The sequence below is a fragment of the Sminthopsis crassicaudata genome, chromosome 4, assembly GCF_048593235.1.
Source record: "Sminthopsis crassicaudata isolate SCR6 chromosome 4, ASM4859323v1, whole genome shotgun sequence".
Taxonomy (NCBI): domain Eukaryota; kingdom Metazoa; phylum Chordata; class Mammalia; order Dasyuromorphia; family Dasyuridae; genus Sminthopsis; species Sminthopsis crassicaudata.
Window position 1 is genome coordinate 13,359,910 of NC_133620.1, and position 144,179 is coordinate 13,504,088.

Genomic DNA, 144,179 nt, shown 5'->3' on the forward strand with positions numbered 1-144,179 from the left:
TTTCCTAAAAACAGTGTTATACTCTATTATATTCAAGAGCCATCACTTAAAATCATAGGATTGTAAGTTTGGAAATGGAAGAGACCACAGAGATCATCAGGTCTAACCCTCCTAATTTACAGAAAGCCAAAGTCCAGAAAAGGTTGCCTGAGATCACACAGGTAATCAGTAAATAGCAGAAGGACCATTTGAATCGAGATGTTCCAGTTACAATTCCTCCCCAGTTATAGGAATCTCCACATCTCTGGTTAGGGGACAAACTTCTCTAAGAGAAACCCCTAAAGCAAACTCTATATTCTTATGAGAGATTGGATTCTTTCTTAGGTTTTTGGAAGGGCTCTAAACAAATATAATGTGTGAATTTTTATTATTGTTCAGTCTTTTCAACTGAATCCAACTCTTCCCAACCCCAGGTTTTGTTTTTGGGGTTTTTTTTTGGCAAAAATACTGGAGTGATTTGCCATACACTTCTCTGGCTCGTTTGACAGATAAGGAAAAGGAGGTAAATGGAGTTACATGACTTAGCCTGAATCCTACAACTACTAAGTGTCTGAGGCCAGATTTGAACTCCTGAAGATGAGGTTTTCTGACTCCAGGGCCGGCACGCTGTACCATCTAATGGGTACTGCCTTTCTTTTCTTTTTTTTTTTTTTTAAGTTAGCTGTTTTCATGTTTGAATCAATGAGGAGTCATATAAAAGCTTACGAGAAATTAAAGTATAGCCCATGTAGGGAGCAGGAAATATTGGCTAGAAAGGGGGCCTCAGAGCTGAAACCTGGGTTCAAGACTTACCCTCTGTCACATATAAGCTATGTGACTCTGGACAAGTCATTTAATTTCTCAATGTTTTGGCAACTAGGATTATAAATTGAAGGTGAAGCAGAGGAAATTCCTGATGGGGAGTTCCCTGCACCATGTTCTTCTCTTTTAAATGTTAACTACTTTCATGTTAGGACTGCTGAATCCAATCATTTCTTACCCACTTTTACAAAGAAGATTTACTTTGGAAGCATAAACCCAATATGTGAAGAGGAGCCTCCATCCTCCGGAGGTGGCCAGTTCTACATTAGGATGGCTCCCATTGTTCTAGGAAGTTTTTCTTGATGTGAAGATTAAGTTTGCCTCTCTCCCACATCCTCCCTCTGCTCCTAGGATTGCCCCCCAGGGCCATGTGGGAAAAGTCTAATCCTCTCTCTCCAGATAATTTAAAATGGCTTTCACATTTTTCCCATGTCTTCCATTCTCGGGACTGAAACTCTGTAGTTCCTTTAACTGATCTATGTATGGAAGAAGCTCTCAGCCCTTCACCATCCTGATCACCTGTGATTGTCCATAGATGATAATACCTGAAGGATGAAACCCGTGATTGTCTGTGGATGGTAATACCTGAAGGATGATACCTGTGATTGTCCGTGGATGGTAATACCTGAAGGATGATACCCGTGATTGTCCGTGGATGGTAATACCTGAAGGATGATACCTATGATTGTCTGTGGATGGTAATACCTGAATGATGCCACCCGTGATTGTCCGTGGATGGTAATACCTGAAGAATGATACCTATGATTGTCTGTGGATGCTCTTTCCAAATGGGTGGCCTCCAGAACTAAACCTAATACTACAGTTATGGTCTGACCAGTCAACCTATCACCTCCTAAATCATGGATGCTACACCTGGCTTAGAGTGTCATGTCATTACTTTTGTGTCCCTGGGTGACATAGCACCCAAATGCATACTAGACTTGTTGTACTAAAATTCCTGTAATATCTGTTGTTTAACTGTATCCCCTCATATAATACCGATGAATGTAATTTCTTGAACCCAGATGTGACACATTAAATTTCTTCTTAGATTCTGTCCAATGCTCTAGCTGCCAAGATCATTGTTGGATCCTGACTCTGTCTCCCAAAGTGCTAGTTAGCCACCCCCCCCCCAGCCCAGTGTCATCAGCAAATGAGATAACCAAGCCATCCATGTCTTTATTCCAGGTAACTGATAAATTCATCAAGTTCAAATACTTAGGTATTCTCTGAACTCTGCTCCTATCTCTTTAGTATGAACTATCTGTTATTTATTTTTGTTTTAGTCATTTCTAGGTCAAATACCATTTTGCTTGGCAGAAAAAAAAAAAAAGAAACAAGAGTTAGGATTAAAGTTCTGCCTTTTCTTCATCATCTATTGTTATTGTTCATTTAAGCCAACTAGATGGTGCAGCAGATAGAGTGCTGGGCCTTGAGCTAGAAAGACCTGAGTTCAAGTTAATTAATCCTGTCTGCCTCAATTTCCTCATCTATAAAATAACTGGAGAAGGAAATCACTCCAGTATCTTTGTCAAGAAAAATGGGTCAGTGAATGTTGGAGGGGATGTGGGAAAAGTAGGACACTAATACATTGCTGATGGAGTTGTGAACTGATCCAACCATTCTGGAGAGCAACTTGGAACTATGCCCAAAGGGCTTTCAAACTGGGCATACCCTTTGATCCAGCAGTGTTTCTACTGGACTTATATCCCAAAGAGATCTTAAAGAAAGGAAAGGGACCCACATGTGCAAAAATGTTTGTGGCAGCCCTTTTTGTAGTGGCCAGAAACTGGAAACTGAGGGGATGCTTATCAGTGGGGAATGGCTGAGTAAATTATGGCATATGAATGTTATGGAATATTATGGAATATGGAATTTTCTGTAAGAAATGACCAGCAGGATGAATACAGAGAGGCCTGGAGAGATTTACAGGATCTGATGCTGAGTGAAATGAGCAGAAAAAGGAGATCATGGTACATGGCAGCAGCAAGACTATACAATGATTGTTCTGACGGATGTGATGGCTCTTATCAACAATGAGACAATTCAGGTCAGTCCCAATGATCTTGTGATGAAGAGAGCCATCTGCAACCAGAGAGAGGACTGTGGGACTGAGTATGGATCACAACAGCATTTTCATTCTTTTTGTTGTGGTTTACTTGCACTTTATTTTCTTTCTCCTTTTTTTCCTTTTTGACCTGATTTTTCTTGTGCAGCAGGAGAATTGTGGAAATATGTATGGAAAAAGTGCATGTGTTTAACATATATTGAAATACTTGCCTTCTAGGGGAGGGGATAGGGAGAAGGGAGGAAAAAAAAAGTTTGGGACAAAGTTTTGCAAGGGTGAATATTGAAAATTATTTATGCATGTGTTTTAAAATAAAAAAGTTTTAATTAAAAAAAAAAAGAAGAGAGGGTCAGAGAGTCAGTCATACATGACTGAAAAATGACCTAATAGCTTCTCTCCAGGCTGGCTTTTTTCTACAATGTCCCAGAATTCTCTATTCCTGGGAGCTCAATGTACTCCTAGAATTCACACACTGGAAATACCCTTCCCTCACTCTCTCCATTCTTCTGCTTTTCAGCTCCCTTCAGACATCCCCCATTAGATTGTAAGCTCCTCGAGGTCAAGGGACTACCTTTCTGCTTGTATTTGTATACCCAGCACTTAAAATAGGGCCAGATATAAGTGTTGAAAAAGTGTTTGTCCACTTGCCTATTGTGTGCCAAGCTAGACACAAAGAGACAAGCTCCTGTCTGATCCCAAGCCACCAGGGAGCATTGGAGTTTGCTGAGGAAAGACCTGAGATGATCAGATTGGGCTTAAGGAAAATTACTTTGGTGCTAGTATGTGGAAAATGGTCTGAAATAAGTACAAAAAAGGCAGGGAGTTTATTTAAGTCCTTACAGTAATATAGGAGGCCAGTGATAAGGGCTTAGATCTGAGGTATGCTAGTAAATATTTCACAACCAGCACTCTGAAAAGCAGGACAAACTCTGCATTATTATTAACATTTTCTTCAGTCTAGTTAAAAAATAAATAAATAAATAAACCAAGCCCGATTTATGATATTTGTTGATTTCCAAGGAGTAAGAAAATGCTCAAGCTGGAAATTCAACAACTGGCTCAGCCAGTAAAAGGTGGCAACCATGTAGGTGGAGAAAAGAGACCGGATGCTAGAGACGGTGAGCATGTAGAAATGGCAAGATCTGGCAAATGACTGAAAACACAGAAAATTAAAGATAACGCCAAGATCACAAACTTGGAACACTTGGAATGGTTGGGCCTTCAGCAGAAATAGGAAAGTTGGGAAGGGGAAAGGATCTGAGGAGAAAGATGAGTTCTACTTTGGATATTCGGAGTTTGAAATGCTGATACGCCATCTAGTTTGAAATGTCCAAGGACAACAAATAATAAAAAAACGAAGCCCAGGAGAAAGTCAAGGGCCAGACACATAATTTCTTTAATTTTTTTTTAATTAAAGCTTTTTATTTACAAAGCATATGCATGGGTGATTTTTCAACATTGATCCTTGCAAAGCCTTCTGTTCCAAATTATCCCCTCCTTCCCTCCATCCCCTCCCCTAGATGGCAGGTAGTCCAATGCATGTTAAATATGTTAAAATATATGTTAAATTCAACATATGTATGCATATTGATGCAGTTATCTTGCTGCACAAAAAAAATTGGATTAAGAAGGGAAAAATGGTCAGCTGGGTGGCGCAGTGGATAGAGCACCAGCCTTGAATTCAGGAGGACCCGAGTTCAAATGTGGTCTCAGACACTTAACACTTCCTAGCTGTGTGACCCTGGGCAAGTCACTTAACCCCAGCCTAAGGGGGAAAAAAAAAGGGAAAAAACTAGGAAAGAAAACAAAATGCAAGCAAAGAACAACAGAGAGAGTGAGAATGCTCTGTTGTGGTTCACCTTCAGCTCCCACAATCCTCTCCCTGGGTGTAGATGGCTCAGACACATAGTTCTGAGAGTCACAGGCTCAGCTGTGATAACTGAATGCCTAAGAACAGATGAGGTCACCAAGAAAAATAAAAGGAAGAGGGAAAGATCTCAGGAAAGAACCTTGGGGAAAATTCACCATTTGGGGGCATGAAAGGAGACTGAGTAGTCAGAAAGGGAGAACCAACGAGAGAAATATCTGCCAGCCCGAGGGTAGACAAGTGTCAGGTGCAGCAGGCAGGCCCAGAATTCTGGACGAGGCCTGAACATGCCATCAGAGTTTGTAATCGAGATCATAAGGAACTGTGGAGAGAGGATCAGCACATGAGGTCAGAAGTCAGATTGCAAAGGCTCAAGGAATGAGAAGAGGCACTGGCTTGGCTGGAAAAGGGAAGAGAAATAAAGGCTGTAGCTTGAAGGGATGATAGAGACAACAGAAGAATTTTTTTTTAAAGATGTGAAAACTAGCTTGTTTGGGGCAGTGAGAAAGGAGCCAATAAATAGGGAAAGGTTAAAAATTAGAGAGAAGCAGTTTTCCAATTGAGATTACAATCAAATAGAGAGATAGGAAGGGATGAAATTAAGGGTTAATTCCATTTTCCATTTGTCTGTATTAGTTTGGATTTCTCCATCATGGAGGTTTTCCATCCTTTATCCAGAACCTCATCATCCTACGAGATTGCACCATCTTAGTGCTCATCCATTATTAGTACGCTCAGAACTCTCTGCCCTCTTATTGGAAAGTGTCAAAGGGCTTTTCCCAAAGCCTCCATTTAAAAAGGGCACCCAAGTCAGCCATCTTTTCCTTTCCCACCCACTTGGACTCCTTTGGCCCAGAGGAGAGGAAACCTTTCCAATTCCCTTCTCAGTTTTCTTTTATCTGCATTCTTTCCCCTTCCATTCCATTGTAAGCTCCTGAAGGGGAGGGGTTGTGTCTTTTTTTTGTACTTCTATCTCTAGCTCTGAGCAGTTCCCAAAACACAGTAGGTCCTTATTATTTATTGTCTGACTGGAACATATAGAAGGCTTGGTCTCCACAAGAAGAGACAGGTGGAAAGTGATGTTTGATGTCAAGAGATTTTGAGATGAAAAGAAATGGGAGCTGACATTGAAATTCATATTTTCTCAGGAAAATGTTGAGATCTTCAACTGAAAGGGTATAGGAAGTTTAAAAGCCTTTAGGAGAAAAGAAAGTATTTGGGGGGAGAGAGAAAGAGAGAGTGAGGGAGAGAGATGGAAGAAGGGAGGGAGAGAGGAGGAGGAAGGAAGGAAGGAAGGAAGGAAGGAAGGAAGGAAGGAAGGAAGGAAGGAAGGAAGGAAGGAAGGAAGGAAGGAAGGAAGGAAGGAAGGAAGGAAGGAAGGAAGGAAGGAAGGAAGGAAGGAAGGAAGGAAGGAAGGAAGGAAGGAAGGAAGGAAGGAAGGAAGGAAGGAAGGAAGGAAGGAAGGAAGGAAGGAAGGAAGGAAGGAAGGAAGGAAGGAAGGAAGGAAGGAAGGGAAGGAGGGAGGGAGGGAGGGAGGGAGAGAGGAAGGAAGGGGAGGGAGGAAGGAAGGGGAGGGAAGGAGGGAGGGAGGGAGGGAGGGAGAGAGGAAGGAAGGGGAGGGAGGGAAGGAAGGGGAGGGAAGGAGGGAGGGAGGGAGGGAAGGAAGGGGAGGGAGGGAAGGAAGGGGAGGGAAGGAGGGAGGGAGGGAGGGAGGGAGAGAGGAAGGAAGGGGAGGGAGGGAAGGAAGGGGAGGGAAGGAGGGAGGGAGGGAGGGAAGGAAGGGGAGGGAGGGAAGGAAGGGGAGGGAAGGAGGGAGGGAGGGAGGGAAGGAAGGGGAGGGAGGAAGGAAGGGGAGGGAGGGAGGGAGGGAGGGAGGGAAGGAAGGGGAGGGAGGGAAGGAAGGGGAGGGAGGAGGGAGGAGGGAGGGAGGGAGAGAGGAAGGAAGGGGAGGGAGGGAAGGAAGGGGAGGGAAGGAGGGAGGGAGGGAGGGAGGGAGAGAGGAAGGAAGGGGAGGGAGGGAAGGAAGGGGAGGGAAGGAGGGAGGGAGGGAGGGAAGGAAGGGGAGGGAGGGAAGGAAGGGGAGGGAGGAGGGAGGGAGGGAGGGAAGGAAGGGGAGGGAGGGAAGGAAGGGGAGGGAGGGAGGGAGGGAGGGAGGGAAGGAAGGGGAGGGAGGGAAGGAAGGGGAGGGAGGGAGGGAGGGAGGGAGGGAAGGAAGGGGAGGGAGGGAAGGAAGGGGGAGGGAGGGAAGGAAGGGGAGGGAGGGAAGGAGGGAGGGAGGGAAGGAGGGAGGGAGGAAGGAAATGAAATAAAATAATTTTGCTCAGACTGCAACGTCACCTGCTCCTACACCCCCACACAAACCAACAATGAAATACTAGATAAACTGCAATGTTTGCATCCTCTTTCCACTCTAAATAGTCATAGACACTTTTTTAATGGAGAGATCTTAAAATCAGCCCCAGAGCTCCCAGGGAGCTCGTTTGATGAGTTTATTGCTGAGGATGTGACCAGGGCAGCCAAGACATAACAGAAAAGCAATAGAGGCTTGTGGGGGATGCCCTGCTGTGAAAACTGAGCATCACACATTGTTTCTGATCTCGAAATGCAAGAAGGTCTTGTAGGAATCAGGCTCAACTCTGGGTACTAGATGTTAGGAGGGCTTTGATAAGTGGAGAGTGTCCAGAAGGGGCAACCAGACTTACAAAGGGCTTTGGATCCATTCCAAATGAGAATATTGAAAGAAATATGGCTGTTGGGCCTGAAAAAGAGAAGACCCGGGCTTGATGTGCTGTGGTTGCCTTTGAGTACTTGAAAGGCCCTGATGCAGAACAGGAATAACTCTTCTTCACTTTGGTGTCAGAGGGCAAACAGAATGAGGAGAGATGGGAAGAAGTTCAAAAAGCTCAAATTTAAGCTTCATCTTGGGGAAAAGCTTTCTAGCAATCGGAGCAACCTAAAGTGGAATTGTAGAATTTTTAGAGTGGGAAGGCTTCCATTTAGTCCAACTCAATCCCCAACATACCATACCTGATAAATGGTCATCAAGCTTTTGCTTCAAGACCTCCCCAGAGATGGAACGGGCAGCTTCAAGGCGAGGTGGGGACCTTCCAAAACAGGCTGGACAAGCCCTGGGTGGTTGTGGTCAGGATTCCCTTCTGGGGTTAAACGAGATGGCCACTGAAGTCCCTCTCGGCTCTGAAAGTCTACGGTTCTTTGGCTTAATTTTCTACCGGCCAAGGGAACAATCTGGGATATTAGGGTGTTTTCTTTATTGCAGCAGCCCATCTTCACTCCAAAATGTTGCCTCGGTCTTATTACTCCAAAGCACTCCTCCCCACACAGTCGGTGTTCCGGCTTTTGTAGACCAACAAGTCACTTTTGTGAATAGAGATCAAACCACTTCGGGGGACACACAAATACACCAGCTTTTCCACCAAGCCATGGAAGCTCCATAAAAAGTTAATATTTTGCTTGTAGAGCAATAATACTATTTGCCTTTATTACAAATCAACAGGATTCATTTGAGAAATGATTCTCTGAAATGAAAAGACTAAAATAATCCCAACATTAAAAGCAAAGCAAAGGCATTTAATGGTCTCACATCTTTATTAACACATTTGTTTTACAATCCTGGCTCCGTAATAGCACTGGTACTTTTAAATCACAGATTTGCTCTTAGTGAAAGCGTACTACTACTTAAACAAGATTTACCTGGTAGATAACCTCGATGACTGAACACCCACACAAATGCACACTGATTTACAGTCACAGCAGAGAGACCAGAGGACGGACAGCTCCCAAACAAGGATATTTACTGGCTTCTCCCCTCCAGGTTTTCAGCCGAAATTGTAAATGCTACAGCAGCACAAGCAGAGTCTTAATAAAAAGACGTGGCTGAGGCAGGAAACAAACATCGTTCCCATGTAATAATTGACTTTATCTGGCTTGATTGGTTGCAGTTAATATTAATAACATCGGTCTTAAAAAATGTGGGGAGAAAGCCGATATTTCCGTCACCTCTCATAAGAAGGCTTCGTGTTAAGCTGAAGGAGTGGCCATTATGAAATCATACTGCTAAGGAGTTTCTTAACTCACAATTCTGCCGCTATAATTGCACCCGTTACAGTGAGTAATTGCTATTCAGACTGAACAAGAAACACCTGGATGGATCCTTTGGTTGCATTAACATGTGGAGGGGAAGGCGAGGAGACATCAGGGGTTAATTGTCCAGTCTCGTCCATCAGCGAGACGAGTCTAAATCTCAGATGGCGTGTAGCGGCCTCGGGCTCCAGGATCACAGATGGGCAAAACCAAACCCCCAGGCCGCTCACAGTAAACGGGTCCCAGATCTATTGGACTGTGGGGGATTCATTTGGAAAACACACACACAGATCATCCACCAGCCACTCCGCAATATTAGCCAGGACTGCCAGACGTTCATCAGCAACAAAGATTCTTTCAATCGGTCGCTTTCCGAAATATACACATCTTTAAAAATGTATATTTTCAAATGCTCTTTTGTGAAAGAACGTTAAAAAAAATCCCTAAAATATTTACAAAAATAGAGCAGTTTCTGTGTTGTAGGTCTCTCTTATTTTTTTTTTCTTTATTTTCAAAGAAGCGTTCTGAGTGACTACAAAGGCTCTGATGCAAAATGTCCTCAGAGCAAGACAAACTCTTCTGTGCTAAATCTTTTCAATCTTTTCTTTTCATCTTCTGAGAAAAGGTCATCCTCATTGGTTGGGGTGCATGTGAAATCATAGTCTCTGGCGTGACCCTTGACAAAAGTAAATAAAGGGTATTTCTCTCGGGAGGAGGCTTTCAGTACCTGCGGAAAGGACAAAGAACACACCCTTAACTGACAAGGAAGAATGAAATCGGGCCTCGTGGCGGCTTTGCCCTCGCTACCCTTTGCAGCCACAGGAAAAAGCTGCCCCTCCACTGTCCCTACTCACCAATACCTCTGGACAGGAGCAGCAGCCAGCCAAAATCTGCACCCTGCCAGGGGAGACACATCCCCCAAACCAGAACCCTTCCCTACAGCCACTTGGCCAGTGGCCCTCCGGCCAAAAATAGAGAGAGAGCCCCTTGTTTTTCTCTTCACCTGGGGATTCTTTCTCAAATTATTGCTCCTGGTTAAGTCGTCCAGGGCCAGATAGAACAAGGCACGAGACCATCGTGTGTCGGTCCTTCAGATTCGGTTTCCTTCACAGGTCACTGTTTCTGTACCTGAGAATATTTCTCCTGCAATGCCTGTCATAAACCAGGAGATTATAACTGATATAATGAGTGTGTGCAAACAGTTGGCTGAAGTCATCCTAAACAAACGGTTCTACTGAGGCCTGTGCCATTTGGACAACAGATCTGTACTTCCTGGAACTGTTTTAAAGTGTTCACAACTCAAGTAGCCTACGACAATAGCTTGCCCGCCTTGGAAATAGTCATTAACTGATTCAGCAGCATCTTCCAAGTTAAACCAAATTCCATTAGAAAAATCAATCAACTTTCATGAGCATATGAGGCAAGATTTGAATTAAGACTAACCGCTGAAGCCCAATTAACAACAGAAATCATGCTCTCTACTGAAAGAAGGCTGAACAGGAAAAAAAGAATATTGAAAACCAACTGGCTGTGATCACCTCAATTGTGATTTGTTTAAAAAAAAAAAAAAAAAAAAGGCCCACTTCAGTAGATGAAATTCAATTTCCTAAAATGTTAACATGCCACGCATAAGATCTTCAATAATGTTTTAAAAACTGTGTTTATTACTCCCTTTAAAATTTAATTAAACACGCACATAGTGCAACATATATACATCATCTAAAATTCAAAAAATAACTTTGATGGGATCAATGAAATAGAAATGTGGGTAGTAAGAGCTATTTAGACAATCATCAAGTGTTATAAAATCAAACAAAATAAAAATAAAAATGCTTTTCTATTTTACACTTTGATCTATTATAATTACATCTTATTTGTAAAAAAAAAAAAAAAAAGAAAAGAAAAAAGAGGAGAAAAGGAAAATAATTGAAGAGAAAGATCATTAATATGCAGGAGTTTGAAAAAAATAAAAAACGGGGGACAGAGGATGAAAAGTACTCATATCTAATTAAGGATTCTTCCTCTTCTGGCCACCAACTCCAAGGCTATGCCTAGGATTCTGCCTCAAGTTATTGCCATTTTATGAACATTTCATGGCACTGATAAAAATCCAGAAACGGGGGAAAGCCAGCAACCATCGCTGCTTATGGGACTTCTTTCAAGTTCAGGAAAAGTCTTTGGCTCATAAGTATGATTTCTGAGCCCAATAAACTTGAAGACGCAAGTTTAAGGCCTGGGTCGCTGGGCAAAGTGTTTAGAAAAGGCTTTTTTTAACTAGTGGTGCTTGACAATGAAATCTCCTGCCCTACCGACCAAAAGAAGCGGGAGGGGAATGAGCAGGACGGAGCGGTACGGGGAGGGGCAGTCGCAGAGTCAGAAAGGCTGCTCTCAAGTCTCTGATGCACACCAAGTCAACATGAGCCTCTTAAAACTGCAAATAATTCTCTTAGTAAAGTAGAGCTAAGGGAGAGGTGTGGACAGAATTGCCCATGGAGAGCTCCCCATGCCTAAAAAATAACAGGTCTCACCCACTCTGCAACGTTCTTTGACAAAAACAAACAGATCTAAGTTGAAAATGATGTTCATAAAATCAATGGATCAGCACGTGGTGCCTACTATGCGTCACGGATGTAAGAGCGCGTACTCTCCTTTGGACACAGGTTTGTGCCTTCCTCTGGTCCAGAAATAGGAAAAAACCCGAGAAATTACCACACTGCTCTCGTGTAGGATCACAGATTCAGAGCCGGGAGAGAGCGAGCAGAAGGATCATCCCGAATCTGACAGAGGAGGAAAAGGTGGACGAGAAATGGGAAATGAATTCTTTCCAGCGTCAGATTCCTTTAGTCATGAGCAATTACTCCAGGGGAGCCCAAATTCTTACCCAAGGCCATTCCTTAATTTTTTGGGGGGGTTTGAGACTAGTTTAACAAGTTAAATAAAACTCTAATTATAAACCAGACCCTGGACTAGTATCACAAATATAAATATAAGCAGAAATCAGTCCCTGCCCTCAGGAAGCTTACGTTCTAATTTGGGAAGACAACCCATAAAAGAAAAAGCAGCAGAAGGCATCCTCTTGGGAGTGTGGAAAAGGGAATCCAGGTCCTGGGGGAAGGCCGGAGAGCCATGAAGACATGACAGGCCTGGGGATGTCCCTAAAAGGGCAGTTCTAGGAGGGACCTGAGGCAGGGTGATCTTCCAGGATGGGGAGCCAGCACCCAGCCCAGGCCGAGCTTCAGGGGCTCCCACATGAACACCTAGCTTGGGTGCCAGGACCCTGAGGCCCCAGAACCATGCCCGTCTCCGTCACCCCCGCCAGGCGCCACCAGCTGTTGGGTTTGGCTGGGCTCTGATGAAAAGCTACTCAGGTTCAACTATGGGAGACAATGAAGAGACACAGGCCTTCTCAGATCCCCCTGCAATAACTGTGTCATTAACACATGGCAAGGCATTCGAGTCGAAAGGCTGGCAGGGCCCCGACTCTGCTCCCAGCCACCGAAGCTCTTCTCTCTCCGAGGTTCCCCGCCCATGGTCTTTCCTGCTGCACATCCCTGACTCTCCCCTTCCCAAGCCATCGCCCTCACGCCTCTGTCTCCTGTTTCCATACAAGGCTCACATGGGGGGCCACCTCCTTCAGGAGGATCTTCCTGCTTTCCTCAGGTGGTAGCACCCCCCAGAAAATCAGGTTGTTTTGTACACAGCCCGTAGGTATCCCAAACACCTGTGTTCCTGGCACACAGGAGGTAGTTAATAAATGCTCGTTAACTTGTTCATTAAACGGCAGCACACAATTCCATAAGGTCTGCAGACTCTCAGCTGAACCTCACAGCAGCCCTATAGGGGAGGTGTTTCTATCACCCTACTTTAGCATAAGGGACTTGCCCAGGGCCTCACAGCAAACAAGGATGGAGGCCGGCTTGTCTGGGCACTTTTGCCTCCAAGAGAGTCCCACCCCTGGGTCTTCTGGGCCAGCCTGGGCCCTCTTGTCTGCAGACTCTCCCTTAGTCCTTCCAGAATATCCCAGGATACCCGAGCAGTGGTTGGGCCAGGACAAAGGCCCCCTCCATCCTCTCCCACTCTCATCCTGGACCCCACGCTTCTAAGATCTCCCTGGCTTTTCTGGCCCCTGTCAGCACAGCACCTTCATTTCTTTCAAATGAAATGCTGTCCCCAAGAGCCTGCCATGCTCCCAGCCATAACTCTCCCCAGGGCAGCCCCAACCTGATTAAAATGTCATTGGGAAATGTTAAAATTAGGGCACGACGTGGCCCACGGCGACCCCATACAGATTAGCGTTCGCCCCTTCTGTGTCTGTTGGCCACCCTGCTCCACCCATGTCTCTGTCCATCAGAAGATCACAGGGTATATCCTTAATCTCCACAATACGAACCTGGACCAGTATGCTCCCCTGAATGCAGAGATCTGCTCCCCAAAAGGAGTCTTGCTTCTGGAAATCGAATAGCATTTCCCTTTTGGCCACCATCAGAATTTCCAATAAGCTTTTATTCATTTTGGATTGATCTTCAATTGTAGAGGATTCAAGTGCTCTTAGCTTTATGCTCCTCCATCTCCAAGGAACTTGGACACAGGCATTACAGGAAATCTTCTCTGTCCCAGGATTCATGGGTTTTGTTGTAAATTTTAACTTTCCTCTGTGCGCTTTCTTAAAGTAAAGGAGGCAGCGTGCTGCAGGAGCAAAGCAGGAAGCCCTGGCTTCAGGGTCCACCTCTTCCACTTACTCTCTAGGTAACTTGGGTTCAAGGGCCTCCCTTTCCTCAGCTGCTTAACAAAACCTGCCCTGACAGAATCTAGAATGATGTAGGCAGATATGATGGCCCCATAAAGCCTACAGAATAAGAACGGCACGTAAGGAGCAGAAGGACAGATTTCCGAGCCAGAGAAAGACCACAAACAAACAAAGAGGAGCCCCTGGCTACCGAATCGGCCGCCCCAGCCCCTGCCTATATAAGAGGGCTTGGGCGGCTGAGACGTGGTGAGCCAGGAAAGCTGGGATCATCACACTGAGGAGATCCTGGGCCCATGAAGCCAGGACCCACCCCCAGGTTATTCTCACCCTCTGCCCCTCCACTCCACCAAAATGTGTCACGTGCTTCTGTCAACATCACCCCAAACATCCAGCCATTCTGGAGAGCAATCTGGCTACAAAACTCTGCATGCCCTTTGACCCACCAGTGCCATTACTGGGTCTGTAACCCATGAAAATCATAAAGGAAGGAAAAATGTTTGAAGCAGCTTTTTGTGGTGGCAAAGAATTGAAAAAAGAGTGGCTGCCCATCAACGGGGAGTGGCTGAACAAGTTGTGGTGTATGAAGGTAATGGAACATTATTGTTCTATAAAAAATGGTGGACAAGTTGGTTTTAGAAAGGCCTGGGAAGATTTTCATGAACTGATTCTGGGCAAAGTGAGCAGAACCAGGAATAAAGTACACACAGGAATAGCAAGACTGGGCAATGATCAACTAGGAAAGATTTGATTCTTCTCAGTGGTTCAGATTCAAAGCACTCCCCACAGACTCTGGACAGAAAGAAAATCCATCAAGGAAAAGAACTGAGGAGATTGAATGTAAATCAACACATGCTTGTGTTCCCTGCTTTTTTGAGTGTTTACTTTTTTCTTCTCTCTCATGGTTTTTCCCTTTTGTTCTGATTTTTCTCCTCCAACATAATTCATAAAGCAATGTGTATTTTTAAAAAGTTAACATACCAAAAATATCACCCCAAACATATCTGCAAGTAGTACTCAATGATTCAGGCTTGCTCTTCAAACTTCCCTCCGTGATCAATGAATGAAACCTCAGCAGGTAAATTTTCTCCTCCAGTATGACTTACAACAACAATGCAGCCTGCATGTAGCAGAGGAAATGTTCCAGTGCAGCCCTGGGGCTGTTTGCTAACCAAGACCCCTGGCAAAAGGACCCAAGTGGAGCTGACTTTGTGGAGGCCTCTCTAGGCCTGTAGCCATGTTTTTGGTAAAGGTCTTTTCTGAACTAAGGCCACAGATGGAAGAATAGCTTTGGGATGACTCCAAAGTATCCATGGGAAAATGTCTTTATTCTCATTATCATTCCTATAAAGAGGCTAGCACCATGATCCTACAAGAAACTTCTCTGACTCAGGCTATTCACACTAATTGAGAACGAATGACCTCCCTTCTCTGCTTATCCACGGGCAGCTCCACGTGGCCACTTCAGGGCCTCTCTGAGTTAGAACCACTGGCCCAAGGACCCCTGCAGTCACTCGTCTTCTCAAGGCCTCTGGATTTGGAAAGCCTTTCCTTTCCCACGACCCTGGGAGTCACAAAAACCAGCATGAATCTTCTAGTTTTAACCATTTTAACATGATGCACCAAACCTGTGGACGTCCTATTTGAAAAGCACGTATAAGTGGAGTCATTGCGGGCCACTGGGGGGTCCCTGTTTATAAGGTTTAGTGGAGGGAGCTCTGGACTTGCACACAGGGAGATGTGGGACACTGACCAGCCCACTGTGTGACAGGGACAATAACAACACCCACATCACAATGTTGTCCTGATCAAACCTATACATATAAACTTTGTGGGAACCCCAAAACACTGCTTACAAGTCAACTGTTATAATTACGATTTTCAGTGAAACAGTCGGGGCTCATGGAACACCTCTGAACCTCCACTTTGCCATCTGCAACAGGACAAGAGTTGACAAGATGACTTCTGAAGTCCCTTCCTTTCTAAATCTATGAAAAATATCAGGGAGACTCAGAGCAGTTCAATGATCAGTCCATTCACAGAAAGGAAATCACTGACTCCAACCTAGATCTGAATAAATATAATGGATACATCCTGCTGAAGCACACTGGGATTTCATGATTTCATAGGTGTTTTTCAGACTGAATTTCAATAATAGAAACAGGATTTAATATTTTCCCTTCTTTGTATCTAGCCCTTTATTCCTAAAACTATCTTCATTTTATATATATACATATATATATATATATATACATATATATATATATGTATATATATATGTATATGTATGTATATATATATGTATATGTATATATACATATATATCTTCAGAATATATATAAAACATATATTATATATAATAATATATAAATTAAAATATATTATATATCGTATATCTTCATAGAGATATTTAAGATTCCCCTTCTTTGTATCTAACCTTTTATTCCTAAAAATATCTTCATTATATATATATATATATATATATATATATATATCTTCATAATATATAAAACATATATTATATATAATAATATATAATTATAATATATTATATATCTGTATATCTTCATAATATATTTAATATTTCCCCTTCTTTGTATCTAGTCCTTTATTCCTAAAACTATCTTCATAATATATATAATATATATTATTACATATTATACATAATATATAATACAAAATTATAACATATATTATATATTTCTTCATAATATATTTGATATTTTCCTTTCTTTGTATCTAGCCCTTTATTCCTAAAACTATCTTCACGATATATAGTTTCAATTTTATACTTGGATGCTGTTTTTTCTTAAATTTGTAACAGTGGATTTATTATCAAAATGAAACTTTTCATCATTACATGTTCTTTACAACGTATCTTTGAAGATAAGGTTGGCCAGGAAAATCTACAGACTTATAGGTAAGAAATCAAGATCTCAGAAGTAAAATCTCTCCCTCAAAAGTCACACAGCTAATGATAGTAAGAAACGCCCCAGTTTTGTTCAGCACCCATCATCCCCGGACCAATGTGCTTTCCACGATTCCAGGCTAGCACACACCAGAACTGTATCCAGCGTGTCACGGTTCAAACCAGACATAGGTCACTTCAAAGCCACGTTATTACTTTCCACTTACCCTTTGACCCCTTGAAATGTGGCTTTTGAAATGTGACATCATTCTCCTGATATTATTCTAGCCATCAACTCTTAAATCACTAAAATCAATAAACTTTTCAGTCCTTACTCCCAAGATCACAGAATTTTAGAGTTGGACAAGGCCTCATATTTCATCTGGTTGATGGGCTCCTTTTTCAGAATTTCCTCACAATTTTGGGTAAAGCTGAGCAAGGGCGCTCCCAAAGCGCCAGAACAATGCCTTCAGGTGAGCAGGGCCTTCAGGGTGGATGCCTTCAGGATCTCTTGGACGATTCCTAAGAAAGGGGGTTTGTGATACAGGAGAACTCTGGACAGAAAGGGCTGTGTGAAGTCTAGCCCCAGGAGCCACTTAAAGCCCATGTGAAGATCTCCAGGAAGATGGACCATGTCTGAGCCAGCTGAGTTACCACAAAAGAAGAGAAAAGTCTGGGGAATGAGGGAATTGAATGGACGAGTGCCCGTATCGAGGGGTTTCCTGTGGAAGGGGGAGGAGCAACCTGGTCCGGGGCTGCTCCGAAGGTATTGCTCCAGGACCAGTAGAAACCAACTTGGCCTCCATGGACAGAACTCTGGTCAGTCACCTCCTTTCCAATGGCACAGACCAGTCAATTTAGGGCAGAGGGAGTTCAAAATCCCTCTAAGCCTCCAGATGGAGGCCGAGGGACCCTCTGTTCAGAATGCTCTTGGTTCCTCTACTGCTTAAGAGACCATACTACGTAACTGAGTTCCCTTTCTCTATGGCTGCAAAACTAAATTTGATGACTCCGGAAACATAAGTCCCATGCAACAGTTTTTAAACTCTGCTCCATCCTGTCATCAGGTGATTAATCTTGAGCTTTCATTTTCTAGGTTTGATTATCTAGTCTCCAATTCAAGAACAAATTAGTAAATAACCATTTTGCATCCTAAGAGGTGAATGCTAATCTGAGAACCAGCGAAATAAGGTTCACAGTAAACAGGCAAGTTGTCATCAGCTAGCCAACGTCATTTAAAATTAAGTCTTTACATGGGTATTTACGTGACCATTAACCTTAAGGAGTTTGTTGGGGGATAAAGGACAAAGGACAAAAAGGGAGAACTAATTACAGGAAAAGCCATCTCTGGGCCTGGGCTACCCAAGGAAAACCAAGTCACGATGAGCTCTCAGCAACAAAATGCCGGTGAACAAAGAGCAGAGATCTGATGAGAGGGAAGGCAGCCATGGAAGAGCTTGGAACAAGTGACCTCACATGGGCAGTCATGGCGGGCAGAGGGCAGGAGGCCAAGATGAAGGGATGTGGGGGGAGAAGCATCCTCTCCACCCCAAAACCACCTTGGGCCTTGCTTCTCTGCATCTGTGTCCATCCCCTCACACAGAGTAGGTACTTAATAATCCATGTTGGTGGGATTGAAATGCACCAGGCTAGAGGAATTGGACAATGAATCCCCAGGCAAGGTCAAAGAGGAGGAGCGCCCCCCCCAAGCCCTGAAGGCAAACAGAGCCAGGCAGTCCCAGACTGACCTTTTAATCACTTCCCTTTCTAAGTCAGAATACACAATATGCTGGCAGACAGACTGACATACAAAAGCTTCCTCCAGAGGACAGGCCAGCTCCTCAAAGCTGGTTTTCTTTTAACAGAGCTGGTCAGAACCTCTCCTCCTGTGTAACTTCTGACCCAGGGCATGATGGACGTTAACAACAATCTGCGGGAGAGTCTGTAACAGCATCCAGTGACCTTGAGGTTTGCTGAGCTTCACTTCTTCCCAGTGACACCTTGTTGAGTGTTGTGAAGATAGGATCTTCCTGATGGTCACAGGCCATCCCCCAATATTAGTCTCATTTTCTTACATCAACTGATGCTGAGTGAAACGAGCAGAACTAGGAGATCATTATACACTTCAACAACGATACTGTACGAGGATGTATTCTGATGGAAGTGGATATCTTCAACATAGAGAAGAGCTAATCCAATTCCAATTGATTAATGATGGACAGAATCAGCTACATCCAGAAAAGGAACACTGGGAAATGAGTGGAAACTGTGAACATTTTTGGTTTTTTTTGGTTTTTCTTCCCAGATAATTTTTACCTTCCGAATCCAATTCTTCCTTTGCAACAACAACAACAACAAAATTCAGTTCTGCACATATATATTGTACCTAGGATATACTATAAGATGTTTAATATGTATGGGAATGCCTGCCATCTAGGGGAGGGGGTGGAGGGAAGGAGGGGGAAAACTCGGAACAGAAGGAAGTACAAGGGATAATGTTGTAAAAAATTACCTATGCATATGTACTGTCAAAAAAAAGTTATAATTATAAAAATTAATTTTAAAAAAAAAATATATATATATATATGTCTCATTTTGCTAACAACTGGAAGTCAAACTCGTTGGTTACTACTCCCAATCCCCTTCCCCTTCCCCTTCCTCTTATGAGACTCAGGATGGCTGACCCCAGTCTTGTGTCTTCTCTCCCATTAGCAAGCACACATACCCATTCTTTCACAATCCAAAAGGGGAATTGGTCTGGGCTCATGGTTTGGGCTGGCTAAGTCATGGCTGCCTAAGTCTTCTAATTATATTCTCTTTATCTTGAGGTTCAGCTCTATATGAACCACTTTTATTTCTCTGTATTTTATAGTACCCAGATCTTTCTGCTTAACAGAGAAAACAGAAGTAAGCAGGGGTAATTCTGTCTTCTCAACTATCTGCTACCATGGCCCCGAACATCCAGAGCAGAGGCACAATCCACCGAGGGAATGGCCTCTCTCTGCAGGTGGCGGGTCTCCACCACGGAGGCCTATGTGAACCAAGCTGATGACCAACTGTTAGGATTACTAGGTGAGAACTCAGGTTGTCTGGACAGTGACAAGGTGAGAATTCAGGTTGTCTGGACAATTATAAGGTGAGAACTCAGGTTGACTTGACAGTTCTCTGGCTCAGACCTGTAAAGGGAGTTTACACCTTAGGAATCCTAGAAGGAGCAAGCTCATTGGTTGAAGTGGTTCTTCCCAGAAGCCCTTGCATTATCCCATGCCCATTCTCTGGGAAGAGATCTGCTGTGTCTACTCAAATCTCTCAGACAGATTCTTTTTCCTGTAGAGAACCGTTGTCTCCAGGCAGTTGCCGTTAACTCTTGTCCAGAGAAGTGACTTCCCTTCCTGCAGAGAGCCCCGTCAGGCCTGATGTAATGCAGAGACTTCTTCTCTTCCTGGAGTGCTGTCCTCCAGCCCTTGTCCTTCCCCAGTCCAGACTGCTTTCCAAGCTCAATGTTGCCTCTTTCTATCCTCCCAGAGAATGGGTGTGGGATAATGCAAGGGCTTCTGGGAAGAACCACTTCAACCAATGAGCTTGCTCCTCTTAAGAATCTGAGCCAGTCAACCTGAGTTCTCACCTTGTAATTGTCCAGACAACCTGAATTCTCATCTTGTCACTGTCCAGACAACCTGAGTTCTCACCTAGTAATTCTAACAACCAACCATTCAGCAAAGACTTCTGTGGAAAGGTCTCCCTTGAAAGGAGTCCAGCCAAGATAATCTCTGAAGTACTTTCAATTCTGAGGTTCTCTGTCTCTATGAACTTAGATGAACTCTATGAAATTTCTATTTCTAATAGTCAAGTTATTCCTTGGCAATGGAGTTTTAATATCATGATCAAAAGCCACTCATTAGAATTTAACAATTTTATTCCTTAATAGAAGTTAGCTAATTCTGATTGCTCTTTCACTCTCAAAGAGGACAAAAAGAATAGCACGGTGTTAAGAGTCCAGTGAGGGTGTTCGGCCGTGGCTGATCAGACCAAACAAGCTCAGAAGGCTCTGCCACAGGTTGGCCACAAATTCTTCTATGGGAACATTTGGGGCGGATTCTCAGAATTTATGCATCTTATGTTTCTTCTGAGAAGTTGGCTGATTCTAGAGAAATAATAACTACCTTCAACAGATGTCTTAATTTGTTTTCGGCCTTTCTCCAAATTTCCCGACTGCAAAGCATTAGCCCAAATGAATTAAAAGTGAGGTATTCTTGATTAGTATGATGCTAAGAAAGTAATTTAAAATGTCCCTTCCATTTGGCCTAAAGAGCCCAAATTAAAGTATTTACACCAAGGTGAGGAATGATAAAAAGGAAAGCCATACACACTAAAACACTGATTGCTGCATTTCTGAAGTAGCAAAAACTGGAAATAAAATAGAGGCCCAAGAATGGGCCTAAACAAAGTGTGGTTTGTGAATGAAGTGCAATGTCACTGAACTTTTTGGGAAAAGAGCTGAATGAAAAAAAAATCATTAAGGACGAGGTAAGTGCAAAAATCCCACAATAAAAAGGAGGAGAAGCATGGGAAGCCTTCTATGAACTGATGCTGAGGAAAGAGAACCAGGAAACGACAGATACGATGCCTAAGACCGAAGTGGAGAAAATGGGGGTCCTGTGAAATTAGAACAGCTGAGTGTGACCCCCAAAAGAAACATGAGCAGGCGCCACTCTCCCTCCTCTGCAGAGGTGGGGCTATAAAACAAAATGGTAGACGTGGATGCTGTGCTATTCATGCTGAGCTGGAGGTTTTTAATTCCTCTTCTATTTTTTTTCCCTTAAAAAAAGGGATGGCTCTTCCGGAAAGGAATAATTCAAAACTCAAGAGGATGTAAAAAGTAAAGGTAAAAGTAATTTTTAAAGGCAAGGCAATCCAATGCCTTCTCTCCAGAAAGAGAACAAGGGCCCACTTGTTCTGGAACCTTAGGCTCTGGACCTGGCAGCAGATCTCTGAGTCAAAGGGGAGAGAGTTACCAGACACAGTTTCTTCTCATGTCAGATTTCTTACTTGCTTCTCCCCCAGCAGTAGATCAGAGTTTGTTGTTTGCTGTTGTAGCTGGGTGAATAGAGCTATAGTGCAGAGCGCGCTGGAGTCAGGAGGATCCGAGTTCAAATCTGGCCTCAGACACTTAATACTTCCTAGCTGTGTGAGTTGGGCAAGTCACTTAACCCCAATTGCCTCAGAAAAAAAACAAAAACAAAAACAAAAAACAAAAAACTAACTTTCTACCTGTTTTGCTGAATAAATATCACACTTCACAGAATTATAGGTTTGAAGCTGTAAAGGACCTCAGATGTCACTGAGTCCAACCCATCACTTTACACATGGAAGCCAAAAAATCTCAGTGACTTGTGGACTCTCTGCACAGCACTCTCCCCCTAGACCGAGCGACTCCAGTTCTGGAGTGTTTCACCACTTTCAAAACATTCTTACAGAGATTACTTCATTTTGTCCTTACAACTCTCCTATGTGGTAGAGGTGGAGATTATTAGCCCCATTTTACAGGTGCAGAAACGGAGCCAGAGTCTGAGGGAGTAAGGGACAGACACTGCACAGCCTTTCACCCAGGGCTTCCGAGCTCAAGTCCAGGGCTCTCTATTTTGTCTTATGTTTCCCAAGTGAGAATGCAATCTGCCAAAACTAGGGAGTTAAATAATAGGGGTGTATGTATATAAAATATGTATGTGTATATGTGTGTACATACACTTATATGTGTTTGTAGTGACTGTGTATCTAGGTGTGTATGTGTGTGTATACACCTATATATGTGTACACGGGGTTTGTGTGGCTGTGTGTATGTGTATATACATCTCTTTGTGTCCATGTGTCTATGCAACTATATGTGTGTATACGCTGGTTGTGTGTCCCTGTGTGTCTCCACCTGTATGTGGGAAGTTTGTGTGTCCATATGTCTATGTGTATATATACCTCTACGTGTATATATGGTGTTTGGGTGTCCGTGTGTGTCTCTGTGTGTGTGTGTGTGTGTGTGAGTATGGTGCTTGTGTGGGTGCATACACACATGTCTGGTGGAAGAAGTTACACCCCACACATAGGGTAGTGATGGTTTCACCACATAAAGGGGAAAGCCGTCTGCTTTCTCTGCCGAGAGATCCAAGGATCCCTCTTGACCTTGAGAGGTGGGTGAGGAAGGCAGGAGGCTCCACTTCTAAATCCTGATGTCTACACTGGCAAAGGGGGACACCGGAGGGCACAGAGCGCCAGGCCTGGATCTCCAATCCATCCTCAGACACTTTCCAGCTGGGTGACTCTGGGCAAGTCACTTAATGTAGCTGTCTCAGCTTCCTCATCTGTATAGAAGGAATAATAATAGCCCCTACCTCCTCGGGTTGTGGTGTGAATATAAGAGATTATATTTGGAAAGCCCTTCATGAACCTTAAGTACCATCTGTATAAATGTTAGCTTTTATTATTATTATCACTATTTTTATTTAAGTGCATGCTTTTGTTTTAACATCTGCTTTAGTCTTATCAAGACAACAACCAAAAAAGCTCAATTCCATTCACTAATAGTTTTAGATAGAGACTCTATCGGATACTGTCAAATAGGAGACACCAGAACCGGGAAAATAGACATTTCAGCGTTCTTGGCCTGCCATCTTGAAAAGAGACGGAAAGGGAAGACAACTGAAAAATGAAGCCTAAGAAAAGCTTCTCACATATCTCATTTTCTCCCCTCCTCATTCATTTTTCTGTCATGTCTGTGTTAAATTCCTTCTTTTACATGGCAGGTCATGTAAACGAAACATAACTTACAGGAAACTTGGGCTTTAACTTTAGTCATTTGATTTTTCTCGCCGGTGAAAAATGTTTTTGTATCTTCAGAGCCGATTTTCAGATTAAAAGTTAATTGGCAATAAAAATTAATCATAAGCCACTGACTACTCTATCTAAACTCAAAAATAGCATCGTGTTTTGTTTTTTAAAAAAATCACATAAAGACCTGCCATCGAAAGCCAATGGAGGCCCTTGTCCTTGTGAGCCCAGGCTCCCGCTGAGCTAATTCTCCTGATGTTCGGTAGCACGAGGACTACTGGCCGTTACAGCTCGGAAAACGCTGTAGCCGTACTCGGAGGCCGGAAAAATGTGCAAGTTTAAAGCTAATGAGAAGAAGTTAGATAAACCTATTTCAAATATCCTTTAAACGAAATAGATCTGATTAGGGAAGTTTACTGGAAGGTAACAATCCTACTTAGTCCTGCAGAATCCAAAAATACCATTTTCTCTTTTAAAAATCAAAGAAGCACTTGGACTAACAAGAAATAATGCACAATTTGGTTTGATCAAATCCTTCATTAATTTTTTCCTCTACCCCTAAGGGATTGCCCTTTTAAAATCCTCTTCAAATAGAATATAATCTAATTGCTTGCACAAGGGCAGCAGAGTTGACAGAAAGATTTTTATTTCAACAGTGCCACCTAGTGGCCCACTAGTTCCACGGTCATTCTAGGCGGCTCTTGGTCTCCCCCCTGAAAAGAAAACCTTTTTTTGGTCCATATTTCTCTATTTGTTTTTGCGACTCATCACCAACTTGATCAATATTATTAACATGTGTGCATGTATACGTATATATAGAAGAGGGAAAGTAGTTTAATAGCATAAAAATTTCACTGTCAGCTTTTAAGGGGTGATCCCTCAGCCCCCCCACCCAGATCCCCCCAGGGTCACTCATTCTGTTGCTGCAGCATTTAAAGCATGGTCAGGTCCCAAACAAATGTTGGCCGTTACCTTGGTGATTTCTTCCGAAGCGCGCTCAAAGTCTTGGATGTTTCTACAGTAGAATCCTACGGTACAACTAGGGTCCATTTTTCTGAACGACATCTTTTTTGGAGAAGGACAATGAAATGACTGCAATGGAAGGGGAAAAAAAACTCCTTTAGGAGATGGAAGCGACATATTTTCTGTTTATGGGCTTTACATAACGGGAGCCATCATTTAGGATGGCTAGCACAGCCATGCTTCCTGTTTCTCAGACTTAAATTCAAATAAACAAAACCTTTCTGAACCTGCCCTCGGCAAAGCACACAATTACATCGCTAACGTTCCCTAGATTCAATTCCACGCGAATCTGCTTTATTAATTATTCATTATCAGTGTCATCTTGCAGATTAAGGGAAATGTACGCCCCCCCCCCAAAAGTTTGCAGTCCCAAATTTCCATATGCTGTCCCTCAGCATATTTTACACAAGCGCTCCGTCCCTCAGCATATTTTACACAAGCGCTCCGTGTTGTCTAAAAAGCCTTCCTCCTCTTCCCTCTTCCTCCTTTTCCTCCCAGATTCCTCCTCCTCCGTTTCCCATCAAATAGGCCCTGAGGAAATACTGCTTTCTCCAGGTTACATCTGCAGGGATACAGCTAGGCCGAACTACAAACCACAAACGCACATGACTAGTCTAAGCCAGGGTATCCCCAAAGTCTTAGGACACTTTTCAGCATCAATAGTTTAACACTGCACTAAGACTTTGGGGACGCTCTGTATTTAAATCACGAGATTTACAACCAAGTCAGATTACATGGGGAAAAATCTGAGACGTTTCCTTCCATGATACAAAGCTGGGAAGGTTTTAAGTCCTTCAATAAAACAGAGGCAGACATAAAACAAAACCTCTCAAGGCGACTAGTTCTGTATCAATGACGAGTCTACATGATGCGACTGGTCCCAAGAAAACCAGTGAGCCTCCCTATCCCGACAGTTCTTACACAAGCAAGCCCGGCCTCTTCCTCTGGGCTCCTCTGAGGAATGGCAGCTTCCTCCAACGGAGGCTGGGGACAGAGAAGGAGCCGAAAGAGAAAGACCTCTTCTTCACACTGTGGAGGCCCTTCCTTCTGCTGCCCAGGCCCGGGGTGACCAGTGTCCACACTCCAGCCATGTTGGTTTGCAGGAGACCATCCTGGGCCCCCGTTAGGTGCGACACAGTCTCCAGTTCCATCCATGGCCCCTCCAGGCACCAGAAAGCATGGCCTCCACCTGCCTCGGTGGTTCCAGAGCAGGTCCTCAAACAGCCCCGAGGAGAAGGGCCAGATCCGAGCTCTATTTTACAGGGGAGAGGCGCGGCCTCTGCAAGCTCTGAGAATGGCCGCCAGCTTCAGATAGACTCGGTTTTCCTCTGGACTCCAGCTCTAACTATTCACCCCCCCAGGCCAGCCCTCACCTTCTGCTCCAATTATCTGAAATCATTCCAGACAGTGGATCTTAGTGCACGGATCACGCTCCCTAAACACGCCAGGACATGAGTGGTCTGTCAGAGAGGGGCCGTGGGCAGCCATGGGCTCAAGTTCACTTTGTGGCCTAAGCAAGTCCCCAACTTCTTGGCTCTACTGGGCTCTACTGGCTCACCTCTATAAGGGTGACCTTGGTTCAGCCTGAGGGTCTGAGCTGCCCAGAAGGTGCTACCCTGCACAGTGGAGGGAGTTTCCTCCTCCAGAAGGTCTTCATGCCAAAGATACCCAAACCAGGCAGAGAGGTGAGACTCGGGTAGCAGATGGGCTTCAGAGAAGGAAAGTTCAACTTCCATGTGACATGACAGGAAGAGAGTCTTCAGCTGAGAGATTCAGGGCAGACTTTGAGGGGAAGTGCCAAGAGATCAGGTCCCGGGAAGACAAGAAAGATCCCCAAAGCAGCTTCTCTAAAACCAGCAGGGCAACACCTGGTGCTTGGCCCATCTGAGCAAGGGAGTTCTTCCTGGAGAGCTGCCATGGCCCAAGAGGAAATAAGAAAGAAGGGGCAGAGAGAAGGAGAGAAGAACAGAAGGGAGAAAAGAAAAAAGGAAGGAAAAAAGAGGGAGGGAGGCAGGGAGGAAGAAAAGGGAAGGAAGGAAAGGAGGGAAGGAGGCAGGAAAGAAAGGGAGGGAGGGAGGGAAGGGAAGGGAAGGGAAGGGAAGGGAAGGGAAGGGCAGGAAGGAAGGAAGGAAGGAAGGAAGGAAGGAAGGAAGGAAGGAAGGAAGGAAGGAAGGAAGGAAGGAAGGAAGGAAGGAAGGAAGGAAGGAAGGAAGGAAGGAAGGAAGGAAGGAAGGAGGGAGAGAGGGAGGACAAAAAGGAAAGAGAGGGCAAAAAAGCCCACTGTTTGCCCCATTTCAGACCCCATTCTTCTCCATCTTCCCTACTCCAGAGGACACCTAAGAGGTTGCTCCCCACCCCTAGAATGCCCTTCCTTGTTGTCCCCTCTTAAAATCTTCCATCTCCCTCAAAGTTCTGTTCCTGCTCAGACTCATCTACCTGCTCACCAGCATCCCCATCAGTGACTGGTCCTGAGGAGCGGGGATTCGCCTGGGCCTTTGTAGCTGTACACACTCCCTTACACACACTCGGTGCTTACGATGCAACAGTTGGATCAAATTCCACTGAGGAGAGAGTATTCTAGGTCAGCATCATTTGTATTCACTTACACAATGAATTCTAATCCAGACCACAGACGATCTCTGAAAACCAAGTGTCTGCACCAGGATGAACGCCCTTGGGTCCGCTTCAACGGCTTGCTCCACAGACTGACCTACTATCACCCAAAGAATGCCCAACACTAAATTTTTCTACACAGTTGTTTTGATTACTAAGATAATTACATAAACATTCAAATTAAAATTATGTGGTATCATTAATTTAATGCTAGGACTTGCTTAGAACTGTTCATTCAAGTCGATTTTGAACTAAAAAAAAAATACCGATTTATAATTCAGATTGATTTCCGTTTATTACAGGCATTGTCCAATCAACCATAAGAAACTCGCCGCACTATGTTTAGACACAACCCTACGGTACCTAGCTGCCAACTTACACAGACTAATCAAGATAGATTATATCACTGGCGGTCAGCTTCCAAGAAGTTCCAATTTTTAAAAGCTTCCATCTCACACTTTAAGAGGACTAATGTCCAGAAGGTAACTCTTCCTATATTGCTTTTTTTTTTTTTTTAATTTAAAATTAAAAGTCACCCTGGATTTGACTGCCAACCAGAGCCAGCGGCTCTGGGCCCTCTGTCCCTGCTGGCATCTGCTTCCCACTCCGGCACCAAGGCCTGGAGGATTTACCAGCCAGCCCAGGGCTGAGAAGAGGGACAAGGCATCCCATCTGTGGGTCACCTCTCAGAACCAGGAGAGGCTCAGCTGGCCACCCAGGGGATATGCTCTCCCCAACCCTGGAGCCGCTGGCTTGTCCATGTCCATGTCACTCCTGCCAGGCCCCGACGGCCCTGGCCCCGACGACCTGGGGCCCAACTACCCAGGCCCTCACTGCCCTGATTGCACAGGCCCTGGCTGTCCAGACTCCGACTTCCCCGGCCCCAACTGCCCTGACTTCCCTGGCCCTGGCCAGCCCTGTCTCCTCCCTGGCAGCACCATACCTGGGGCTTTTTCACCATACCTGGGCCCCTTCTCAGCCCTTTCAGGGCTTCCTCTCGCCTTGAAGGCCACTCTTGATGACTCTGGTAACCAGATGCTCCATCCACATGGGGCGGAGGGCCCACTGCAAGATGGAACCTAGGCCCTCGCACCTGAAACGCGGATGGCCCCGGGCCCTGGGCCTCCTTCAGGATGGACCAGGGGTGTTTGGCTTGGGTGACCAAAACCCTGATGACATCAGACACCAGTTAGAAACTCTACGCCTGCCCAGGAGGGAGAGCAGGGCTGTCGAGCATGTTTTCTCAGGAGTCAGTGTGGAACGTCCCCAAGACAAACCCACTGGGCCTCCCCTGCTCTTCTGTCCACAGTCGGTGCTGACAAAGCTTGGTGAAACTTTAAGCTGTCCTTCTAATATTGCCTCTAATTTGGTTCAGACACATTTAGAATCTCAGTTAAAAAAACAGGATTTAAAAATTCTTCAATTTTAGGACACAGCCTCTACCCCTTACCGTGCTGGGGGTGGGAAAGGGGAAGCCACACTTCTGCTTAGATTCTTCCCCAGGCTCTGGTGAGATACCATCTTGCAAACCTTATAATCCGATCAGAGCAAAAGAGGTCCAAAAGTGAGCATTTGGTTGCAGTGAACAGTATTTTGAGGAAATCAAGGCACCAGCTCCAAACAGCAGCTCTCCTACCTGCCAACCTTCTGCCCTCGAGCTGGGCCAAACGATAATAATCCTGATTTGTCTTTCTATCCACTGAGAGGAATAAGTGTCACCAGTTCCACTTGATGGTCCCGCCTGCGCCCACGGACTGAATGGCTATCTCTGTGCACCAATCTCTCTGCTGACCCCCCATCTTGCATCTCCAGCTGGTCTTCAGACATCTCAAACTAGATGAGCAGTAGACATCTTAATCCAAAGCAGAAACCGTGAGCTTTTTCTCTAAGCCTTTCCCCCATCCCACCATCCCTATTATCACAGAGGGTGACGCCATCTTCTCAGGCTCTTCATCCACAAGTCACCCTAAATACCTGACTGTCTCTCATGCAGGCCATGTTGGATTCACCCCTGCAATGTCCCTCTGCCCTCCACCCCAAGGCAGTGTCATCTCCTATCTGGCCTACAACAGCCAGGGCAAGCATTCCTAGGGAGGACTAGCAGGTCGGACCCCCAGCATTCATGCCCAGCCTGGCAGTCCACCAGAAGATCCATGGGGATAAGCCCCCAAGCGCATAGCTCCAACTGAGACCAGTCTCCAGAGCTTGCAGAGTTCAGAACCAAAGGGCCAGATCGGAGCTCCAAGACAACATCCAGGTCCCTGATTTAATATTCCAGGAAAGCAACACCAGGACCAGCCCAGACATTTCTTCAGACAAGCACCGCTCAGCCCTAATCAAAAGAATATGAAGTCAGGAGAGAAGCTGCAAGAACGAGCAAATAAGGAAAGAACCCGCCATAAAAATCCAATGGTGACGAGGATGCTTAACACCAACCCAGTAGAAGAGAATGGCTCCAGAACAAGCAAAACCTCAGACAAAACCAGCGGGGACACAAACTCCCCTTGAATTCCGAGTTTTCTAAGAGTTAAAAATATTTTTTAGAAATGAAATGAGGAAAGCCAAGGTAAAAACAGAAAAGAAACAAAAAATGATTAAAAAGAAAAGTTAAGAAGTAAATTGTTAGTTTGTTACAAGAAATATAGAACTTTACCCAAACAACAAACTCCCTGACAATTAGAACATAGCAAACAGACGTTACAGATTCTATGAGATAAGCAATATTAAAACAAAGTCAAAAGACAGAAATACACACACACACATTATTGGGGAATGATATGTGTATGTATATATAAATATATGTATTATATGTATATGCATAAATATATGTGCACATATAAAAATATAAGTTATCTCCTCCCAACAAAAATACTGATGTATAAAAGAAATCAAGGAGCAAAATTTAAGAATCATTGACTATCTGAACAACATGACCAAGAAAATAAGAGCCAAAAATATTTCAAGATATCCTAAATGCCCAAACATATCTCTTGGACCAAAGGGCAAAATAAAAACAGAAAAAATCCACCAGTCATTCACTGAAAGAAACTCCAAAATGAAAACTCCCAGGAATGTTATAACTAAAATCCAGAGCTTCCACATTAAAGAAAAAACACTGTAAGAAGCCAGAAAATGGAATTGTAATGAAACAGAAGAAGATTCTAAGTATTTCTGATGAAAAGATCAGAGCTGCGTGGAAACTCTGAAGGTTGCAAACACAGGAATCGTGAAAGAGAAAAAAGTGAAAAAGTGATTATCATAAAGGACTAAAAAAAGATAAATGTTTATGAGACGCTACCTGTGTCACCTCTAAACTTTTATTATTATCAGGGACATAGAAGATTCATTTGACAGAGGACAGAAAGAATATGTTGTCAAGATCACAAATGAAGAATGGAAGGGGAAAAGAAAAGAAATGAACTGGTGGGAAGGCAGAGTAGAAAGGAGAGGAAGGACAGAGAAAATAATCACATAATTGGAGTAACAATAAGAATTGTACACAGTCAAGAAGGAAATGGTTTAGAGATTGGTTGATACTTGAACCTAACTCATCTGAATTAGTCAAAGGAGGGAAAAATACACAAACATTCATACAGACTTTGGTACAAAAGTACATTTTACTCAAGATGGAAATAGAGAGCAAAAGGGATTATAAGCAGGCAAGCAGATTAAAGGAGGGAACGATTTTAAGGAAAACTTTGTAAAGTAAAAACTATTGTAAAGACGCAAAACTTTTTTAAAACTTTGGAATTCTGATCAATGGAATGACCAAACATGACTCCAGAGAGCTTAGGACAAAACTAACGACTGACTTTCTACTAGAGAACTAATGCATTTAGGTGTAAACTAAGACATATCTTTGGACATGGCCAATGTAGGAATTCGTTTTACCTGATAAGACATGTTTATAGAAAAGGTAATTTTTTTTTTCCTTTCATTTTCCAACTGGGAGAAGATGGAAAATAGAAAATGTGAAAAGTAAATTTTTCTTGATTGAAAAAAAAATTAAGAGGGAGGGAGGGGAAAATTTAGAAAATTGAACACAAGGGATAATGTTGTAAAAAAAATTTACCCATGCATATGTACTGTCAAAAACAATCATAATTATAAAATTAATAAAAAAAAGAAAAAGAAAAAAATTTAAGAAAAAAATAGTAATATTAAAAGACATCAGAAGTCTGGACAACATGATGACTAATCTGGCCTCTGGAGAAATGATAATGAATGTTACTTCCCTCTCTCTGCAGGGAAAGTGGACTACAGATGTTAAAATAGGCACACTCAAATATGATTGAGATAGGTATTTGTTTCACTTCTTTATCATAAAAGATGGTTCTGAGAAGGATGGGGGTTTTGAAGAGAAAATACAAGGTTTAAACAAATAAAACTTATTTTTGAAAGAGGAAAAAAAAATGACCCATGGAAAGCCCAACACAGTTAAGCAGAAACATTAGCAGTCAACATTATTGGCCAGGTTATCAGAAGTATTGAAATATAAAAAAATATTAAATAATCCCTTTCCAATTTCACCAGGCCCTTGAGATTCAGAATTTCAGAAATTCAGAAAACATGGTTAAAAAGAATATTTTAAAAATCTACTAGAGCCAAGAAACCAATCTAGACAATGACTTCAACAATGTGAATGGAAAGAACAACTAGGAAACCGTCTGAAGAGAATATGGCAAACCTCTCAAGAACAATCCTGGCTCCCAAAGCAACCTAGGAAGACGCCATACAGAAGGGGAGGCCCTGGTTGAGGAACACTGCAAAGTTTCAGAATTTTTGAATGTACTACACAAAAAAATTGCTTGTTATGTGGGCTACCTCTCTGGAAAGATAGAAGGGAAAGGATATTTGGAAACATTTTAGTGATATATTTTTTAAAAATCAACAAAATTAATTTAAAATTTTTTTCAAACCCTGCTAATAGGACCAACTCTGAAGAGAACAATCAGCATGTGCCTCATTTACGTACCTTCCAAAATTTCTATTTTCTGATGCTAGATAGAATGACAGAGATATAAAAAATACTACCTATAAAAGATTCTTAACTTGGATTGCACAAACTTGATTTTTAAGCATTTGGATAATGATTCAATAGAACTGGTTTCCTATATGAATTTTATTTTATGCATTTAAAAATATTACTCTAAGAAAAGGTCCACAGAGGCATCCCCAGACTGCCTGCCAAAGGGGTCCAAGACACAGAAAAGGTAAAGAACCCTAAGACTACAGTAAACAACAAAGTGAACAATTTAAAGCCTTAAAATTCCTTTTAAAAAGAAATCAAATTATAATTATCATATTATACTTAAAACTAATTAAACCAAATCCCTGTTACCTCCCTCGATCTACCCCCCAGACCTTCCCCCACTTGCTCTCTTTATGTTTTTCCTTTTCTTTCCCCTTTAAATCTGCCTAACACCGTAAGGTCTTTGGTACAACCCAGCTGTCTTTTCAAGAAAATTACTTGGAGTCTTGATCATTTATATTAGGGGATTGGGGAGAGGTGGGGGAGCAGGGAGGTTCCGGTATCCACAAGAAAGAGACAAAGATAAATGAAGTCTTAAGTATATCATAAATTAAAATTCCGCATCAAGTATTTAACCTTTGGCCATTTTTGTTTATTATGGCTTTCCAAGGAGTAAAGCAGTGATGAACATAGGTAACCCGAATGCCATAAAAGTACCGCTAGCTAGAGCATCTCTAAATAATTAGCATTTGATTCATATGGAAAGAAAACAGGACCAACTCTTAATCCGTAGTACCTCAAGAGGGAAATCCTTTATGCTGACATCTACAAAAGACTGGCAGTAATGAGGGTCCATGTATATCAAACTGTCATCTACAAGGACAAACAGAAGACAAGTAATTCAAAAAACACCTTATTATTACAGTGCTTACAATCCAATTTCTATGTAGAACAGTTTTTTTTTTTTAAACCTCCTACGAATAACAGCTTGCCAGACTGATACTCATTGAGTGAAACAGAGGTTTTCACAGGACAGATTAACTTTTGCATAATCAAATATGCTTGTATAAGCAGAATTTTTATAAAGTGATGAGACTGTCATTTAATTTTTGGTGATAAAATTACTTTTACAAACACACAATTATATTCTAGAGTTTGCATATGAAAAATGTATTGTACTATGTAATCCTGACAGGAAACTCATATTGCTTGTCATTGTAACGTCAACTAGCACCACTAAAAACTGCTAAAAAAGTAAATCTGTGAGTAACAACCACCAGACTGGAACAGCAACGGCTTCCAAAGTTTTGTGAAGCCATCAATTCTGCCTTGTTTATGCAACAACTGAAATTAAACATACATTTTACGGAATCCAATTACTCTGTAGGGCAAATGACAAATGAGTGGACTTTAGTGGAGCTGATGAATTAATAAGGCCCTCGTTTGGCTATCTTAATCATCTTGTTTCCAAGTGATCCCATATTAACTTCCTGGGTTTTTAAAGAAAACTGTGAAACATAATCTTACGAAATCACTAACCTTGAAATCCAGCAAAGTAATATGACTGCTTGGGTTTTCCACCAATGATGCCCACGCAATATTCAAGGCTTAAAATTCCCTGCCAACAAAAATTAATTCATATTTAATAAAAGCCAACACAAAATAGGAAAGTTAATTTTTAAAGCAACAAAGATATTTCTATTGAGATTTTAATCCACATTTTGTCCACTACACACATATTATTTACACCGAATCATTTGAAGTAATAATCAAGACTGGAAAATACATGAATGCCTTTACTGTAATAATTAGGACTGTCATTTCATTTATTGGTTCTACTAAAAGACATTTTGTCCTACTGATCTTAAAATCCAGGGCCTGGAAGGGCCATCAGTGGCCATTAAGCCCAAGCTTTTTATTTCACAGATGGTGAAACTGAGGTCCAGAGAAGGCCCCTTATTTCCCCCCAAGTCACACAGCTTCTCCAACTGAGTCACACATTCCCAGCCTCACCCTGCCGTCAAATAAACAGAGAAAAAATCTCAACACATCCCAAGTGAATTTTTAGATTTCACACACCACCAATCAAAATAACAACAGGTAAGTTCTTAGAATGGGTGATTAGATTAAGTAGCTTCAAAATAAAGCAATGATTATAAAAACTCTTTGGATCCTAAATTCTGTTCCATTGAGTGATTTCTCTATTTTTCTAATATGTATAGATAGATAGATAGATAGATAGATAGATAGATAGATAGATAGATAGAGACATCTATATCTATTTATCTATATGTATACAATACTGGCATCTTATTTTTTTTTAAAATCTTATTTAAAATTAATTTGTTAATTAATTCATTTTAGAAAAACATGTTTGAAAATCACTAATCAAAACTGAGTGGGGAAAACTAGAAAGTCGTATGAACAGAAATAATATTTTGGATCTATTTTTCATCCTATGAGACAAAAAATGTTAAGTAGATAAATGATTTAAATTTTTGTTTCATTTTTTCATTAAATAATGTACTTGCCTCAATTATGAAAGAAAAAAATTATTAATCAAGTGGAAGTTTTAGAGACAAAATCAATGGGTTTCGTTATGTAAAAAAGAAGTGCATAACACAAGGCATGAAATGAAAGAAAGGAAAGAGATTGGGGGAAATAGCTGCAGTAAAGATAACAGAAAATACCAAATCTATGAGGAACTTCCATCATACTTGGTGTCTGAATACACTAGGACAAAGTTGGCATTTAATAGTTGCTTATTGTTTGATATAGATTTCCAAGAATAATAATACACAATCCTCAACAGAGTAATGGTCAAAGTATATGAATAGGCTGTTTATGAAGAAAAAAATTGTTGTGCACAAGAACAGAGGGTCCTCAAATCTCCTAATAATCAGAATACAAATCAAGACCCCTAATATACCAGCTTAGGTCCCATAAATAAGAAGGACAAAAATGGCAAACAATTGTAAAATTCAATGTTGCTAAAACTATAGGGGGAAAAACGCATGATAATTACATTTCTAGTAGGACTGAAAATTAGTGGAAAATATTTCAGGAGGCACTTGAACAATACGCAACACAAGTGACAAAACAGATCATATCTTTTAACTCTGAAATTTATAGTCTTAAGGACACAATTCTAAAATTATAAAAATAAGAAAAGTCCTTATTAGTATAAAAAAAATCCATAGGTATTTCTTTATAACAAGAAAACAAACAAATAATAAGCATAATGCAGTTATTTCTATGTGTGTATATATCTTTATATAAATTTACAATGATTAGAAAATGAATAAATAAAATGTTAATGTAATAAAAATGTGATGTTATTATTAAAAATGTATAAATACTATAAAGAAATATGGGAAGATATGTATGAAATGATGCAAAGTGAAATTAGCATAAGAGAACCCATAAGCATGTTCGTAACAACTATGTTTTTTTAAAAAGAAAATAAGTCAAAGGTAAGGGAACTTCTGATGGAATTAGAAAGGGATTTAGATTATATTAAGCTTTGAGGATGTTTGTTTTCAATTCATTTGATCTTTTTGGTGCAAGGTTAAGGGATTTATGTAATATTTTGCTTATGTGATTATTTGATTTTAATAATTATTAAGTTTCTAGTAATTTTTTTAAATCACAGAAACTCAAAAAATTATGCAATATGCCCCTTCTACTTATGGTAGAATTCTACCTAAGATCTTCCAGTTACCACATAATTTAGGGACCTACATGAGCTGATGCTGAGGGAGGTGAACAGAACCAGGAGATACACAACAGCAAGACTAGGTCATGATCAATTCTGATGGATTCGGCTCTTTTCAATGAGATGATTCAGGCCACTTCCAATGGTCTTGTGATGGACTGTGGCAACTGAGTGTGGATCACAACATAGCATTTTCACTCTTGTTATCTTTCCAACCCTGAGAAAGATCTGAAGCTTTATTTATTTATTTATTTTTAATAATAGCTTTTGATTTTCAAAATTTTTGCAGACAGTCTTCAACATTCACCCTTGCAAAACCTTGTATTCCCAAATTTTCTTCCTCCCTTAGACAGCATGAATCCAATACAGGTTAGGCATGTACAGTTATTCTGTACATATTTCCACAATTTTCATGCTGCACAAGAAAAATCAGATCAAAAAGGGAAAAAATGAGGAAAAAAAAAAAAACAAAACAAGCAAGCAAAAACAACAGAGATGAAAAAACTATGTTGTGATCCACACTCATATCTCACAGTCTGTTTCTGGGTGCAGATGGCCTTCTCCATCACAAATGTAGATTGCCTTGAATCACCTCAATGTTGAAAAGAGCCGAATCCATCAGAACTGGTCATTGTATATCTTATTGCCGTGTACAATGATTTCCTAGTTCTGCTCACTTCCTTCATCATCAGTTCCTGTAAGTCTCTCCAGGTCTCTCTGAAATCATTCTACTGGTCGTTTCTTACAGAACAATAATATTCCATAACATCTGTATACCATAACTTATTCAGCCATTCCCCAACTGATGGGCATCCGCTCAGTTTCCAGTTTCTGGCCACTACAAAGAGGGCTGCCACAAACATTTTTGCACGTGTGGGTCCCTTTCCCTTCTTTAAGACCTCTTTGGGATACAAGCCCAGTAGTAGCACTGCTGGGTCAAAGAGTATGCAGCTTGATAACTTTTTGAGCATAGTTCCAAATCTCTCTCCAGAATGGCTGGATCAGTTCACAACTCCATCAACAATGCATCAGTGTCCTAGTTTCCCCACATCCCCTCCAACATTCATCGTTATCTTTTCCTGTCACGTTGGCCAATCTGAGAGGTGTGAAGGGATCTCAGAGTTTCTTAATTTGCATTTCTCTAATCAATAGTGACTTAGAGCATTTTTTCATACAACTAGAAATGGCTTTAATTTCTTCATCTGAAAACTGTCTGTTCATATCTTTCAACCATTTATCAATTGCAGAACATCAATTCGCTATATATTTTAGAAATGAGGCCTTTATCAGAATCCTTAGATGTAAAAAAATTTCCTCCCACTTTTCTGCTTCCCTTCTAATCTTGGCTGATTGTTCTATTTGTACAAAAACTTTTTAACTTAATATAATCAAAACTAAGATATGAAGTTTTAGAAAAAGAAAACTGCACAGAACATGGGGAGACTCAGCAGTGAGAGGAGGGAGAAATCCTACAGTGTACACAAACCCCTTATTGGAGTAGAGAGAGTAAAACTGTAGGACACTACAGTGAGTGCTTCTTTAAAACCCACTGGACAATCAAGAATACAACAGTCATGTTCTACTGGTAGGAAAAGAGAAATGGACCAAGTCTCTTGGTGGAGGGAGACAGAATTAAACATGGACCTTGAAAAGGTTGCCACCCTCCAGATGGGGACCTCCTCATGACCCAGAGCACGGCCTCTCCACAGCCAAGTCCATCACCCAGCTGGCCGGGGGGGTGGGGGGAGTTCTCAGCCTCAGACAACAAACACAAAGCCAGGGGGCCCAAACCCCAGGGTCCCTTCTGCATCCCAATGGGCATCAGCTTTCACAGGAGCTGGAGCGCCTTTCAAACACGTGTCCAACATGCAGGTGCAGCCCCAGAACCAGAAGAAAACATCACCTTGATATTTAACACAATAAATAACGATGCTACAGAACATATACAATGTTCACATGTGGTTTTCTGAGTCAATATGCAGCCGACTGACCCACAGGAATCCCTGTGTATCTTTGGTAACCCGTTTCTATTTGAGCTGGACACCAATGCTTTAAATGGTGATTATTAAAGTTACAACAAAAATGCAAAACATTAAACCTGACTAATTAAAGGCAAATGTAGCTTTTTTCAATTTTTTTTTTCTTTCCTCTCTCGCTAAGCATTTCTCCCTGGCGATTAGCTTCAGCTGCTAGTTCCGCTCATCACTTCTACCACTATAAAAAGTCATTCTAATCTTCTCTTATTGACCTCACAGTAGCACCAGAAAACAAATCAATGGGAAGAAAAAAAATCTGATGTCAATTTAAAAAAAAGTCTGTGTTTCTATATTTGATCATTTTCAAGTAGTTTCATTTATATTCAAATTATATACACAAAGGCATTTATCTACATCTTAAAAAGTCATAAAGGCAGGTGATCTGAACTGTAACTAGAATCTGTTTGTAATTACCGCTTCTCCTCAGGTAGCTCTGAAGAAAACACATATTTCCACTTTACCACAGAACACCGTGTGCTCTTCAATTACGTCTGATCTCATAATGCCCAAATTTAAAATCTCAAAAGTCAAATTTTGCAACTTAGAGCTACAAAATGATCACTACACATTTATTAGAAAGAAGGCTGCCAACCCTAATATTTTCTCTTTTTTTTGTCAGCGTGGCCATTTTTAAAAAGGAAGGAACTCTAATGTCATACCTTTACAAATTCTAAGTAGTCCATGTTGGTTCTCTCCCCTCCGAGTCGAACAGGAACTAATATAATAACAGCTTTGTCTTCTGTATTCTCAGGGCCCATAGAAGAGCACTGTTTGTCAATGACATCAGCCTTGTAAACTAGAAAAAACACAATTAGTATACATTAGTTTTCCACACAAATGACTCCAAGATCATTTTTCTTTTGAGGGGGAGGATTGGGAGAGTGATGGTATTATAACATTTATTAAAACAATGCTACGGATTAACAGAAACAGCAAAAAAGCCAAAGAATTTAAATGCAGGCTGTGTAAAATCCCAACTAAAACCTGAATGTGTCTAATTCAGTAGCTCACTAAAAGCTCAAGAAAGACAACACTCTCAAAATAATAAAGTACTGCAAAACAATGGGCAATTTTCAGTTCCAAGATATTTTTCTCTGGACTTTTCACTGCCCAGTTAAATGCCTCTCTCTGATCTCCAAGACAGCAATAGCAATATCCCAATATCCTTTTAAGCAAAATTCCCAAGTGTCCCCCAAAGACTCCTTCTTAAGCAACATCAGTTTTCCTCAACTAAACACTCAGGCTCTTCCAAGGCCTAATTGTCGATGATCAAATACTTGCCCGGCCCCATAACTCTCAGCAGGATGGCGGCCCTCATCTGTGGACTACAGAAACCTGCCCCACAGACTTTCCATCCTGTGCCCTTGTCCAGGCTGAGGACTTCCTGTCTTTGGCTTCCACCCCCCCATTTTCTCAGATGTGCCCCCTAGAGTAGATGTATCACACAAAGCATGATGGGAAGGCAGTTGGACTGAAATTAAGCTCGGGCTAAATCCTTCTCAGAGCTCAGTCCAGGTCTTAGCTTCCTCATCTGTTCAGTGAAGGAGCCAGACTGGATGACCCCCAAAGTCCCTTCCAGTTCTAAATCTATGATACTATAGGAGTTCCTTGACACATTAAATTCACATTTATTTATTCTGGTTTTCTGACAGCCTCCTAACTTTTACTGCTCCATTCTCTTAATTCATTCCAATCTAAAAGGGTTCTATTATCTATACAAACAAGCATTTTAACTAATGAAACTAACCAAATTAACCAAATTAAAAGTTATATTACCCAACAAAAAGTGGTATATAAAAGGCCGATGGTTCTCCTCCAACTTCACTGACATTCTCAATTGCCTCAACATAAACAATAAGCATTGTTCCTCTAAGATTCATAGGCCTTGAGAGCAAAATCTTTAAAATCCACTTCAGATAAAGAAAAAGAACTTTCAAAAATTCAAATTCAATAAACATTGATTAAGGAGGGAAGAAACAAGTATTTATCAAACACGTGCTATACACTAGGCCCTATGCGATAGGCTTTCCAAAAATATCTTACTTAATCACTCAACAACCTTCGAAGATACTGTTATAGAGATGAGGAAATCAGACAGAGGTTGGATGACTTGCTTAGTATCAGTATGACTGTTAGTAAGAATCTAAGAATCTGAACCCAGGTCTTCCTAACACCAGATCCAGTGCCCTGAGTACTATCTCACCCGCTCTCTCTATTAATGGATTATGTCAGAAAATGGCATTGCAAAAATGAAAAATGACCCAGTCTATGACTATTACAGCCTAATGCGAGGGGGAAACACTAAAATAACTCTAAGTAAAATTAGAAAGAAGTCCTTTGGCAGCCTGGCCAGAACAGCCTGGGATACGGTGTAGAGGCGGGCAATGTTAAGGAGAAGCTGGAGGTCAAGGGCAGAGACAGGTCTGAAAGGGGGGGCACACCCATGCAGGGTTATGTGCACAGCAGAGAGGCTGAGATCAGAAGAAGAGAGTGTTCCATCAGAGCCAGAACAAAGAACGTGTGGAACTGGGGCCCAAAATCACAGAAGGCCAGGAAGGTCAGACTAAAGACAGGGAAGGGTTTTGAGCAGAAGGGGAATGAAGTATGACCAATTCGTGAGAAAAATCATATTAACAAAATGAAGACTCTTGTTATGTGCCTGAGAAAGTACAGAAAGAAAAGTATAGAAGAAAGTACAAAGAAAGTACAGAAGAAAGTAAACATTAAAGACCAATTAGAAGAGATCTGATAAAATTGAATTGTTGGCTTCTTCAATGGGAAAACATTATTTCTAACTCTTAAAAATGTTATTATTACTTGGGTAATTTGAAAGAGCCTACACAGATAGAAGGCTTAGGATTGAGTTGAATATGATGAGATAATCCTAAAAAATAAAACTGGGTAGAGAGAAGTAAATTATCCCACACCAAAAGGTTTGAAGTTACAGAGGAGGCAGGAGGGAGTGGAAGATGGTAGGAAGATTCTCATTGGAACAATTCCACAAATAAATAAAGAGGGATAACAACATATCTAAAGTGATATAAAGCACAAAACTCGGAACTTACAAAGAGTGAGGAGATCAAGGGATAGGATAATTATGGGACGGACTCTTAAAAGGGAGCAGATCAAGAAACAGGAGGGAAAGGAAAGAAGATAATGGAGGGATTTTTAGAAGATGGACAGATTAAGGAAGAAGAGAGTAAAGGCATAGAATAAGGGAGGGATTCTTAGATGATGTCTGGATTGAGGGGAAGTGGCAGTTATAAGTAAATTAGAATTCTGAGGAGGTAGAGGGTAAAAAGAGAGAGAGAGAAAGAAAAGTCAATAAACACTGAGAAAAGTAGAGTAGAGAGAAATACTCAAATGTTAACTTTGAATGTAAATGGGATGAACTCACCCATAAAACAGAAACAGCAAAACTGATTAAAAAACCAAAATCAAAAAAAATTTTTAATATAAGAATTTCTTTTTTTAATCTTTTCCCACTTAATCATATTTTTTTCCAATTACCTTTTATAGTTTTCAACATTCATTTTTGTAAGATTTTGAGTTCCAAATTTTTTCTCCCTCGCTCCCTTTCCTCCTCCCACCGCAGGACTGCAAGCAATCTGATATGGGTTATACGTGTCTAATCACCTTAAACATTTCCCTATTAGTCATATCGCCAATATGGTATTTACAAGAAACATTTAAAAATAAGAGAGACATAGAGTAAAAATAAAGGGCTAAAGTAGAATTTTTTATGCTTTAGCTGATGCAAAAAAAAAAAAAAAAAAAAGCAAGGGTAGCTATCATGATCTCAGACATGTTAAAGTTAAAATAGATTTAATTAAAAGAGATAAACAAGGAAACTATATTATGATAAAAGGTACCATGGGAAAATGAAGTAATGTCAATACTGAACCTATATGCACCAAATACTATAGCATCTAAATTTTTAAAAGAAAAGCTAAACAAATTACTTATGGAAATTGATAATAAAAATATAACAGTGGAGAATGTCAATCTTCTCCTGTCAGAATTAATTAAATCTAACCAAAAAAAAAAAGTCAAAGAGATGACTAAAATCTTAGCTAAATTAGATATGTTAGATAACTGGAAAGAAATGAATGGGAATAGAAAGGAATATTCCTTTTCCCACTGGTACATAGTATCTTTACAAAAACTGACCATATGTCAGGGCAGAAAAAACTTTATAGTTAAATGCAAAAAAGCAGAAATATTAAATTTTCAGATTATAATGAAACAAAAATTGTGTTTAAAAAGAGACCATGGAAACACAGTAATTTTAACTGGAGACTAAACAACCTAATCTTACCGAATGAGTGGATTAAAACACTAATCACAGAAATAATCAGTAATTTCATTATATTATGACAATATGGGACAACACACCAAAACTGATGGGATGCAACAAAAACAATAATCAAAGGAAATGTTTATCTCTAAATGCTTATAGTCAATAAAATAAAGAGCTAACTAATAAATTTAGGCATGTAATTAAAAAACTAAAGAACAAATTTTAAATCTCCACTTAATCATCCTAAAAGTAAAGTTGAAACTAATAAAACTGAACGATGAAACTAGGATAAAACGTTGAAATTAAGATAAAATAGATGAACCATTGGTTAATGTGATTTTGAAAAGAAAAGAAAATCAAATCACTAGTATCAAAAATGAAAAGGATGAATATACCACTAATAAAGATATAACTAGAAGGAATTATTTTGCCCAATTATTCACCAATAAATTTAATAATTTAAGTGAAATAGAAGAATATTTAGAAAAATATAAATTGCCTATGTTGACAAAAAGGACATAGTATATCTAAATAACATATTTTGGGAAAAAAGAAACTAAACAGGTCAAAATGGATACATAACCTAGATATAAAGGTAGATACCATAAAAAAATTAAAAGAACATGGAACATGTCTATTAGACATACAGATAGGAGAAGATTTTATAAGTAAACAAGAGATGCAGTACATTGTGAGGTGTTATATGAACAAATCTGATTACATTAAAATTTTTAAATTTGATTATATAAAATTTTTTAAAGTTTTATTTATAAAAATAAGGCCAATGGATTCAAAATAAGATGGAAAGCAAAAAAATGGGGGGAAATTTTTATAGTTTCCTCAAATAAAGAGAATCTCAAGTCTCAAATATGTAGAGAATTTTACAAGAATATGAGTCATTTTCAATTAATTAATGGCCAAAGGATATGAATGGCAGATTTTCAATGAAGAAATCAAAACTATATACAACCATGCAAAAAAATATTCTAAATGACTATCAACTAAAGAAATGAAAATTAAACTAACTTGGAGATATTGTCTCACACCCATTGGATTGGCTAAAATGACAGAAGGGGAAATTGAGAAATGTTGGAGGGGATGTAGAAAAATTGGGCCCCAGACACGCTATAGATGAAACTGTGAGCTGATCCAACCATTTTGTAGAATAATCTAGAATTATACCCAAAGAGTTACAAAATGTGTATACCCTTTGACCAGCAATACCACTATTAAGTCTGCTTCCCAAGGCGATCAGGGAAAAAGAAAAAGAACTTCTACGTCCTAAAATGTTTGTAGTAGCTTTATTTATGATGGCAGAGAACTGGAAATTGAGGGGAAGCCCATCAATTGGGAAATAGCCAAATAAATTGTAATATATGATTCTTGTTAAACTATTAGTGTGTTATAAGAAATGATGAGCAGGTTGATTTTAGAAAAACTTTGAAAGATTTACATGAACTGATGCAGTAAAGTGAGCAGAACCAGGAGAATAAAATATTTTGAAACTTCATTGGACTGAAATAGAGGTATTTACATTTGGACATTTTTTAAATTATCTAAGGAAATCAAGACTTCTATTTCAGTCCAATAAAGTTTCAAAATATTTCTCTATTAATAATTAAATATATTAAGTAAATTAAAAATTAAATATAAAAAATAACATTGCAAGAAAGCAGAAATAGTCACAGATAATAAGATTTTATTGTCAAAACACAAAACATAATTCCATAAAAGATAATGTGAAAATACTTTTTCTTCCCTAAAAATCATTATCTTAATGAAAAGTTACTAGGCAAATGTTTTGCCTAGATATAAAATAAATACATGAATTAGTGTTAAGCTTTTTTAATGCAAGCAATTAATATGACAACATTGCCTTTTTTAATCAATAAAAATTTCTTGCACGTATACATGTAATGTGTGCATGGTATACATCTCTTCCCTCAAAGAACCTACAAATGCTATCAAAACACACGAAAAACTGAATGTGTAAATTTGACAAAGGCTAGAATTAACTGGAGTACCTACCAGTGCAATCCTGAGCAACGTAAATTGTTATTCCTTGTAAATCAGGGTGTCTTGCCTCTTCAACTGCTTTTCTATAAAAGAAGAACAAATATATGATTCTCCTTTAAAATATTAAACAGAATTTTCAGACAGTAACCAAAGCCCACTTAACCTCAAGCAGAGCTTTTTATTTCTGGCCTTTTTATTTCTGTAGTGTCGGACTGCGACCTGGACGATCCTAAGCAATTCCCATAACCTGTCTCGGTCTCGGCATCTTCGTTGGTAAAGAAAGATTAAGAATAGAACTTGCCTTTCAGTGTTATTAGGGGGATTCAATAACACCTACTGCACTTTGCAAAGACTTTCTAGTCATTTTAAGTTATCATCCCACTGAATTCAAAGTCAACAAAAACACTTCTAAGTTTTTACAAGGTGCAGGGCAAACAATACCAGAATTCATTTCAAAGGAGTAAACATCCTAATTAAACTAGCCAAAGAACAGTGACAACCGGTGTAACTTCATGCACTAACAGCAGCCAGTCCTGCTCCAAAAGCCTGGGGCAGAGAGACAGACAGGCTCCTGAAGGCTCCACCCACAGGACAGGAGGGTCTACCATACTTAAAAAGAGGCTCTGCGAGTGCTGCCAGGGATAAATCAGCCCGCTTCCCAAGGATCAGAGCCAGGAGACTGGCCTTGGTGCTGAATTTGGGGCCACACCAGCCCATGAACCCAAAACAAGAAAAATGAGTGCTGATGGCTCCCTTCTCCCATCTGAAGGTGGGAAGAATCTCAGCTGTCGCACCACCCACAAGCTCGGACAATTTAATCTAGAGATCATCACCAGAACCACCTTCTGGGCCCAGTCTCTCCCTGGTGACTCCTGTTGCAGCTGGAAGCTCCCCTCCAGCCATGAGGACCCCTGAGCACATTTCTACATCATGCTTCTGCTCATACAGGAACGAAGCCTGTTCTCCTCAAGGTTCTCACTGCAAACAAAATCAGAACGACCACAGAAGCTGCGGTGGAAGGAGCAGACCAGGCTCTCAGAGGGGAGCAAAGAGCCGGGCAAAGCAGGCCTTAGAGGCCCAGAGATAGCAAAATGGATCCCTCTGGGGGAGCACCTGGTTTCTCATGTTTCCATGCTCATGGAATTGGCAAGAAAGACCACCAAGAAAACTGTCAGTATAGACACAATCAATAATAACTCACATTTATGCTATTAGGTTTGCAAAGGATTTTAAAGGTATGAGCCCACTTAAATCCTCACAACTGCCCTCAGAAATGAATACTAGAGTTATCATCATTTTACAGGGGGAAACTGAGGCAGGTAGTGGTTAAGTGACATGCCCAAATTCATATAGCTAGGAAGTGTTGGATTGGTAGGAAAATTCTATAAAAAACATCAAATTAAATTAACACAAACTTTGATATAAATACAGAAATAAGCAAGGATGGCAAAAAATATATCAGAAAGCACAGGTCAAAAACAATGAGAGACTCAAAAGACATGTGGATTATTCTAAGTCTCATTTCTACATCAGGAACACAGATTTATAAAAAAAAAAAAAAAAAGGACAGGAGAGAATGAGGAAAGGGGAGCAGGAGGTGAGAGAAAGGACAAGGAAGGAGGAAAGAAGAAAGAAAGGGAGAAGGAGGAAAAGGGAAGAAGAGAGAAGAAGGAAGGGGGAAGGAAGGAGGGAAGGGAAGAGTTTGGGGAGAAGGAGGGAGAGCACATTTCTTGGTCCACCATCAATCTGCCTCAAGGTGAGGAGATGGTTCTGGTTTATCAACGCCCAGCCAGCAAAGTCTGCCAACTGCTGCCAAGCTACAAAGCCTTGGGACCAGCCACGACCTGGACATCCGTGACCGGGACATCCATGGCCGCAACCTGGACACCCGTGACCTGGACATCCATGGCCACGGCTTGGACATCAGTGGCTACTGCTTGAGGACCAGCCTCACTAAAAGCTGGCAGGCTCCTTACCTAGGTTGGTCCCAGGGCCACACATTTGGGGTCACACCCAATTAACCCCCTAACACCACTCAGGGAGCCCCCATTCCGCTGGCCTCAGAAATCTAAGGCATAGGAGTGGTAAGGGAAATACGCAGCCACACAAAGTGTGTATCCATGGTATCTCTGCAGAGCCTTTTCCCAAAGCTCTTTTAACAGAAACTATATTTTTTAAATTTATTCAGGAACCCTTATGACCTGAAGAGGTGAGTTTCCAACTGAAGGTACAGAAGCCGTGACAAGATTCACGTGGGGAATAACCATAGAGAGAGATTGGGTCAACTCCCCAAAAGTATTTCTAGTGATGTTTCCTAGGTTATCTTCCTATTCTACAGATTAAATTAGGTTCGAGAAGATACGTGTGCCAGTCTACACTGTCATGATGAGATGGAAGGCCTTATGAATTGCTCTACTTTTCATAAATCCCATACCAACTCGGGAACAATAAATATCACTCGATCATTATGCTGATGAAACAAAAACTAGACAACAGGAGCTAATCTGCCACTTTAATGGTTTGGTTTGTAAAATGTCGAAGTGGAGGAAGCCATGAGTCAAGACTTAGGAAAAATTTAAAATTGATCGATGTGTCTAACTGGAATAATTTACGCCTGCACCTTGACCTCTTACACTTGGATGACATATTAATGATTCCGTTTATGACAATACTGGGACATGCACAGAACACCTGAGACCATAAAAAACAAAAAATCAAGTAGTATCCAAATAAATGGCACATAAAAAGGCAAAGTAGAGTGAAATTTGACTTTCGACTTTTTTCCGCCCACACTGAATGTCACAGACCCTTTACTTTTACTATGATGTAATTATAATATTAATAGTCCCATACATTTACAGTTCACAAGGATTTGATGTGTGCAAAGAAATGCTGAAAACATCAATTTTAGCTCTGACATTTCATTACACCATCAGTACATTACAGCCCCCAGGTTACAGTATTAAAAAAAATCTATAATGTTATGCATGTTCCAAGGTTGAAAGAGTTGTTAGTTTTTAGAACATTTCAATAAGGTGCTCTATCGACTGAAAGCCCGAGCTTTAAAGAGACCTTGGCCATTGGCGACCAACGGGGGGGAAAGGGGCTTGTCTCAGTAAATAAACTGAATGGGCCATGAGCTGGCGCGCGCGAAGAAAAAGAATTCTTTACAGTGATGTCTTAGAACTGTTAAAAATTAAAAGCTCTACTCTAGCTGGAGGAAAGCTTAACATCTTTTCCGTCCCCCACTACCTTCTCCCCCTCTCTCTCTCTCTGTTATCTTTGACTCTCTGTGTCTGTCTGTCTCTTTCTGTCTTTGTCTTTTTATCTCTCTCTCTCCTTCTCCCTCTCTCTCCCACTGTCCCCCTCCTCCCTCCCTCTCTGTCTGTCTCTGTCTCTCTCTCCGTTTCTCTTTTCTCTCTGTCTCTCTCTCTGCTTCTGTTTCTGTCTCTGTCTCTCTCTCTCTCAGTCCCTCTGTTTCTCTCTGTCTCTCTTTCTCTCTGTCTCTGTCTGGTTCTCTTTCTCTCTCTCTGTGACTCTGTCTCTGTCTCTCATTGTCTCTGTTTCTCTTTCTCTTTGTCTCTCTCTCTCTCTTTCTCTCTTTGTCTCTGTCTCTCTCTGTCTCTGTCTGTCTCTCTCTCTGTTTCTCTCTGTTCTGTTTCTTTCTCTCCCTTCCCCACCCCCTCTTCCTCTCATCCCCTCCACTGGCTGACTGACAAGCTCTGGCCCACAAGGGGACTTTCCAGGGGACTTTACCTCAGAATGTGGGCGACCACAGCGGGGCCGTACCAATCTCCGGCTGCTTTCCCAGACTTCTTCCCGTGTTCGATGAGCTGATGCAGGCCAAAGCAGGCCAGGGGAGAATCGGCGAACCATGAGATGATCTTCCGGTGGCAGCTCTCCTCCCCGTCCCCGTCATCGGAGCCCCTCCGGGGCGGCTCTTTAATGGGGGACGGGTCTTGGGGCGCCCTCTCTCCCGTGAGGGACGCTTCCAAGGAGGCTGTGAGTTTTTTGACGGTGTGAGACGTCCAGGATTCCGAATCTGAGTTGTCGACGTCCAGGGCGTCTGGCCAGGTCCAGGCTAGGGTAGTTTCAAAACAAAGTGTTCATTTTTTTAAGCAGCCAAACTTTCAACAAGCTTATAAAGAGAGACGCAGCCATTAAAAGCAATAACCATACCTCGCATTGGGCAGACCACAATTTTCAAGTCGTACTTGCAATGACCTCTACCAACTATTTCTAGTTTTTCCCATCAAAAACCAAAGCAGATTTTGCAAGAGATTATGGCAACCTTTATGATATTTAAAAATAGCAAAAAAAAAAAAAAAAAAAAAACTTTATTAGAATGAAATTTTTCTGTACTTGCAGATTATACTTAATTTTTTTCCCTAGATTTTCTTTTTCTAGGAAAAAAATTGTAGAGGTGTCATGATGACATAAACTTGAAAGCGACCCTGGCCAGCATTGAGGAGATCTGAGTTCTGGTCAGCCATGTCCAAACATTACCCATGAGGCTTGATCCTGAGTGAGCCACAACCTAAATGGGTCTCAGTTGGGAGAATGGACCAGATCACGGGTTCTGAGTCTGGGATTTTTCCAGGTTTGTGAACTCGAATAGGAAAAATGTACATCCTTATTTTGTTCGTCTCCAGCCAATGTTTGCATTTCCTTCTGAGCCTGGTCTATGGGTTCCACCAAACTGCCAAAGGAAGCACAGCCCAGAAAGGCCGAGCGGCCCCCAGCTCTCCCTTGTCCCTCTCGGGCTCTTTCTCCAAGCTCCAAGGGAACATCTCCAGTGTTGACACTGAGGAAACTCACCTCCCCGCTGTCAGGTGAGACAGGCCACTCAAATGTGGGATGTCACTCAGTCACCTGGGACCGGGGGGTCCTGACGGGCAGAAAGTCCCTGTAGCGTAAAAACGCATTTAAAAAATGCTCAAGTCTGCAAAGGCCTAAAGAAAACACACAGACATGGTTGTGACAGGCTGTAGCGTGGGAGCAAGCGGACAGTGCCCTCTAAGGCGACAAAACGAGCCCCGGAAGCAGAAAGTCCATTATCGGGGCAGATCCCTCGGTCTGGCCCAGCGTCACCTAGTACTGTAGCGAAACTGCCCCAGAAAAACATAAAGATTTTCAAAGAACTGATTTTGTCACCAAAACAATGACCTTATTTTAAAGTCCTACCATTAGCAAAATGAGAGAAAGTATTGCTTACACTTATGATATATATACATAGACACACTTTATTCACACATGCAACTTAAAAAGCTCAAAACTCAGTTCACCAAAACATGTTTGGGGAAGTAAATATTAGAATTACATGATCAGATAATGTAGTCCTCCTAAAAAATATAAATCAGGAATAAGCCAGGAATTTTCTCTCAGTTTAATCGTTAAAAATAAAAACAAAAATCAATATTACAGCAGGTAATTATGAAATAAATCCAAGCAAAATGTACCTCATTGTCTGGGCAGGAGAAATTCTAACCTAGCCAAAGGGGAGAGGAAAACCAGAGTCGGACTGAGAGTCACGGCAGGTTTTTCAGGCTTCCTAAACCTTATACGTGGGGAGGAATCCGATCATGACAAGGCCGAGGATTCAAGCGTCTTATGGATAATTAATAAGAAAAATGAAAATCCCGTACACTGCTCAAACACCAATGCGGGGGCAGAACCAGGGGAGGCAGGTCCACCCCTCCCCAGGCCCTTTCTCTTTCTCCAATTTGGGCTTGAAGGACATTTCCAGGGACCTGCCCACCTCCTGCAGCCAGGAGACTCAGAGGCAGCACTCGAACCCAAGTCTCTCTGGGACTCTCTTTTTACAAAAACGGAAAGTAGCAGGGAAAATGAGGAGTGAACAAAGCCCCAGGGAGGTGCTGGGGGGCCACAAGCTGCAGTTGCTCAGGACCAGCAAGGACTGGCCCACACAGTGGGTGGGATGAAAGAGAACTTCCAGAAAATGGGCAATCTGAAGAGGACACAGATGGTCAGAGAAGGACAGGGGCTCCAGGACAGTAAGCCTGAGGCCCACTCCAAGAAAGGCCCCAGAAGAGGAGAACCTCCTAGGGAGGATGGCCTCCGTGCTGTCCCTGGGGCCCTCAGTGCTGTCCCTGGGGCCCTCAGTGCTGTCCCTGGGGCCCTCAGCCATGTCACAGGTTCCAGATCCCTGCCATGAGCTCAGATTCAAGACAGGAGAAGGCAGAGATTGGCCGCCATCTGCATGATGAGAAGGGGGAAGACATGTCCATCACACGTACAAGGAAGGCCTAAAACAAGGCTAAATGTCTGCCGACTGTGATACAGCAGGCGCCAGGAGAGATCATTAAAGGCCTTTAATCAATTAGACAATGAAGGACAAGGGGAAAAGTGGCGCAACAAAGGCTGAGTGCCTTCCTCCTCAACATCCTGTTGCTCTCCCAGCATCTGGAAACAGGGAAGCAGGAAAAAGGGGGGCAGGTCCAACGAAGGGACCTGGACTGGGCTCATCCCTCAAGACTCACCCGGAGAGACGACCAAGGTGAGGAGAAAGGGAGGCAGGGATGGAGAGAGAAAAAAGAAACAGAAAAGAAAAAAAGAGACAGAGAGAAAAGAAAAGAGACAGAGTGAGAGAGATAGAAAAAAGAGACAGAAGAAACAGAAGAGAAAAGAGAGAGCAGAAGAGAAAAAAGAAAGAAAAGAGAGAGAGAAGAAACAAGAGAAAAGAAACTGGAGAAAGGAAGAGACAGAAAGAAAAAAAGAGGACAGAAAGAGAAAAAACAGACGAGAAAAAAGAGAGGAGAGACAAAAGAGAGAGGAAGACAGAGAGAAAAAAAGAGACAGAGAGAAAAGAAAGAGAGAAAGAAGAGAAAAAAGAGAAAAGAAACAAAATAGAAAAGAAGAGACAGAGAAGAAACAGAAGAGAAAAAAGTGAGACAGAGGAGAAATGGGAGGCAGAGAGAGAGGATGGGGACTCTGGAGGAGAGAAGCTGAATCTCCATTAGAAGTGGTCAATGTTTCAGCAGGTTCTGCTAAAAAAAAGTTTTATTATTAGGAAACTACTGGGGGAGGGGAGGGTCAACCAGAAATGCAGGGACAGCTTTTAAAGGCTTAGATAAAGTGCTAAGAGGAGGCAGCAGGGACAAGGAAGCCCACACACTGACCTCCCCTGGTCCAGAAAGCACCTGCCACGGGCTGTAGCAGACAGTCCAGGAAATAAATCCCCAGGAAAGCCGATGGCCTGGCCACAAAGTCCGGTGGCCCGGCCCAGCCCGGGAACAAGGGCACGCCCACACTTTACCTCGGCCCAGGAAGTGGAGAATGAGCCCCTGAGCCAGGAGCATCTGGCCGGTCCTCAGCGTGCAGCCCCAGCCGCAGTCTGTGGTCAGCGCCGAGCCCTCGATCTGAGGGAACTCCTCCCTGTAGGTCAGCCATATTCTAGAAATGAAGTCTCTGCGGAATTCCTCCACGTTCCCAGAGACGACCACGGGCTCGTTCTCTCCCGCCCACTGCGGCCGGACAGGAGCGGGTTCGTTCTCTTCTGTAAGGCAAGAGCAATTGTCAAATCCAACATGGAAATTCCTTGATGGAGTCACAGCGACAGAAAGGACTGGAGAAGACGCTGAGAAAAGTGGGCCTGTTAAAGATGTCTCTGGCTAAGAGAATGAGCCGCATTTGGGCGAGGACCCACTTAACAAGTCCGTCAGCGTGTCACTCCTGGCAGAGAATAATCACTCCAGAATTGAGCAGGAAAAGGACGTTGGGCCTGATAGAACTTGGGAAAGGCTGAAGTACTTCCAAGGACTCCCAGCAGCTCCACCCCACAAAGTGCGCTGCAGGGAAACTCCGGGGCTGGAGATCCCAAAGGCTTATGGGAAGATGGATGGAACAGGGTCAAATGGCGCAGGGAGAGGAGTCTACAATGGAGGGGTCTGGAGCTTCAGCTGAATGATGAGAATGGGAGGCAGACTGCCAAGGCTCAAGAAGCCAGCCAAAGGGCCGCAGTCACGAGCCTTCGCTGCGTCCCAGGCTCCCGCTGCTTCCTCCTTGACCCCTCACACCAGGGGACTCCCCCAAATCCTCCAGCCCCACCTGGCTTCTTTTGGGGGGCTCTCTTCCCCATAAGCTCCCTGAGGCCGGAACTCTCTCTTATCTGCATCTCTAGCACTCAGCCCCTGGCACGCATTGGTGCCTAATAAATGTTTTCTGAATGCTGACCCCCAGTCTGCAGGTGCTCTGGAGGAAAAGAAACGAGGCTCAGCTCCTGCTAACTAGTCCACCATCAGGAAAATGAGAATCCTCTGCAGCGGCAGCCAGCAGGAGAAGACAGCTCGGCACTAAGTGTGAGCCCGAAGGGGAGGCTGATGATGGGACGATGATGACCACCTGCGCTCAGGGCACGTTTACAGCGAATCCTGAGGGATTCGCAGCCTGGGCTCTCACCTTCAGACTTGAAGTGGTAGCACTTCCCCAGCAACAGGACGGGCGAGTTCCTGCTGAAGTACGTCTTGGTCTTCAGCACCCAGCCTGGGGAGGAAGAGAGGGAGGCTCCTTCAGGGAGGGCGGCGGCTTCCACATCCCAACAGCACTTTCTGGGCCCAGCTCCCTGCTCCCAATGAGCCATTATCTCTGTGTGCGTGTGAGGGAGGGAAAGGACTGACTGTGGAGCAGAGCAAAGGGCTCTGGGTTCCCTCGTTTCCACTGAAACCAAGCGGCCCCGAGAAAGCTACACTGTACAACAGAGAAAATGGCGGGCAGGTCAGTGCTCCTTCTGCAGCAAGGGCCGAGAAAGCTCTTGGGCCGGCTTTCAACTCAGCCGTGTTCTGAAGGGCCACCCTGTCCGAGGCCTGACTCACTCCTTCTGGCTCTTTACCCCCTGGCCTCCTCACAGGTCTCCCAGCCTCCAGGGCCCCCTGCCCCACACCCACCAGGTTCTTCCAAGACCTGCAGCTTTTTCACCCGGTGCGGATGCGGCCCAAGCGCCCCACAGACCCCTCAGTGCTGACAGACGTCAGGCCTTCACTAAGTGTTTTCATAAAGAACTAACTGGTTGTGAAAGGGGCCCCGCTCTCGGAGGCCCTCCCCATGAATACTGCTCACAGAGGGTGGAAGAACACCCCGGGAGGAGGAAGCCACAGAAGCGGGAGAGCGCCGGACACGGTCACCCCAGCTGGAAGCGGGGCCTCACCACGGGGGCGCCTCCTCAGCACGCTCCTCCCAGCGCGCCTCTCACTTCACTCTCCCCACAACCCCATGGGGTCGGGGCTGTCAGGAGGACGAGCCGGATCCCGGACTCCCCACTAACGGACATCTGAGAAAAGACTCAATGCAGCCCCTCCTGCCGGAGAGTCCGGCCCCGGCCAGGAGCTGAGGACACCAAGGACTCAATAATTCCACAACCGTGACAGCGACACTTACTGTATTTCATGTTGTTCCACGCTGACATAAATTTGGTTTTCAGTTTGTCGACTTCGTCTCTCCCTGTGGCCTCCATGTTCAAGTGAAGGGAAAGCCATCCCTTGGTCGCGCTCTTCGGGGGAGCTTGCTTATCTTCCTTTACACACAGAGAAAAGGTAAAAAAAAATGCTCATAAACACCGATTTCTAGCACACATGTACACACTTACACACATGCAAACATAGGAGATGAGAGCAACTGTCCTCAGGATGCCCAAATGATAAACACAACTAGGAAAGGGGCAATCAAAGGCCTTAATTTATAGAAATAGAAAGCGATCCAAGTTCCATGAATACTTAGTAATGAAAATGTTTAATTCCAAACACACAATAAAATGAGCACATTAAAACAAACAAAACATCTCTTCCAATCGCTCTCGACTGCACAGCAAAGCTGGCTAGAGTGTACATCCCCCACTCTGGAGATCATGAGCTATCCACACTTGGATTTTGTTTTTAGAGAAGGCCAGTGAATCCCCATAAAAAATAGGGCATTTTTCAGAATGGAACCATTTGCTCACATGAAACAGATCAGTTTTCATATGAATTTGAACCATTTTTATAATTGAGGCATTTCCTCCCATTCCTAAACTTTCCATCACTGAAATAACCATATTGCACTGAGCAGATTTAACTGTACAAGACAACACGGTCTGTGGCTCAGAGAGGACTCTTGGAGCTTTTTCCAAGGCAAGTCAGACTCAAAACCAAGAGTGAGGGATATTTTTTGAAGGAAAATTCATTATACTTGCAAATACTTGCATTCTTAGCAATAATACACAATTTACTTTCCATGGAAAGAATATTTCATGGAACATGAACCTTTCAAGTTATAAATATCTCCTTTAAAGTATTGATAAAATTATTTTTAACAACACACATAATATTTTAAAATGCTACTAATTGTGCTTTTTGTTTTGTCACAAAGTTCTTTCTTTTTGGCTTTAAAACAAGCCACCATTTTATAATCAAGTTGTTCATTCTGGTCAGTTTAAAGATATCAGCACTAGCAGTCTCTGCCTTTGCTCTCTCCCGGTGCAGATTTTCAAAGAAAGATATTTTACTTAATGGTCAGGGAAACAGGAAAAAAAAATGGGGGAAAAATACCCAAAGAACTGATTCACAGAAATCATCCTATAAATAGTCAATTTTCCACTTACATGACCTTACATGACTAGCATAATTACATGATTCATATACGTAAGTGTAAGTGGCTAACAACAGATTATGATAAATAGCATGTAGAGAAAACTTTTAGGTTTGCAAAATTTTTTAATTAAGTCATTTCACAATAACTTTGTGAGGTAGATGCTATTATTCTAACTTCCATTTTATAGACAGAGAAATTGAGGTTAAATGACTTGCCCAGAAATATGTGAGACTTAAATTCAGTTCTTCCTGATGCCCAATGAAGCACTCTAGCACTTAAAGGCTAAAAACGGAGCCAGGCCCAAAATTTAATATTGGCAAAGGGACCACCGTAGGGAGAAAGCTCCTCTCCCAGTGCAGGTCAGCGGCTCTTCCACAGTCTAGTCCTAGAAACTCACCAGGAGCACGAGGAGGTGAAAAGTCTCTCTGGCTCACTTGTTCAGGTCGTGTTGGATGTGAACAGGTATAGGATAAGCTCCCTTAATTTATTCTACTGTATGGGTGGGTTCTGAGAAAACAGACTGCTACAAAATCTATAGTTTAAGAGCTTAATTAGTAAAGAACTGGAGGACTGAAATGGAGAACTTCGGCACCAGACACTGAACCCAAGTTGCAAACCATCATCTCTACAATCTCTAACACAGGTTTTGGTTCCAAGGATCAGGTGGCAATATACATTGTTTGGAAGTCACATGGGAAAACCCATTTTTTTTCCCAGTCAAATAATGTTATAATTTTGGATCAGGTTCCAGGCTAGCCCACAAAAGTCTATTTAAGTAATCACCTCAAGCGTGACAAATCCTTGGAAACAGTATTCCTATAATGCAAGCAAATAAATCAAACAAGCAAATCACGAAACTTTAAAAACAGCCTTTTGTTCCATTTGTGAATGCTGACTTGTTTAACTGGAGGAAGATGAACAGGTAGATGGAGACTTCTAGGAAAATTCTGAAGATAATTTCTGGGATCTTTCAAAGAACATTAGAGGATGTCACTGGTTCTTTGCCATATTTGATTTCATTTTTTAAATGTTTTCTCTGACATCACAATGCACTGCAGGTGTTTATCTGACATTCTGATAAAAGGAAGATAGTTAATAGAATGTGTAAATGCCAGAAAAATGATGGCCTGTGGCACTTTTAGCCTAAAAACTCCTGGAAGAGGAAAATAAGGGATTAAAACTTGGAGCAAGGCCGATCTCCAGACTGGCCCCTAGACAGGGCTCTTTGGTTGCTGCTGTCCAGAGGGGAGGCGTGACAAGAATGGCGGCTTCTGAGTGGGCGGGGATTGTGGGGCGGGAAAGGACAGAAAAGAGGCAGTGGACAAATGGCCATTTATACAGAGGACGTTCAGAACTCGAGTGCTCACATGTGGCACAGGACAGAGCGCTGGGCCTGGAGGCAGGAAGCCGCCACTTCCCCAGTTCCAATGTGACCTCAGACACTCCCTGGCTGTGGGACCCTGGGCAAGTCCCTTCACTCTCTTTGTCTCCGTTCCTCTTTTGTAGAATGAACTGGAGAAAAAAATGGCAAACCGCTCCGGCATGTCTGCCAAGAGAAGCCCATGAGGTAACAGAGTCAAAAATGACTGAATCCTGTACATGCAAACACGCATGTAACAGTGAACAGATACATATGTGCATGTGCATCTACATACACACATGTTAATTGCTTATATACCTTAGATGTCAAACCCTTATCAGAGAAATTTAATTCAAAGATTTTTTTCCCGTTCCATCACTTCCCTTCTTATTCTAGAGTCATTGATTTTGTCTATGGAGAAGCTTTTCAATTTCACATAGTCAATTACCTATTTATCGTCTGCCTTTAACCTTTGATTAAAAATACATCATCTCCTATCCACAGCTGTAATATATGTTTCTCTTCTAATTTTAAAAAATGTGACCTTTATAATCACAAGCATCTTTAAAGGTACGAAGATGCTTGTGATTATAAAGGTCACATTTTTTAAAATTTTGTACCTTTAATTTCTCTCTCTAATCTTATTGTTATTGCAAGCATTTCCAAAACCATAACACATAATAGAGAGAATAGACTCTTTTGTCCTTTACTTCTATATGCAATAAATATGGTACTAGAAAAAACTCTAATGTTTTCTCCTTATGTATATTTTTGGTTTTGAATACTCTATGCCTACATTGTGTAGGGTTTTTAATAATAAATGAGTGGTTTTGTTGGGTTTTTGTTGTTGTTGTTGTTATAGGATTTGTCTGCCAGCACTCAAATGTTTTAGATGAGACATAGTTTTAGATAATTTTCTTTTTAATATATGTTGATTGTTTTCCTTATGTTGAACTGTCTTTGGATCATTGATATAAATCCAACTTTGACATGATAATTTCTGAAACGAACCACTATAGTCTGTTTGATAGACTTTTGCTTAAAATAAATTTTAATCAATATTCACTAATGATGCTGATCTATACTTCTGTTTTGTCCTTCCTTGGCTTGGGGATTAAGGCTATCTTTTCATAAAAGAAATCTAATAACAGTGCTTGCTTTTTCAATTTTTGAGAATAATTGTTGAGAATAATAATTGGTGTTAATTGATACTAATTGTTCTTTCAAAGTTTATAGAATTATACTGTCAGTCCATCAGGAAGAGGAGCTTTGTTTCCCACTCCGGTAGTCTTTTATAGCTAAGTCTACTTCCTTTTCTGAGTTTAGGTTACTTAAGAGCTCTACTAGGTCTTCTGTTAAAGTGCTGTTTTGTTTGTTGTTTTTTTTTTTTTAATTCTTTATTTTTAAGGTATTTCTCTAAATTGTATACTCAGTTTTATTAGTATATAACTTGCTAAAGTAGGTTCTGATAATTCTTTTTATTTCTCATTGTTAATTCACTTTGACATTTTGTTGATCTGATTTTTGTCCTTTTTAAAAAAAAGCAGACTGACCATTTATCAAAAAGAATCAGTTTTGGGGTTTACTTATTCCTGTAGTTTGTTGTTGTTGTTTCCAATTTATTTTTCCTATAATTCTAATATCTCCAGTTTGGTGCTTATTTTAAGTTTAGTTGTTTTCTAATTTTTAAAATGCATATCTAGTTCATCCTCTCTTTAGAAAAAGATGTTTTTTTTTTTTCCCCTGCAGACTGTTTTAGCTACAATTCCAAAATTCTGTACATTGTTTAATGATCTTTTCTTTAACATAATTATAGTTTGCTTTTTGACTCATTCATTACTTAGGTTTTTATTGTTAAGTTTATATTTGGGTCTGCCTTTTGTTTATGTTCCCTGAAGCAATTACTATTTGAAATTATATAATGGCTTGTAAAGGATGTTTATTATTTCTACCTTTTAATTTTCTTTGCAATGCCTGTGCCCTGATATACAGTCAATTTCTGTAACAGTTCCACATAGTACTAAGCTATATATTCTTTCATAGTTCCACTTAGAAGATATTATAAATTCTTTTAGCTCTAGTTTCTCCACGAATCTGTTCAATTCCATATTTTTCCTTTGTTCCACTTTCTTTTAGACTTGTCCAGTACTGAGAGAGGGAATATTACATTACTTTTTGTGTGTTTTTGTTGTTCAGTTACTTTTATCTTTAAAATTTTAGATGCTAAGGTATTTATAGCATATAAGCTTAATATTAGTATTCCTAATCATTTGTAGCCCATCATTCCTTTCAGCAGAATGTAGATTCGTTGTTTCTCTTAGTTATACTTGTTTTTGCTTTGTCTAACAGTATAACTGCAACTCTTGTTTTTTGGGGGGGATTCATCTTATAATAAATTTTTCCCAGTCTTTAGTTTTATCCTGCATATCTGTTTTTTGTTTGGGGGAGTGGTTTTGGTTTTAATGTTTATGGAAAACAACAGAATAAGGCATTTTGTTTTCTAATCGAATCTTTTCTTTTTCATCTTATTGGATTAAGTCCATTCACATTTAAAGATATGAGAGTTGGGTTTATATTTTCTGCCATTTGTCTCAAATACTGGATAGTTATTTTTTCTAAATAAAGATTTTTTTCTTTTTCCTCTGAAAATATAGTACTTTGTCTCTTCAATTATTTTAACTTAATCTACTTTAATGCAAATCTGTTCCCATTTCTCCCTTCCATTCATTGTCATCTAATTTTGTCCCTTTTCCTTAAAAATGAGATTCCTTTCCTTCCATTCCACACTATTCTCTTATCTTTTCTTTCTATTTTAGACTTTTATTCATTGATTTATGGTCATGCTACTTAGTTCTTCCCTTCTTTAATCTCTGCATTCACCATAAAACTAAAGTTTCTAAAGTGCCAATTTTGAGTTACTATTTCTTCTAAATAATTTCTATTATTTTGCCTCCTGGGTCCCCCTCTTCTATATTCACAATTAGAAATAGTGATTCCTGCAGATGATAGAGAGAATATCTTCTTATGATAGTTTTCTTTTCTTTACCCCATGATTATGCACATCATTAACAATCTTTGACTTCCCCATCATCAATTTTTTTTTTCATTTGCCATTAAATTTCCTTGATTCTTTTATGTCAGTTGCCCCAGAAGCTCTGATTCTCCTTCTCCGGAGGCAACCACTGTAAGCAAGAAATCCCTGAAGATTAGACCCATTGTCCTTGATTACTGTAAGAATGGCATTCAAAGCCCTTTATAACCTACTGCACTCCCATATTTCTGTATTTCTTATGCCTCATTTCCCCAGTGATTCTAGCCCCTCCACCGCTCTTTTCTGGCTATTTTCTCTGTATTCTCCATGCCTGGGATTCTTTCCTTTCTCCACTCCAAATCCTGAGTTCCTTGGTTTCCTTTAAGACTCAACTAAAATCCTATAATGTCTTTTAAGTATTTCCATTTTATCTTATTACCAATAGGATAAAAATATAAATAAATATTTTATTATATATTATTTATTATATTATTATTATATATTATTTATTAAATAAATATAAATAAATATTTTATCTATTTATTTATAAATAAATAGCCTGTTTTCTATATATTTCTTTGCTTCATTTCCCTCATTAGATCGTCTTTTATTTTTTCTATCTAACCCTAACATAGAATCTAGAACATAGTAGGTACTTAATAAATGTTTATTAAAGTAAACTGTTTACCTCCCTGTATTCTGCTATTTGGGTAGTTTAAAAACAAGTAATTTATTTAGACTATTTTCTTTCTTAAAGCACCTCAAATGCCTCTTTTTATTGAATGTTCTTTGTTCATTAAGGGTTAGGCTCAGGCTTGAAGTGCTTCTTGATCTTCAGAACACATTATTCCAAATCCTGCCATGGTTCTCTGGGTGCAGAAGAGGCCTGTGTTATGCAAGCTTTTTTTTCCCTCTCTCTCTCTATAAATCTCCAGATCACTTGCAGAATTTGTTTGCAACATAGAGGTTTGTTCTGTTCTGGAGGCAATGGGTGGATCCTTCTGACTGGCACGTTGTGTTCTGGGTCCAGAAGTTCTGCACAACCTTCCCAGCTCTGAGCTGATGTGTTTTCCTGGGTCCTCAAATATCTCTGTGTATCCTGTCTTCAAGATCAATATGCTTTGCTAGTATAGAGATCATGTTTCATGTTAACATTTGCATTTTTTGCTTCTCCTCTTTTATGTATTTGCATCTCCTACTGATTATTTTCCTTGGTTTCTTTAGTAAGACCTAACCCTATGGATTAAAGTTATTCTATCCTGAAGAATACGTTTGTTGTGCAGGCCATAAATCCCAGTTTAACAATTCTTGTTTCTCTTTTAAACCATTCAGGAACATCCCGATGGGATTCTGTCTTCTCTTGGGAATCCACAGGCCCTCTGTTCCCAAGTTTCTACAGTATTTATTCAGAAATGTCTGGACTCTTTTAGCTGATCTGAAGCCCTCCTCTTTCCCTGCTTATGCTCCAGTCTTTAAGTGAATTTTCTATCTCCTGAAACCTCCATAAGCTCCTTAAAGGCAGGGGTTGCCCTTTGCCTCTTTTTGTATCCCCAGCATTTTAAGGCTGTTGTCGTTTGTCCTTCCTTCTCAAAGAGGAGCATTTAGGGTTAGACATTAGAGAGGGGATGCTGTGACCTGCAAGTGACTCGGACTGTCCCCTCCAGAGCCTTCTGGTCAGTAGTCAGAGAGAGATCAGGACACCTGCAGATGGTCCAGGCCTTTTGAAGCTAAGGACTTGGACAAGTCTGTTTGTCTGAGGCGGCGCCCGGTGATTCAGGCTGGGAATCTGTCATCTCCAGAGGTCATGGTCCTCAGCAAGAATGATGGGCAGGGCAGCACAGAGAGGACGGAGGGAAGGTGGGAACTCACCTGATGCTCTCCCACCCGCTCCAAACTTATATTAGAGCGAAAGAACCCCAAAAAGACAGAGGAGAACATTTTCCAGCCAAAGACAACTCAGAAGCCTAGCAGAGGAGGTCTGTGACCAGGGTGGGAGTCCAGCGGGCAGTCCCAGACCCACACCCACACCCAGCCCTGAACCTGGACTCAGACCCAGACCTGGTCCCAGTCCCAGCCCCAGCCCAGGTCTGGCCTGCTAGAGGCTTCCAGACCTCTTAGCCCAGAGACATCAGAGAAGACTTGGAAGGTCAGTGGAGAAGGTCTGTGGCAATCCCAGTGCAGCCCCGGTCAGCAGAGCCCCAGCCCAGCCAGCATGCTAGACCCCACAGCTACAATGGAGTAGGGACAATCCTAATAGTTCCAGGGCAGAAAAGAAGGCTCCTGGTCAGATTCCTGGAAGAATCTCCGAACACAGCTGTAAAAAACCCCTGAAGCTTGAGCCAGTTTTGCTTTTTAAGGCATTCTCCTCATTAGTTTTGCACAGCATAATAAATTTGGAAATATATTTAGAAGAATTGCACCTGTTTAACCTATATCTGCTTGCTTGCTTTCTTTGAAAAGGGGCATAGGGAGGAGAAGGAAAAATATTTGAAACACAAGGTTTTGCAAAGGTCTGTGTTGAAAACTATCTTTACATGTATTTGAAAATATAAAATGATATTTAAAAACAACAACAAAAGACACCGATCACTTCCTGAAAGAGATCTCAAAGTAAAAACTCCCAGGCATGTCATAGCCAAATTCTGGAACTCCCAGATCAAGGAGAAAATATTGCAACCATCCAGAAAAAAAATTCAAGAATAGTGGAGCCACAGTCAGGATAACACAAGATTTAGCAGCTTCTACATTAAAGGACCAGAAGGCTTGGAATATGATATTTCAAAGAGCAATGGAACTAGGATTGCAACCAAGAATCACCTACCCAGAAAAACTGAGCACGATCCTTCAGAGGAAAAGGTGAATGAAGAGAAACTGAGGATTTTCTGAGCAGGACCAGAAGATCATTATATACTTCAACAACAATACTGTATGAGGATCAATTCTGATGGACATGGCCTTCTCCAACAATGAGATGAACCAAATCAGTTCCAATAGAGCAGTAATGAACTGAACCAGCTACACCCAGTGAAAGAACTCTGGGAGATGCCTATGAACCACTACGTAGAATTCCCAATCCCTCTAATTTTGTCCGCCTGCATTTCTGATTTCCTTACCAGGCTAATTGTTCACTATTTCAAAGTCCGATTCTTTTTGTACAGCAAAACAACTGTATGGATATGTATACATATATTGTATTTAATTTATGCTTTAACATATTGAACATGTATTGGTCAACCTGCCATCTGGGTGGGGGAGGAAAGGGGAAAATTGGAACAAAAGGTTTGGCCATTGTCAATGCTGAAAAATTACCCATGCATATATCTGGTAAATAAAAAGCTATAATAATAATAATAAAAGAAGTCTGAAGGAAAGCAAAATTAGATTAAAAAAAGAAATTGAGGATTTTCAAGCATTCACAATGAAAAGATCAGAGGTGAATGGACAATCTGATTTTCAAATACAGGGCTCTGGAGAAACAGAAGGAAGGAATCGGGAAAGCTATATCACAAGGGACTTAATAAGGTTTATCTGTTTACATTCCTACATGAGAGGATGACACTTGTAACTCATTAGAGAGTTCTCATTATTATGGTCATTAGAGGGAGTATATGTAGACGGAGGGTAAGGGTGAGAGTTGAATAAGAAGAGATAATTTTTTTTTAATGGTGAAATTAAGGGGTGAGAGAGAAGAAAGGGAAAAGGAAAAAAAAAAAGATATTGCAAAATATCTGCCATAAAAAAAAGGAGGCAGGAAAAAGCTTTTACAGTAGAGGGGCAGAGGAACAGAAGAGAGGGAGGGAGTGAATCTTACTTTCATCAGAATTGGCTCAAATAGGAAACAACATACATACACAATAGGGGTATGGAAATCTATCTCATCCTGCAGAAAAACAGGAGAGAAATGAGATATGGCAAGGGGAGGAGAGTGATAAAAGAGAGGGAATATTGGGGGAAATGATCAGTAGCAAAACAGTTTTTGAGGAGGGACAGGGTGAAAGGAAAGAATAAATGGGGGGGAGCAAAGTATATAATTAGCAAAAATAATTGTTAAAAAAAACTTCTGAAGCAAGTTTCTCTGATGGAATGTTATCGTCCTCTGGGAAATGATAAGCAGAATGTTCTCAGGGGGAAAAAAAACCCGGAAAGTCCTCCCTGAACAAAGTGAAATGTGCTGTATACAAAGTAACAGCAATGTTCTGGGATGAACGACTGCTGTTCTCAGTAGTACAACCATCCACAACTACTCTGAAGGACTTATGATGAAAAATCTTATCCACACCCAGAGAAGAAACTGACTGTCTGAATAGAGATCAAACATTCTCTATTACTCTCTCTCTCCTCCCTCTCTCCCTCTCTCTCCTCCCTCTCTCCCTCTCCCTCTCCCTGTCCCTCTCCTCGCTCTCCCTCTCCCTCTCCCTCTCTCTCTTAACTCAGTTTTTCTGGAGGGTTTTTATTTCCATTAGGGTGAGAGATTGTTTTCTTTTACAACCTAACTATTATGGAAATGTTTTGCATAAATTCACATGTGGGTTCTTAACTGTGGACGAAAATAAGGGAGAGAATCTAGAACTCTAAAATCTTAAAATCTTAAAAACAAACATTAAAAAAAAAAAGTGTTTTCGAATGCACCTGGGGGAAATTATTAAATAAATAAATTTAAATTTAAGGGAAAAAAATGAAAGACAAACAATAACAGCAGCAACATCCCCGACATTTGGCTGGGGAAGGAGGGAGTGGGAGACAGCAAAGGAAAGAGGGAGAGGATAAAGTTGAGTTTTGTGGAAGCTGGACTATAGTGGGTGGCGGATGAGAGGTCGCTCACTACATGTGTCAGGGGCTAGAGATGAACCTTCTCTGCTGTTAGTTCATTTGATTGTTACCTCATTAAGGTTTTCAGTGTCCCAGACTTATGTTGGTAGCTAAAATAATTTTATCTCTTGTACATAATTCCTATTTTCGAGCTTTGGGCAGTCATGAGAATGAAAGAAAATGTTTAGTCATACATGATGTTAATAATGCAACTGGCCATCAATCCCAAACGGTTAGGTTCTTACTAGGTGCTAAGTCGGTACTTAACAATTCTCTAATATGTAAAGCTCTGATGTCTCCAGAAACTGCCGATCGCTCTCTGGGAGATCTGCTGTCTCAACTCAATCTCTCAGCCAGATTCTTCTTCCTCTAGAGAGGGGCCAACTCTGGCCTAGAGTAGAGACTCCTCCCCCTTGCTCAATGTTGCTTCTTTTATCCTCCCAGAGAATGGGCATGGAATAACTCAGGGGCTTCTGGGAAAAAATACTTCAACCAATGAACTTGCTCCTCCTAAGCATGCAAACTCCTCCCCAGAAGTTCAAAGGGGTAAAACTCCCCCCAAAGACCAGAACTAGAGAATTGTTAAGTACCAACTTAGCACCAAGATAGAACCTAATATCTCATTATCTCATTAGCACTTAGTAAGAACCTAACATCTCCCCCTTTCTTTCTATCTAATTTCCTTCTATTTACCACTTTCTAAATCTCTTCTCATCATCCTCACTTCTTTCTTTGCATCCCTAGAACGAATTACAGTGCCAGCTAAGACAAGCTTTGGATGGAAGCATTTCTTGGTTGTGAAGCACAAAAGGAACATGTTGAGGTTCCAAAATGATGATGTGGTTGCAGGTTCCGGACTTTACATATTCATGCATCCCCTGGGGCATCTAGCACAGTGTCTTAAGGGCCAGCGTTTGCAGCATTTACACACAAGGTACCTCGCTTAACGGCCAGGGATACAAAAATGACCCAAAAAGAGCGCCCTCCTATCTGGGGGGGAGACAAGGTGCAAATGACCATGTACATTCCAGATACCTAATAGTAAATGCACGGTTATCTAGGAGAAGGGGAGAGAGGTGACTGAAACCCCTCTTGGAGAAGAAATCTGAGGGATAAAAGGGGTAAAACTCCCCCCAAAGGCCGGAACCTAAGTAAGCACCTAGTGAGAACCTAATATCTCATTATCTCATTAGCACTTAGTAAGAACCTAACACCAAACAAATGTATTTGGCCATGCCAAATAAAAAGAACCATAATGGTTCACACTGCAAACTATACATAAGCTGATAACATTTCTACCTTAAAAGCCAAACTAAGGAAGCCCAGGACTTTGATAACTGGTTCTGCAGAACTGACTAGATCTCTGGCGATAGGATTCTAGCTCCAACTCACTCTAAGAAGTCCAAAGGAAACTTGTCAGAAAAGAAATTCTTCTGGAAGTCCTAAGGCCAGGAGGCGGTGGCCTAGAACTTGGCCCGTGCCCTGTCAGGAGTAAGGAAGGGCATGTCTGTAAGTCAACAAAAACAGAAAACTGCAGTAACTTTAAAAAGGTGTGTCTCTTATTCAGGTACGCCAAATTATAACTATATCCAGATAGTTTACTCCAAAACTGTATATTTTACCACAAAATTTGCATTTCCAAATTTCTAACCAAGTTGTGAGAAAAGAAAAATTGCTTAGACAAAGGGTTTCTTCCCTCTTCTTAAGGACAAAAAATAGTTTTCTCATAACATTTACAGATGTCTGGTTTAATGGTTCAGTCATGTGAAAAACTCGAGTTCCTCAATTCAGTTTCGCAGTAAGACTCTGGTCAAAGTGCCTTGGAACACTTGCTGACCCCTTCCCAACTTCTGCTTCATTTTAGGAGAGATGTGGTAGAATCTGGAAGGAGTTACTGCCATAACCTGCACATTTACTGCATTTCCTTTAGCTTTGTTTGGAGATGAAGAGAGAAAAGTCCTTCAAGGTGACTCCTGAGCTGAATACAGCACGGATAAAAGAGATCACAACTCATGCTCAGCTCAAGGAACTTCTTTCCAAAAATCTATCGCTTATAAATCACAAAGAAATGCACCACATGACGAATATGGAAATATGTTTAAAAGGACAGCACATATTTAACCTATATCAGATTGTTTGCAATCTTAGAGAAGGGGAAAATGAGGAAGGAAGAGAGAAAAATCTACAACCCAAAGTTTTACCAAAATGAATGTTGAAAGCTACTTTTCTGTGTATTTGAAAAAATAAAATACTATTTTTAAAAAATCACAGAGTGATGATCTGAGCGCTTTCTGCTCAATTTCAATCTCTTGACATCTAAATTGTCCGGTTTGATTTGATACACTGACCAAATTGATTTCATAATCCAATAAAGCTAAGGTATGTTGTTCACATTTTCTAAGTTCCCTCTTAAGAAGCATTCACTGTAAAAAAAAAAAAAAAAAAAAAAAAAAAAAAGAAGCATTCACTGTATCAGAACTCTTCCCAGTTTTAGGAACCCTCCTGTCTTTAAAAATAATAAGAATAAAATAAGATCACGGATATCTTTGGTAATAGATGCTTAACAATTTTCATCAACTAAAATAGCAACATCGCATTTTCCTCCTCCTGACAGCCTCATTTTTACTAGAAGAGAACGCAGTGAGTGACAGGCAAACTGGATTCCCTTCTGCCTCCCCACTGAGGGAGAAGGCAGCCAGCAAAGTGCTACTTCCTCGAACCTTCGTTAGTGAGCTGGGAAGAAGAATCAACTACAAGGAGCAGTCTCTGTGGGAAACAGAGCTTCCAGTTGGAAAATGTGATGTGGAAGAGTCCAAAATGCCACTTTACAAAATTATTTTTCTAATTTTCTAATCATTTTCCATCAAGAGAGTCAATAAATTATGAAGTGATCAATGTAAAGGGTATTCAAGGCAATGTCCTTGAAGAGCAGAGGAAGGAAATCCAGTTTTTTTCTTCTGGCAAGAGGAGATGGAACATTTTCTCCAGTCAGGATTTAATGCAAGTAACGAAGCTGGTTCTAATGCCCTCCTTATCCCGGGCTCCTTGAGTGAAAATCAGAGTCCTAATGCTACCCACCAGTGCTCAGTCACCGGGCACAAAGAGGAAGGGCAGTGCAGAGTTCTGGGGCTTGCTACTGCTTTAAGCACACTCCCTAAATGGCATTCTGTGGCAAGGTGAAATATAGATATTGATTTAGAATTTCTGATGGGCTTTTAGCTACACGCTCAAATAAAATATACTGTGAATTCTGCACAAGGTTTTATATCTGCTGGAACCCTTTCTGCATGCTTGCATTTTTAGTAACAAATGTCAATTCCTCTCCTGACCTTGCAGGCCTTCAGCCCCCGTGCTCGATTGTTCCCAGAAATGCCAATTATCTTCTTTTTCACTGTCTCGTGCTCCACTCCTCCATACCTGACATCCTTGTGGCCTGCGCTTTATCTACGAAACTGAGACCTGGAAGTTTTCAGCCCGGAACCCTCTCCAAGCCCCTCACAAACCCTCTATGACAAGCGACCCCCAAATAAACCCAATGCCAGAGGGGCACTATGGGGTAAGGGGAGGACAGAGGAGAATTTCCGTTCTAGAAGAGAGATCACTAACACCGTTGCCTTTTTTTCTCATTTATAGTAGACGGCCCATTAGGAATTAAAGCTGGTTTTGGGTACCAGAAGCAATGGAGATCCAAGCTCTGGGGCTCACGTTTGGGAAGAGGGAGAAGGGTAAAACCGGAAGTGTGGGAACACTCTCTAAGAAAAGGTTAGAAATGCCCAGGGACAAAAGCCAGGGCAGGGAAACGCCACCTCTGACAGGTGCCAAGGGGACAGAAGGGCATGGATGTGCCAGGAGAATGGAGGCCCAGCCTCCTCTCCCTTCCCACGCTTGGCGCTCGGCCCAGAGCACGCAGTGACGCGACTGGTAAACTGGCTCAGAGGCCTCAAGTCCAGTGCAAACAGCCTCGCCAGCCTTCACCTCCAAGACATCTAGGCGCAGCGGCTGGGAAGGCCATGAGTGCTCCGAGAGAAGCGGAGGCAACAAAGGGCCCGGTCCTGCGTGGGCGCCTGACAGGGATAAGGCAGGAGGAGAGCCAGGGCTCAGAGAGCCACGACTTCCATTCAGCTCCCCAAAAGGGACTTCCCTCGGCTTCTCTGAGCAAGGAAGCTTTTCCCAACACCTCCCAAGGTCAAATCCCAAAGGGCTGCAGCCCATCCAGGCTGGCGACCCTCAGGTCTGCAGGAACTCACCCAGGGGAAGAGTCCAGAAGGATCCGGATCCAGGCCCAGCCCCGAGGACCAAGGGACGCATGGCTACAGGCAAACCATGTCACTCTCTGGAGCCTCAAAAACAATCTGAAAAACAGAGATGACAAGAACAGAACGTTTTCCCCAGGCCCAGAAGGCCCCGATGCCAGTCGGCTGAGGAGAAGAGCTCCAAGTCCCTGAGGGGATGGTCTGTGATCCCAGGGGAAGACCTGGGAGGCCGAGGGGGCTGCACACCTGGAGGAGGCAGCTCTGTGGTTCGCTCCGTGCTCTGAGGCAATGGAGAAAGCCGGGCCCTGGAGGGCTCCTCCCAAACTTGCCAGAGTCCCCGAGAGTCGCCGTGCGCTCAGTCCCAATGCCACAGAACTCGCTGGCTAGTGGGATTTGTGCTGTCAATCACACCGCCCTAATGCTCCTATCCAAGTGTGACAGCGTACTAACTGCATCCAACACCAGTCAGACTCACAGCAATGTGACACAGAAGGCTCCAGCCATTTTAAAGTCAGTCAAGAAGCATTTATTGAGCACCTACTGCACGCCAGGCCCTGTGTGGAGAGCTGGGCAAGGCAAAAGTAGGGCAAAACTAGGCCCTGGTCTCAAGAGCTCCCAACTTAAGAGAAGCTAGCATGCAGAGAAGCACAAATGCTAGAGAGAGGACCAACCGGAGATAACTAACAGGGGAAGGGGAAGCACGAAAGGCTTCTTGTCTTGGCTGGGACGCAGAGGAAGCAGGGGACCATAGGGGCAGAGGCGAAGGCAGGAAGGGCAGCCAGAGAAACGGCCAGAGCAGGGGACGGACGGTCCTGCCGGAGGGACGGCAAAAGGGGCCGCCGGACACAGGAAGGCCATGGGGGCAGGTTAGGAAGAGCTCTGATCCTGGAACCTATTAAAAAAGGGGGTTCCGGAAGGGGCTAGAGCAGCAAAAGCAAATGCGTCTCCAGCTACCTCAGAGGAAATGCTCTGGGGCAGCCGGGTAAGGAAACAGTCTCAGCTTCAGGCCGGAGGAGCCCCGGCGGCCACAGGATGCCAGGCCCAGCCGAAACCAGCCCAGGCCCAGGGAGGCCAGGCAGGCTGCTGGCGAGGGCACTTACAAGAGAACTGAGTTCTAGGTTACGGCTCCAGGCCAGAGGGGAGACCTGAAGCTTGCGGCCACTGGAGGGTCCTGAGGGAGCAAGAGCCTAGGGACCCTACCTGCAGCTGGAGGGGGGAAGGAGGTTGGGCCCTGGGCAAAACAAAAGATAATTATTAATAATAATAACAGTACAAAGGACAGACGAAGGACCTGAGGCCTAAGGCACCATCACCCACACCGGGGGGGGGGGGGTGATCATAAGAACAAGCTGCTATAAATAAATGAATAGACACGTAAGTGGAAATGAGAAATCAAAGAACAGAGAAAATCTGAGGGATCTTCAGAAGAGGATACTGAAGGGAAAAAACTTCTCTTGCCACAAAGAGTAACGTCAAATGGTCAGCTGCCTAGAAAGAGATCCTGGAAGCACTTACAAAGGACTTTACACATCAAAGAGGCTGAGGAAAAATTAGAGGAAAAAAGAACAATCTAAGAAAACAAAAAGATTATGAAAAGAATCAATGAGTAATTTTATAAAAGAAAATGACAAAAATAAAACATACCAAAACACAGCAAAAGTGAAATTAATAAAACTCAATAAATAAATAAAACTAGGAGTTGAAATTACAAAAGAAAGGAAGGAAGGAAAGGAAGGAAGGAAGGAAGGAAGGAAGAAAGGAAGGAGGGAGGGAGAGAGGAAGGGAGGGAGGGAGGGAGGAAGGAAGGAAGGAAGGAAGGAAGGAAGGAAGGAAGGAAGAAAGGAAGGAAGGAAGGAAGAAAGGAAGGAGGGAGGGAGAGAGGAAGGGAGGGAGGGAGGGAGGAAGGAAGGAAGGAAGGAAGGAAGGAAGGAAGGAAGGAAGAAAGGAAGGAAGGAAGGAAGGAAGGAAGGAAGGAAGGAAGGAAGGAAGGAAGGAAGGAAGGAAGGAAGGAAGGAAGGAAGGAAGGAAGGAAGGAATGGAAGGAAGGAGGGAGAGAGGAAGACCAAATTACTAGCGTTAAAAATGAAGAGTATATATATATTTATATACAGTCTTCATTTTTATATACACACACACACACACACACACACACACACACACACACACACACACACACACACACACACCCCCGTGATGAAATCAAAGCCGCGTGGTGACCGGGGTCAGCAAGCAGCTGGGCGATGGAGGCCTGGAGCACCGGGCCTTGTTTTAGGAAGCCCCCAATCCAAAGTAGCAGAGAGGTGCTGGCCGAGGCCCTGGGCGACCTGCCCCGTAAAATGAGGCTCCCACGAGCACCTCTCTCTCATGCTCTCTGTAAGGCAGGCCCCTCTTCCCTCATGTCCGCGCCTTCTCATCCTAGATTACACTCATCTTACTTTTATTCTAATTAGGATTAATTGCTAAGGTTGCTCAACAAGTCTATGGACTTGTGCTCTGAAAACAACGGTAAGTAATTATTTCTGATCTGCCCCAATGTAATCAATGTGCTGGTTTTGTGGTTGTTTGGGGAAGTTCTCCGCCCCAGCACTGCCCCACTCCCGAGGCTGACTGGGTACAGTGAGTGTAATGGAACTTGAGCCCGGACCTGGATGCCCAGAAACCGCGCCTGAGGCCCAGCTCTGCCACAGGAATCGCTTTCCAGGCCCTACAAAGCTCAGAAATGGTCGCTAAGATTTATCACGCTCCACTTGAAAAGCTGGTGGTGAGGAAAGTGCTGTGTAAATCTGGAAGCACTAGCGCAATGTGAATCATTATTGCCGGACTCTGCTCCTATGGAACAAATAAAAATGACTGTTAAAAACCACTTTGTCAAAAATAAGTTACTCTCATTAGTGGACTAAGTGGATACAGAATATTCCAGCCAAGTTCTGAGGAAAAGTCAGCTGCTATTTTTGAATTTATCAACTTTAAGCGAAGATCAGAAAAACTTCAATGACTTCTTATCCAAAGTGGGATCTGGCTAGGATTTACGACCTCCGAACTCCCAGTTGGGAGGGGACTTCTGGGATGGCGATTTCCAAAGTTGGACATATTGGAGCTTTTATTTATATGAATGTTTAATTTAAAATGAAAGAAATTCAGCTTTAGTGGTGGTGCGAGGTATATTGACAATGGAGCCAGCAGCAAAGGCCCCCTGAGGCCCTGGGCCAGGCGGCTCCTTTGTTAATGACTGAGCCCCGTCTCCCGCTTTAGGCCTTTACACCCATGGCCATGGGGGAGGGGGGGCTGCGATGCCAGGGGGGCAGAACCCTCGTTCTCAGCTCCACAATGACTGTTCTGGGCCCAGGCACCGACTCTCCTAAAGCCACACGGGGATCAGAGAACCTGACTCGAGCCCTGGCCACTGTAGGAAGCGCCCACTGCGTGCCGGGCACTGAGCCGGGCATCCCGTCCACCTCCTGGCCGCCGTCCACAAGAGACTGATTAAAGGGAACAGCCGTGCCTACAACAATCCCCGAAAAGGATCAGATCCAGCCAGTCGGGTCCCAGAATAAGCCCCCTCCCCCCTCCCCCCAACCTCCTCTGGCGAGCCTCGAGGCCCAGGGCTGTCCCAGGCCGCCCCACACTCCTGACACCCCCAAAGGGACAGAGGGAGGTGGCTTCCCTCCGCTGAAACAGCCCAAGGTGTCACCGGGTGGGGACACCTGCCGGCCCGGGCTCTGCGCCCAGCTGTGGGTGTGACGGCCCTGACTCAGGATGCGTCAGCGGACAGCCCGGGTTCAGTCTGTCCCGGACACGGCCTCGCAGACCCCTCCCTCGGACCCCCCTTCTCTTCCTGCGCCGGGGACTCAGGCCGGGCTTCTCCAGGGCCTGCTGCTCTGGGTCCCAGACTACTCCAGGGCAGCGCCCGTCCGCGCTATCCCTTTCTCCGAAGGCAGCTCCTGCCCCACAGGCGGCTGTGCCGGGGCCTCAGGGGGCAAGCTCCCACTCCCCAGGAGGAGTCGAGCCGTCGCCCCCCAGAGAGCCGAAGGCCGGGCCGGCCCGAGGACAATCCCCTCTCCTGGATGCCCAGCCTGCAGATTCTCGCTGACTAAAGGGCATTTGTAGCCCCCAAATCAACCCTCGGGCACCTGGCAGCGCGGCCTCGGAGTGAGCTCCCACGGGTGGCGCCGCGATCTGCCCCGTTTCCCCTCCCTCTCGGGAGGCAAGCGTCCTCTCCACGCCCCATTCAGTGCGGGGGGGGGGGGGGGGGGGAGGGCATTTTTGTGCGCTTTTGGTGACTTTGCCATTTAAAAAGGCCCCGAACACCGCGTCCCTGAGCCGGGGCGGCCCGTGAGGAGGGGGCCGAGACCAAGCTCTTCCCCGCACAAGCGCCTGATTCCCCTAGGGTTTCCCGGTCAGTCTTTCTTCGGTAAGCGTTACCTGGGGCGAGTGACCCTTCGGGGCTTGGGGTGAGGACGCCCTTCCCTGGGCCGGAGCCGCGGGAGCAGCTGTGGCGCCGGCCGTGGGAGGGCGGTGCGGGAGCACTCAGGGAGGGAGTCCTCCCCAGGGGCCGCCTCGGGCATGGCTGCGGGGAGGAGCCCAGGCCGCCAGCCTGGGCCCTGGCCGGCAGCGTCACCGCAGGGAGCGAGCGTCCCCTTCCCTCTTCTCCCCCTTCCCTCCGGATTTGATCCACGGACATCGGGCCAGCAGCGCCGGGCTCAGGCCTGAGCCAGCTTCTCGGACGCCCGTGTCTTCCGTAAGGCGCTTCCCGGCCGCCCCCGCTCAGCGCCCCCAGCCTCCTCCTGGCCTTCCGTCCTCCGCTCTGCCGCCCCACCTTAAACACCCAATTCAGGCTCTCCCGGCCCCCTCCTCCTCATGGGGGTCTCTGCCAGCTTGGCCCCGCCCCCCTCCATCCGCAGGCGAGGCACCCCTGCCCCGCTCGGCCCTTCCTCCGTCCTGCACCCGCCGAGCGGGCGCGGGGCCACGTGCGGGGACGGCCCTGTTTGTCTCCGAGGCGCAGCCGCCACAGAGCGGCCCTAGGGAGGAGGAGGGCGAGGGGCAGAGGCGGCACAAAGGGCCCGGGGCCGGCGGGGTCTCGGGCACAGCCCATTCACCCGGGGCAGGGGCGCCCTCCGCACAGCAGGGGTCCAGGCACAGGGACTCCGCCCACAGACCCCAGTGTCCGGTGCCCCGTCCGGGCCGGCCTGTAGACACAGTGACCGGTGCCCACCGTGACCCTGGCAGAGCTGCCCCTCTGGGAGCAAGGAGGCCGAGCCGCCGTCCCGCCAACATGGGGGGGGGGAAACTGTTGGGCCCGGGGGCAGCAGCTGCCCCCTGCAGGGGTGCCAGTGGGTGCTGAGAGGTGCCCGGGCCCCAGGCATAGAAGGGCGAGGAGGGGCAGAGTCTGGGGAAGAGTCCCGGGGCCCCTCCCTCCCGTGTCCCCCCCCTCCAGGTCTTCCCCCCCTCCCCCGCTCCTGCCCCCTTCGGATCCCGGCATCCAGCAGGCGCACAATGGCTGCACCACCCGGGCCGAAGGGAGCCCCCGCTGGCTGGACTGCCTGGGACGTGGCCGCGCTCCCCCTAACCCTAAATGCGTCTCCAGAATGGAGCCGAGAGCAGCGCCGCCCCGACAGAGTCCTCAGTCTCCCTCGGCACACAGCAGGTGCCGCATTAATGCCGCCCCCAGCCGCCGCGCGGGAGCGGGCGGGCCGAGTCCGGGGTTCAAATCCCACCCGGACCAGGGAGAGCCACGCCCCCGCGCCGGGCCTCAGTTTCCCCGTCCGTAAAAGGAAGGAGGAGGGAGCCCGGGAACTCCCGGTCGCCTCCCTCTCTCCCTGGCGAGGCCGCGTCTGCCTCTCGGGGCGCGGCCGGGGCCCGGGAAAGAGAGCAAGGAGAGACACTAACCCGCCACCGCGGCTGCCGCCGTCCTCTCCGCTGGTCCGTCCATCCGTGCCCGCTGCCGCCTCTGAGCCACCGTAGGCAGAAGGGCCCGCCTCTCGAGCCTCGTCCCGCCCCCTCCGGGCTCCGCCCCCTCTGGGTCTCGTTCTCTACTAGAGTGACACCCGCTACCAATGCCTTCCGAGCCACCGTAGGCTGAAGAGCCCTCTCTGCCTCCCTCCTCAATAGAAGAAAGAACACATTCCCCCCCAATACCTTTCAGGCCACCATAGGTAGAGGGACACGTCCTTCTCGGCCTCGCTCCGCCTCTGGTGGCCTTGCTCCGCCCCCTCTTGGCCCCGCTCCCCCAGAGAACTGACAATCTTTGGGCGGCACTTCCCCTTCCGGTATTAACGGGTGGATGCTTTTTTACAGCTGCTGCCATGACAACTACCCCATCCACATCTGTCCCTTCCTCCCTGGGCCTGGGGTATTTCATTCTCTTCTTTACTGCGATCAATAGACAAATATTGTTCCTAAGCAGGTTGTCCGGTCCAGGATAAATAAATCGTCCCTTGGTAAACGTCCTGACTTTAAATCCCAGCATCCCCCGCGAAGGTTCTCTCCAAGATGGGCCAAAACAAGGACTCCAAGACCCAGCATGCAGTGCGCCTAGACTTCAAATCCTAGCAAGACTCGTGAGGCTTGTGGCGCGTCCTACAGCAACAGAAACTACAAGACCCAGCATGCAATGCGCCGCCGCTCCGCCCGCAGTACCAACGACACAGGGACTACAAAACCCAGCATGCAGTGCTGCCGGAGCTTGCCCCATCCCCAGGAGCTAGAGGAATCCCACACTTAACCGGGATATAGCAGGGACCCCGCATTTGTAAACAAGGACCCCGGGGGAAGAGAGGGAGGGTTTTGGGGGTTTTTTGTTTCTGCTTAACTACATATTTGTGACAAGGATTTGGTTTTTCTTTTTTATTTTAATAGTTGGAGGAAGAAAAAAAATTCATTAATTGCACAAACAGCCCCTCCCCGCCTATCCTGAAACTTACTAATGCTCTTTGATGAACTCGTGTTGGATTCGGCTGCTCCCGGCCAGGAAGCTCCCCCAGGCTCTGGGTACAGGAAAGGAATGCCATGGTCCCCGCCCTCCGCGGGCTTACAGTCCGCTAGAGGAAGCAGCCCATGAGCAGGCCAGCCGAAGTGGGCCACGTGAAACACCTGAGCTCCAGCGACCTCTGCAGTAAACCTGGGGGAGTCCGAGATGCAAAGGCCCGGAGGCCGGAGATAGAATGTCCCCGCGTCTGGCAGAAAGCAATCCGTGCTGAATTATGCAGCCAAGCGCGTAAATATTTAAAACCTCAGCTCTGGGAAATCATCCGCCGCGTGGCAGATTACCGGCAAAAACAGTGCTAAGCGCGAGACGGCGCTGCCTCGGGAGCATGCGCACTTCATGCCAGCCTGTACTTACCTTGTCCGCTCTGAGTTGGCAGGAACGGCCCGGTTTTTCATCCTTTTATCGGTGATTTGTTAGGGCAGCTTTATAAATTCGCCAAATATTTCATGGACTTTTGTTCCTTTAATGACCCACGGGGAAATGAGCTCGAATGTGACTTGGAAAGTCCCCCACGGACTTCTCAAAATAGATTCCGACAGCTGCAGGTCCTTGCCCCCAGTGGGCCTGGATTTTCCAGCTTAGCCGCCTGCAGAACCGAAAAAACTCCCCAAATCAGAGGCCGCCTTGATCATTTAGAAAGACGAGAGTGTCAGGCAAGAACGCTAATTACACTCCGGGAGCTCGATTCCCCGGGTTCAGGAGCCACTTTCCCTCGGCCACAGTGAAGTAATCATTAACGGGCATCATAATGCCTAAGATGCCCAACTGCACCTCCTTAAATATTTTCGAATGTTTTGCTTTTTCCAATTGCATGTAAAAGCAATTTTAAAATTGTTGAGTTCTGTGTTTTTTTATCCCCTTTTCAAGATGGAAAGCAATTTGATCTAGGTTTTACAGGTGCGATCATGCAAAAAATTATTCCCATATTAGTCATGTCGTGGAAGAATACACAGGAAAAAGTAAAGAGAAGCTTCCCCTCTTTTGCCTTCCTGGTTCCCTCACGCGCTCTCTCTGCTCGCCCAGCGGCCCCCCGAGTGAGGACCACATCACTTCTTGCTTGAAATATTCTAGTCTCTTTCCCAGTGACCTCCCTACCTCCAGTTTCTCTACAGTTTCCACACAATCTACCTAAAATACAGATCTGACCACATCTCTTTCTGATCTGCAATCTCAGATGCCCCCTGTGGGTTCAAAAATAAAAAGTTATCTCCCCAAGTCTGCTATTTAAATCCCTTAAACTAGCTCCTGGGGCAGCTAGGGGGCGCAGTGGAGAGAGCACCAGCCCTGAATTCAAGAGGACCCGAGTTCAAATGTGACCTCAGACACTTAGCACTTACTGGCTGTGTGACCCTGGGCAAGTCACTTAACCCCAGCCTCAGCAAAAAAAAAAAAAAAAAAAAACTAGCTCCTGTCCCAGCTTTTGAGATAAGAACTCACTGTTTGACAAAATTTGCTGGGGAAATTGGAAATTAATAGGGTAGAAACTAGGCATTGACCCACACTTAGCACTGTACGCCAAGATAAGGTCAAAATGGGTTCATGCCTTAGGCCTAAAGAATGAGATTATAAATAAACTAGAGGAACTCTCAGACCTGTGGAAAAGGAAGGAATGTATAACCAAAGAAGAAATAGAGATCATTATTGATCACAAAATAGAAAATTTTGATTATATCAAATTGAAAAGTTTTTGTACAAAAAAAAATTAATGCAGACAAAATTAGAAGGGAAGCAATAAGCTGGGAAAACATTTTTACAGTCAAAGGTTGGGATAAAGGCCTCATTTACAAAATTATATGGAGAATTGAGACTAATTTATAAGAAATCAAGCCATTCTCCACTTGATAAATGGTCAAAGGATATGACCAGACAATTTTCAGATGATGAAATTGAAACTATTTCCACTCATATGAAAGAGTGTTCTGTTGAACCTTAACCTTCCATAACCCCTTAAATTCTGAAAACTATTGGCCGGGTGTTAGGTTCTTACTAAGTGCTAATGAGATAATGAGATGTTAAGCTCTTACTTAGCACTAAGTGGGTACTTTATTCTCTAGTTCACACTTTTTGGTTCTGGCCTTTAAGGGGAGTTTACTCCTTTGAACTTCTGAGGAGGAGTTCACATATGAAAAGGAGTTTACACAACCTTTAAAAGGAGCAAGTTCATTGGTTGAAGTATTTTTCCCACAAGCCCCTGAATTATCCCACGCCCATTCTCTGGGAGGATAAAAGAAGCAACATTGGGCCTGGAGGAGTAGTCGAGTCTGGGCCAGAGTTGAGGCTGAGGCCTGGAGGAGGAATCTGTATTGGGGAAGGACAAGAGCTGGAGGAGATTCAGAGCCAGGATTGGGGGGGAAGAAGAGGCTGGCTGGAGAAGAAAACCAAGAAACTTGCTCACAGAGGAAAAGATTATACAGAAAAGAAACCTCCTCCCAGAGAAGGATTACAACTGAGAGACATCAGAACTTCACATGTTGGCGCCCACAACGTGGGGCAAGGACTTTTGCTTATCCTGACAAGGACATATTCTGAGCCCCTCAGAGGAGCTAGACCGGACCTTGACAGCCGGGGGTGCCCACTATCCTACACTACTTCAGAGCTTGCAACACTCTGGGGAAAACCAACTTTCTAGTATTCCTCACAATGACAAATTTTAGAGCATTAAAATGCACAAAAAGATCAAGTGGAACATTTTGCAGCCAAAGACAACTTAAAAATCAAGTGGAAAAGGTCTGTGACAGCAGGATAGGAGTCCTAGTACCAGTACAGGTCGAGTCCCAGAGTTTAAGTCCTCACAGAAATCTACAAGGATGAAGATAAAGGGTTGGAGTTGCTGACTGGAAATCCCTCCCTCCCTCCATCCTGGAGTTCACTGGGGAGTGTTGAGTTTTGGGAAGACACTAAGTCTACTCAGAATAGGAAGAAAAGAAACAAGATTTAAAATGCACATGTGCTTTTTCTTCTCCATGTCTCTCATGCTCTCTCTTTCCATGTCCATTGTGGTCTTGATGTTGCTCGAAATTTCTCCCTCTCAGCTAAGTTACAAGTGACTAAAGGTTGGCTATAAAAGTGATTGATAAAAGAGTTGTTCTGGGATGATTCAAGCCAGTTTCAATGATCATGTGATAAGGAGAACCATCTGCCCCAGAGAGAGAACTGTGAGAACTGAGTGTGAATCACAACATAGCATTTTCACTCTTTTGTTGTTTGTGTTTTTTTTTTCTCATTTTTTCCTCTTTGATCATTCTTGTGCAGCATGATATTTGTGGAAATATATATAGAAGAATTGCACATGTTTTAATATATTGAATTGTTCCCATCTAGGGGAAAGAGTGGAGGAAGGGAAAGAAAAAATTTAGAACACAAGATTTTATAAGGGTGAATGATGAAAATTATTCGTGTATATATTTAAAAAATAAAAGACTTTAATTTAAAAAAAGAGTTGTTCTGGAACAGAAAAGGAGTCTTTCTTTCTCTGTGTGTGCCTGCCCCATTCCCTCTCTTCAGCAGAGATAAGATGGAAAAGAGAGAGAAAGAAAATATATCCAGTACAGTGAAGATGGTAAAAAAAAAAAAAAAAAGTGGAAAAGGATAGAAAAAGTGTCTGATCAGAGTGAAAAAGAAATGAGAGATGCATTTTTAAAGGGGCTTTAATCAAAGTTCACTAAAGGGATATATATATAGAGAGAGAGAGAAAGGTGAGAAAATTTAAGCATGTACGAATGAAAAAAACATGGACAGAAAGGGATGTGAAATTTGAGGAATTTTGAAAAAAGGGAAAAAATAGTCTGATAGCACTTTAAAAACTCCAGCCAGCAAGGAGCCTGTGAATTCATTATCAGAACTCAGGAAACATCTCAAGGTAAAACCCCATTTGAAGCAAAAACTGGCACTTAACCCTTTCCTGATTGACAAAAAAAAAAAAAAAAAATTGTGTGAATTGGAGAAACAATTGAAAGGGTAATTTTGTTTTAATGGAACATCTAGTTAGAATTCAGGGAATATCACAAACTAACATACTGGTTAATTCTCAAATAACTTTAAATTGGTGTGGGTATTAAATTGGAAACTTGACTATAAATTACATGTGTCTCCTATCCATCAGTTGTGTCTGAATTTTGAAAATTGTCTTGTTTTCTTCCTGAACTAAAAGGGAAACTTGTTTAAGGCACAGGTAAAGAAACTTCCTGAAAATTCCCAGAGCTGTAATAGCTTAGGACAAGAAAATCCTACCACTTGAGTCCACATATTGAGATTCAGTGAATAAGTAATGGGTTCTTCCTGAGATTGGAGAATCCAGATTTGGTTTATAATCCAGGACACTGGATATTATTAGAGTATAAAATGAAAAACTAAAAAAAAAAAAAAAAAAAGTGGAAGGTTTTAATTTTATTTACTTATCTAACCCAAAAGTAATTTAGTTATTTCCACTTTTGCTAATACTATTTGGCTATTATGAAAATGGGAAGAGGTATATCAAAGAGCACAGCTCACAAAATCCCTAAGGATAGTTGAGGTGAACAGGCGAGAACAAATGAGTTCAGCCCCATCTCTGAGATCTTTATTGATTCCCTTTTATTTGAAACCATCCTGTGAGCAAGGTCATCAGCCCTAGAAAAAGAGCTTGTTTGGGTTTTAAATTTTAATTTAAATATTTAAATAAATTTTAAATTTTTCACTCAAGAGATGGGTTTACATCTACAAGTTTGTTATATAGAAATGATTTTTAATGATTGCTTTTTATTCCAGGATAGGTTTTAAATTTTTAAAGATGTTAACTGAAATCTCTCATGTATGTGAGGTTTAATAAACTTTGTCATTGTGATAAGGCTAATTTAATTGGTTGCATTGAGTCATCTTAAAGATGTTCCCATTATTTAAAAGGATTCTGAGAATAGTAGTCTATGTTATTTGTCTTTTTCAACATGGTTAATAACTAAACATTCTAAAACTAAACTAAAAATTCTATAGACAATGTTTCATCAAATTTGGTGGATTTTTATGCAATTTAGAATGTTTGTGTTTTTCTAACCCAATAATTGGTTATTGAGCATCTTTAAGCAAAATGATTTATACAATGTTGAACTTAAAACCATCTACTTAAATATCAAGATAAGTTGTGAATTTTCTGTGATGAATCTCTTAGTATCAATGTAAGATTATAGTCAATACTTATTTTTTTTAATAATAGTCTTTATTTACCAGATATTTGCATGGATAATTTTACAACATTGACAATTGCCAAACTACTTGTTCCAATTTTTCCCCTTCTTCTCCCTCCCCCCAAGATGGCAGGTCGTATAGTCAATACTTATTTAGGATACATGATCCTTGAAAGCTAAAGCCACCTGAAGCTTTGATTAATGAAATTTGCCGTTTGAGATGAAATCCTTTGAGACTATAACTGATATTGTTTTGAGTTTTGAATATAGGTATGATTGTCTTGACAGATCATTAAGTCAAGAACACACAATATGAAATAAATATTCCACAAGCTACTCAGAGTAGAGATCTCTATCTGGGCAGGAGCTGGGAGGACAATCTTGGCCTCTGCCTGAGTGGGGATCCTTCTGACTCAGTTTCCCAGTTCTGTTCCTTTGTATAGGAATGATCACCTGATTATTCCTGAGTCTGGCTAAAAGGTGAAATTGTAACTGCCTGATTGGTTGTCAACCATGACTATTGCCTAAAGTCAAACTGAGCTAAGGATGCTTTATCCTGTCATGCATGTGCTCTCAGGCTGAAGCCCAAAGCACCAATTTTGATGCTATTATAAGCAAGCCCCTGCTTTTTCTTCTTATTAAAAATTTCTATAATCAGAGCAAGTGGTCAGTAGAAGCCAGGATAATACAAGATTTAGCAGCTTCTACATTAAAGAATTGGAAGACTTGGAATATGATATTCTGGAGAACAAGAGGAGCTAGTATTGCAACCAAGAATCACCCACCCAGGGAAAAAAATTAAGTATCTTTCAGAGAAAAAGGTGGACAGTCAGTGAAATAGAGTACTTTCAAGCACCTGTGATGAAAAAACAAGAGCTAAATAGGAAATTTGATGCAGGATTCAGGAGAAGCAAAAGGTGGTAATAAGGGGGGAAAAATTATGTGGGTCTTAACAAAGTTTATCTATTTAGATTCCTGCATGGGGAAATGATGCTTATAACTGATAAGAATTTTCTCATTTTTATGGCAGTTAGAAGTATGTATATACACAGAGAGCACTGGTGTGAGTTGAATTTGAAAGGATAATATCTAAAAAATAAAATCAAGGAGAGATGAATGTATTGGGAAAATGGGAAAGGGAGAGGTGAAATGGCATAAATTATCTGCCATAAAAGAGGCAAGAACAAGTTTTTACAGTGGAAGTAAAGAAGGGAAATGGAAAGATGGTGAATGAACTTTACTCTCATAAGAATTAGCTCGAAGAAATAACATGCATACTCAACGTGAATATATAAATTTATCTTACCCTGCGGGAAAGTAGGAAAGGAAGGGGGTTATGAGATGATAGAAGAAAGGGCATATTGGGGAAAGGAGTGGTCAGTAGCAAAACACTCTTGAAAAGAGTCTGGGTGAACAGAGAGAGAATAGAATAAATGTGGGAAATAGAATTAGCAATAGTAACGAAATAATTTTGAAATAATTTTCATTGATGAAGGAAGGGCTCATTTCTTAAATGTATAAGTAACAGAGTTAAATTTTATTTTTTTAAAGGGCCATTCCCCAATTGATAAATGATTAAAAGAACTATTCCCAAAAGGCTATAAAATCATACTATCAGGCATGAGATGCAAAAAAAAAAAAAAAAAAAAAAAAAAAAAAAAAAAAAAAAAAAAAGATTGAAAAAGAAAAAGGACCTATATGCACAAAAATATAGCAGCTCTCTTCTCAGGGCAAAAAATTGGAAATTGAGAGAATGACCAAATAAATTGTGGCATACAATTATAATGGAATATTGTTGTTCTATGGGAAATGATGAGAAGAATGCTCTCATAAAAACTTGAAAAGTCCTCGAACTCAAGCAAAATGAAATGAACTATGTACAAAATAATAGCAATGTTGTGGGATGCTCAGCTAAGAATGACTTTGCTATTCTAAACAATAAAGTATTCTAAAACCACTCTGAAGGACTTATGATTAAAAAAAATGCTATCCATACTCAAAGAAATGATTGTGTCTAAATATAAAGATCAAAGCATATTCTTTCTTTTTACTTTATTTTTCTTGAGGGTTTTTTGGGAGGTGGAGAGGGGAGATCTATGTTTTCTTTCACAATGTAACTTTTATGGAAATGTTTTACATAACTTCACATGTGTCTTAAAGGAGAGTGGAAGTGGGGCCAAAGGGAAAGAATCTAAAACCTAAAGGTTCAAAAACAAATGTAAAACTATTTCAAAGTCTGATTCTTTTTGTACAGCAAAATAACTATATGGACATGTATACATATATTGTATTTAACTTATACTTTAACATATTTAACACGTATTGGTCAACCTGCCATCTGGGGGAAGGGATGGGGGAAAGAGGGCAAAACTGGAACAAAAGGTCTGGCAATTGTCAATGATGAAAAATTACCCATGCATATATCTGGTAAATAAAAAACTATAATAAAAAAAATGTAAAAAATTGTTTTATATGTAACTGGGGAAAATAAAAAATATTAAATAAAAAAATTAAACATAAATATGAAAATAACTGCCCCCATGTCTAAATTTGATTGGGGAGTGGGGGGGAATATAAACGCATGTCTATTGAGATTTAAGTAATAAATAGTTATGTCTATCGATCATTGATAATATATCTGTATACAATTGATGTTATATCCTTGCTTAATTTCTAAACAATACAAATACTTATATCAATAAAACTAATCTTATGTCTTATGATCATTCACTGATTAACACCATTTGGAAATAGCCGCGTGTACTGTAATCATTCCTCAGTTGATGTGGGGTTACAATACCAGTATCTCTTGTTATGTAAGTCTGCTCTGTTTATTGGCGTCCCCCAGGCTCCCGCCCTGCTGATAAACCACCCCCAAATAAAAACCTACCTTATGCCGTTGAAATCACAGGAGATGCCACGATATGAGGCCAAACCGCACTGATACCATCACAAACGCCTCGACGAAAAGCATGGTTGAGCTGAAAAAGGAACGAATGGGCCTGAAGTAGCAACCAGTAGCCAGTCAAAGGAATTTAGGTTCCTCCGCAGTTAATGGGCTTGCTCTGAAGGATAGTGTATCTTCAGATGGCGGGTTGCTGATCTCTCGTGAGTTGGGGATGAAGGTACACCTGTTGGTGTTGATCTGCTAGAGGAAATAGCTTTGTTGATCCCCCTTCATGGATGTTATGTCTATGTACGCCAACATATTATGTCTTATGTAATATATACATATTATGTATTATGTACTATATGAGGTTTATTAGGTAATGATCTGTATGTGTTATATAATTATTAATAAATTCCTATATTAATGTATTTAGTAATATATGATTATTATGTATATTATTATATGCTAGTGGTATATAAATGTATGCTCTATATACATAAATATTATAACATAATATGTAATTTACATGCTTATATGATAGGGGAAAGTATATGAATGTTCTGAACATAAGTATGTCTTGTATCATGGATATTATGTAATTAGTTTTGTTTTTAACCAAAAAAATGTAATACTGGCATAGTATATAAATTGAAAATTGTGACATTATTAAAAGATTTTTGTGTTGCAGGAAATAGTTTAAGTAGAATATCAGCTTTGGGTGTTGATGGTGGGGCTTAATGCCTTCTTCCTGATGTGTCCTAGGAAGGGGTTTACCTTCATTGCTGGCTTACAAGGCCAGTATTTTGATTAAATTACTTGGACTCTTCATTTAGGCTTAAGTATGTAGTTCCTGCTAGGGGTATAAGGATGAGAATAAGTATGAAGTAGAGAATGAAGGCTAGTTGGCCAATAATAATAAATGGCTGTTCTACTGGCTGCCCACCGATTCAGGTGAGTGTTATGAGGTTGGCAGTAAGGATTCATTTTGACCTTCACCTAAAATATATTTTCAGTGGATATAATCAGATTAAGCAGAGTTTGACAAAAATTAATGATTCATTATAAACAAATATTTGATCAACCATAATGTCTCCAGCTCTATCCATTCAAAGGAAGAGAATTTGTTGATAAGTAATATATTATACCTACATAATATAATTTATCTCAAGAACTCAAAGTCTTTTCCAAGAGAAATTTAGGAAATTGAATTATTCTTCACTAATATCATTAAGCTTGAAATTTATATCAGATATGTAGACATATTTGATGGAAATAGAGCAGTTTTCTATTATTCTACTTATGTCTTTTAATTTTCAATCAACTAAGAGGTCTGTTTTGGTTCCCCAGTTATGAAAACCCTCCCATTAGTATAGATTTATTTTGTATATATACTGTATCTTATGTCTTTAATATAATATATCTCCTTAGCATATAAATATATAAAATAATTATTTTTAAAGGCATAAAATAAATTACATTGGATTACAAAGGAGATAACTTGTACTGAAATACAAAAACATATATGAGCAGGCTCCAGCACTCAGTATCCTTCCTTCTAGAGGTCTACACAGAGAAAGACATCACTTTCTAGCACTTCACTATTAATCAGCAAGAGTTTAGTTTATCCCTTTCCCCAGCAGATGGCATACTACTCCAGCCACCATCCCTATGGTCCTGTCGGCATTGACTGAGGTGCAAAATAAAGCAGCTTGGGGCAAGCCTCAGCAGCCTGTGCAGCCCTGCCAAGACCCTCAGCTTCAAAGAGTTGAGCAAAGAGAAACACTTACTGGCCTGAACTCCAAATGAATATAGAGACAGAATATGAAACATGATCAAAGGTTATTAAAAGGTGAAAATATGATTCTAGCCCCTGTGACACATTAGCAAGTTCCATATAAACTGTTAGCTTTTCTGTGGCTACATTGTTTAATTAAACATAATAAAACAAAATTGCAACAAAACTGTAAAGTGTTCTATCTCAGGTAGCGTTCGCCCAATCACCTCCTTAACTTTCCCCAGCTCACCATCCTGATTCTTTGAAGGGAGAGAGGGATGAGGGAATCCCATATTTCTTCTTCCTATAGGTCATAGAAGAGACTAAGGAATGATTGCACATCTAACACCCAAACTAGATACGCTACAGAGTAGCCGTAGTCAATTAAGAACAAACATTTGAGACACTCAAAAATTCATAGCAGACCCAATCCAAGGAAGTAGCCAAGAATAAAATCCTTGCCCTTTTACGTCTACAAACAAATTCTCCAAAGCTCACACAACAGAAACTAGAGTTTCTAACAAAAGGAAGCAGACATTGTTGAAATTCAATGGGATCAAGTAAGTGACTTGATATGCTTTTGGAAAGAAATTCAGCACCCATACAGGAGAAACATGGTGGGAAACATTTGTATGAAGTTCAATGGAGGAAGAAACAGACATGATTTCATCATTAGACTATACTACTGCTGGGTATTGCTGTGAAGAATAGAACTGGCTGGACTGTACATAATCCTTTCTGTTCCTTCCTCCTCCTTGGACAGAAGTAGAACTGAATCCCTTTCAGGTCTTGCATATATTCCTCTTTTGGGAGGTGATTTATGATCACTGACCTTTTTCTCCAGAGATGTAGTCAACCACTCTCTATTACAATAATTAGCTATTTGGAGACTAACTGCAAAACAACAATAACAATAAAAACGGCATTTAGATTCACTTGATCCTTTGCTATTTATAGACTTTATGTCAAATGAATAATTCTGCCGCTTTGAACCAACTGAGCTTTCCATCTTACTGGTAGGGGTAGAATCTGGCTGAACTCTAAGCTTGTACAGACCCAAACCCAAGTCAGAAATTTTCAGAACACAAAGGGGGGGGGGGCAATAATCATGTTTTCCCCTGGATGAGAACTCCTTGAGAACACTGAAGAAAAATTGACAGTTCCCAGCCTTTCCCTGAGATCCTAGAATGAGACAACATTCAATACCCCAAGGAAGGAGCAATGGACCATCCCAGACCTTTCCTATAGCTTAGCCCTTGCATCAAGTGTAGAGTCCAGAAGTAGACTAAGAATGGGGTGAAGGAGAAGAAAAACAATGAACTCTTTATGGTGACAGGGATATTTAAGTCACAAACCCAGAAGAAGAGAATGACTCTAAACCATCTAGGAGAAAAGCCTCAGAAAAAATACAAGGTGGACACAACTTGATTCCTGCAAAAATTAAAATGAATGTTTTTTTAAAGAATTTTAAATGTCTATTTAAAAATTGGAATGAGCATGATAGAGGAAAAAATAGAAAAAGAAACAAGAGCTAAAGAAGGAAAAAAATGGAAAGGAAATTAACAGCTTAGAATAAAAAGTACAAAACCTTTAGAATGGACTAAAGCCACTGACTTCATGAGACAATGAGAAAAATTAAAATAAAATCAACAGGCTCGAAAAAATGAAAGAAAAGGTAAAGTATCTCATAACAAAAGCAACTGATCTGGAAAAGGCTAAGGAAGAAAAAAATTAAGAATCACTGGAGTATCAAAATGCCTAATCCCAAAAGTAACCTAGACATATTATTTTAGGAAATATTAAAAGGAAATTTCCAAGATCTCTTAAAACCAGAAGGCAAATACTACTGGGCTTATATCCCAAAGAAATACTAAAGGGAAAGGGGCCTATATGTGCCAAAATGTTTGTGGCAGCCCTTTTCATAGTGGCTAGAAACTGGAAAATAAATGGATGCCCATCAGTTGGAAAATAGCTAAATAAGTTGTGGTATATGAATGTTATGGAATCTTATTGTTCTTTAAGAAATGACAGAATGAATACAGAGAGGCTTGGAGAGACTTACATCAACTGATGCTGAGTGAAATGAGCAGAACTAGGAGATCATTATACACTTCAACAACGATGCTGTATGAGGATGTATTCTGATGGAAGTGTATATCTTCGACAAAGAGAAGAGCTAATTCAGTTCCAACTGATCAATGATGGACAGAATCAGCTACACCCAGAAAAGGGACACTGGGAAATGAGTGTAAACTGTTTGCATTTTTGTTTTCCTTCCCAGGTTATTTTTACCTTCTGAATCCAATTCTTCCTGTGCAATAAGAGAACTGTTCGGTTCTGCACACATATATTGTACCTAGGATATTCTATAACATATTTAACAGGTATGGGACTGCCTGCCATCTAGGGGAGAGGGTGGAGGGAGGGAAGGGAAAAGTCAGAACAGATGTGAGTGCAAGGGATAATTTTGTAAAAAAAAATTACCCAGGCATATATATCTTCTGTCAATAAAAAGTTATTTTAAAAAATCAGAAGGCAAAGTAGAATTCATAAGAATCCATTCCACCTCCTAAAAAAATGCTGAATTAAATCTTGCAGGAACATCACAGCCAAAATCCATTGTTTCCCATTCAAAGAAAAATGAACTTTAAGCAGCCAAAAAGAAAGACTTCAAGTGTGGCGGAGCCACAGTCAGGATCACAGATGATTCAGCAGCCACCATTATAAAGGAGCATAGAACTTGGAATACAACACTCCAGAAGCAGAAGAATGGGAGAGTATAACCAAGAATAACTTACCCAACAAAACTGAATATAAATCTGGGACAAGGGTTGTGGGCTAGGAATGGACCTCTAATTCAATAGAAGACTTCCAACCATTCCTGATGAAAAGGCTTGACCTATATAAAACCTTTGCACTTCAAACACAGGAGTAAAGAGAGACATAAAAAGGAAAATGTGAGTGAAAAGTGACTAAACAAGAATCAACAGTCATATGGGAAGATGGTACATGTTTCCTCTCTGAACACTCTCAGAGTTCAGGATGCATAAAAAGAGTCAATTTAGATGAAGCCTGGGAGTGGTCTTACGATGTCTTAATAATTATAAGGAGGGGAAATGGAGAAAAAGGGAAGAGAATTAAACAGGGGAAGAAAAGAAAGGAAGCTTAGGGGAAATTATCTCACATAATCAGGATATACAAATAGACATCTACACAAAGAAGGGGAAGGTGGAAAGGACTGGATGAGGCCTGAATTTCAGTCTCATCTCAGCTGGTCAAAGGAAGAAAAAATACACACACACACACACACACACACACACACACACACACACACACACACACATACTGCTGTGAGATTCAAAAATCCATTCCACTTAACAGAAGGCAATTAAAGAGAGTATAATAAAGAAGGAATTAGTTTTAAGCAAAATGAGCTCTAAGGAGGTACCAGCCCACATTTGAACATAGCAGGCAGAATTCAAACTCAAGGCTCCATACTCCCAGGAAATAGCACAGTAAATAGAGTACTTGGGACTGGAATCAGGAAAGACTAAGTTAAAATCCAGTTTTAGACACTTACTAGCTATGTTATCCTGGCCAAGTAACTTATCTGCCTCAGTTCCCTCAAATGTAATAGCACCTACCTTGATGGGTCATTATGTGAAGATCAAAAAAGGTAATGTTTGTAAAGTGCTTAGCACAGTGCCTGGCACATAGAAGGCATTGCAAATGTTCCTTCTTTCCTTGCCCCGTTCCAGTCCAGCACTCTTTCTACACCATGATGGTAGCCATCAGGAATATTAACTGTGAAAGATGATTTGGAGAAAAGAGAAAATGGAGCTGTTGCAATGGTCTAGTCAAGATATAGCTAGGATGATGGCAGACTGGGTGGAAAGGAAGAAGTGTATACAAGCTGAGACAGCATTGTGCAGTGCAAAGAATATTGAATTTGGACAAGACCAAATTCTAATACCAATTTGCCAGTTATTACCTGTATCACATTATGTGCAAATCACCTAATCTGCTTGTGCCTCAGTTTCCTCATCTGTAAAATGAGAGGGCTGAATTAGATGGCTTCTGACATTTTGCTGGAAGAGAAGCTCAGGTGAGTTCACTGCATGAGAACTCTTGTCTCTTACTGGGACCCAACAGAGAACTGACATCCCTGGTCCCAGAAGTCCACACGGGAATTCTGGGTCTTGCTTCTGACCATGTGTGACTCAGGGTTAAAAGGCTTTGACATGACAAAAAATACCTTTGGATGGGGAGACTGGAAGGAAGTAGTGGCTGGGGAGCTGATAATTCAAAAGATTTTAAAAGGAAAAGACAGTGCTATCAGTTATTCTTTCTTTACTGACAGTAAATTATGTCTGAATTGTCTCAAAGTACTCCCAGAGAGAGATTAGTGGGGAAGGGCAGCTTGCCCTATGTTCTTCTTCGGTCCTCCAGGAGGCCTTGACAATATGGCAGCTTAATTACATTTGTTTAGAAGAGCCTGAGCCCAGCTTTGGGATGTCCCTCTTGTACTTGTTCTTTCCTGAGCTGAGGTAAATATCTGCCTCTTCCAAGATAAATACGTCCAAGTTTGGAGTTGGCTTTATGATTCTGAGTGATCCTATGTCGCATAAGGTCAGAGCTGAAGAACAGCAAGGGGAATTTCTGCTATTAGAAAGGACTGCCTCTCAGTTCCTATAGACTCATGATGGAAAGAGCCATCTGCATCCAGACAACAATGGACATTGAATGTGGAGCAAAGCATAATGTTTCCACCTTTTTGTTGTTGTTTGCTTGTTTTTTTTATTCTTTCTCATGTTTCCCCCCCCCTTTGGATCTAATTTTTCATGTACAATATGAAAAATACGGAATTTTTTTAATCACACATATTTAACCTATATAGGATTGCTTGTTTTCTTGGGGGAGGGGAGGGGAGGGAGGGAGGGAGAAAATGTTGGATCGCATAGTTTTACAAAAAAGAATATTGAAAACTATCTTTACACATATTGGAGGGGGAATAAAATAGTATAGAAAGGACAGCCACTCAACAGCAATATAATACGATGAGCAATTCTGATGGATGTGACTCTTTCCAACAATGAGATGATCCAGGCCAGTTCCAATGGTCTTGTGATAGAGCCATCTGCACCCAGAGAGAGGACTGTGGGAACTGAGTGTTTATCACAATACAGCATTTTCACTCTTTTTGTTGTTGTTCGCTTGAATTTTGTTTTCTTTCTCAATTTTTTTTTTCTTTTTTGATCTGATTCTTCTTGTGCAGCAAGAATATTTACATATAGTGGATTTTAACATATATTTTAACTTGTATAACATATATTGGATTGCTTGCCATCTAGGGGAGGGAGGTGAGGAGAAAGAGGGGAAAATATGGAACACAAGGCTATGCAAGGGTTGATGTTGAAAAATTATTTGTAGGAGCAACTGGGTGGTGCAGTGGATGGAGCACCAGCCCTGAAGTCAGGAGGTACTGAATTCAAATCTGGTTTCAGATACTTAATGCTTCCTAGCTATGTGACCTTGGACAAGTCAATTAACCCCAATTGCAACAAATAAATAAATAAATCATGCATGTGTTTTGAAAACCAAAAGCTTTAATTAAAAAAAAAAAAAAGAAAAAGAAAAAGAAAAAGAAAGAAAGGACTAACCCACAACTTGGTCATTTTATCAACAACACACTAGAAGTTATTTGGACAGGGCGAATCAAGGGGAAATGTAGACTGTGTAATCAGCAACCTCTTTTATGAGCTGATGAAGTTTAAATATTGACTGTCTAGCATCTTGTAATGGCAGTTATAAAATAAGTTATTGAATCGCGTTTGAAGTGTTTGTCAGATGTCTGCTTATGACTATTTAGTATCCTTTTATGCATAAGAAAGAAACACCTAATTTTTGTTGTACAACTCTTTCTTCTCCCACTTTGGGGAAAACTTTGATGTGAAGTTCACACTAAGCTTTAAATAATTTGTCCTGGGGTAGTAGGGTGGTAGTTTAACAAACCAAAGATCAAGAGAAGAAATCCTAGACCAATTGTTATCAGTGGCCAGGCACTCAGGTGCTGAATCTGGTCCAGATTGCCCGTATGGCTCCAGAGCAGATGGCTCCCTTCATGGTGATGGAGTGAGTGGAGTAGCCCAAGTCCCCTGGATCCAGCAGCTGTTCCTTAATGTGATACCTCATTGCTTCTTTTGTAGAGATTTGACTTTAAGCCGCTTTTCTCTCCTTCCTAGATCTTTGTTTCCTCATTGAGGGCTAACCGAGCTCATCTCCAGAGTCCCTTCCAGCTCTGTCACGCTCTTAGAGGCTTCACAACCAACCTGCCCCTGTCACTTCCACCATCGCCCTAACACTGATGTCTGCCTGTGACTTACTCTCATTGCACCTGAGTGTCCTCCTGTGGAAAGGATTCTGACTCCCTTTTTACCACTTTTACACCCTAGCCCCAGCTCTTCTTGACCTTTATTCCCTGGTGACTGATTACTTGTGAGCTCTACTCTCAAATATCACATCTGTGTAACAGACCTGATAGAAGTCTCATTTTCAGATATTCAGTGATGATATGGCCCCGTTTACAGTAAAGCGGAAAGGGCGGTCCCCTGGGACCTTAGCCAAGTCTTAACTATCTGACATGTGGTAGAACATTCTCATGGGACTGAAAACCACATGGGGAGGCACTCTTTAGGATCTATGGAAAATGAACGGGTCACAATGGGGGCAAGTCCTCCTGCTTACTTAATTAAAATAATTAGATAATTGGAAACTATAGGCATAGTTTCAGAATTAGATTATATCTAACCTCTAGAAGAGATATATAAACACTCAAAAGAATTTAGCCTATCTAGCCACACTGGGAAGAACAAGGAGAGAAAAAGTATCTGTTGCCCAGCTTCCAACATCATTTAGATGAACACAGTATGCTTATTGTCCAACCTTCATGTAACCATAGAGATGAACATTGAGTTGGAACCAGAGTTGAAAAGGAAAGTGGAGACTGGATTGATCTGAGGAAATTACAAAACCTTTTAACTGATCCCAAGTTTCTCACTAAAGCAAAGGGACTGGACTTGAAGTCAAGAAGACCCTGAGTTCAAATTCTGCTGAATATCATTATTGAGTGATCCTAAGCAAGTCACATAATTTCTGTGAGCCTCAATTTCATCATCTATGAAATAATAAATTGGACTCGATGGTCTCTTGCATCCCTTCCAGCTGTAATCTATGATTCTATGATCCCAAAAAGCTATATTTGGGGGCAATATTTTCAATATTAATATTTTACTTGAGGTGCTACTTAGGAGAAAGACATGGAACATCACTGCCATCACTGGGAACTAAAGATTAGTATCACACAGAAGGTCATGGAGAGACAAATGGTAGACAGAAACAGGTGCCGAAAGATACCAAAGGAACTGTGAAGAAAAACAGGAGGAAAAGATGCCATGAAGAAAATGTACAATAAGAAGAGAAGATGGGGCTATTTATATGGCAAGAGAGGAGTATTGCAGTAGGACAGTGAGACTGTGACCCTCTACTATGACCCTCACACTCCTGGGAGAAAATAAAGAAAATCTCCAGCAAGTTAGGAAAACCCTCTTTTAGAAGAACATGGATGAGAGCTCCCCAGGATGTGCTGCCATGAATGGTTGCTGATTGCAACATCAGAGGGAATTCCTGATTAAATGAAATCACAACTTCCATGGGGAGTTTTGAAGATGTAGGGAGTGCTTTTAGTGTTTGTCAAATGCCTGCTTATATACTATTTAGCATCCTTTTATGCATAAGAAAGAAATATCTAATTTTTATTGTACAACTCTTTCTTCTCCCACTTTGGGAAAAATTTTGATGTGAAACTCACACGATGAGACGATCCAGACCAGTTCCAATGGTCTTGTGATGGAGAGAACCATCTCTTGACAGTTTCATCCAGGAAAGCTCTTGGAAGGGTATAGTTCATTTGGGTCTCACATTTTGTTTCTGCCATTTTTCATTATTTTAATAGGAGGAACTTCCTATTATCTCCTATTACTCCATATCATAGTATTTTACATGTCCGTATGCTGTAATTTGGCCTCTGTTCTTTCCCCATACTGGTCTTAGCTGAGAACAAAATCCATAGCTGAAATCTTTTTAGAAAGAAGTATGTTAAGTCATCTGACAAGGGAGAAAGCAAAAAAATGGATGACTCTCTCCCTTCAAATGTCTGAAAAAAAATAGAGAGAATTCAGAGACTATAGGGAATTCAAACAAAGGAACAAGGAAACAGTAGCGGGCCATCTTGGCCAGCATGGAGGCAGTTTCACAATTAGACACAGAGATTGCTTGAGATGTATAATGGGAGAGAAAACTCCAGTTACATTCCCCGCATCAGCCTTTGGTTCTGGTCAGCATAACCTAGGTCCTGAGTTAAGCACTAAATTAATCTGGTCTCTAAGCAACAGGTCTGATTTCTCAACCACAGAGGATTCAAACAATGCCATAAAGTTTTCCCACACTGGCTGAGGAGGTTTTGGATTTTTTTGGCTTCCTTCACTGTGGGAACTATTTAATATCACTTAAACTTTTACAGGAAGTGATATAATACCCATAATCACCGTTGTTGCTGTTCGGTCATTTCAGTGTGTTTGACTCTTTGGCAAAGATATAGTTTGCCATTTCCTTTTCTGGCTCATTTTATAAATGAGGAAAGTGAGACAAACAGAGCTAAGTGATTCAGCCAGGGTCACTTAGCTATTAAATGTCTGAGATTGGACCTGAACTTAGGAAGAGAAGTGTTCTTGATTCCAGACTTGGTGTTCTGTCCAACTAGTTGGCCATCCTTGTATTCCACTATATTTGACTGCATTTTAGCTATCAAAGTCTCAGTTGGCTCAAAGGCAACAGAAAATGAACACAAACCAAACAGGTGGTAGTGTGTTTCTCTTGATATTATTGAGGAAATGCATGATTGGGAAGGTAGAAAGGATGGTCATCAATACTACTAGGGTGAGAGCCATATGAAGATAGGAAAGAATAACAAATAGCCACAATTGTCTCATGAGATTCATGAGATCATTTAACATAAAGTTTAGAAATCAAGAAACTGGGGTACTAGTTCCAGCTCTGCCACTGACTAGCCATGTAACCTTGAAAAGGCAGCTCCTTCTCTAGCCTCCTAATCTGTAAAATGAGAGTATTGGATCAGAATCTTATCAAATGATTAGATTGATAATCTCCCAGGTTCCTTCCAGCTGTAGGGCTCTGTTTCTCTCTGATAAGGGGAAGGTAACATTTCATCAGAGGAAGATTGTGGATTCCATAGATCACCATCAACCTTGGTGGTTAAATTTCAGTCCCCTTGGGAAATGGTTTTGGGGAGGAAGGAGAGAAGAGTTGGATTTCTAGCCCAGTGATCACAAATTCCAATTATATGTTAGTGACACAAAGAGACTAATTATATGGATTTGTTTTCTTTATAAAGATTTGTTTACCTATGGGGGTAGGGGTTAGGGAGGAAGGGAAAGGGAGAGGTTCCCATATAATGTATATTGTAACTCTTCTGTATTTTATAATTGTCTATTAACTAAGAGCTTGAGGGGACTTGGCCAGAGTTCTGAGACCAAGGTCAGAGTCAGGGCTTGACCCTCACACCAACCTACTATCCCCTAGGCAATACTGCCTCTCTTGTCTCATTATTGTTGTTGTTGTTGTTGCAGTCATTCACATGGACCCAATCTGTAAGATCTGTGGCAGAGCATTCCTGACTCACCTTGGTGTGATCAACCAGTCAGATGCTTGACTCCACACATTGATGAACATTATGGTTTATTCTGAGAACAAAGCCACCCAATAACAACCTGACAACAACCACCCAACCAACTTGGTTAACAACAATAGTGATAGCTATCACTCCAATAGTTGTTTTAGGTGATGTTCTGTCGTCTCCAGAAACTGCGGTTCCCTCTCTGAGAGGAGATCTACTGTCTCAACTCAATCTCTCGGCTGCCAACTCTGACCTAGAGTAGAGACTCTTCTCAATCTCTCGAGTGCCGCCCTCTTTTATCCTCCCAGAGAATGGGCATGGGATAAAGCAAGGGCTTCTGGGAAAAAATACTTCAATCAATGAACTTGCTCCTCCTAAGCATGCAAGCTCCTCCCCAGAAGTTCGGAAAGGGGTAAAATTCCCAGTAAAGGCCAGAACTAGAGAATTGTTAAGTACCGACTTAGCACTTAGTAAGAACCTAATATCTCATTATCTCATTAGCACTTAGTAAGAACCTAACAGTTTTATACATACATAATGGAAGACTTTCTAAGGTGTTTGTTTTTTCATGTAGGTTCATTTATAAGTTATAAGAAGTTATAACCCTGTGGGTTTTGGAAGAAAGGAGTCTTAGCCTTGAGTCCATGCCAAATTTTGCAATCAGACCAGCCTCATTGCCCAGAGGAAGAAGGAACAATCTGCTAGAATAAAGTTCAGTGGTAACTCATTCTGTACCACATTTGGATGTGAATTTGATGGGACTGATGTTATGTAGGAAGTCTGTTAGGTCTGAGTCCACTTTTCTCAGAGACCAAGAGGACATAGGGGAAAATGTATCCCTTAGGTATTGGGGAAAATATTTGTATTTCTGTCCCTTCTATATCTTTAAATAACATGTCTTGGTAAGCATTAATTGATAGCAAAATGGTTAAAGGGAACTGAGTTGTTGATTACTGGTGGCTAACACTAGAAATGATACATCTGGTATTTGTAATGTAAATATAAATATACATTTAGGTACCCCTAAAATTCTTGATGCAGTTAGTGGCAATGCAGAGAGTTGAGGTATGAGAATCCCCTTCTGGTTGGCTCAGGTCCAATGTGAAAGACTGGCTTCCTTAGTGGCAAGGTCCTGGCAGAGAAATAAAAGTCCTAACAGAAATCCTGGCAGAGAAATGACAAAAGGTTTATCACTGAGAAGAGAATGTCTCTTCACAGTGGGCAGGGGTCCTGGGAGGCAGTTGTGCCAAGGGGAGAGGTCTCTTGGCATGGCATAATTCCTACTTCGGACCTCTGCGAGTGATGAGTTTAAAATCGCCTTTTTTATAAGAAATCAATTGAATGAAATTCCTTCCATGTTGTCACGCCCCCGGGCCTAGCTTTCCAGTTGAATGAGACCACTTAAGTTCTATCTGGTCCAGATCTCCAGTGAGCTAAGTAGGATGGTCCTGGACTAATTTTCAACTCAATGGGGGGGGAGGGGTACAGCTAGTCCCACCAAGGTAACAGATAAGAGATAACTACTTTATCTTGATTCCCGGAGGTGGACCTCTCCCAGAGGAGAGTTTCTCAAGAGTTCACCCCATGGCGTCCCCCCACCCAAAGTCAGAGAGGGCAATTTCAAGGTTCCCTCTGTCATTTCTCTCTTTCAAACAGTCACCCCCAAATTCATTTGGAGTAAAGGGGCAAAGGTCTCTTTTTCTGTAGCTGCTTTCAGCTGACAAGGATCGTAGAGATGTCCCTGAGTTCACTAGGGGTTCAGGCCAGGAGGGGAAGACAGCAGCAGGGCATCTGAAGGGTGTTGGATGTGTCCCCCAGTGAGTCATCCTGTGATCTCCAGGCTGGAGGAACGGTTCAAAATCTGAAGCTTGAAGCCTAGAGAAAACAGATCTCAGAAGCAGATTAAAAGTGGGGTGTCCTCCAGGGTTGAGATGAAGGAATGGGGCCTTTTGCAGAAATGCATCAGGTCCCATCTGTGGCTGCCTTAAGGATGATGATAGCCCACCCAACAATGCTGAACAACCCCCAGAGCTCCCCAGCTGAAAGTAGTTAAGGAGTTAATTATGCTAATTGCTGACAGGGGCATAGAATGCCAATCAAGAAAAGTAGGAGAGAAATTGCTAGGAGCAAAAAAGTTCTCATCTTGAGTAAAAGTGTTAATAAAACAGACTGGCAGCTTCATTGGCCAGCTGGTTGATTGTGGCTGTAAGGATGTCCTCATGTTTTAAGTGTTCCACCCAGGGGACTAGCATCGCTGTGCCTTTAAGAACCAAAGAACATCTCCCCCAATGTCTCCTTGAGGGGGTGGGGGCTGTGTCTGAGGTGCTGGCATTGCATACAGTGAAAGGAGTACTTCAGTAGCCTAGAGAGCAAGACCCATAGTGCTGAAAAGAAGTCACTCAAGACCAGAAGCAGTTTGGGACTTCTACAAGGGGCATTGCCAATCTTCCCCGGGGCACGTGCCCCTTCTCTGAACCGGCTTCAGGAGAGATGGGGGCTTAACGGCTCCCTCAGGATTCATCTGGGCACAAATTGGGCAGGCCTGGCAGACCTGATTGTATCCCCCAGCTTGTGACTGTGAAAATGCATTTTACCAGGGATTGGAGAGCTTTTCTTAGAATTTCTCCTGCTTATATAATAGAAGAATCCTTTGCTGACAACAGATCCCTCCCTCTCCATATAGCCCGTGAGCATGCAAAATATGAAAAGCATATAGGACTCTGAATAGCTGTCCACTCTCTTCCCTTGCCCAGTTCCAAAGCTCTGATTAAGGCAATGAGTTCAGCCTTTGGGGCTTCACAATTATGAATAATTTCTCCTGTTTGGAAGGTGTTGGGGAGTAGGGTGGCAGGATTAAGGGTGTGATGTGCCCAGAGAGTCAGGTCAGCTAGGAGACCCTGATATCTATTAGGTCCCCCTACCAAGCCTCTGATGTCCTTTGGCTTCTAAAATGCCCTGGACCTGGTGAGGAGTTAAGACCTCCAATGGCCATCCCAAAGTTAGTTTTGAGACTTCTTCAATTAAAAGGGCTTAAGTTTTTTTTTTTTTTTTTTCCCAATTCTATAGCTCCTCATCCTTCTCTAGATATCTCTAGAGATGGAGAGATGACAAAATGCTCCCTGAGTAAGGGACTTTTGTCAGAGAATGCAGGAATTCTCAACCAGGCGTCCCTGAGAGAATTCTGCTTGAGCCTGGGGGCTCTGATGACTCCAATCTTCCCAGGTATTTGAGTGTCCAGCTATAGAATAAAACAAGAAAAGGCTTTACCTGGTCCACGTTTTCGGGGATCCCAGTCGATCAGGGAACCAAAATGATGCGGTTAGTGGCAGTGCAGAGAATTGTGGGAATCCCCCTTTTGGTTAGTGCAGGTATCTCATCTGAACCTCAGACCAGCCCTATAATTTTAATAGTAATAATCTTGCAGATGAAGAAACAAGCTCAGAAAAGTGGATTGACCTGTGTGTGGTCTCACAACTAGGCAAGCATCAACTCAGTTCTCATGTGACTTTTGGTTTGATGCTCTCGCCCTATTCCATCTGTTGGTCTCTCGAATATTTGTCTGAATGAGGAGATGGTGGGATTTTGATGAGGTGCGAGAACTGAGGGTAAGAGATCCCCTCTGGTCGGTGTCCTAGATCCCTTGTGAAAGAATTCACAAACCCGAAGTTTGTGGCAAAAGGGGATTTATTTACACTGAGAAGTCAGCTTTCTCAGTGGGCAAGGACTGTTGTAAAAATAGGTTTACACTGAGAAGAAAATACCTTCATCAGGGGGCCAAGTCCAGAAAGGCAAATAGCTCCTGATTAGGAATTAGCAAAGGTGAGTTAAGAAAACAGTAGCTAAGAAAAAAAGCTTTCTTAGCAGGCAAACTCCTGATTAGGATTTTGGCAAAGATTTGGGGTCTTTTGTTAGCTTTAGCGGGGTTTGCCCAGGCCAGGAGTTGGGAGCAATATTAATCTCCAGTTCAATAAAGGGTAGTGATTATGTCCCTGGCCCAGATTTCCAAGTGAATGAGATTACTTATCTTGGGAAGGGTGTTGTTTGGAAAAGGTGTGCCCCTCCTAGAGGAGTTTGAGACTGGGGGCACTCTTCCCCAAATGGTCTTTTCCAACCCTTCTCCCCACAAAGATCATTACATTTACATCATTTTCACATAATATAACTTGGAAGATGGCAAGGAGAGGAGCCTGCAAGAAAACCCTCCCACCATGAACTCAGGATCAATGTTCTAATTTATTGAGGTTGTCTTCCACAGTAGATAGATGTCTCTTAAGAAATTCACCCTTGGAAAACAGGAACACTGGTGCATTGTTGGTGGAATTGTGAATACATCCAGCCATTCTGAAGAGCGATTTGGAACTGTGCTCAGAAAGTTATCAAACTGTGCATACCCTTTGACCCTCCCGTGTTTCTACTGGCTTATATCCCAAAGAGATCTTAAAGAAGGGAAAGGGACCTGTATCTGCAAGAATGTTTGTGGCAGTCTTTTTTTGTAGTGGCCAGAAACTGGAAACTACATGGCTGCCCATCAATTGGAGAATGGCTGAATAAATTGTGGTATATGAATATTGTGGAATATTATTGTTCTGTAAGAAACAACCATTAGGATGATTTCAGAAAGGCCTGGAGAGACTGACAGGAACTGATGCTGAGTGAAATGAGCAGAACCAGGAGATCATTATATACTTCAACAACAATACTGTATGATGATCAATTCTGATGGAAGTGGCCTCTCCAACAATGAGATGAACCAAATCAGTTCCAATAGAACAGTAGTGAACTGAAGCAGCTACGCCCAGCAAAAGAACTCTGGGAGATGACTAGGAACCACTACATAGAATTCCCAATCTCTCTATTTTTGTCTACCTGCACTTTGGATTTCCTTCACAGGCTAATGGTACACAATTTCAAAGTACGATTCTTTTTGTACAGCAAAACAACTGTTTGGACATGTATACATATATTGTATTTAATTTATACTTTAATATATTTAATATGTATAGGTCAACCTGCCATGGGGGGTGGGGGAAGGAGGGGAAAAATTAGAACAAAAGGTTTTGCAGTTGTCAATGTTGTAAAATTACCCATGCATATATCTGGTAAATAAAAACTATTAAGTTTAAAAAAAAAAAGAAAGAAAAGAAAGAAAGAAAAGAAATTCACCCTTGTCTCAGCTTTTACAAGAAACCTTTCCCAATCTCCTTTAAAACCAGTGACTTTTTTCTGTTTATTATTTCCCAACGAGTCAGGAAAACTCATGAGTTCAAATCTGGCCTCAGACACTTATTAGCTGTGTAATCCTGGAAAAGTTCATTAATCCTGTTTACCTCAGTTTCCTCATCTGGAAAATGAATTCAAGAAGGAAATGGCAAACTGATGAGATGGCTAAGACCCTAGCAAAAGGTCACATCCCTGCTAGCAAACCTGCTAGGTGGGCCATAGAGAGGGCATTGACGGAGAAGGTTTTTGTGGAATTTAAGTGGGCCTTTGCTGCATGGGCCCTAGTTGAATTCCCACAGCTACTCCCTGAGGTAAGCATGGAGAGGGAATAATTATCTGGCCCCTTTGCTGTCTTAAACAGGCCCTTGTTGAATTTCTCATGAATTCCTTGCATTGACAAAATGATCCAGCTGCTGTATCCAATCAGACAGACAAGTTATGATGTCAACCCCTAATTTTTCTCCTATAAAAGAACCTATGCTTGTTGGCTAACTCTTTTTTGGGGACCTTAGCCCACCAGTCAATATATATATATATATATATATATATATATATATATATATATATATATATATATATATATATATATATTTGCTGAAGCAATTGGGGGTAAGTGACTTGTTCAGGGTCACACAGCTAGGAAGTGTTAAGTGTCTGAGACTAGATTTTAACTCAGGTCCTCCTGACTTCAGGGCTAATGCTCTAACCACTGCACCACCTAGCTGCCCAATCCCAATATATTTTCAGGTTCAGTACCTATACCCCAACAAAACCACTAGCATTTTTACCAAGAAATCTACTAAAATGACTGAATAACATCTCCACCTTGGTATTATCCACCTTTGTAACTTCAACCATTAAAGTTCCTTTGTAACCTCACCCTTTGTTCAAGTATGTCCAACTTTTTGTGACCCCATTTGAGGTTTTCTTGGCAGAGATACCGGCGTTATTTGCTATTTCCATCTCCAATTCATTTTACAGATGAGGGAACTGAGGCAAACAGGGGTAAAGTGACTTTCCCAGGATCACACAGCTAGGAAGTATCTGAGGTCAGATTTGATCTTAGGGAGATGAGTCTCCAGACCCAGCGCTCTATGCACTAGATGCTCCTAACCTCATTCACCACTCACTTAACTCAAATTCAAGTGGTTTGGATCAAAAGTCATTGCAGACTATTCCCTTAACTATCACCTGAGGATTACTCCCATCCCTTAGCAAGTAATGGTGAGGATCTAAAGTAACTCTTCATCAAATTTCTTATCAAAATGTCTCCCAATGGACATTGTCTTCCCTTTGCACCTTTGGTGGGAGGGTTTACAGATCCCTTTTAGGGGTGCTCATCCACCTTTGGTGTTCACTTGTCACCCAACTCACTTAGGACTCAAAGAAGTTGTGGTATGTACAGTGGTACACGACCCAATAAACCAGTGGTCCTCAAACTTTTTAAACAGGGGGCCAGTTCACTGTCCCTCAGACTGTTGGAGGGCTGGACTGTAGTAAAAACAAAAGGTCACACTCTGTCTCTGCCCCTCAGCCCATTTGCCATAACCTGGAGGGCCACATAAAGGCCACATCCGGGCCATGGGCCATAGTTCAGAACCCTGCAATAAACCATCTCAGTGGATGACTAAAGCAGATTGAAAGGAACTCTTGGCGCTCAAACCCACTGATGAGCTACAAGGATGTTTATCCCTAGCATGAAAGACTTTCCCAGACAGGATGAGTGGATGAGAACCATTTGTCCCAATGGCCTGGAAGCTGGCTGAGGCAGGTGCTGAGGAAGTTGGAGCTCCAAGACACCAAGATCATCCGCTGCATCTCGAGGCATCACCAATTATCCAGACTTCTCTTTCCAGTGATGACTTGGGAAGAGAGAATGAGACGAATGACTTTGTGCAACTCTGTCTCACTCCAATTCACTCATGAGTTATGATGTCCCCTAGAATGTCATTGTCTCTTTGAAAAGGAAGGATTATTCTGACTTCAATTCTTGTGCAACAAGAAAACTGTCCAGTTCTGCACACATATAGTGTATCTAGGATATATTATAATATATTTAAGACTACCCGCCATCTAGGGGAGGAAGTGGAGGGAAGGAAGGGAAAAATCGGAACAGAAGGGAGTGCAAGGGATAATGTTGTAAAAAATTATCCATGCATGTGTTCTGTCAATAAAAAATTATAATTAAAAAAAAAAAAAGGAAGGGTTAACAACAAATACATTTGCAGGGGAGATCAAATGATGTATGGTCAAGCCAATCAGAAGAAAGACAAACTAGGCTTAAAAGATCCCATCAGCTTTGTTCAGGTTTTTTGGTCTTTGAGAGAGGCCATTGTCCCGATTTATTGGTCACTGCTACTTGACTTAATAAATCCATCATGCTCAGAATCTTGTCTCTCAGCTTACTTTAATTTTCAATCATAATAGAATAGTGCCAAATACATGGGAATCATTTAATAAGAGCTTGTGGGGTTTTGTTTTTTTTCCCCCCAAAGGAGAGGACATCACAAATAAATAAATGAAAATGAAGATAATGATTAAAACTAACCTTTAAGATTTGCAAAATGTTACAAGTTATTTCATTTGACCCTCACAAAGTCTTGTGAAATGGGTGATCAATTTTTTTTTTTTTTTGGCCATTTTATTGATAAGGAAATGGAGTCCAAGAGAGTTAGGGTCATAAATGGTATAATGGATCAAGAGCTGGATAGAACATCACCAAACTTGAGTTCAAATTCTGACTTGAACCCTATTAGGTAAAAGCTATAAAATTTCATTTATAAGACTCAAAAACACAAGTGTGTGTGTGTGTGTGTGTGTGTGTGTGTGTGTGTGTGTGTGTGTGTATTATGGAATCACTCTTAAATACTAGGAAAAGCCTGTTTAATGATTGTCGGAGCCTGAAAACATTAACTGTATTATTTTATTATGAAGTCGAATTATCATCCAAGGAGAGAAATAGAATTTAAATTTGATTCTAATCCACCCTGCTTATTCCCTGGTATGCTGGGTCTTTGTGAAGAAGATGCCACGTGGCTGGGATATTATCATCTTACTTTCAAAATGATCTCCTAACTGACACCTTCAAAGACCTCTCCTTGCACCATTACCTACTTCATTGGAGAGAACATCATATAGGATTCGTGTCAACCTCGTTATAAATCTCGGGAGGCCAAGGGATGATCAGCAGAGGCCCCGCTTGAAATGATTATGAGCATGCTAATAACTATGCTAATCCTACATTACACTCCTGATTATTATGCAGTTCACTCTCTCTGACTCCAGACCTGATTTATTCAGAAAGGGTTTTGCAGGCTCAGCCCCACAGGATTTCAAAAGATGAAAATAATAATTAGATCTTCTCTCACTTTCCTAAAATAGTATTCAAATTAAAGACAATTCCAACGATGTTGAGTGAAATACATTTAGACCCGGAAGGGACAGAGGTCAAGCAGTCCAACCCATTCATTTTACAAAGGAGATAAAGGAAGCTCAGAGAGGTTAATTAACTTCTCCAAGATCACACAGGTAGGACTAAGTGGAAGAGCTGAGATTGGAACATAGGTCTTTCCACTCTTGTCACTTCACCTACAATTATTCAGTAATGAATCTCACCATTGGTCACAGAAACTGCCTCTATCTCAAAGTATTCTCTCTCATTTCATCCCCAGAGGTATTTGCTTAGATTTCTCCACCTCCTAATCACATGTTATTTTTACCATGAGACAGTTAATGGTTCTGAGAGGTTTTACTTCCACTATTTGTTGCTGTTGTTCAGTCATGTCTGACTCTCAATGACCCCTTTTGAGTTTCTCGGCAAAGATACTAGAACGGCTTGCCACCTCCTTCTCCTTCTCATTTTACAGATGAGGAAACTGAGGCAAACAAAGGTCATACAGTTAATAAGTGTCTGAGGCTGGATTTTAATTCAAGGTCTCCCTGATTCCAAGCCCCGCATTCTATCCAAAGCATCATCTAGCTGCCCTTATTTACATTTAGTAGCACTTAAGCTAAGAGTAAGAGAGGTGATGAAATTAAAATGCACTTCTGGACATGGATAATGTAAGAATTTGTTTTGCTACAAAATGCCAATTTATTCATTGGTTATAATTTTTTAAACTGTAATCATGGAAAGGAGTGAGGGGGGAAATAACAAATGTTTGCAAAAATAATTTCTCTTAAAAGAGAAGGGAAGCCATTATCAGTAAATAATAATAATAATTAATCATCATGCTAGCTCACAGTTAATGCTGCAGAGAGTTCAAAAATGCTTTATCCACTAGGTGAGAGGAGAGTCATTCTCTTCTCATGAATATTTTATTCTCTTTAGGCTTCAGAAACCCCCTGCACCCCATTTCAGCACTGGATTTTGTGGATTACCTCTTCCGAGAAACTCTCTTAACTCTAGCTTTTGGAGAAATTGCTTTTTTTCTGCATCTCTTCCTACTTGTCCAAACACACCTCCTCAGTTTCCCTTTGCTGGTTCTTCATTCATGGCGCACACACTTGACTGATTCCCAAGTCTCTGTGCTTGGCCCTCCACTGACCTCATCAGCATTCTTGGGCTCAATGATCATCTTTATGCAGATGGCCATCCATCTAGCCCTAGGTTCTCTTCAGAAATAGTCACAAGCCTCCAATTTTGGACATCTCCACCAGATGTCCCAAAGCCATCTCAGACCCATCATGTTCAAAATAGAGCTCCTTGGCTTTCATTCAAAACTTGCTTTATTTGCCTCATAGGTCAGGTCAAAGCAAAAGGCTGAGGAGTTGATACAAACCGAAGCTTTATTTTTCTGTGGTGCAGAAAGCAGACAAATCAAAGTATGGGTATGACAATATATTCAGAAAGTTTGTCCTCAAGGATACAAGAAATTCAATCGACACAAGGAGGAGGGAGAAGTGTCAGGAAGGAAACACACTCAAAGCGTGGATTCAGAGGGCAAAATTATGTTCCCTAAGAATGGTCTTGGCTGAGAATAGGTAATTGGTGCCAGATATGGGAGGGAGCCTTCTTAATCAAACCCAGATGTGGTGAAGTTCTCAAGGTCATTTACAATATTAGGCTTATGGGAGAAATAAAATAGGAGAAGTTTCTTCTTTTTTAATGATAACTTTATATTATCAAAACATGCAAAGACAGTTATCAATATTCATCTTTGCAAAACATTGTGTTCCACATTTTTCTCCCTTCTTTCTCCCCAACTCTCTCCTCTAGATAGCAAGCAATTCAATCAATGTTAAACGTATACAGTTGGAAGCTTCTTTTTGTTTGTTTGTTTGTTTGTTTTTTGCTGAGGCAATTGAGGTTAAGTGACAAGTGTTAAGAGTCTGAGATTATATTTGAACTCAGATTCAGGGCCTGACTTCAGGGCTGGTCCTCTATCTACTGTGCTACCTAGCTATCCCTGGAAGCTTCTTTTAAAAAAATTATTTAGTGTTTTATTTGCCACAATTACATGCTAACTTAAATGTTAACATTCATTTAAAAAATTTCAGTTGCAAATTATCTCCCTCTCATCCCATCCCTTCATTGAGAAGTCAAGCAATTTAATATAGGTATATATGTGTAATCATACAAAACATATTTTCATATTAATCATGTTGAAAAAGAAAACAGACCAAAAAAATCCACAAAAAACAAAGAAACTTTAAAAAGTCTGCTTCAATCTACATTCAGACTCTATTAGTTCTTTCTCTGGGGTAGATAGTATTTTTTCCATAAGCTTTCAGAGTTATTGGATCATTGTATTGCTGAGAAGAGTAAAATCATTCCCCATTGATCATCTTAACAATATTGCTGTTTTTGTGTACAGTGTTCTTTCATTTCATCCATTTTCTAAAGGACCTTCCAGGTTTTTCTGAGAGCATCTAGTTCATCATTTCTCATAACACATAACACAATCATCACAATCATATATCACAACTTGTTTAGTCATCTCCCCATTTGATGGGTTATCTCCCTGATTTCCAATTCTTTGTCATCAGAAAAGAGCTGTTATAAAATTTTTGTATGTAAAGGTCCTTTCCTCTTTTTGTTTTGCCTCTTTTTTGTCTCTTTTGGCATTCAGACATAGTAATGTCTGAATAGTAAAGTATACAATATACATAGTAAAGAGTATACAAGGTTTTATAAGCCCTTTGGGCATAGCTCCAAATTGCTCTATTTAGTGGTTGAATCAAATCACAACTCCACAGTGTGCTAATGTTTCAAGTTTTTCCCTCCAACATTTGTCATTTTTCTTTTTCTTTCTTTTTTTTTTTTTTTTTTTTTTTTTTTTTTTTTTGAGGCTGGGGTTAAGTGACTTGCCCAGGGTCACACAGCTAGGAAGTGTTAAGTGTCTGAGACCAGATTTGAACTTGGTCCTCCTGAATTCAGGACTGGTGCTCTATCCACTGCGCCACCTAGCTGCCCCAGTTGTCATTTTTCAAGGGAGTTTCTTTATCAGTATCACAAACTGGGGGAAGGATCTACTGTTAATTAGGAAAGGAAGCAAAAAAGATGACCATGCAACTAAAGCTGGTCAAGACTTTGATTCAATCAAAAGCTATAGGCGTTATCTAGCTGACACAGTTTACAATGGAAAAATATAACCATTTTTCCAATGTGTTTTGATGAGCTAAAACCACCTAGCCCGAATAAACTGATCTTTCCCTACCTTTGCAAGTTCTTTTAAGCCTTATGTGCCTCCAGGCACATAATATTCCACCCACAACAAAGTACTGTTGCATTTCTATGCCCTTCCATGGGCTGTTCCCCCAAATCTGGGATACTCTGCCCCCTAACTTCTATATACTATCCTCTTTGGTTTCCTTCAATGCACAATTTAAGTTGAACCTCTGTTAAAAGTCTTTCTGGGTTACCCTAAATGCTGATGACTTCCCTCTTCATATTAACACTCTCTAATCCTAATTTCTATGGACCTGATTTTTACATGTTACCTTCCCATTAGAATCTATGTTCCTTGAGAATGTTCCCTTGGGGAAGGGATGGGGGAAAGCAGCAGAATTCTGAGTGTACTTAGTGCTTAGCCCCATTATGTAGCACACAGTAAAGCACCTAACACTTGTTGACTAATTGACTCTCGGTAAGAAGATACTGATAAAAAAAGATAATGATGGATGGTGAAAGGGATGGGGGGAAACTTGACACTAATGCATTTTTATGAAGTTGTAAACTCATCCAAGGATTCTGAAGATTCTGGAGATTTGGAACTATACCAAAAAGGCTATCAAACTGTATTTCCTCTTTGATGGAGCAGTGTTTCCACTGGCTCTGTATCCCAAAGAGATCATCAAAGAGGGAAAACGACCTACATGTCCAAACATATTTGTAGCAGCCCTTTTGGTGGTGGCAAAGAACTGGAAATTGAATGGATGCACCTCAGTTGGGGAATGACTGAATATGTTATGATATATGAATGAACAGGAATATTCTATTAAAAACTGATTCTAGAAGAAATGATGAACAGTCTGATTTCAGAAATACTGCAAAGACTTAAATGGACTGATGCTAAATGAAGTGAACAGAACCAAAAGAACATTGTACACAGCAACAAGATTATGATGATGATCAACTATGATGGACTTGTGGTGGAAAATTCCATTTGCACCCAGAGAAAGAACTATGTTGACTGAATATGGATCAAAATATAGAATTTTCACCTTTTTACTTTACTTCTTAGGTTTGTTTTTTTTCCCATTCTCATGTTTGGATTTGATTTTTTTTTTGACACAGCATGATGAATATGGAAATATATTTAGAGGAATTGCACATATTTAACCTATCCAATATTAGTAGCTGTCTTGAGGAGGACGGAGAGGGGAGAGAGGGAGAAAAATTTGAGATACAAGATTTTGCAAAGGTGAGTGTTGAAACCATCTTGTGTGTATTTGGAAAAATAAAATACTTCTTAAAAAAGAAAAGAAAAGAAAGAGTTCATCCCCTTACCTTGCCCTCAGGACTTTCACATTTCCAAACATCCAGAAAGAAACAATTCAAGTATATCCACAAAGGTGGATGATTGAATTAATCTGTCTCCCTCTTTGCTGGCTATTATATACTCCATATCATAGGTGTGAATCTTGTGGCACTAAATTAAGTACTAAGTACATGTATTGAACTAGAGAACTGTTAAGTCAATTCCACTGACTTAACACCTTGTTTTAAATACAAGAGTTCTGGCTCATAATAACAGGACATACATACACATTCATGTTGGTACACACATGGACAGTCATACAAACATATGTCCATATTACAGGGACTTTGATGGCCCTTAAAGTGGAGCCTTAGTGGCCCATCTCCCCTCCATTTCTCCATTTAGGAGAGGACAAAGGACTTGCCTTTCCTTTCAGAATTATTTCAGCCTGCTGCCCTCTGTAGGTGAGATGATTCTCCTCCTGCAGGTGTGAATTCAGTGAGTTCACAAGTGCCTCAAGGGAATATAAAAGGAGCTGGTGTGCCATTGAAGCTTGCTCATTCTTATTGGGAGCTGTGCTGGTGGCGGCTGACTTCGGGCAGCGGCAGCAACAATAACAATATCGGCAAAGATTTGGAGAGGAAGCCCAGGCAGTCTCACTTGAAGATGTCTCAGGGTGGCACCCGCAAGGGCTCCAAAAAAGGGAACAGCAAAAATAGCAACCAGAATCAGGCAAAGGGCCGTGGCCGTGGCCGTGGCAGAGGCCAAGCGAGACCGACAGCAATGGCTGTGACAGTCCAGGAATCAGAGCAGCCAGAGCTCAGGCAATCTGAGTCCTGGTCTGAGTCAGAGTCCTGGTCTGAGTTGGAGTCCTGGTTGGAGTCCTGGTTGGAGTCCGAGTCCTGGTCGGAGTCCTGGTCGGAGTCCTGGTTGGAGTCCTGCTTGGAGTCCTGGTCCGAGTCCGAGTCCTGGTCGGAGTCCTGGTTGGAGTCCTTGTTGGAATCCTGGTCCGAGTCCGAGTCCGAGTCCTGGTCCGAGTCCTGGTTGGAGTCCTGGTCTGAGTCCGAGTCTGAGTCCGAGTCTGAGTCCTGGTCGGAGTCCTGGTTGGAGTCCTGGTCCGAGTCCGAGTCCGAATCCTGGTCCGAGTCCTGGTTGGAGTCCTGGTCGGAGTCCTGGTCCGAGTCCGAGTCCTCGTCCGAGTCCTCGTCTGAGTCCGACTTGGGGTTTGAGACTGGGACCGGATCCAAGTCCGAGTCCGGGACCAAGTCCAAGTCGGGGTCCAGGACCAGGCCCAGGAGCGGGACCGGGTCCGAATCCAAGTGCGGGTCCGAATCCAAGTGCGAGTCCGACTCCGGGGCCGGGGCCAGGTCAGAGGACAATGACAAAGAAGAAGATGAAAAAGAGGAGGAAGAGGAGTGCCCCAAGAAGCCCAGACACCACGGCTTCATTTTAGATGAGGCTGAGGAGGACAATGACTTTGAAGAAGAGGAGGAAGCCAAGGGGGAGGACGGAGCGGAGGACACAGCGGACCCAGCGGGGCTCCGCTCCCAGGCTTCTGCAAGAGGAAGCGGCTCTCCAGGCCGCCCCAGAAGCTCTAGGACATTCAGAAGATCCGATCCCTGGGAGGAAAGCTGGCCAAGGACGGAGACTTCCTCCTCTTCCGGGGGGACCGCTCCAGCCCCGAGGGCTTCCTCTTCAAGACCTCCCCCCGTGGGCCTTGGTCACCGAGGGCGCCAGGCCCGCGCTCTCCGAGCTGCAGCACTTCGAGAAGCGCCCCGAAGCCCTGCGGGAGCTCGAGCTGCGCGTGGACGAGGACGACGGGGCCGCGAGCGCCGCTTCGGGGCCGGAGACAAGGTGAGAGCGAGCGCGGGCGAGATCACGGACTTGCCGGGCGGGACGGTGAGCGCGCGCGGCCCCCACGGCACCCAGCACGAGCTGGCCTCCGGGGAGCTGCGCGAGCCATTCTGAGGGGAGCCCAACTTTGGCCCGCTCCTGGCCGACCTCGGCCCGGAGGAGCTCCGCGTGCTCCCCTCGGGGACCTGCGGCTGTGCCAGGACGCGGCGGCCCTGGAGGACGTGTGGGGCGGCCACCGCTGGAGGGAGCTGCTGCAGCTGAGCCGCGGCACGGTGCCCCGCTTCCGGGGGCGCTTCAGGGGCTTCATCGGGCTCGTGGAGGACGTGAGTGAAGAGTTGGCCCGCGTGGAGCTGCACCCAAGCAGTCAGCCCATTTCCGTGGGCGCCGCGCGCCCGGCACTCGCGCCGGCCGACTCGGCCCCTCCCCCCAGCTCTAGCTCCCAGGTGCCCGCCAACGGCTCCTTCACCCCCTTGTCCTCGGGCAGCTCTTCTCCAATCCACGTGGATGGAACTGGGGACCCCAGCAGCGACAACACCCCCTCCCGCCCATAGACCCAGCCCCGAGGCTCCACAAGCCCTCCCCTGCCCTGGACTCCCAGAACCCTTTCCCCATTCGATTCCCCCCCCCCCCCAAACCTGAGTATAGAAGGAGAAGAAGAAGAATTGCAACAATAAGAAGAAAAGATGAAGAATTGCAAGAAGGAGGAGGAAAAGGAGGGGAGCAGGAGAGAAAGAAAAGACATGATTCCCAGCTTCTCTCGCTCTCTCCAAGTGGAGACATAGACAGTCACCTCTCCCTTGGAATTCTAGAGCGCGTTGCCGGGGGGATGATTTTTCCCTTTCCCGCTCCCATAGCATTCCCAATCACCTGTTGAATAAGTACTTGTCTCCGAGGGTCTGAGCCTGTATCTCTGCCTGGCCTTTTTGCTTTGTTTTTTTTCATTGATCTTCCGCTTAATTCTAGTAGCTTCTTGTCTTGTTCATTGTAATTTTGGGGTGCCCGATAAGTCATGCATCTTGCTACTGAGAAATGAAGAAGCCCAGCCTCCATCACTGCAGAGGCTAAGAATTGGGACTTTTCTTCAGCTGGGACTGGTTGCCCCATGGAAGGTGCCTCCTGCAATGATGCCCTTTTTTTTCCCCCCTGAGGCTGGGGTTAAGTGACTTGCCCAGGGTCCCACAGCTAGGAAGTGTTAAGTGTCTGAGACCAGATTTGAACTGGGGTCCTCCTGAATTCAAGGCTGGTGCTCTATCCACTGCCCCACCTAGCTGCCCCAATGATACCCTTCTTGAGGAAAAAGTGGGCACTTCTAAGTGTTGAAAAACAGGACTAAAAGAGACCATGTCACACCTTGGAGGTGGAAAAATGATTCCTAGTGATGAGTTTAGACAGCGTTAATCCAGGGGGCATGAAAATGATTTTCCCACAGTTTCACAGGTTTCTTGGGAGGTTTTGACTCTACAGGGGGTATGACAAAGAGGAATGGGTTATTGTTTCATGTTTTAAATATTTGTTACTTTACTCTGATGTGGTTTTGTGAAGCATTCTTTTCAATGTTGAAGCAAATAAATAGCATAACATCCACTACTGGGACTTTGTGAATCCTTTTTAGAAAGACGGAAAGATCACCTACACTTAAACTTTGTTCTACTGTAGCATGGAGGCCAGAAAAGCCAGATCCTCAATTTGGGGTTAGCTTCTCCCAAGGCCGAACCTGGAGCTGCTTGAGAACAGTCAGAGCCCTCTGAGCAAGAGGCAACTCTGCCACTAAAAGCACCAGGATTGAGTCAAGGCCTCTTGCTTTCAGCAATCTTCCCCTCTGTGGCAAACAACTTTACCCAAGATCTCAGGGAAAGGGTGAGGATGTTACACCCTTGCTCACGTGCTCATTCTTTGGGTCATAGTCAATTAAATCTTTTGCCTAAAGCGAGTCTAGCAATCTCCTTATTCCTGGGACAGGGCCCCATTCATTCATGTTCCTCTGAGGCTCCAGCTTTGGTAGACAAAGGAGCCAGTTGGTCACTGTGATGAGGGTTGGAGTCCCTTTAAGATTCCTAATTGCCCAACCCATGACTGACCTTGATTCACAAATCCTGGTCAAAGGCACCCTTTGAATATCCGGGCCCAGCCCCCACTCTCAGCTCAGCTTCCCCCAGCCCTCACCTGATCTGGGCTAACTGAAAAGCCCGCCAGAACTGGGTACCGCCCATCATCTTTTGGGTAAAAAAAGAAACAAGCTGGAATGCCCTTATTGCAGGAGCCCTCCCAGCCAACACATGGTATCCTTCCAGCCATGTAAGGGTCCCTGCCCGCCAACGGCCACCTTTGGCCCTGGTGTCTTTCTAACTGAGCTTTACTTCCAATAAACCTTTTATTTATCAATCTAGGTTTTCGGGCCTGTAAATTCATTTTACAGGGGACACCGCGCCTCATGGGATCTATGCGCCGATAGATGGGGTTCCCCCTTTCCTTTCCCTCATTAACTGGGTCAGTGATTTATTTGAGGTCATACAGGGCCAAATCCTGGAGTCATGTTTTGAACCCCTGTACCCTAGTTCTCAGTCCTCCCTTTTTTTTCATTTCAATCACACTAAATTCCTCTTCCTCATGATTTTTTCTACTTTGGGCATGCTAAAGAGCCAGTGATTAGCTTGGAGTCTTTGCAAAGAGGCTTATTTATTAAAAATATCAATTGGGTTGGGACATTAATGTATTGGTGGAGTTCTCCATTCTGGAGAATACTTTGGAAGTATGCACAAAGGGCAATAAAACTGTGCAAATCCTTGATCCAGCAATGTCATTATTAGGTCTTTGTCCCAAAGATATCAGAAAAAAGAAAAGGAACTGATGTGGGTTGTGGCCCTAAACTAATCCTTTCAGATTGATTTATTCCTTTCTGATTCCCAACCCCTCCTAGCTGATCAATTCAAGAAGCTAGGACCTTTGATTCACAAATCCTGCTCAAAAGCACCCTTTAGAATTTCAATAGGAGATCTGGGCTCTCACCACCCCCACCCGGATCTGAGCCTACTTGGGACTCCACCCACAGGGTCCATTAGCTAAATCTCTCATTAGAAAAGAGCCAGACTGGAGCCCTCTCTTTGCAGAGGTTCCAAACATGGCAGCCTTACGCCTGGCACACCAAGGATCTCTGCCCACTGGAACAATGCCCTCTTATCTCTACCTTCACTTTTACTAATTAGACTTTAACTTTACTTCCAAACCCCATAATAAACCTCTTTTATCAATCTAGGTTTTTGGGCCTGTAAATTCCTTTACAGGGGACTCTTGTGCCACCACTAGATCTCATTTAACTCATTAACATTGGAGACATCAGCAAACACCATGGGGCTGAACTGCCCCCCTGCCGCTGTCCTGCTCCCTGGTAGGAAATTGGGGTCTGGCCCTGTTTCCCGTTTTATCTCTGGACAGTCCAAACACTTCAGGGGCCAGTAAGCTGGGTAGGCAAGGCTGAAACTGCATTCTTATCTTGACTAGCTATCAAGGCCTCCTCCCTACTTTGATTTCTTAGTCCATACTCTTAATCACAACCTCAGGAGAAATTAGCTTCCCTGGAAATTAAGAATGAAAGGGCTAGTTAACACCTTTTACTAAAGACAAATAATCTTTTGCTCTCAGCATTTTCTCCCTACTTCTCTTTGATAGTTAGATGGTCCATAAGCATTCTACAGAGAGCCCACAGAAGAGACCTGATGCATTTCCCCATTCCCCAAAGTCGCCATCTCCACCCTGGATGACACCCCACTTTTAATCACTCCTGAGATCTGTTTTCTCTAGGCTTCAAACTTTGGGTTCTCAACTGCCCTTCAGCCTAGAGAACATGGGATGACTGACCGGGACAAACACCCCTTTGATACCCTGCTGTCATTTGTTCAAAACCATTCCCCAGGAACACTGAAGTCTTCCAAATAAGTGATTAAGATCTGAATTTGGTGAAACTGGCCCAAATACTATTAGTATTCTTCAAGAGCAGAATGTCAGAAAAAGCAATGAAATAAGTGGGAGGCCTTGCCCGGAGACAGTAAAAGTGTGTTTCAAAACTCTTTCTGGTATTCCTGTGGCCTCAGCTGGAGATGATTGGGTTCTTCCTGTTTGCCTCCAGAGGGGGATGGGAGAAGCTGGCTTGCTTTTTTTTTTTTTCTCTTGCTTTTGAGTCATAGTAATTCAATAGCATCATCAAAAATGATGGTCAAAAAAATAAAGGGTGGGGTTGCAAGGAGGGGAATGATATTAGGAACTGTTTCAGGCTCTACTCATTCCTCTGCCAAAAAAAAAAAAAAAAAAACACAAAGAATAATTTTTTTTTCTTTTTTTCTGAGGCTGAGGTTAAGTGACTTGCCCAGGGTCACTCCACTAGGAAGTGTTAAGTGTCTGAGATTATATTTGAACTCAGATTCAGGGCCTGACTTCAGGACTGGTCCTCTATCTACTGTGCTACCTAGCTATCCTTGGAAGCTTCTTTTTTTTTTTTTTTTTTTTCCTTCTTTTTTTTTTTTTTTATTCATTTTTCCAAATTATCCCCTCCCTCCCTCCACTCCTTCCCCCCATGGCAGTGAATGAGATGAGGTGAGATCTTTCAAGAGAGTTGTGAAAATCGAGTAAGGCTTCATCTCCTTCAGAGTTCGAGTAGGCCTGAAGGACTCTGAAGTTCGAGCAAAGGGCATTGCCTTCCCCTCCTATGACATCTCCCTATTTCATCCAAATATGGGCAACTATGTACTTATTGGTCAAGTTCAATTTCATGGGTAGATCTCGCGTTTAGAATGTAAGACTCTCAGCCAATGAGGATGAGGGTCAGTGGTGGGAGGGGGCGTTTTCCGTTAGGGATTAAAGGTGCTGTCCTGCCCACAGGAGGCTCTTCCTCTCTTCCATAGTCTATTCGAGGAGTGGGACGCCCTTCTCTCGAGAATGTACAATAAACTTTGCTTTTCTCTAGAGCTCTCTCCAGCTTTTTTTATTAAATGGTGACCCTTCACCATTTCCGTACCACACAGCAGGTAATCCCATACATTTTACATGTGTTACAATATAACCTAGATACAATATATGTGTGTAAATACCTTTTTCTTGTTGCACATTAAGTATTAGATTCCGAAGGTATAAGTAACCTGGGTAGATAGACAGTAGTGCTAACAATTTACATTCGCTTCCCAGTGTTCCTTCTCTGAGTGTAGTTATTTCTGTCCATCATTGATCAACTGGAAGTGAGTTGGATCTTCTCTATGTTGAAGATTTCCACTTCCATCAGAATACATCCTCATATAGTATTGTTGTTGAAGTGTACAGTGATCTTCTGGTTCTGCTCGTTTCACTCAGCATCAGTTGATTTAAGTCTCTCCAGGCCTCTCTGTATTCCTCCTGCTGGTCATTTCTTACAGAGCAATAATATTCCATAACCTTCATATACCACAATTTACCCAACCATTCTCCAATTGATGGACATCCATTCAACTTCCTGGAAGCTTCTTTAAAAAAAATTATTTAGTGTTTTATTTGCCACAATTACATGCTAACTTAAATTTTAACATTCATTTAAAAAATTTCAGTTGCAAATTATCTCCCTCTCATCCCATCCCTTCATTGAGAAGTCAAGCAATTTAATATAGGTATATATGTGTAGTCATACAAAACATATTTCCATATTAATCATGTTGAAAAAGAAAACAGACCAAAAAAATCCACAAAAAACAAAGAAACTTTAAAAAGTCTGCTTCAATCTACATTCAGACTCTATTAGTTCTTTCTCTGGGGTAGATAGTATTTTTTCCATAAGCTTTCAGAGTTATTGGATCATTGTATTGCTGAGAAGAGTAAAATCATTCCCAATTGATCATCTTAACAATATTGCTGTTTTTGTGTACAGTGTTCTTTCATTTCATCCATTTTCTGAAGGACCTTCCAGGTTTTTCTGAGAGCATCTAGTTCATCATTTCTCATAACACAATGGTATTTCATCACAATCATATATCACAACTTGTTTAGTCATCTCCCCATTTGATGGGTTATCTCCCTGATTTCCAATTCTTTGTCATCAGAAAAGAGCTGTTATAAAATTTTTGTATGCAAAGGTCCTTTCCTCTTTTTGTTTTGCCTCTTTTTTTGTCTCTTCTGGCATTCAGACATAGTAATGGTATTTCTGGGTCAAAAAGTATACAAGGTTTTATAAGCCCTTTGGGCATGGCTCCAAATTGCTCTATTTAGTGGTTGAATCAAATCACAACTCCACAGTGTGCTAATGTTTCAAGTTTTTCCCTCCAACATTTGTCTTTTTTTTTTTTTTTTTTTTTTGAGGCTGGGGTTAAGTGACTTGCCCAGGGTCACACAGCTAGGAAGTGTTAAGTGTCTGAGACCAGATTTGAACTTGGTCCTCCTGAATTCAGGACTGGTGCTCTATCCACTGCGCCACCTAGCTGCCCCAGTTGTCATTTTTCAAGGGAGTTTCTTTATCAATATCACAAACTGGGGGAAGGATCTACTGTTAATTAGGAAAGGAAGCAAAAAAGATGACCATGGAACTAAAGTTGGTCAAGACTTTGATTCAATCAAAAGCTATAGGCATTATCTAGCTGACACAGTTTACAATGGAAAAATATAACCATTTTTCCAATGTGTTTTGATGAGCTAAAACCACCTAGCCAGAATAAACTGATCTTTCCCTACCTTTGCAAGTTCTTTTAAGCCTTATGTGCCTCCAGGCACATAATATTCCACCCACAACAAAGTACTGTTGCATTTCTATGCCCTTCCATGGGCTGTCCCCCCAAATGTGGGATACTCTGCCCCCTAACTTCTATATACTATCCTCTTTGGTTTCCTTCAATGCACAATTTAAGTTGAACCTCTGTTAAAAGTCTTTCTGGGTTACCCTAAATGCTGATGACTTCCCTCTTCATATTAACACTCTCTAATCCTAATTTCTATGGACCTGATTTTTACATGTTACCTTCCCATTAGAATCTATGTTCCTTGAGAATGTTCCCTTGGGGAAGGGATGGGGGAAAGCAGCAGAATTCTGAGTGTACTCAGTGCTTAGCCCCATATGTAGCACACAGTAAAGCACCTAACACTTGTTGACTAATTGATTCTCTGTAAGAAGATACTGACTATAGAGTTAACGGACATTGGTTCAAATCAGAAAACATTCATTAAATCCTTACCAGTTAGTGTGGTAAGTGTTAGGGGTACAGAGAAAAGCAAAAAACCGTGGTGTTTGCCATTCTAGCAGCCAAAAAAATCATACTAATGATGATGTGCCTGCGAGACATTGACACTGCAAATTAAAAGCAAGCTCAAAGGGAACATATAGCTTCTATGGAATGGGGGTGGATATCTGGGAAAGGTCTGCTACCAAAAGGGAGGAGAAGTTGATTGGAATCTTAGATGAGATTAAAGAAGCCAAGAGGTGACAGTGAGGAAACAGGGCATTCCAGGCATGAGAATACCTAGTGAAAAGATATAGATTTGGAGGCATGAATTGTCATGAATAAGGAGCAGAAAATGGACAGAGTATTTTGAAGAGGAGGAAGACTGGCAACATAGGAAGGAGCCAGATTATAGAGAACTTTAAAACCATATTGGCAGGAATCATTAGAGCTCTTGATTAGGGCACCTTTCTAGACTGTCCTCCTCACTAGGAGCTAGCTTGCCTTCAGTTGCCCTCTGTTTCTGGATTTCTGCACATCAAAATCATATTTCGACTACTGTCTCATATTGGAATGTCCCTCAATGTCTAGGACCTCTTTGTCCTGAAATAACCTATCATCCTTTCAGACTGCTCACCCTGGGATAACTCTCCACAAGACCCACCCTTCCCCTCTTTGCCTTTTGATGAGATCCTCCAGAAAGAATGGGCTGGCCTGCCTTCACTCCTCTCCAGAACCTGTACCTGACATTCTGAACTTCAAAGTTCTCTTTCCACCAACTCCCATCCCTCCCCATTTCTTAGCTCTCTTTTATGTGCTGTCTTTCTCATTGGAATGGAAGCTTCATGAGGATAGACACTGTCTCTCTTTTTGCTTGTATTTGTATCCTATTATTAAGCATAGAGCCTGGCTCATAATAAGTAATTAATAAGCATTTCCTTCCCTCTATTTTTTTCTTTCCACCTTTTCTTCCTTTCTCTATTACTTCCATCTTACTTTCTTTCCTTTTCCCCCTCTCTTTCCTTTCTTTCTTCTTTCCTTTTTACCTTTCTTCCTTCCTTCTATCTTTCCCTTGAATTTCTCAAATTAAGCAAGATTGCTGTCCATGGTTCTAAGGTCAATGTCTCATTCAAAAAAGTAGTTGAATCTTCCAGAAGGAATATACCTGGAATTTCTGAAAGTATCTGGTAGCCCTATATGAGGAGTAGTGAAAGCCTGAGACTAAGTTATATTCATGGAGATTTAGCCCAAAATCAATGAACTTCTAGGGAAACTAAGCCTAGAAAAGAAAGATGAGTTGTCTTTCCCTTCTCTTCCTGACTTTCCCCCAGCTCTACTATCCCAAAGATGAAGTGTTTGTTCACATTTTTCACCTACAGGGACTTCCCAAGGAAAGATTCCTCCTTCTTCTCTTGCTTTTAACATAAAAGACTAAATTTCATATTCTAGTGATGTATTTTCTAGTCTGAATGTAGATGATCAAACAAGACTTTGTGGCTTATAAGAACTCATCAGTTATAATACTAGTAGCTACCATAACCAATAAGGACTTGGAGCTAGTAAGGACTCATTAGGCTATTAAAAATTTGTGACCAACAAGAACTCGTCATTAAGTTATTAAAACTTAGTGACATGATGAAAAAAATGCTTTCAAAAATCTGAAAGACATGAACTGATGGAAAATATAATAAGCAGAAACAAGAGAACACTGTACACAGTACATGTCATGAAAAATTCTCTCCACCTCCAGAGAAAGAACTGATGGAGTCTGAATACAGATCAAACCTACTTCCTGTTTTTTTGGGGGAGGTTTACTTTATTCTTTATTTTTCTTCAGTTGGTTTTTTGTTTGTTCTCTGTTTCACAAGATGGCTCTTATGGAAATATTTTGTTATGATGGCACATGTATAAAATATCAAATTACTTGCCTTCTCAAGGAGGATGGAAAGAAGGAGAGGAGGGGGGAATTGGAACTGAATTTTTAATGAATTTTTATTTTCAAAACATATGCATGGATAATTTTTCAACATTGGCCTTTGCAAGACCTTGTGTTTAAATTTTCTCCTCATTCCCCCCCAACCCCTCCCTTAGATGGGAAGTAATCCAATATGTGTTAAATATGTTAAAATATATGTTAAACCCAATATATGCATACATATTTATACAATTATCTTCCTGCACAAGAAAAATCAGATCTAAAATGGAAAAAAAGGAGAAATAAAACAAAATCCAAGCAAACAACAACAAAAAGAGTGAAAATATTGTGTTGTGATACAACCTCAGTTCTCACAGTCCTCTCTCTGGGTATAGAGGGCTCTCTTCATCACAAGATCCTTGGAACTGGTCTCAATCATCTCATTGTTTGAACGAGTCATGTCCATCAGAATCGGTCATCCCATAATCTTCTTGTTGTTGTGTACAATGATCTCCTGGCTCTAATCACTTCACTCAGCATCAATTCATGTAAGACTCCATAGGCCTCTCTAAAATCATCCTGCTGATCATTTCTGACAGAACAATAAGATTCCATAACATTTATATACCATAACTTATTCAGCCATTCTCCAACTGATGGACATCCATTCAGTTTCCAATTTCTTGCCACTACAGAAAGGGCTGCCACAAACATTTTTGTTTGGGTCCCTTTCCTTCCTTTAAAACTTAATTTTTTTTTAAATCTTATATATATATATAAAGACTTTGTGATCAGTAAGGACTCAGCAGCAAGAAATCATTCATGACTAGCTTGATAGCCAATAAAACTAATGATCATTAAAAACATATTAGTCAATAAGAATTTAGGACCAACAAGAGTTCTTTTGGAGCATGATGGACAGAGTCCCAAGTGTGGAATCAAAAAGAATCATATTCCTGATTTCAAATCTAGCCTCAGAAACTAACTAGCTATTCAATCTTAGGCAAGTCACTTTACCTTGTTTGGTTAATTTCCTTGTGTAAAATGACCTGAGAAGGAAAGGGGAAATCTCTCCAATATCTCTGCTAAGAAAAGCCCAAAAGGGGCCACCAAAATTTATGATGACCGTGTTAGCACCCTGGATACCTTAGAATCAGCTGGAGTCAGGATAAGCAAAAGTCCTTGGTCTTTATTCTTGATCTTTAGTGGTAGAAGTCAAGGGGATGGATGTTGAATCTCCACAACCTCACCTCTTTGTCTTCTGCCCAGAAGTGACTCTGGCTAGTTTCACTCCACCCCCAGTCCCTCCCACAATTCTCTGTATACACCAAACAATTGGGCCAGCACAGGATAGTGAGAAGGGCCATTTTCCAAGCATATTCTTAGACAGTATTGTCCAATCAGTAATTAGCCTCAAGTGCTTGACTGTCCAACCTTAGTGCATTAACTCAAGAGTTTCAGCTCTTTACATCTCCCACTTTCTTTTGTTTTAGAACACAGGTGGTCATGCCATCCCTGACTTCTCAGGGAGGTGAAAACCCCAAAAAGAAGGTGGTCACATGCTCCCTGACTTCTAAGGAAAGGAGGTGAAAACACCAAAAAGGAGGTGATTACACACCCCCTGACATCAAAAGAAGGGAGATGAAAAGCACCAAAGGGAAGTGGGGATTGCTGGAGGATTTCTGTGCTGAAGGGTCTTATTAGAAACAGGTATGTACAAACCCATCAGCATGGGAGGTATTACACAAGCACATAGCAATAATGCATGGGTTATTAGTGATGACTCTCCCTACAGCCAGTGCAGGCTCAATGTGGTGCAACAAACATGAATTGTACATGCAAGTAGTGATATAACAAACAATATGAATTAACATGGTCTTGTAAAAGATGTCCAGAAGTCCTAGAAGGAGGGCATGTAAACAAGTCACACATATGCCTTCTTCAGCAACCAAGAGATAGTTCAAAATCAACCTATTGTCCATTACTTCATGTGTCAGGGAATCCAATGATCCCCTCAAGTTTTTGAAGTCCTGAAACAGTTTTTTAATGTGTTAGGGTGTTAGGGAATCCAATAATTCCTGCAGATTTTGAAGTCCTGCAACAGTTTTATCATTTCTCAGAAAATCCAATGATTCCTGAGGGTTTTGAAGTCCTACAATAGTCTTATCATGTCTCAGGGATTCCAATGATTCCTGGGGGTTTTGAAGTCCAACAACAATCTTATCATGTCTCAGAGATTCCAATGATTCCTGAGGGTTTTGAAGTACAACAATTTTTGATGTCCATGAGTCAATTGCCATAACTGCCATGCTCTTTCAGTGTGGGCATAATCAGCAATGGAACCACTGGGTGTTTCTTGAGTCTTCTCCTTTGTTTCAAGAGTCTGCTCCATCTCTCTTGGATAAAGCCAGTTCAACTTCTCTCAAAGCCTTTTGGGCTTCTTTTGTAAGCTGGTGAGTTTAAAGCAGTGTCTCCCCTTAAAATGTCATATAATGGTTGCAATTGTAGGTAGTCAAGCCTAACATTGGATGCATCCATTGGATTTCTCCTATCAATTTCTGAAAGTCATTTAAGGTGTTTAGCTTCTCTGTTATTAAGGAAAAACTTTGTACTGTAAGCACTGTAGGGTATACTTCATATCCTAAATATTGAAAAGTTGCATGTATTTGAATTTTTTCTGGAGCTATGTGCAATTTGTAGTTCCTTAGTGTTTCCATAGTCTTTTGTAGACATGCTTCTTACTTTGTTCCTCAGGTACACATCCCAATGTATCATCCATGTAATGTAATAACATTACTTTTGAAAATGCTTTTCTTACTGGAGTAAGAGCAGCAACAACATACATTTGATACATAGTAGGGCTGTTTTTCATTCCCTGTGGCAAAACTGTCCATTCATATCTTTTATAAGGCTCAGCCAAATTAACACTAGGCACCGAAAAAGCAAATCTTTTCATATTCTCCTTATCTAGAAGGATAGAATAGAAATAATATTTAATGTCTATAACCCAAAGAGGCCATTCTCTAGGCAATTGAGTAGGAGATGGAAATCCAGGCTGAAGAGTTCCCATAGTTTCCATCTGTTCATTTACCTTTCTTAAATCAGTCAACATCCTCCATTTTCCAGATTTCTTTCTTACAACAAATACTGGGGAATTCCAAGGACTTAGAGAAGGTTGTAATTGTTCTTGGTCAAGTTGTTCCTGTACTATATCTAATAAGGCCTGAATTTTATCGCTACTTAAGTGCCACTCTCCTATCCACACTGATGTAGCAGTTTTCCATTGGATAGGAACAAGTTAAAGTGTTGGCAGGCCTTCAACAGCAGCCCTGCCTTAAAAAACCGAAGTTCTCATTTTTAATCCTAATTGTTGTAAAATGTCTCTTCCCCATAGATTGATGGGGATTTTTTCAATTATAAAAGGAGTAAAAACTCCCATTTCACCTTCAAAAGTCCTACTAGTGCTCAAAGAAGTAGCACTAACTTCAGCTGCTATTGATCCTCCTACACCAGACATGTAGGTGTCTGCCTTAATCTTTAGCCAGTGACTGGGCCAGTTGCCACCTCTAATGACTATATGATCTGCACCAGTGTCTACCAACCCTTCTAATGGTATGCCATTTAGATAGATAGTGTGCATAGGTCGGTCAGCTGTCACAGCTGCTGTCCAGTATATTCCTGGATTTTGTTGCTTGGAGTCAGAATCTGGGTGACTATCTATCACCTGATTGCTTATAAAGAGTCTGTATCAGTAAACATGATGCTACTACTTCTCCTAGTTGATAAGTCACCCATTGTCTACCTGTACTAGTGACTGGAATATTATCTACACATTCCTCAGTTTCCCACATCAGTGTATGGATGGACACTCTTTTGTAAGTACTCTCAGGAGGAGAAATGGTCAAGCCTTCTGTGCCTGGAAGCAAGGATTCATAGGCTGGAGAGAAACAGATTTCACCTCCCCAGGGGGTATCTCAGTTGTCCCAACTGCATACAACATTATTCTCCCCAATTTTAACCCCTTTCTCCCATCAGATGGCTTCCTGGCTGATTGGTCATGTCTGGGGACTGAACTTCTAGGCACTCTCTGGGTGTAACACCAGCTGCCATCATGCTCCAAGTAGTTGATGGGGCGGGTCAAGAACCAGTTCTGGTTTAGTCGGGATTGAAGCAGAGGGAGAATCACTGCACTTCATCACTTCCTTCATCCTCACTTAACTCCACATGCCCTCTAGTGCTATAGCTATTAATCTGTTCATTGTCTTCTTACTGTGCAACAAGAAATTTGTTTTTATACACATATATTATATCTAGGATATTCTGTAACACATTTAACATGTATGGGATTGCCTGTCATCTAGGGGAGAGGGGAGAGGGAGGGAGGGGAAAATTCAGAAAAGAAGTGAATACAAGGGATAATGCTGTAAAAAAAAAAAATTAGCCATGCATGTGTACTGTCAAAAAAAGGTATTATAATTATAAAATAAAAATAAATAAATAAATGATTGGAAAGAAAGAAAGAAAAAAAAAAAAGAATCTGTTCATTGTCTTCCTCTTTTCCCTCACACTTTCTCATCTGGCTGTTCTTCAAATTTTTCTTTTTTCTATAACTTGCAGGATTCTTTAAGGCCAATTGTATTAGGTTATATATATAGAATGTTTCCTTGGAAACTGAATGAGGACCTCTATCATTGTAGTATTCCCATAGCTCCAATTATCTAGCCCTATTTCTTCTTCCTTTAAGAACCAAGGGGAGGTGAGTTCTAATGTACCCTAGAGTCTAGCGATCTGCAACGGAGTTATAATTAAGCCTTGTCCCTTTATCAACTTAAGCATGCTTTCTATAGCGCCCCCTCATGGCAGGGGTGGGGGTGGAGCTGGGGCTGGGGGAGAATCTTTTCTTAATATCTGCCCCATTTCAGCTAGGTAAGGTTACTAGTTTAGCCCTTAAGAAAATAAGTTCCAATTAGCCCCAATGCTATATAAACTATTTGAAAAAATAGGGGATAAAGGAGTCCTACCAAACTCCTTTTATGACACAGACATGGTCATAAACTAAACCAGGTCGATCGAAAACTGAGAAAGAAAATTATAGACCAATTTTCTTAATGAACATTGATGCTAAAATCTTAAATAAGATATTAGCAAAAAGACTTCAGAAAATCATTCCCAGGATAATACACTATGATCAAGTAGAATTTATATCAGGAATGCAGGGCTGGTTTAACATTAGGAAAACTATTAGTATAATTGACCATATTAATAATCAAATTAATAAAAACCATATGATCATCTCAATAGATGCAGAAAAAGCATTTGACAAAATCCAACATCCATTCCTACTAAAAACGCTTGAGAGTATAGGAATAAATGGACTATTCCTTAGAATAATCAGGAGCATATATTTAAGACCGTCAGTAAGCATAATATGCAATAGAAATAAACTGCAACCTTTCCCAGTAAGATCAGGAGTGAAACAAGGTTGCCCACTATCACCATTGCTATTCAATATAGTACTAGAAACGCTAGCCTCGGCAATAAGAGCCGAGAAAGAGATTCAAGGAATTAGAGTAGGAAATGTGGAAATCCAACTATCACTCTTTGCAGATGACATGATGGTATACTTAGAGAACCCCAAAGACTCTGCTAAAAAGCTATTAGAAATAATTCAGAATTTTAGTAAAGTTGCAAGATACAAAATAAATCCACACAAATCCTCAGCATTTTTATATATCACCAACAAAATGCAACAGCAAGAGATACAAAGAGAAATTCCATTCCAAACAAATGTTGAGAGTATAAAGTATTTGGGAATCCATCTACCAAAGAATAGTCAGGAATTATATGAGAAAAATTATGAAACACTTGCCACAAAAATAAAGTCAGATTTAAATAATTGGAAAGACATTCAGTGCTCTTGGATAGGCCCAGCGAATATAATAAAGATGATAATACTCCCCAAACTAATCTATTTGTTTAGTGCTATACCAATCAGACTCCCAAGAAACTATTTTAATGACCTAGAAAAAAATAACAACAAAATTCATATGGAAGAATAAAAGTTTGAGAATTGTAAGGGAAATAATGAAAAAAAAAAGTCAGATGAAGGTGGTCTAAGTGTACCTGATCTAAAGCTATATTATGTAGCAACAGTCACCAAAACCATTTGGTATTGGCTAAGAAATAGACCAGTCGATCAGTGGAACAGATTAGATACAAAGGACAAAAAAGGGTATATCTATAGCAATCTAGTCTTTGACAAACCCAAAGATACCAACATTAGGTTTAAAAATTCATTATTTGGAAAAAACTGTTGGGAAAACTGGAAATTAGTATGGCAGAAATTAGATATGGATCCACATTTAACATCATATACCAAAATAAGATCAAAATGACTTAGGCATAAAGAATGAGATAATAAACAGATTAGAGGAACAGAGAATAGTCTACCTCTCAGACCTGTGGAGGAGGAAGGAATTTATGACCAGAGGAGAACTAGAGATCATTATTGATCACAAAATAGAAGATTTTGATTACATCAAACTAAAAAGTTTCTGTACAAACAATACTAATGCAAACAAGATTAGAAGGGAAGTAACAAATTGGGAAAATATTTTTAAAAGGAAAGGTTCTGACAAAGGTCTCATTTCCAAAATATATAGAGAACTGACCCTGATTTATAGGAAACCAAACCATTCTCCAATTGATAAATGGTCAAGAGATATGAACAGACCGTTCTCAGATGATGAAATTGAAACTATTTCCACTCATATGAAAGAGTGTTCCAAATCACTACTGATCAGAGAAATGCAAATTAAGACAACTCTAAGATACCATTACACACCTGTCAGATTGGCTAAGATGACAGGAACAAATAATGATGAATGTTGGAGGGGATGTGGGAAAACTGGGACACTAATACATTGTTGGTGGAGTTGTGAAAGAATCCAGCCATTCTGGAGAGCAATTTGGAACTATGCCCAAAAAGTTATCAAACTGTGCATACCCTTTGATCCAGCATTGCTGCTATTGGGCTTATATCCCAAAGAAATACTAAAGAGGAGAAAGGGACCTGTATGTGCCAAAATGTTTATGGCAGCTCTTTTTGTAGTGGCTAGAAACTGGAAGATGAATGGATGTCCATCAATTGGAGAATGGTTGGGTAAATTATGGTATATGAAGGTTATGGAATATTATTGCTCTGTAAGAAATGACCAGCAGGAGGAATATAGAGAGGCTTGGAGAGATTTACATCAACTGATGCTGAGTGAAATGAATAGAACCAGAAGATCACTGTACACTTCAATGCTGTATGAAGATGTATTTTGATGGAATTGGATATCTTTAACATAAAGAAGATCCAACTCACTTCCAGTTGATCAATGATGGACAGAAATAACTACACCCAGAGAAGGAACACTGGGAAGTGAATGTAAATTGTTAGCACTACTGTCTATCTACCCAGGTTCCTTATACCTTCGGAATCTAATACTTAATGTGCAACAAGAAAATGGTATTTACACACATATATTGTATCTAGGTTATATTGTAACATATGTAAAATGTATGGGATTGCCTGTCATCAAGGGGAGGGAGTAGAGGGAGGGGGGGGGTAATTCAGAAAAATGAATACAAGGGATAATATTATTTTTTAAAAAATTACTCATACATATATACTGTGAAAAAAATTATAAATAATAAAAAAAAAAAGAAATCTATTCTTTAAAAAATAAATAAATAAGTTCCCTGTTTCTCTATTAAAATACTCACCCTATTTCCTGGTCCCTGAGGGCTTCTTCAGTAAAATTAGGGTCTTTGATCCCACGTTGGGCACCAAATGTGATGACTGCATTAGCACCCTGGATACCTTAGAATCAGCTGGAGTCAAGATAAGCAAAAGTCCTTGGTCTTTATTAGTAGAAGTCAAGGGGATGGACACAGGATTTCCTCAACCTCACCTCTTTGTCTCCCACCCAGAAGTGACTCTGGCTAGTCTCACTCCACCCCCCAGTCCCTCCCACAATTCTCTGTATACACCAAATGATTGGGCCAGCACAGGATAGAGGGAAGGGCCCTTTCCCAAGCATATTCTTATAGAGTATTGTCCAATTAGTAATTAGCCTCAAGTGCTCGATTGTCCAACCTCAGTGCATTAACTCAAGAGTTTCAGCCCTTTACAAAAATTTATATCAGAAATGACAAAATATCTCTTTGGTCAATTGAAGTTTAGCAGGCAATAAAAATAGAAATTCATGGTCAATGAGAAATAACCTATCAATCAGACTTCTTTGCCAATAAGAATCTGCTTAAACATGTCTTTCTAGTGAGGGCTAGAATTGTTGAAGGGCATTGGGAGAGAGAATGTGGAAAACTTCCTGTAGAGATCTTCTACTCAAAAACGAAACTCATCCAAAGTAGCAGGATATAAAATAAATCCACACAAATTATCAGTAATTCTACATGTTACCAACAAAGCTCAAAAGCAAGAGATAGAAAGAGAAATCCCATTTAAAATAACTGTAGATGATATAAAATATTTGGGAGTCTACATGCCAAGAGAAAGCCAGGAAGTACATGAACACAATCATGAAACATTTAGCACACAAATGAAGTTAGATCTAAATAGTTGGAAGAATATCAAATGCTCATGGGTAGGCCCAGCTAATATAAGACAAATGACAAGTCTACTTAAATTTATCTACTTATTTAGTGCCATGTCAATCAAACTGCCAAAAAATATTTTATAGAGCTAGAAAACAATAATAATCAAATTTATCTGGAAGAGCAAAAGATCAAGAATTTCAAGGGAACTAATGAAAAAAAATTCAAAGGAAGATGGCCTAGCTATACGAGACCTAAAGCTATATTATTAAGCAAGTCATCCAAACCATTTAGTATGTTTAGTGTGATAGGCACACTAATACTTCATTGGTGGAGCTGTGAAGTGGGACAACCAATTTGGAAAACAATTTGGAGTTATGCGATTTAAATGAACATACCCTTTTTGTGTATCAGAGAATCCCTTTTTAGGTCCAAAGAAACCACTGGTAAGAGAAAAATCCCTACATACATAATGTAGAACAGCACCTTTTGTAATAACACAGATATACAAACAAAGTAGATGAGCATTAATTGGGGAATGGCTAAACAAAATGTGACACATGAATAAAATGGAATATTACTGTGATATAAGAAATTATATGTGATGAATACAGAAATACATGGGAAGATACCTAAAGTGCTGCAGAGAGAGAAGCAGAACTGGGAGAACATGATACACATAAGTCTGAAAATGTAAACAGAAAGAGGAATGCACCACAAAATCAAAAGGGAATGTAACAAAATTAGGAAGGTCAAGCAGGACTCAAATAGATTATTTCCCTTTTAAAATTTTTATTCCTCCCTCTTAGTGCACACCTGACACACTCAATGCACACCTAATAAATATTTATAGATTTATGACTTGATGGATTAATGAACAAACTGATTCAGAGATTATCTTTTTTCCATCTACCATTCAATAAATAAAATATTTATTAATTGCTTACTATGTCAAAAGCCTTAAAGGATACAAATAGAAAAATTACATGGCCTCTGGTCTTAAGGAATTCACATTTTAAGAACTGCAATTCAATGATGATAAAGAAAAATTTGTTTAATAAGTCATCTTTGATGAAAAGAAATTGTTGTCTAGCAGCAATTGTGCTGCAAAGAAAGCCATGCTGAATCTGGACACAGGATATATTGGTTCCAATCCTTGTTCTGCCATTTTTTAGTTCTGGAACCTTAGCAACAAAGGGAAGAGATGCCTGGGAAAGAAAGGCCTCGTTCTTGGGAAGAAAAGGGAAATCTCACCTATCAGAGCCTAGGGGACCTGGGTGAGGTAAAGGGAATGTATAAATGCAAGAGAATTTTTTGAAGACTAAAACAACAGAATTCGAGCCCCCAAAAAAGCTACTAAAGGAGTAAGAGTGAAGAGGAAACAATACAAATAATAATAGCTAGCATTTATATAGCACTGTGCTAAACACTTCACAAGCACAAAATGTTATCCCCATTTTGTAGAGGAGGATATTGGGTAGACAAACTAGAATGTCTAATCTAAGATTCGTAGGGTGTGATCCTGGGTGACTTGGAGGATGCTGTTATCCTCAATAGTGATGGGGACGTTTACATTAGAGGAAGAGTTAGGGATGGGCAGAAAAATAACGAGTTCAGTCATGTTGACTTCATGATGTTGATGGTCACCAGTTCTTTGCTGTCCAAGAGAGTTGATGAGTATAATTTTTTATTAAGCATCTATGTGCAGTGTGCCAGGACCTGTGGTGAGTATACTGGGGATATGTATAGCTACAGAAATCTTTGTTCTCAATTAGTTCACAACTGAAGGTACTTGGTGTTTTAAGATTAAGGAGAGAGTTTAGGGCTGGATAGATAGATCTGGGTCTAATCTACACAGAGATGATTGTTGAACTTATGATATAATGAAATGAGATAGCATGGAGAGAAAAAAAAAGCACTCCATGGAGGAAGAGCCAATAAAGGCATATGAAAAGGAATCATCAGAAAGAAAGGGAGACCACTGTCCTGAAAATCAAAAAAGTAGACAGTGTTCAGGAAGACCTCTAGATGGAGGGAGGCTCTAGATGTGAGTACCGTGAAAATGGGGCTTCTGAAGCTTCCTAGCTGAACTATGTACCCAGTGCAGCAGGGCTGGACATCACCAGCCCAATCTCATTAATTAAGAGGAAATGAGGAGTACCTGTCCCTTCTTTGGCCCTGATTGCCTTGGAGGCCAGCTATGTGGCACAGCCTGGTTCCATCAGATCAGTGCTCTAGTACCCTTAAAGGGGGTTGGAGCAACTAGGTAACAAAGTGCCTAGATCTCTGGCCTTGGAGGCAGGGGGACCTGAATTCCAAGACCTCAGACATTTAACACTTACTAGCTGTGTGACCCTAAGCAATTTCTGTACTTATTCAGTGCCATGTCAATCAATTGCCAAAAATTATTTGATAGAGCTAGAAGAAAAATCATAACCAAATTCATCTGGAAGAACAAAAGGTCAAGAATTTCAAGGACACTGATTAAAAAAAAAAAAAAGACATGCAAAGGAAGGTGACCTAGCTATACCATACTTAAACCTATATTATTAAGCAGCAGTCATCCAAACCATTTAGTACTGGCAAAGAAATGGAGTAGTGGATCAGTGGAAGAGGTTAGGTTCATAAGGTAAAATAGTCACTGTCTCTAGTACTCTAGTGTTGGGTAAACCCAAAGACTTCAGCTTCTGGGATAAGAACTCACTATTTTACACAAATTTCTGGGAAAACTGGAAAACAGTATGGTAGAAACTAAGCATGGATCAAGACCTAATGCCCTATACCAAGATAAGATCAAAATGGGTTGATTGATTGATTGATTGATATACAAAGGTGATATACCTTAAGTAAATTAGGAGGACCAGGGATAGTCTAGCTCTCAGATCTGTGAAGTAGGGAGGAATTTACAGCCAAAGATGAATTAGAAATCCACTGTGAAATGTAAAATGAATAATTTTGATTACATAACATTAAAAAGGTTGTACACAAACAAAACCAATGCAACTAAGATTAAAAGGGAATCAGAAAGCTGGGGGGAAATTTCTACATCCAGCATTTCTGATAAAGTCCTCATTTCTGAAATGTAGAGAGAACTGTATTCATAAGGATATAATCTATATCCCAACTAAGACATGGTCAAAGGACAGGAACAGGCAGTTTTCAGATGAAGAAATTTAAGCCCTTTCTAATCATAGGAACAATGCCCTAAATCAATAATTAGATCATGCAGATCAAGGAAACTAAGTCTGAAGTATTCCTTGACATCAATCACTAAGGATGACTATGAGGATAAAAAAAGATAATGAGGGATGGTGAAAGGGATGGGGGGAAACTTGACACTAATGCATTTTTATGAAGTTGTAAACTCATCCAAGGATTCTGAAAATTCTGGAGATTTAGAACTATACCAAAAAGGCTATCAAACTGTATTTCCCCTTTGATGGAGCAGTGTTTCCACTGGCTCTGTATCCCAAAGAGATCATCAAAGAGGGAAAACGACCTACATGTCCAAACATATTTGTAGCAGCCCTTTTGGTGGTGGCAAAGAACTGGAAATTGAATGGATGCACCTCAGTTGGGGAATGACTGAATATGTTATGATATATGAATGAACAGGAATATTCTATTAAAAACTGATTCTAGAAGAAATGATGAACAGTCTGATTTCAGAAATACTGCAAAGACTTAAATGGACTGATGCTAAATGAAGTGAACAGAACCAAAAAAAAAACATTGTACACAGCAACAAGATTATATGATGATCAACTATGATGGACTTGTGGTGGAAAATTCCATTTGCACCCAGAGAAAGAACTATGTTGACTGAATATGGATCAAAATATAGAATTTTCACCTTTTTACTTTACTTCTTAGGTTTTTTTTTTTTTTTTTCCCATTCTCATGTTTGGATTTGATTTTTTTTTTGACACAGCATGATGAATATGGAAATATATTTAGAGGAATTGCACATATTTAACCTATCCAATATTAGTAGCTGTCTTGAGGAGGACAGAGAGGGGAGAGAGGGAGAAAAATTTGAGATACAAGATTTTGCAAAGGTGAGTGTTGTATGTATTTGTGTGTATTTGGAAAAATAAAATACTTCTTAAAAAAGAAAAGAAAAGAAAGAGTTCATCCCCTTACCTTGCCCTCAGGACTTTCACATTTCCAAACATCCAGAAAGAAACAATTCAAGTATATCCACAAAGGTGGATGATTGAATTAATCTGTCTCCCTCTTTGCTGGCTATTATATACTCCATATCATAGGTGTGAATCTTGTGGCACTAAATTAAGTACTAAGTACATGTATTGAACTAGAGAACTGTTAAGTCAATTCCACTGACTTAACACCTTGTTTTAAATACAAGAGTTCTGGCTCATAATAACAGGACATACATACACATTCATGTTGGTACACACATGGACAGTCATACAAACATATGTCCATATTACAGGGACTTTGATGGCCCTTAAAGTGGAGCCTTAGTGGCCCATCTCCCCTCCATTTCTCCATTTGGGAGAGGACAAAGGACTTGCCTTTCCTTTCAGAATTATTTCAGCCTGCTGCCCTCTGTAGGTGAGATGATTCTCCTCCTGCAGGTGTGAATTCAGTGAGTTCACAAGTGCCTCAAGGGAATATAAAAGGAACTGGTGTGCCATTGAAGCTTGCTCATTCTTATTGGGAGCTGTTCTGGTGGCGGCTGACTTCGGGCAGCGGCAGCAACAATAACAATATCGGCAAAGATTTGGAGAGGAAGCCCAGGCAGTCTCACTTGAAGATGTCTCAGGGTGGCACCCGCAAGGGCTCCAAAAAAGGGGACAGCAAAAATAGCAACCAGAATCAGGCAAAGGGCCGTGGCCGTGGCCGTGGCAGAGGCCAAGCGAGACCGACAGCAATGGCTGTGACAGTCCAGGAATCAGAGCAGCCAGAGCTCAGGCAATCTGAGTCCTGGTCTGAGTCAGAGTCCTGGTCCGAGTACGAGTCGTGGTCCGAGTACGAGTCGTGGTCCGAGTACGAGTCCTGGTCCGAGTACGAGTCCTGGTCCGAGTCCGACTTGGGGTTTGAGACTGGGATGGGATCCAAGTCCGAGACCGGGACCAAGTCCAAGTCGGGGTCCAGGACCAGGCCCAGGAGCGGGACCGGGTCCGAATCCAAGTCCCAGTCCTACTCTGGGGCCGGGGCCAGGTCAGAGGACGATGACAAAGAAGAAGATGAAAAAGAGGAGGAAGAGAAGAAGTGCCCCAAGAAGCCCAGACACCACGGCTTCATTTTAGATGAGGCTGAGGAAGACAATGACTTTGAAGAAGAGGAGGAGGAGGAATATGAGGAAGAGGAGGGTGAGGAGGAGTGGCCCAGGAAGAAGCCCAGAAGAAGCTTCATTTTAGATGAGGCTGAGGAAGACAATGACTTTGAAGAAGAGGAGGAGGAGGAATATGAGGAAGAGGAGGGTGAAGAGGAGCGGCCCAGGAAGAAGCCCAGAAGAAGCTTCATTTTAGATGAGTCTGAGGAGGACGATGACTACAATGAAGAGGAGGAAGCCAAGGGGGAGGACGGAGCGGAGGACACAGCGGACCCAGCGGGGCTCCGCTCCCAGGCTTCTGCAAGAGGAAGCGGCTCTCCAGGCCGCCCCAGAAGCTCTAGGACATTCAGAAGATCCGATCCCTGGGAGGAAAGCTGGCCAAGGACGGAGACTTCCTCCTCTTCCGGGGGGACCGCTCCAGCCCCGAGGGCTTCCTCTTCAAGACCTCCCCCCGTGGGCCTTGGTCACCGAGGGCGCCAGGCCCGCGCTCTCCGAGCTGCAGCACTTCGAGAAGCGCCCCGAAGCCCTGCGGGAGCTCGAGCTGCGCGTGGACGAGGACGACGGGGCCGCGGAGCGCCGCTTCGGGGCCGGAGACAAGGTGAGAGCGAGCGCGGGCGAGCTCACGGACCTGCCGGGCGGGACGGTGAGCGCGCGCGGCCCCCACGGCACCGAGCACGAGCTGGCTTCCGGGGAGCTGCGCGAGCCATTCTGAGGGGAGCCCAACTTTGGCCCGCTCCTGGCCGACCTCGGCCCGGAGGAGCTCCGCGTGCTCCCCTCGGGGACCTGCGGCTGTGCCAGGACGCGGCGGCCCTGGAGGACGTGTGGGGCGGCCACCGCTGGAGGGAGCTGCTGCAGCTGAGCCGCGGCACGGTGCCCCGCTTCCGGGGGCGCTTCAGGGGCTTCATCGGGCTCGTGGAGGACGTGAGTGAAGAGTTGGCCCGCGTGGAGCTGCACCCGAGCAGTCAGCCCATTTCGGTGGGCGCCGCGCGCCCGGCACTCGGGCCTGCCGACTCGGCCCCTCCCCCCAGCTCTAGCTCCCAGGTGCCCGCCAACGACTCCTTCACCCCCTTGTCCCCGGGCAGCTCAGAAGAAGAATTGCAACAATAAGAAGAAAAGATGAAGAATTGCAAGAAGGAGGAGGAAAAGGAGGGGAGCAGGAGAGAAAGAAAAGACATGATTCCCAGCTTCTCTCGCTCTCTCCAAGTGGAGACATAGACAGTCCCCTCTCCCTTGGAATTCTAGAGCGCGTTGCCGGGGGGATGATTTTTCCCTTTCCCGCTCCCATAGCATTCCCAATCACCTGTTGAATAAGTACTTGTCTCCGAGGGTCTGAGCCTGTATCTCTGCCTGGCCTTTTTGCTTTGTTTTTTTCATTAATCTTCCGCTTAATTCTAGTAGCTTCTTGTCTTGTTCATTGTAATTTTGGGGTGCCCGATAAGTCATTCATCTTGCTACTGAGAAATGAAGAAGCCCAGCCTCCATCACTGCAGAGGCTAAGAATTGGGACTTTTCTTCAGCTGGGACTGGTTGCCCAATGGAAGGTGCTTCCTGCAATGATGCCCTTTTTTTTCCCCACTGAGGCTGGGGTTAAGTGACTTGCCCAGGGTCCCACAGCTAGGAAGTGTTAAGTGTCTGAGACCAGATTTGAACTGGGGTCCTCCTGAATTCAAGGCTGGTGCTCTATCCACTGCCCCACCTAGCTGCCCCCAATGATACCCTTCTTGAGGAAAAAGTGGGCACTTCTAAGTGTTGAAAAACAGGACTAAAAGAGACCATGTCACACCTTGGAGGTGGAAAAATGATTCCTAGTGATGAGTTTAGACAGCGTTAATCCAGGGGGCATGAAAATGATTTTCCCACAGTTTCACAGGTTTCTTGGGAGGTTTTGACTCTAAAGGGGGTATGACAAAGAGGAATGGGTTATTGTTTCATGTTTTAAATATTTGTTACTTTACTCTGATGTGGTTTTGTGAAGCATTCTTTTCAATGTTGAAGCAAATAAATAGCATAACATCCACTACTGAGACTTTGTGAATCCTTTTTAGAAAGACGGAAAGATCACCTACACTTAAACTTTGTTCTACTGTAGCATGGAGGCCAGAAAAGCCAGATCCTCAATTTGGGGTTAGCTTCTCCCAAGGCCGAACCTGGAGCTGCTTGAGAACAGTCAGAGCCCTCTGAGCAAGAGGCAACCCTGCCACTAAAAGCACCAGGATTGAGTCAAGGCCTCTTGCTTTCAGCAATCTTCCCCTCTGTGGCAAACAACTTTACCCAAGATCTCAGGGAAAGGGTGAGGATGTTACACCCTTGCTCACGTGCTCATTCTTTGGGTCATAGTCAATTAAATCTTTTGCCTAAAGCGAGTCTAGCAATCTCCTTATTCCTGGGACAGGGCCCCATTCATTCATGTTCCTCTGAGGCTCCAGCTTTGGTAGACAAAGGAGCCAGTTGGTCACTGGGTCAGTGATTTATTTGAGGTCATACAGGGCCAAATCCTGGAGTCATGTTTTGAACCCCTGTACCCTAGTTCTCAGTCCTCCCTTTTTTTTCATTTCAATCACACTAAATTCCTCTTCCTCATGATTTTTTCTGCTTTGGGCATGCTAAAGAGCCAGTGATTAGCTTGGAGTCTTTGCAAAGAGGTTTATTTATTAAAAATATCAATTGGGTTGGGACATTAATGTATTTATTGGTGGAGTTCTCCATTCTGGAGAATACTTTGGAAGTATGCACAAAGGGCAATAAAACTGTGCAAATCCTTGATCCAGCAATATCACTATTAGGTCTTTGTCCCAAAGATATCAGAAAAAAGAAAAGGAACTGATGTGGGTTGTGGCCCTAAACTAATCCTTTCAGATTGATTTATTCCTTTCTGATTCCCAACCCCTTCTAGCTGATCAATTCAAGAAGCTAGGACCTTTGATTCACAAATCCTGCTCAAAAGCACCCTTTTGAATTCCAATGGGAGATCTGGGCTCTCACCACCCCCAACCGGATCTGAGCCAACTTGGGACTCCACCCACAGGGTCCATTAGCTAAATCTCTCATTAGAAAAGAGCCAGACTGGAGCCCTCTCTTTGCAGAGGTTCCAAACATGGCAGCCTTATGCCTGGCACACCAAGGATCTCTGCCCACTGGAACAATGCCCTCTTATCTCTACCTTCACTTTTACTAATTAGACTTTAACTTTACTTCCAAACCCCATAATAAACCTCTTTTATCAATCTAGGTTTTCGGGCCTGTAAATTCCTTTACAGGGGACTCTTGTGCCACCACTAGATCTCATTTAACTCATTAACATTGGAGACATCAGCAAACACCATGGGGCTGAACTGCCCCCCTGCCGCTGTCCTGCTCCCTGGTAGGAAATTGGGGTCTGGCCCTGTTTCCCGTTTTATCTGTGGACAGTCCAAACACTTCAGGGGCCAGTAAGCTGGGTAGGCAAGGCTGAAACTGCATTCTTATCTTGACTAGCTATCAAGGCCTCCTCCCTACTTTGATTTCTTAGTCCATACTCTTAATCACAACCTCAGGAGAAATTAGCTTCCCTGGAAATTAAGAATGAAAGGGCTAGTTAACACCTTTTACTAAAGACAAATAATCTTTTGCTCTCAGCATTTTCTCCCTACTTCTCTTTGATAGTTAGATGGTCCATAAGCATTCTACAGAGAGCCCACAGAAGAGACCTGATGCATTTCCCCATTCCCAAAAGTCGCCATCTCCACCCTGGATGACACCCCACTTTTAATCACTCCTGAGATCTGTTTTCTCTAGGCTTCAAACTTTGGATTCTCAACTGCCCTTCAGCCTAGAGAACATGGGATGACTGACCGGGACAAACACCCCTTTGATACCCTGCTGTCATCCCCACGCCTCACCTCCTGGTATGAACCCTCCAAAATCTCTGACCCTTGCCAGCTCGAAGCAGTTAAGAGGAGGTTATTGCCCCTTTTTCTCACATGCATTTGGAGGTGACTGCTTGAGGGAAGAATGAAGAGGGGACCCCAGAACTTGGAAAATCCTTGAAAGAGAAAATCTCCTTCAAATCTGCTTCTATAAGAGACTCTGCCCCAAGTCCTTTTTTTTTTTCTTAAATGAATTTAAGTTTTAACTGCTCGAGAGGGGAATAATGTGGGTTGTGGTCCCTTTAAGAAACTAGTCCTTTCAGATTGATTTATTCCTTTCTGATTCCCAACCCCTCCTAGCTAATGCATTACCAATTCAAGAAGCTAGGACCTTTGATTCACAAATCCTGGTTAAAAGTATCTCTTTGAATTCCAATAGGAGATGCAGGCTCTCACAACCCCCATTGGATCTGAGCTACCTTGTGTTCCAGCCACTTTCTGACTCTAGCAAGTGATTTTAAGAGATTGATCTACTTTTTTTCCCCTTTTTAAAAAATTAATTTTATAATTATAACTTTTTTTGACAGTACATATGCATGGGTAATTTTTTACAACATTATCTCTTGCACTCACTTCTGTTCTGAAGTTTCCCCTCCTTGATAGACCTAATTTTAAGTTAATTGACTGAATATTTATTTCCTTAGATACATAATGATTTCCTTGGTTAAGGAATATGGTCATAATGTGATCTATAATTTGGTAGGGTTATTTCTAAAAGTTTAATTAATACTTTTAAGAACTTCTTGCATTCTTTTATGTAGAATTAGGATATTCTGTATAAGTTTTAAATGATTGTATTGTGTCATCCTCAGGTTATTTAAACGGCCTCTGAAAATAATAGGGTTGTGTTTTTTTTGTCCTTTTGAAAATGTTTCTGTTATGGATAATATGCAGTTTGGGATATTTGTCTATGTATTGGATATTTTAAAAGCAAACTGGTTTGTATGTAAAATGTTCACTTATGAAACATCTATTTAAATATGAAAGATAATTGTTCTAAAAGTTGTGAACTTACTGAGACAAATTCCTTTCTATTGTTTAAGGTTATGGTAAATATCTGTTTAGGATTTATCTGATACTTTGGTTAATGGGATTTGTTATTGGAGGTAAATTTCTTGGGCTTGTAGTTAATATTATTTGGGAGTTTTAAAGCTCCATTGAAACAATTATCTGGAGTAAAACTGGCTTATCCTATATGAGCATAGGGATCCTTTTTGTTTGCTTATATTGTTATGGTCATATTCCTACATTTTTTTCCTCCTGTCACTGATCAGAGCCAGTGGTCAATAAAAGCTATGGTCAATAAGAACTGTTAATGCAGTTCAATTATGTCGTACCTTGCTATTTCCAATCTGGTTATATGTAATCATTGTATCCTAAATACTTAGTCAAATAAGTATTTAGCTATCTATCTGTTATTGGATATTGTGTCTATGATATTCAAATATTTTTATAGGACAATTAACAGTGGTCAGTGAGACCTAATTGCTGGGGGGTTTTGTTTGTTTGTTTGTTTTTTTAATTGGGACTGTAGCTGACAGCCTTTTGCCTGTCCTGTGAGACAAGCATCTCTTCACATAGGAAGCTGCTGACTAATCTATTTTGGCCTTTCCACATCTCGTAGCAGTCCTTGTGGACCAGTCTTTCTATCTCAGAGTGTTCTAATCTTTATTTGTTAGATTTGTGGGTTTTTTTTTCCTAGATTTTAGTCAAATTGCAGCTATATCTGGGACCTAGATCAGCTCTGATTGTCAGCACACCACACCACACCAATCCCTTTCCCTGGACTGAGCATTTCTGCCCATCCTCAGCATGAAGCAGTTTTTGAACGAGAGACCATCACCCCTGCTCCTAGTGTACTTTGGACTGATATGGAGAATTTGGGGATGATTGATGAATGCCTGTTAAACTATGACTAGGTCATCTATTACTGTGTGTTTAAGATTTGGGATGAAAACTGTTAAAATTGTGTAACTATTGCTATTATGTTTGAAGGATTTTTAGGAAACCCTACTGTATTAATCTGTTATCTATAGGAATTTTGATTTACTCTTTGGGATTTATATGTGGGATGATTATTTGATAATTCCTTTCAGTGAGAAAAAGGGGAGGGAGAGATAGGAAATTGGGGAAACTGGTGGATTTTTCTCAATACCTGAAAGAATGGGAACCTCTAGTTCCTATTCACTTTGCCTTAGGCCCTTCTGTTACCCCCCCATCTCATTAGTTCAGATTGAATTGGAAGTCCTTTAAGCAGTCCTTTTCATTTTTTACTCCTTGCTTAAATTTAATGGACTATGATTTGTTGATTATGCTTTAACTTTGAAATCCCTTATTCTGTTGAAATTGCTTTGGGGATTATTTTTTAGAAACAACCAGAAATCAGACACCTGTCTGGGGACTGGCAGTCTCTCTGATCTGTTTCTGCACTTCTGTAACCCTAGTTCGTTAATTAGCATTTCAGCATTCTCAAAGGACCTTGAAGTTTGAAATCAGGCTTCTAAAAGTTCAGGATTGCCTGCCTTGGTCTAACTGTACTGCTCAGAAATCTGGATCCTTTCTGCAGTCCTGTCTGTCCCTCTGGGCTAGGACAGGTGGAGTTACTCCAAGCCTCACACTTCTCCCCTGGATCGGGTTGCTCCTCTGAATTGTTCTATCTCAGTTCCTAATTGTTCTGCTCAATCCTGCAAAACCACCCCTTCCCCCTAATCACGATGATCCAGATAAGGAGAAAGACCTTCTATCTTACACATCATCAGAATGTCTGGTGCCCTTCCCCATCCCAACTTATCAAAATGTCTGATGCCTCCTCCCATCAGAACATCCTGCTCTCAGTGTTCTGACTCTCCCCCTGCCTCGGTCTACCCCTGTAGCTGAGCCACATGAGTATATATACTTACTTCATGGGAAGCACATATGGATGCTTTGGACATCAGCCCTGGAGGCAACATGCCCCCAGCACAATCTCTCCCTTTCAAATAAAATATTAAAAACTCTCTAATCTCTATCTTGCCTCAGTTTCTCCAGCATTACAATCAAAGCATACCATTTTTCACTTTCTTCATTTTTCCATAGGCTTTTTGGTCTGTCTTCTTTTCTATCCTAACATGAAAATATGTTTTGCATGATTGCACATAGATAACTTATATCAAATTGCTTACCACTTCAGGGAAGAGGGAGAAAAAGTAGAGAAGAAAAAAAGTTTGGAACTCGACATTTTTTATAATGAATGTGAAATTTTGTTTTTATATGTAATTGGAAAAAAATTTTTTTAAATTAGGAATTGGATTTAATGTGGCATTAGCAGAATTCATAACATCACTCTCTTTCCAGCTTCCATTCTAAAGGAAAATAGAAATCCTTCTACTCCACTGAGGGATAGGTAGAAAGCCTCCCCCCTCCTTTGATTTCCATTTGTTCAAAACCATTCCCCAGGAACACTGAAGTCTTCCAAATAAGTGATTAAGATCTGAATTTGGTGAAACTGGCCCAAATACTATTAGTATTCTTCAAGAGCAGAATGTCAGAAAAAGGCAATGAAATAAGTGGGAGGCCTTGCCCTGAGACAGTAAAAGTGTGTTTCAAAACTCTTTCTGGTATTCCTGTGGCCACAGCTGGAGATGATTGGGTTCTTCCTGTTTGCCTCCAGAGGGGGATGGGAGAAGCTGGCTTGCTTTTTTTTTTTTCTCTTGCTTTTGAGTCATAGTAATTCGATAGCATCATCAAAAATAATGGTCAAAAAAATAAAGGGTGGGGTTGCAAGGAGGGGAATGATATTAGGAACTGTTTCAGGCTCTACTCATTCCTCTGGCAAAAACAAAAACAACAAAGAACTTTTTCTTTTTCTTTTTTTCTGAGGCTGGGGTTAAGTGACTTGCCCAGGGTCACACAGCTAGGAAGTGTTAAGTGTCTGAGACCAGATTTGAACTCGGGTCCTCCTGAATTCAAGGCTGGTGCTCTATCCACTGGGCCCCCTAGCTGCCCCTAACAAAGAAGAACTTTAATTAAGTTGTTTGGTGTGTTCTATGAGCAAAGCAGAATTGATAGACCAAAAGAAAAGTGAGATGTGCAAAGTTAGAGAAGCTCCCCAAATGTTCAAGTAGATTATTTGCATCAGACCTATGGCAGAGCATCCCTATTGGGCTGATTAGCCACAGTTAGACACGCTGTAACTCAACTCTAACATAGTGAAGTCATTTTGGTCCTCTGTTTCCTACAAAGGACTACAAGGAGGAGGAAATCACACAAATGTAATCACCCCTTGATTGAATCAACAATAGCGATGATGATGATGATGATGATGATGATGATGATGGTGGTGGTGGTGGTGGTGGTGGTGGTGGTAATAAAGATAAAAGCTGGTGTTCCTATAGCAAACAAAGAAGCTTACTTGTGTTTTGTTACTTCCTTGGATCCTTAATACAAATTCAGGAGGGGAGGTACTATTCTTATTCCCATTTACAAAAGAGGAAACAAAATTTACAAATGAGGAAACTCACAGCCAGTGAGTGATTGAGACCAGATTCAGTCAAACTCAGGTCTTCCTGATTCCAAGTCTAGAATTCTGTCTGAGCTGCCTCAGGTAAATCTGTCTATAATTGAGTCTCCATAAATTTGAGAGGACCAAATGAATTCACTTAGGCAAAAGCTATATAAATGCTAATGATTATTTCAAGGGAAAAGGAAATAAATAAAAAGGCTACAAACAAGAGCAATATATTTTTAAATGGTTTGTTAAATTAATTAAGCATTTACCATGTACTTACTGATGCTGAACATTTGGCTAGGAGATGAGGAGGCAGCTTAAGTTCTATTGAGGGGAGAAAAAGCACATACATGAGCATTTGGTGGCAGAAAATGAAAAAGGAATTAAGGAGCTTCTCCTTGAGGGTGAAAGGGAAGAGGATAAAAAAAAGTCTTGCAGCTTCACATCAGAAAAACAAAGATCTTGCCAAAGATCTCACCACTTCTTGGCAAATAGGGGGAGAAGAAATGGAAGCAGGGTCAGATTTTATATCCTGGGCTTAAAGATCATTGCAGATGGGGACTGAAGCAACGAATTAAAAAACAAACAAACAAACAAAAAAAAAAACAGCATTTCAATTTTTTCCAATTAAATATGGACAATTTTTAGCATTCATTTTTTACCAAATTTTTTCCTCTCTCTCCCTAAGATAATAAGCAATCTGATGTAGATTTTATACTGATGCAATTGCAGAAATGAAATAAAAGATGTTTGCTCCTTGAAAGGAATGCTATGGTAAATCTGGACAACACACAGAAAAACAGAAACATTACCTTGATGACAAAGGTCCTATAGTCAAAGCTATGGGGTTTTTCAGTAGTAATGTATGGTTGTGAGAGCGGGACTATAAGAAAAGCTGAGCAGTGTAGAATCAACACTTTTGAATTACGATGCTGGAGACGATTTTTGAGAGTTCCTTGGACATCAAGGAGATCAAATCAGTCAATGCTGAAAGAAATTGATTCAGGCTATTTACTGGAAGACTAATACTGGAGCTGAAGCCGAATAATGGAAAGATGGCACTCAATGGAAAAGACCCTGATGATGGGAAAGATTGAAAGCAAGAAGAGAAGGGGAGGACACAGGGATAAGAGGGATTGGTGGTCTCACAGAGACCATGAACCTGAACTCGGATGGACTTAGAGAGATAGTGGAAGACAGAGAAGCCTGGGATGCTCATGAAGAGAGGGACATAGCTGAGTGGCTAAACAACTCTCTCTGGAGAAAGGTACTAGTAGCTAGAATAAGTTTGAAAACTTTGAAATATGTGTCTAAGTTCAGCTCCTTGATGGCCAGGCTCCCCTCTCCCCCTTTTTCTTTATAAGTCAGAAAATTGTTATGGGCCAGAACTCTGTACTTGAAACAAAGATTCTTACAAGGTGCTAACAGTGGAATTAATGAGACCCTGGCTTTCTAATTTAGCAAGGTGATTAATAAGTATGATTGAAATAAACTTACAACAAATAATGGCTCCCTAATGATATAATGACTGGCTTATACTCAGTATGAGGAATGGATTTAACTGTAATAGAGCAAATAAGCTGGGACAAACTCAGCCAGGGCAGGACTCATTGCTCCACCTTTGTGGGATTCCATCGTCCACCTTTGTGGTGCTGGAGGCTGAAGCACAAGCCCTCAGGCTCAGAGAGATTCATTCCATCTTCATCAGCCTCCCTGGGGCTGGCCTGGCTTCCTGCTGCCCCCACTGAGACCAAGGCCCCTCTGAGGGCCTCAAAAAAGCTAGCTGGGTCCCAGGTAAGGAGGCAATGAAGAATTTGGACTTTATCACCTGCCTATTCTCCTGGGGATTACTGAACTGAAAAGGAAGGCTGCTCCAAGACCTCCAGAAAACCAACAAGAACCTTACAGAAAATGTCCATATTATATATATGGAAGCATCTATTAGCGCCTTTGGTGTACAGAGCTGGAACAGGCTCCTAGGGACATGGTCCCTGTTCCCATGAAACTGACATGGGAGCATCTATTAGCTCCTTTGGTGTACAGAACTGGAACAGGCTCCTAGGGACATGGTCCCTATTCCCATGAAACTGACATGGAAGCATCTATTAGCTCCTTTGGTGTACAGAGCTGGAACAGGCTCCTAGGGACATGGTCCCTGTTCCCATGAAACTGACATGGAAGCATCTATTAGCGCCTTTGGTGTACAGAACTGGAACAGGCTCCTAGGCACCTAATGACCCTATTTTACATAATTCCAATTTTGAATCTAGGAGGCGCCACAGGGCACAGACCAGCATACCTGAGTCAGCAAGACTCATCTTCATGAGTTCAAATCCAATCTCAGTCACTCAGTAACTATGTGTCATTTCACCTTGTTTGCCTCAGTTTCCTCATATGTAAAATGAACTGAGAAGGGATGGCAAATTATTGCGGTAGTTTGGCAAAGAAAACCCTAAATGGGGTCACAGAGAGGCAGACATGACTGAAAGGACCCAACCACACAAACTTTGCATAGGTGAGTTTAATTACATGTGACCACTTCAAGGGCTTCATCATTTACACTAATTGGAACCTAGCTGTAGTGTAAAGACTTCCAGTGAGAGAGACAGAGCCAAGACCTGAGAGGGAATCACTCTTGGGGTGGTGGGGAGAGAGGGGAAGGAGAAGGGGAAGCAGACACCATCTCTCTCCTTTCCTCCTTGTCTATGCCATTGGAGGGACTGGAACAGTTGGAAAGGGGAGTGATCCTCCAGAGAGAAGCAGCTTCAGGGAGCGTGGCTCTTTGTGGCAGAGAGGAATCATGGCCAGTGGCTGGCTGGGGGGGCCATGTTAACCACCCTGGCAGGAAGAGCCTCAGAGGCTGACAGAGAGTTTCACCTGAGGGGAACTTCCTAAGGACTCTGAGAAGGGGAAAAGGACTTCCAATAACCCTTTGCCTTTTTGCCACATGAGTTTTCTACACAGCTCCTCACCACCTTTGGATTTTAATGGTTTGAATGTTAGAAAAAGGCCCAAACTGTTTCAGATCTCAGGAAGCTTCCAGTGGGAGAGACAACATGCACACAACCATGTCCATACTAGGTCAATAGGAGGTGATTTCAGAGGGAAAGCATGAGAGGGCTTCCTGCAGAAAGTGGGATTTTAGCTTTTGTTGTTGTTGTTGAGGCAATGGGGGTCAAGTGCCTCGTCCAGGGTCATACAGACACTAACTGTCTGAGGCTAGATGTTCTCCTGC

The 144,179-nt window shown here is 41.9% G+C and overlaps 1 protein-coding gene across 4 annotated transcripts; it reads right to left on the reverse strand.

Moving 5' to 3' along the window:
* Positions 1-8,323: 8,323 nt before the first annotated feature.
* ATG4C (autophagy related 4C cysteine peptidase) lies at positions 8,324-75,274 on the reverse strand. Of its 4 annotated transcripts, none has more exons than XM_074265758.1 (12): positions 74,938-75,274; positions 68,012-68,116; positions 53,377-53,512; positions 52,402-52,485; positions 51,260-51,499; positions 47,740-48,064; positions 43,996-44,066; positions 38,327-38,463; positions 33,456-33,534; positions 32,713-32,789; positions 24,281-24,400; positions 8,324-9,564 (listed from the first exon to the last, which is right to left on the reverse strand). In XM_074265758.1, exons 3-12 carry the CDS (start codon positions 53,450-53,452, stop codon positions 9,397-9,399), a joined length of 1,377 nt encoding a protein of 458 aa, XP_074121859.1. In that variant the 5' UTR covers positions 53,453-53,512; positions 68,012-68,116; positions 74,938-75,274; the 3' UTR covers positions 8,324-9,396. The 4 variants fall into 4 exon arrangements, with proteins under 4 accessions (XP_074121859.1, XP_074121858.1, XP_074121857.1 ...); XM_074265757.1 differs by lacking the exon at positions 74,938-75,274 and adding an exon at positions 74,153-74,253; XM_074265756.1 differs by lacking the exon at positions 74,938-75,274 and adding an exon at positions 73,904-74,056.
* Positions 75,275-144,179: the final 68,905 nt, after the last annotated feature.

Bases quoted from the DNA above. Each gene is read 5' to 3' on its own strand.
- ATG4C (XM_074265758.1), bottom strand. From the start codon at position 53,452: ATGGAGGCCACAGGGAGAGACGAAGTCGACAAACTGAAAACCAAATTT. The intron at 52,486-53,376 runs GTAAGTGTCGCT...CTTCCTCCCCAG, and splicing joins GTGGAACAACATGAAATACA to GCTGGGTGCTGAAGACCAAG. The intron at 38,464-43,995 runs GTAGGTACTCCA...TGTTTTTTCTAG, and splicing joins CGTTGCTCAGGATTGCACTG to TTTACAAGGCTGATGTCATT.